This window comes from Microtus oregoni, unplaced genomic scaffold (assembly GCF_018167655.1).
Source record: "Microtus oregoni isolate MIOR12 unplaced genomic scaffold, Mior012 000009F_ref0000495, whole genome shotgun sequence".
NCBI lineage: Eukaryota > Metazoa > Chordata > Mammalia > Rodentia > Cricetidae > Microtus > Microtus oregoni.
The window spans coordinates 57391234-57535412 of NW_024543068.1; the positions used below are offsets into that span (position 1 = coordinate 57391234).

A 144179-nucleotide genomic window follows, 5' to 3' on the forward strand; every position below is an offset into this window, starting at 1 on the left:
GAAAGTTTTAAAGTTTTTAAAAGTCAGGAACTAGCTTAAACAAATTCTGAGGCTATGATATACCAAGGGAGGATAGAGAAATGTCCCTATAGTGTAACATGAAGATCAAGTATGTGCGTATTATCTTTGTGCTATGGCAAGTGAATAATATCATATGTCTGCATGGATTTCATTGGTATAATTAGAGTATATATCTAACGTGACAAATACATTCAGAAGACCTTATTGATAAAACTGGTTACATTTTGATTCATTCCTTCTATTTTCAGAGCACAGAAACTCCAACTGCAAGATTCAGAAAAATAGAAGTTATAAAGACCAAAGCATAAATACCTTCTTATTTGAAAAGAGGAAAATGAAATTCAACCTGGGGAACCTACAAAGAGGAAAGAAACTAAATATCATCGAAACAAATCTTACTCTACCTATGGAATTTGTTCTCTTGGGATTTTCTGATATTCCCAAATTGCACTGGTTTCTCTTTGGAATCTTCCTATCCATCTACATAATTATTCTGTTGGGAAATGGAATCATCATTCTAATCACAAGGGTTGAGCCCACTCTGCAAACCCCCAAGTAGTATTTTATCAGCAATTTTTCTTTCCTGGAAATCTGTTATGTATCTGTCACTCTTCCTAGGATGCTTATGGATCTTTTTACAATGAGAGGAAATATTTCTTTTTTTGCCTGTGCTACACAAATGTGCCTATTCCTTATACTGGGGGCCACAGAGTGCTTCCTCCTGGCTGTGATGGCCTATGATCGTTATGTGGCCATTTGCAACCCTCTACACTATCCTGTTGTCATGAGTCACACGGTGTGTACCCAACTAGTGGTTGGTTCCTGGATCATTGGGATTCCCATTCAGGTGGGGCAGACATATCAGATTCTGTCTCTTCCCTTCTGTGAATCTAACCAAATCAATCACTTCTTTTGTGACATACCTCCCTTGCTCAAATTGGCATGTGGAAACATCTTTGTGAATGAGATTGTGGTCTTTATATTTGCTGTCTTGATTGTCACTGTTCCCTTCATGTTGATCCTTGCATCTTACATCAGGATCATCTCAACCATTCTGAAATTGTCATCAAACACAGGAAGGACCAAAGCCTTTTCCACATGCTCTTCCCACCTTATAGTTGTGTTTTTATTCTATGGATCAGCTAGCATCACCTATTTAAAACCTAAGTCTAATAAGAATGAGGGGACAGACAAACACCTTTCTCTGTTTTACACCATTTTGACTCCAATGTTTAATCCCCTAATATACAGCCTGGGGAACAAAGATGTCACAGGGGCACTGAGAAAATTATTTTCCAGATTGGTAGCAGTGTGAGAAAAATAATGTCCGTTAAAATATTTTTATATATTTTATACATTTAATTAGAGCATAAATTCATTTTGTAAACAAATTAATGAAATGGTTTACTCTAAATGAACTCTATGTTTCATACTGATGTGCAAGCTCTTTAGCCATCTTCTGATGTTAAACATCAGTGTTTCTCCTTGCTTTATATGGATGTACAGAAGCTTGTAAGACAACTAGAGATGATTGTGCTTTGCCTACTGCAAAACATCACCAGTAAAATCTCTGTCCTTATGTTCTTCTGACTCTTTTTTCCTGTTTTTGGGACCTTTTTCCTCTACTGGTTTTCTACATCCGGTCTTGACAAAAGGGTATGTGGCTAGTCTCATTGTAGCTCTTTATGCAGTGTTACATTTATAGACACAGGAGGCCTTCTCTTTTCTGAGTGGAAAATGTTGAAGGGTGAATCTGGGTGAGAGAAGTGTGGAAGAGAGTGGGAAGACTGGAAGGGAGGATAAACTGTGATAAGGATGTGATATATGATGTAATAATAAAAATAAAACTACTTTTCCTTTGTTTTCCATACAGTTATTTACAGTTTATGCAATGTTCAAAATTACTAACAATATTTCATCATTAGGAAGTAGTTTTTCTATAAGTGGATACCTTTCTAACAAAGGAAAATACCCATGGTAGGGATCCAGAGAATAATAAATTATGCCAAAAGAAGTCACTGTTTGCATGAACATAGGAATAAAATAGGTAATCAGATTTCCTGAGAAACCGCCACACTGCTTTCCATAGTGGTTGCACAAGTTTGCATTCCCACCAGCAATGGATGAATATACCCCTTACTCCACATTCTCTCCAGCAAAAGGTATCATTGGTGTTTTTGATTTTAGCCATTCTGACAGGTGTAAGATGATATCTCAAATTGGTTTTGATTTGCATTTCCATGATCAATAAGGAGGTTTAGCATGCCCTTAAGTGTCTTTTGGCCATTTGAACTTCTGTTGAGAATTCTCTGTTCAGTTCAGTGCCCCATTTTTTTTAATTGGGTTAATTAGCATTTTAAAGTCTAGTTTCTTGAGTTCTTTATATATTTTGGAGATCAGACCTTTGTCTGTTGCGGGTTGGTGAAGATCTTCTCCCAGTCAGTGGGTTGCCTTTTTGTCTTAGTGACAGTGTCCTTTGCTTTACAGAAGCTTCTCAGTTTCAGGAGGTCCCATTTATTCAATGTTGCCCTTAATGTCTGTGCTGCTGGGGTTTTATTTAGGAAGTGGTCTCCTGTGCCTATATGTTGTAGAGTACTTCCCACTTTCTCTTCTATCAGGTTCAGTGTGTTCAGACTGATATTGAGCTGTCATTAGGTTTTATCCAAAATACTTAAAAAGTATAAAAACTCTAATTACTGTGCTAACCACTTTATTATGCTTTCTTCTGTCAGATTTTGTGTTTCTTAATAACTGCACACATAACAGAAAGACTAGTTCTAAAGCCCATGGGATTTTTTCCCTGATTTAATCAACTTATTAATATTTAAACTCCCTGAGTAGCAAGAAAAATTTTGTTTTGTTCAATTAAAAAGTAACATGGGAAAGATATTTCTTCCCAGAGAAACTGCAGTGTGTTTTTCACCAATATAATATATACCAATCTCTGACAAAAACAGAATCCAGAAGCACAGTTTAACTAATTTCTTCATCAGTTTCTGAAGTTTTAATTAATAAAGGTAAGAACGCTAACCTACTGTTACCCAAAGTGTTCCTGACTGTTAAGAGATAATATTAATGAAAAATTAATCTGTAAAAATTAACATATTTCTTTTGGGATTTAAAAAAATAATGTTTTTATTCCTCATCTTCAATATTATTCACATACCTTTTCAGAGAAATAGAATAATTGGTGAACTCTGATTGATATTAAATGTTACTTTTAATACCACAGCAACAGCTACAGTAACAGAAGTCAGTATTTCATAAAGAATGCCAGTTAAATAAAGATAAAGTTAATGAATTGAATATTCATAGAATTACCTGTAATGACTATTGGTTTTTTGCTTCTTACTGTAAATACTCATTTTTAAAGGTTCCCAAAAATGTTGTCCAATTGTGAGAAACATAAAAGTAGCCATGGTAAAACATTTGAAGAAATTCGTGCCAAGATTGTATTAAGGACACATGTCAGGGGTAGATTGCTTGGCATACATGAATCCCCGAGTTAGAGAAGAACCAAAAACACACAAAAAAGGAGAATGTAATAATGTCTTGAATCATACAATTTCATTCTCTTTTCCTTTCTATACAGTTTTAAATGTAGAAATTCATAAATGTGAGTACAATTATTTGTTCTTTAAACAGTGTAAAAGTGAAACCCCTTCATCTAAAACCTTTCAAGAAGAATCAGAGACGTTTAATAAATAAAAATAAAAGAATTCTAGAGATGTAGAGGGAATCTGTTTATGGTGTTTTCTTTTTCCTTAAAAAGCTCTAAACCTAGTTTAGTTCAATGCAGATATTTATTATATTGCATAAACAGTAAGCAAGGATGGATAAAAGTGTAAGAAGAAGCACATGAAGTTAAAAGAAAACAAGGCAGTGTACTCTATTTATGCTATTTTTAAGGAAGCGTTTTCTGAGAGAAATATTTGGCTAAACAAAGAAAACCTAATACTTCCTACTCTTCAACTGAATGAATAATTTTAACATCACTGTGCTTACAATAAGTCATATATTGAAATAAATGGTTGATCAAATGTTTTCATGAATTTATCGTGTGTAGAAAAATGAAAATTTTCTGTTATACATATGTGATTGTAGCATCATACCTTCATAATATGAACTGTTACCCACTAGTTTCTGTTCATGAAATTTTCAGTTAATTCATTTTACATCTTAATAATTGCTTTTAGTCCATTAATATTTAATATGAAAAACTTCAAAATGGAAAATAAATTATAACTTTCCATTCCCGTCATCTTCATATTTAAGACAAGCTTTCTTGTTTATATATATCTTTTAGGATTAACATCTTGGGACACCAACCACACATAAATCTTTAAATATTCCTGGTGGTCAGCCTCCTATTTGCTGTGATTTTATCTTTTCTCTTTGAATTAAAAATGATTAGTTTAGATATTAATCAACAAATGCTAAAAATAAATCATGTTGTGAGTGATTTCTCTAAGAGGAGGTGAAAATGCTATTCAATGTATTCATGCATGAAACTTCTGAAAGTATGACCAAATGCATATTTACATTTTCTTTCTCTGTCTCTCTGTTTCTGTTCCTGTCTCTCTCTTTCATTTTTTCTCTCTCTTTCTCTACACACACACACACACACACACACACACACACACACACACACGACACCAAGTGAAATTATAATGCATGCCTAAAGACAAAATGACAAATTATGATAAAATAAGAAATGCATGCATGTGAACCCTGACAAACTAAAACAATACAGTGGAAAGAATGAAACTCATGAGACTAAAAGGATAAGGATAACCAGTGACTATTTCAGTGATTTGGGATTATCACAATGGTCTGCAGTTGATACCCTTTATATAGCAGATCTACATTCAGATATAGAAATGCCCACCTTCCTTTAGCTTCTTTTGACCCTCAATGCCTATGAAACTTTTTTCTGTCTCAAGAGTTATTTGATACAGGACGACCACCCTTAACATTATTTTCTGCATCCTAAACTCACAATTGGATGCCACACCATACTTAAAATCTGAGTAAAACGTATAAATATTGATTTTTATGGACTTTACAATGAAATGTAAGCATGGGATTACATATTAATTATACCTCATTATACATAGTAGCTAGTTAATAATTATTTAGCAATGAATGACTTTGTGCTGAAATAAAGAAGTAAAGAAGATTTGAGAAAATAATATTTAGATAATAAATATGTCCTTGCCTAAATGTATAACAAATGTTTAGAGGATAGTTCCTCACGTAGAGCAACACAGGTTCACAACAGACAAAATCCAGCACTTAGAAACAGAAGGGACCATAAAGTCCCACCACTAAAGAAACAACTATTTGCAGTTGATACCTGGCAGAGAATGGAAAGTTTGTATTTTCTAATGGAATGTCACTGTGTCTACCTACAACTCACCATTCTCAGGATGATTGGCAAGACAAAACATCATGTTTTGTTTTAACTATGGTGGACTTTTGCTTTGTTTTGTATGAATATTATTGTCTTATTCTTTCTGTTATCTTTTTCATGGAGAGAGAGAGAGAGTAAGAGAGACAAAAAAAGAACATAAATTTGGATGGTAGGGAGGTGGGAAGTATCTGGAAGAATGAGGGCAAAAGCAGAATGAAAAACACATTACATGAAAAGATAATTTAAAATAACAAAATAAATTTTTATTAAACTAAATAAATCATTAAGTGTGATAATTACATATACAAAAATAAAATATTAGTTAAGAATAAAAATATAAACTTAAAGTTAAGAATAATTGCATAAAGGAGAATTAATTTGGAGTTCTGCCTCCTAGTAGATGAGAATTAAAAGTAGCATGTCTTATTGTATATTATAACTAATATATACATTAGCATCTAATCAAAAAGCAAAAGTGAAAATGAAAACAAAAATCCTTACAGATGTGTTTAGTAACCAATAACATAGTTTACCACATTTTTGAGAGCTTCTTCTCTGAGTTTCAGGCATTGAGTATGATACTGTTTACCTTGAAGATAAAGTTATAGACAACGCCAAAGAAATAACTGCATTTATCGTTGGATTTTCCCACAGATGGAATTCACAGACAACAAGCCAGAGGACAATGCTACTACAGTGACACAGTTTCTCTTTCTTGGGTTTTCTGAACTTCCCAAAATGCAGGGATTTCTGTTTGGGATGTTCTCCCTAATGTATGTAGTTATCTTAATAGGAAATAGCTTCATAATTGTCATAGTCCTAATTGACCCTTCACTAAAGAAGCCCATGTATTTTTTCCTGGCCAATTTTTCATTTCTGGAAATCTGTTACGTATCTGTCACCCTTCCTAGGATTCTGTACAATCTTTGGACTCAAGATAGAAGAATTTGTCTTCTGGCCTGTGCTCTTCAATTGTTTTTCTTTTTAATTCTGGCAGCTACTGAGTGTTTCCTGCTGGCTGTGATGTCCTATGACCATTATGTGGCCATCTGCAACCCTCTGCACTATCCGCTGGTCATGAACCCAACAAAGTGTACTCAGATGGCCATTGGCTCTTGGCTCGGTGGCATCCCAGTCCAGATAGGACAAACTTGTCAAGTATTCTCTTTACATTTCTGTCGATCTAATAGAATAGACCACTATTTTTGTGATATTCCAGCAATTCTGAAGCTTGCCTGTGGGGACATTTCAATGAATGAGTTTTCTGTCTATTTAGTGGTTGTGGGGTTTGTTGCTTCCCCTTTTATGCTGATACTTGCGTCTTATAGTAAAATCATTGCCACCATTCTGAAACTGCCAACAGCCACAGGACGGGCAAAAGCCTTCTCCACGTGTTCTTCCCATCTGGTGGTAGTGGTTTTGTTTTTTGGTTCAGGAATCATTAACTACTTTTGGCCAAAGTCGATTCATTCTCCAGTAACTGATAAGATACTCTCTCTGTTTTACACAATTGTGACCCCGATGTTCAACCCCCTGATGTACAGTCTTAGAAACAAGGATGTGACTGCAGCTCTAAGAAGAGTTTTACTTAAAATATCGAGCCAATGTTTTATGTACAAGTGAATTAGCAGCTTTTTCCACACTTATCAGAAATATTTCAACTATGTAGATTCCTTTTCACATGTTCGCTGTGTCTATGCTATCACATATATTTACTTTTTAAATTTAATATATTTTATTTAAAATATTTGTACATCATTTCCCATTTCCCTTTGCTTCTTCTAAACTCTCCCATGTCTCTTCCTCCAGTCCCTCACATGTTACATTTCTGTCTCAAAATGATGGACTTTTTTCTTTGATTATTATTTGTATGTCAATAGATAGATGGTGATAGACAGATACATAAGTACTTAAATTATAGGTGATAAGTACATAGGTAAAAAATATAGAAATACATAGATACATAAATGATCAATCATAGGTAGATATATTATAGATACATAGATGATAGATACATGATAGGTAGATAGCTGATAGATAGATAGATAGATAGATAGATAGATAGATAGATAGATGATAGATAGATGATAGATAGATAGATAGATAGATAGATAGATAGATAGATAGATAGTAGGTGATAGATAGATGATAGATGAGAGAGAGAGATAGATCGATGGTAGATTGATAGATGATAGTTAGCTAGCTAGCTAGATGACAGATATTTATAGACAGATATAAAGATATAAACAAATATTTTAATGCAAACTTTGTAGTCTTTCTGTGTTGTTTGAATGAATATGGTTATATGATTTCAGGGCAGTTACCCCCATCAAATAAACTTTTCTTTATAGCAAATGAAGACTATTAAAGAAAACCACAACTGGACATAACACAGACAAAATGGATTGTGAAGAGTCAAGCTCTTCAACTCAACTCCTGCTTCTAAGCTTGAGGAAGCATGACAGAAAAGGGGAGGTGAATCATAAGAAGCAGAAGACCAGGATTCCTGCTGTGACACTAAATATGGCTACCTTGAATAACAATAACAAAAGACATAATTTTCAAAATCTTTTAAACTATCCTAAACTGTTTTCTGCCATAAAATATACTATTTTAAATATCTTCATACATATAATTTTATCATATTTAAATTAGTGTGTACATCACATTTCCATAAATGTATTAAGTTAAAGGACTTGAACCTTTTTTAACCAAGATAATGATGATATGCTTAAAATTGAACAGTAGTGTTAGCTTACATATGTAGTCATGTTTTGATTTTGTTGCTGCTATTGTTGTTTCTATTATTTTATAGTTGCACTGAAAACCACCAAACAAGGCAAAAGTATGTCCATATTGCCAAAATAGAGATGCTAACCATAGAATCACATGTCATTGTCTTAAAGATGCAATAATTAATAAGAAAATGCCCGTAGATAAAAGTCATTTGAAAAACATCTCTATGACATGCTGATTTCAATTAGATTGAATAAATAGTAATTTAATTGGGTCATATGACAGCTTTCATTTTAGTTTTGGAATATCTTTCCTGCGGCTTCCATTTGCTGTAAAGAGAGTCAGATTGAAAAGGATTTGTAGCTACATTTACCTATAGATACGAAGATAAATTTAAAATGTAGTGAGATATAATGCTGATCTAGAAGTGTGGGCTCCTGGTGTGGTGGCTTCTCAGTCTAAGGATGTTATCTAGTTAGGGTTTTTATTGCTATGAAGAGACACCATGACCACAGAAACTTTTATAAAGGAACAAATAACATAGTTTTCATATTAAAGAACACACTCATCATTGTAGACATAGACTGATGAAATTCAGAAATACTCAAAAATATTCACAAAATAACTATAGTTGCAACCTTTTTTTTCTTACAAATCAATAAAGGAAGCAAGAAAAGTTTGGTTTATAATTTGTGCTGGTAGGCCATGAGCCTTGTGGTTAAATGTAAAATGCTAGAAATGGATTAAATTTAGATGTAAGAGTTAGCCAATAAGAATCTAGAGCTAATGGGCCAAGCAGTGATTTTAAATAATATGGTTTCTATGTGATTATTTCCGGTCCAAATGGCTGGAAAAACCAAGTGACCTCCTTACAACTTCACACACACACACACACACACACACACACACACACACACATACATATACATAGATGCATACATAAACATAAATATTCCTAAATACAACCTGCTCAATTTGTATCATGTGTTGATTGCCTCTGGGTGGGCTACTCAGTCTAGGGGTTGTAACCCACCTGGCAGTCAGTTATTCCAGGGTCACTTAGAGGCACCACCTGGAAGATAATGGGATAGGAAAGCAGAAGGAGGCTAAGCGAGAATTCCTGTCAAAGCCTCCATTTATTAGAGACGGGGTACAACTTTTATAGGGTAAAGAGTTAGGGGGTGGGCACAGGGGCCTGGGCTCTTGCCGCGTGGTTCACGTTGGTCATATGGTCCGAGTTGGTCACGTAGGCAGGAGGTTGTCTTCGGTCAGGTCACTGTAGGCCAAGAAGTCGCGAGTTGACACACCTAGATCCCTAGATAGTTTGGAATGTGGGGTGGGTTCCGCTAACAGATAGCTCTCCATTAACCGCCAATTTGGGTGTGGGGTAGGCTCTGTCAACAGAACGATTCCTAACACAATTAAGGGTGTGGGGTTCTCTGCAGACTCCCCAGGGTGATGGTTCCTGCAATGATTTTAGGAGGAAATTGGCTCCTGACAATCATGTTACTTGTTTGTATGTCTTCAAGACTGATCATTTGGTATTGAATAACCTACTGGTGTGCTCTTGTCTGGTAAATACAGAAGACTATTTCTTTTGCTCTTAGTAGTCTATAGTTGTCTTTAGTTGTTTGGAACAGTTAAAGCATTCTGAGCATTTCTCAGACAACCTTAGCATCTCTGTTGTTGTTATCCTCGTTAGTCAAACTTTAATTAGTCAAATTGGTGAGACATTATGTGTGCTGGGGGTGTAAGTGTTATAAAATTTTGGAAATGCCTTTTTTTTCTTTTTTTTAATTTTTTTTATTGAGAAAAGGAGAAAAGAAACATAAACAAAAAACAAGTTTCCACCTCCTCCCAGCCTCCCATTTCCCTCCCCCTCCTCCCACCCTTCTCCCCCTGCTCCCACCCTTCTACCCCTCCCCCCACTCCTCTCCCCCTCCTCTCCAGACCACAGAGCAGTCAGGGTTCCCTGACCTGTGGTAAGTCCTAGGTCCTCCCCCCTCTGTCCATATCTAGGAAGGTGAACATCCAAACTGGCTAGGCTCCCACAAAGCCAGCACATTAAGTAGGATCAAAACCCCGTGCCATTGTCCTTGGCGTCTCATCAGCTCTCATTGTTCGCCATGTTCAGAGAGTCCGGTTTTATCCCATGCTTTTTCGGTCACAGTCCAGCTGGCCTTGGTGAGCTCCCAGTAGATCAGCTCCACTGTCTCAGTGGGTGGGTGCACCCCTCGTGGTCCCGACTTCTTTGCTCATGTTCTCCCTCCTTCTGCTCCTCATTGGGACCTTGGGAACTCAGTTCAGTGCTCCAGTGTGGGTCTCTGTCTCTATCTCTATCCATCACCAGATGAAGGTTCTATGATGATATGCAAGATATTTGTCAGTATTGCTCTAGGATAGGGTCATTTCAGGTTCCCTATCCTCAGCTGCCCAAGGAACTAACTGGGAACCTCATCTTGGGCACTTGGGAGCCCCTCTAGGGTCAAGTCTCTTGCCCACCCTAAAGTGGCTCCCTTCACTAAGAATTGTGGTTCCGTGCTCCCCTATCCACCCTTCCTTTATCCCAATCCTCCTGTTTCCCCAAGTCCCCCCTCCTTCCCTTCCCTTTTCTCTCCCCATCACCCCTTACCCCCATCCCACCCCAACCCCAAGATCCCAATTTTCTCCCCAGCAATTTGGTCTACTTCCCTTAGCCAAGAGGATAACTATATGTTTTTCCTTGGGTTCACCTTCTTACTTAGCTTCTTTAGGTTCACCTATTGTAGACTCCGTCACCCTTATTTATGACTAGAAACCAATTATGAGCGAGTACATCCCATGTTCATCTTTTTGGGTCTGGGACACCTCACTCAGGATAGTGTTTTCTATTTCCATTCATTTGCATGCAAAATTCAAGAAGTCATTGTTTTTTACCACAGCATAGTACTCTAGTGTGTATATATTCCACACTTTCTTCACCCATTCTTCCATTGAAGGGCATCTAGGTTGTTTTCAGGTTCTGGCTATTACAAATAATACTGTTATGAACATAGTTGAACAAATGCTTTTGGAAATGACTTTTAATAATTATAAGTGCCATTTGCCTTGTTTACTTAAAATAAAAATCAATTTCTAGAATTCATGCCTTAATTGCTATTCATCGTTGTACAAAAGATGCAAATAGCATCAAAGTTTACTAAGGTAATAAGCAGAAAAAAGACATCAAACATGTTTATCACCAATAGGGTGTGATATAAACATATGGAAAAACAAAATGACTTACAGTAATACTAGTAAGTAAATATCTAAAATTTAACCACATTAATGCAAATTGTATTATTTAAAATTGGCAAACTAATACATAATCTTCCACCATTGGGAAAAATATCAGTTTGTAGCCTCAATGACAATACATAATTCTTTGTCAAAAATTCTCTATTCACAGTCTTAACTTTTTGTAAATACAGATTCTCACAGTCATTTAATATTTTCTTATATTTAATCTGTGAATGTGAGTTAATCTGTGTTAATACATTTTTTGTGGTTTTGATAAAAATTGTGCATATGAATTCATGGTTAAAAAGGGCTATCATTGATGGGGAACTCAAAGAATGAATAGTTGGATTTTTAGATTGTAACACCTGAATGCAATTATTGTTAAATCTTTAAAAATCTAGTCCATCAATGGCAGTCCAGAAAGCCAGTAAATTTAGAAGTCTATCTTCCCAGTGGCTGTAGATTTGCAACTAGATTTGATGTGTTATTGTTACTGGAAATTCTTTTTTTATATATACCTTCCTGGTTCAAATAGTTTATAATGGAACATGGATAGTTATATGAATTTATTTATTTATCAGATGAGAAAAATGTGCCCATACTTGGCAATATATTTTTGAATCAGATACATATATAAGACATAAAAATGTTGTTGGGTCTGTGGTGTCAAAAGGTACCTTTCCATTTACTCTTAGAAAGTGTACACTTTCATTCTTGTTCAACTGTCTTATTAAAATGAAGTTACACTTAGGTATGTGTCAGAAACCACTGATTTCAGAAAAATAAAATCATAGGTACGTTGGTCACAGCATTTTTTTTTGTCATCTAGCAGTCCCTTACCTCAATAAGTAAAAGAGAAGAAAATTTGATTCAGTCGTTGAGTGTTTCTTTTCCATCAAGAAGCCTAAGTTTCATTCTTCAGTGCTACAAAAAAATCATACCTACAAATTTAAAATATTTTCTTTGATAATATTTCTTAATAATAACAAAAACAAACATTCACACACACACAGACACACACACATATATTCAATTTGTATTCTTGTTGTACTAAAATTATGAATGACAGGAAAAGGGAGTTCTCTACAATTAGAAATTACCTTGAAAAAGTTGTTGTCCCCAGGGTAGAAAACATTCCTTTTTAAACAGAGTAGTATGCTATGTCAGGAGAATATATTTTGGAAGGTATTTGACCTCTGTTTCATATAAAGAAAAATTCTTGACTTTAGAAAAAGAAACCTCTTTATAATTTTACTATTGTATGTCAATAAATCAAGGTAAGAATAACAATTTACTTAATTCCAAACAGCAGAGACTATGTTTAACAGACAACAAATTTGTGTTTTTATATTTTTATATTCATAATATCAGCATTTGGATAAAATTACACAGAGTAATTAAAAGAAAAAATAAATCATTTATTTTGGTGATGCTTTAGAAACCATTTCTGCTGAGCTTCTCATGACTTTCCTGACATTTGGTGATACAAGATCCAAATAAACAGCAAATACAATCCTATGAGATATGAGAGAATAATACATTAAGGATTATGATTATCAACATAGTATGTGCTAAATTGTGTTACTTCATTATTTTATGTTAAGTATATGTTTAAATGTTTCAATAATATAAAATCCTATCAAAAATAGAGAATAAAAATACTCATTGAAGATCATTGAAATACCACCTGGTGGCAGATTGTTAAGATCTTACAGAAGTGAATCTGAAAATGTTATAGAAATATTAGCATATTTTCATTTGGTTCTACAGAATTTTGTCATTAGAAAACTCTTCAGAATTAAGAAAATTATATAAATTTTATATAATTTTTAATTTTTTAAATATAGTCACCAAAATGGGCTTAAATCAAAAATCACAGGCTTGTCTCAGTAGAGTCCATCTCTATTTTTATTTAAATTAATTTAAAGTTCAAAAGTTCATTAGTAAAACAATACAATCTATATTCTGACTTTTAATTAATACCACAATGTCTACATTAAAAAAAATCATTGTGAGTTTCTGGCCCACGGCGCCAGCCTGGGACGGGGAGCTCGGGGGTTTCTTGGCCCCCTGTCCTGCTTGGGCTCTCTGCTGCCTCTTTCTTCCTGGCCCACCCAGCTTCCGTCCAGAGCCCTCCCCACTTCGCCCCCACTGCCCTCTTTTGGCACGTGGCATCGCCCAGCGCAGCCTATCTGGGCGCTGGGTCCAAGTACCCGGGGCTCCCGGGCGGGCAGCAGTTCCTTTGTTTCTGTGGCCTGCCTGCACCAAGCGGGGTAGGCGCTTTGTCTGCGAGCTGCCCAACCAGCACGGAGGCCTGATCTTTCGGCGCCAGGAGACCCAGCATTGGGGTGAGTTTCTGGCCCACGGCGCCAGCCTGGGACGGGGAGCTCGGGGGTTTCTTGGCCCCCTGTCCTGCTTGGGCTCTCTGCAGGGCCTCTACTCCCCGGGTGCTGCCTCTTTCTTCCTGGCCCACCCAGCTTCCATCCAGAGCCCTCCCCACTTCGCCCCCACTGCCCTCTTTTGGCGCGTGGCATCGCCCAGCCCAGCCTATCTGGGCGCTGAGTCCGAGTACCCGGGGCTCCCGGGGGGCAGCAGTTCCTTTGTTTCTGTGGCCTGCCTGCACCAAGCGGGGTAGGCGCTTTGTCTGCGAGCTGCCCAACCAGCACGGAGGCCTGATCTTTCGGCGCCAGGAGACCCAGCATTGGGGTGAGTTTCTGGCCCACGGCGCCAGCCTGGGACGGGGAGCTCGGGGGTTTCTTGGCCCCCTGTCCTGCTTGGGCTCTCTGCAGGGCCTCTACTCCCCGGGTGCTGCCTCTTTCTTCCTGGCCCACCCAGCTTCCGTCCAGAGCCCTCCCCACTTCGCCCCCACTGCCCTCTTTTGGCGCGTGGCATCGCCCAGCCCAGCCTATCTGGGCGCTGAGTCCGAGTACCCGGGGCTCCCGGGGGGCAGCAGTTCCTTTGTTTCTGTGGCCTGCCTGCACCAAACGGGGTAGGCGCTTTGTCTGCGAGCTGCCCAACCAGCACGGAGGCCTGATCTTTCGGCGCCAGGAGACCCAGCATTGGGGTGAGTTTCTGGCCCACGGCGCCAGCCTGGGACGGGGAGCTCGGGGGTTTCTTGGCCCCCTGTCCTGCTTGGGCTCTCTGCAGGGCCTCTACTCCCCGGGTGCTGCCTCTTTCTTCCTGGCCCACCCAGCTTCCGTCCAGAGCCCTCCCCACTTCGCCCCCACTGCCCTCTTTAGGCGCGTGGCATCGCCCAGCCCAGCCTATCTGGGCGCTGGGTCCGAGTATCCGGGGCTCCCGGGCGGGCAGCAGTTCCTTTGTTTCTGTGGCCTGCCTGCACCAAGCGGGGTAGGCGCTTTGTCTGCGAGCTGCCCAACCAGCACGGAGGCCTGATCTTTCGGCGCCAGGAGACCCAGCATTGGGAGAGCCAACATTGGGGAGAGACAGCGTTTGGTAGGCAAGGAGACCTAATCCGGTAAAAGAAGATCCATAGGGAGCATTTGGAAGAAGAGATGGGCCGACGTCAAGGCAAGAATTCGCCCAACAAGCTGAAAAGCAACATGAAGCTACCAGAAACAAGCGACCCCACAACGGGAGGACAAGAACCCCTTAATCAAGAGGAAGGAGAAAAGATTGACTTCATGAAAGTGATTGACACCCTTAAACAGCATGTAAAAAACGCCCTTATAGAAATGGATGAGAAATATAACAGAAAGTTTGAAGAATTGAATAAATCAGTGAATGATACCCTAGAAAACCAAGGAAAAACAATCAAACAGATAATGGAAACAGTTCAAGACCTGAAAACTGAAATGGAGGCAAAGAAGAAAACACAAACAGAGGGCCGTCTGGACATGGAAAATCTAGGTAAACGAATAGAGACTACAGAAACAAGCATAACCAGCAGAATACAAGAGATAGAAGAAAGACTCTCGGATTCTGAAGATACCATAGAGAAAATAAACACACTGATCAAAGAAAACAGCAAGTCCAACAAACTCTCATCACAAAACATTCAGGAAATATGGGACACAATAAAGAGACCAAACCTAAGAATAATAGGAGTAGAAGAAGGAGAAGAAGGGCAGCTCAATGGTCCAGAAAATCTATTTAATAAAATTATAGAAGAAAACTTTCCCAACCTAAGGAAAGATTTTCCTATGAAGGTGCAAGAAGCATACAGAACACCGAATAGGCTGGATCAAAAAAAAACATCCCCTCGCCATATAATTATCAAAACACAAAGCATACAGAATAAGGAAAGAATATTAAGAGCTGCAAAGGAAAAAGGCCAAATTACTTATAAAGGTAAACCTATCAGACTTACACCTGACTTCTCCATGGAAACCATGAAAGCCAGAAGGTCCTGGATAGATGTACTGCAGAAACTGAGAGACCATGGGTGCAAGCCCAGATTACTATACCCAGCCAAGCTTTCATTCACTATAAATGGAGAAAATAAAATTTTCCAGGATAAAAACAAATTTAAACAATACGCAGCCACAAATCCAGCCTTACAGAAAGTAATTGAAGGAAAATCACTAACCAAGGAGTCCAACAATGACCACAATAACTCAGATATATAGAGACCCTTCACCAACACAAAACAAAGAAGTGAAACACACAAACTCTACGACTAAAAAAAAATGACCGGAGTTAACAACCACTGGTCATTAATATCACTTAATGTCAATGGACTCAACTCACCTATAAAAAGGCACAGGCTAAGAGATTGGATAAGAAAACAGGATCCAACATTCTGCTGTTTACAAGAAACACACCTCAACCACAAAGACAGGCACCTACTCAGAGTAAAGGGCTGGGAAAAGGCCTATCAAGCAAATGGACCTAAGAAACAGGCAGGTGTGGCCATACTAATCTCTAACAAAGTTGACTTTAAACTTAAATCAATCAGAAGAGATGGAGAGGGGCATTTTATACTCATAACAGGAACAGTTCATCAGGATGAAGTCTCAATCCTGAACATCTATGCCCCTAATATAAAAGCACCCACGTACATAAAAGAAACATTGCTAAAATTCAAGGCAGCCATCAAACCGCACACACTAATAGTAGGAGACTTCAACACTCCTCTCTCACCAATGGACAGGTCAATCAGACAGGAACCTAACAGAGAAATAAGAGAATTAGTGGAGGTAATGAATCAAATGGACTTAACAGACATCTATAGAACATTCCATCCAAATAGGAAAGAATATACCTTCTTCTCTGCAGCTCATGGAACCTTCTCGAAAATCGACCACATAGTCGGTAACAAAGCAAACATCCACAGTTACAAAAAAATATTAGTAACCACCTGTGTCTTATCAGATCACCATGGATTAAAGTTAGAATTCAACAACAATGCTACCCCCAGAAAGCATACAAAGTCATGGAAACTGAACAGTCAACTATTGAACCATAGCTGGATTAAGGAAGAAATAAAGAAAGAAATTAAAGTCTTCCTGGAATTCAATGAAAATAAAGAAACAACATACTCAAACTTATGGGACACTATGAAAGCAGTCCTAAGAGGAAAGTTCATAGCACTAAGTGCCCACTTAAAGAAAACAGAGAAAGCTCACATTGGAGACTTAACAGCCCACCTGAAAGCTCTAGAAAAAAAAGAAGCAGACTCACCTAGGAGGAGTAGAAGACTGGAAATAATCAAAATGAGGGCTGAAATCAACAAAATAGAAACACAGAAAACAATACAAAAAATCAATGAAACAAAAAGCTGGTTCCTGGAGAAAATCAACAAGATTGACAAACCACTATCCAAGCTAATCAAACGGCAGAGAGAGAATTTGCAAATTAATAAGATCAGAAATGAAAAGGGGGACATAACCACAGACACAGAGGAAATTCAGAGAATCATTAGATCTTACTACAAAAGCCTATATGCCACAAAATTGGAAAATGTAAAGGAAATGGATACTTTTTTAGATAAATATCATATACCAAAGTTAAATCAGGACCTGGTGAACAATCTAAATAGACCTGTTAGTCGCGAAGAATTAGAAGAGGTTATCAAAAACCTCCCTACCAAAAAAAGCCCAGGACCAGATGGTTTCAATGCGGAATTCTACCAGATCTTCCAAGAAGATCTAATACCTATACTCCTTAATGTATTCCACAAGATAGAAACAGAAGGGTCATTACCAAACTCCTTTTATGAAGCCACAATTACTCTGATACCAAAACCACTCAAAGACTCAACCAGGAAAGAGAACTACAGGCCAATCTCACTCATGAATATCGACGCAAAAATCCTCAACAAAATACTGGCAAATCGAATCCAAGAACACATCCGAAAAATTATCCATTATGATCAAGTAGGCTTCATTCCTGAGATGCAGGGCTGGTTCAACATACGAAAATCTATCAATGTAATCCAGCATATAAATAAACTGAAAGAAAAAAACCATATGATCATTTCATTAGATGCTGAAAAAGCATTTGACAAAATTCAACATCCATTTATGTTAAAAGTCTTGGAGAGATTAGGGATACAAGGGTCATACCTAAATATAATAAAAGCTATATACAGCAAGCCGACAGCTAACATCAAATTAAACGGAGAGAAACTCAAAGCCATCCCACTTAACTCAGGAACACGACAAGGCTGTCCACTCTCCCCATACCTCTTCAATATAGTGCTTGAAGTTCTAGCAATAGCAATAAGACAACATAATGGAATCAAGGGGATTCGAATTGGAAAGGAAGAAGTTAAACTTTCGTTATTTGCAGATGATATGATAGTGTACATAAGCGACCCCAAAAACTCCACCAAAGAACTCCTACAGCTGATAAACAGCTTTAGTAATGTGGCAGGATACAAGATCAACTCCAAAAAATCAGTCGCCCTCTTATTCACAAAGGATATGGAAGCAGAGAGGGAAATCAGAGAAGCTTCACCATTCACAATAGCCAAAAACAGCATAAAATATCTTGGGGTACATCTAACCAAGGAAGTGAAAGATCTATTTGACAAGAACTTTAAGGCATTGAAGAAAGAAATTGAAGAGGATACCAAAAAATGGATGGACCTCCCTTGCTCTTGGATTGGGAGGATCAACATAGTAAAAATGGCAATTCTACCAAAGGCTATTTATAGATTCAATGCAATCCCCATCAAGATCCCATCAAAATTCTTCACAGATCTGGAGAGGACAATAATCAACTTTATATGGAAAAACAAAAAACCCAGGATAGCCAAAACAATCCTATACAATAAAGGATCTTCTGGAGGCATTACCATCCCTGACTTCAAACTCTATTACAGAGCTACAGTAATGAAAACAGTGTGGTACTGGCATAAAAACAGAGAAGTCGACCAATGGAATCGTATAGAAGACCCGAATTTTATCCCACAAACCTATGAACACCTGATTTTCGATAAAGGAGCTAAAAGTATAAAATGGAAGAAAGAAAGCATCTTCAACAAATGGTGCTGGCACAACTGGATGTCATCTTGTAGAAGAATGAAAATAGACCCTTATCTATCACCGTGCACAAAACTCAAGTCCAAATGGATTAAAGACCTCAATATCAGCCCGAACACACTGAACCTGATAGAAGAGAAAGTGGGAAGTACCCTACAGGAGCTGGGCACAGGAGATCGCTTCCTATGTATAACCCCAGAAGCACAGACATTAAGGGCAACATTGAATAAATGGGACCTACTTAAACTGAGAAGCTTCTGTAAAGCAAAGGACATAGTCAATAAGACACAAAGGCAACCTACTGATTGGGAGAAGATCTTCACCAACCCCACAACAGACAAAGGTCTGATCTCCAAAATATATAGAGAACTCAAGAAACTAGACTTTAAAATGCTAATTAACCCAATTAAAAAATGGGGCACTGAACTGAACAGAGAATTCTCAGCAGAGGAAGTTCAAATGGCCAAAAGACACTTAAAGTCGTGCTCAACTTCCTTAGCAATCAGGGAAATGCAAATCAAAACAACTTTGAGATATCATCTTACACCTGTCAGAATGGCTAAAGTCAAAAACACCAAGGATAACCTTTGCTGGAGAGGCTGTGGAGGAACGGGTACCCTCATCCATTGCTGGTGGGAATGCCATCTTGTGCAACCACTGTGGAAGTCAGTGTTTCGGTTTCTCAGGAAATTCGGGATCAACTTACCCCTGGACCCAGCAATACCACTCCTGGGAATATACCCAAGAGATGCTCTATCATATGACAAAAGCATTTGTTCAACTATGTTCATAGCAGTATTATTTGTAATAGCCAGAACCTGGAAACAACCTAGATGCCCTTCAATGGAAGAATGGATGAAGAAAGTATGGAATATATACACGCTAGAGTACTACGCTGCGGTAAAAAACAATGACTTCTCGAATTTTGCAGGCAAATGGATGGAAATAGAAAACACTATCCTGAGTGAGGTGTCCCAGACCCAAAAAGATGAACATGGGATGTACTCGCTCATAATTGGTTTCTAGCCATAAATTAGGGCCACGGAGTCTACAATAGGTGAACCTAAAGAAGCTAAGTAAGAAGGTGAACCCAAGGAAAAACATATAGTTATCCTCTTGGAACCTTCATCTGGTGATGGATGGAGACAGAGACAGAGACCCACACTGGAGCACTGGACTGAGCTCCCAAGGTCCCAATGAGGAGCAGAAGGAGGGAGAACATGAGCAAAGAAGTCGGGACCACGAGGCGTGCACCCACCCACTGAGACAGTGGAGCTGATCTACTGGGAGCTCACCAAGGCCAGCTGGACTGTGACTGAAAAAGCATGGGATAAAGCCAGACTCTCTGAACATGGCGAACAATGAGGGCTGATGAGACGCCAAGGACAATGGCACGGGGTTTTGATCCTACTTAATGTGCTGGCTTTGTGGAAGCCTAGCCAGTTTGGATGTTCACCTTCCTAGATATGGACGGAGGGGGGAGGACCTAGGACTTGCCACAGGGCAGGGAACCTGGACTGCTCTGTGGACTGGAGAGGGAGGGGGAGAGGAGTGGGGGGAGGGGTAGAAGGGTGGGAGGAGGGGGAGAAGGGTGGGAGGAGGGGGAGGGAGATGGGAGGCTGGGAGGAGGTGGAAACTTGTTTTTTGTTTATGTTTTTTTTCTTCTTTTCTTAATAAAAAAATTATTAAAAAAAAAAAAAAAAAAAAAAAAAAACAAATGGCGCCCAGTGTGGGACTTGAATTTATGACTCTGAGATTAAGAGTTTCTTGCTCTAAAGCTCTATTGGCTCAGTAGACTAGTTAAACCATATGGAGAAACCACCACACTAATTCCCATCACAAGTACATGTTTATCCTCTCATAAGTAATTAATAAATGTTTCTTTTCGCAAAAAAAAAAAAAAATAAAATAAAATAACAAAATAAATTTTTATTAAACTAAATAAATCATTAAGTGTGATAATTACATATACAAAAATAAAATATTAGTTAAGAATAAAAATATAAACTTAAAGTTAAGAATAATTGCATAAAGGAGAATTAATTTGGAGTTCTGCCTCCTAGTAGATGAGAATTAAAAGTAGCATGTCTTATTGTATATTATAACTAATATATACATTAGCATCTAATCAAAAAGCAAAAGTGAAAATGAAAACAAAAATCCTTACAGATGTGTTTAGTAACCAATAACATAGTTTACCACATTTTTGAGAGCTTCTTCTCTGAGTTTCAGGCATTGAGTATGATACTGTTTACCTTGAAGATAAAGTTATAGACAACGCCAAAGAAATAACTGCATTTATCGTTGGATTTTCCCACAGATGGAATTCACAGACAACAAGCCAGAGGACAATGCTACTACAGTGACACAGTTTCTCTTTCTTGGGTTTTCTGAACTTCCCAAAATGCAGGGATTTCTGTTTGGGATGTTCTCCCTAATGTATGTAGTTATCTTAATAGGAAATAGCTTCATAATTGTCATAGTCCTAATTGACCCTTCACTAAAGAAGCCCATGTATTTTTTCCTGGCCAATTTTTCATTTCTGGAAATCTGTTACGTATCTGTCACCCTTCCTAGGATTCTGTACAATCTTTGGACTCAAGATAGAAGAATTTGTCTTCTGGCCTGTGCTCTTCAATTGTTTTTCTTTTTAATTCTGGCAGCTACTGAGTGTTTCCTGCTGGCTGTGATGTCCTATGACCATTATGTGGCCATCTGCAACCCTCTGCACTATCCGCTGGTCATGAACCCAACAAAGTGTACTCAGATGGCCATTGGCTCTTGGCTCGGTGGCATCCCAGTCCAGATAGGACAAACTTGTCAAGTATTCTCTTTACATTTCTGTCGATCTAATAGAATAGACCACTATTTTTGTGATATTCCAGCAATTCTGAAGCTTGCCTGTGGGGACATTTCAATGAATGAGTTTTCTGTCTATTTAGTGGTTGTGGGGTTTGTTGCTTCCCCTTTTATGCTGATACTTGCGTCTTATAGTAAAATCATTGCCACCATTCTGAAACTGCCAACAGCCACAGGACGGGCAAAAGCCTTCTCCACGTGTTCTTCCCATCTGGTGGTAGTGGTTTTGTTTTTTGGTTCAGGAATCATTAACTACTTTTGGCCAAAGTCGATTCATTCTCCAGTAACTGATAAGATACTCTCTCTGTTTTACACAATTGTGACCCCGATGTTCAACCCCCTGATGTACAGTCTTAGAAACAAGGATGTGACTGCAGCTCTAAGAAGAGTTTTACTTAAAATATCGAGCCAATGTTTTATGTACAAGTGAATTAGCAGCTTTTTCCACACTTATCAGAAATATTTCAACTATGTAGATTCCTTTTCACATGTTCGCTGTGTCTATGCTATCACATATATTTACTTTTTAAATTTAATATATTTTATTTAAAATATTTGTACATCATTTCCCATTTCCCTTTGCTTCTTCTAAACTCTCCCATGTCTCTTCCTCCAGTCCCTCACATGTTACATTTCTGTCTCAAAATGATGGACTTTTTTCTTTGATTATTATTTGTATGTCAATAGATAGATGGTGATAGACAGATACATAAGTACTTAAATTATAGGTGATAAGTACATAGGTAAAAAATATAGAAATACATAGATACATAAATGATCAATCATAGGTAGATATATTATAGATACATAGATGATAGATACATGATAGGTAGATAGCTGATAGATAGATAGATAGATAGATAGATAGATAGATAGATAGATAGATGATAGATAGATGATAGATAGATAGATAGATAGATAGATAGATAGATAGATAGATAGATAGTAGGTGATAGATAGATGATAGATGAGAGAGAGAGATAGATCGATGGTAGATTGATAGATGATAGTTAGCTAGCTAGCTAGATGACAGATATTTATAGACAGATATAAAGATATAAACAAATATTTTAATGCAAACTTTGTAGTCTTTCTGTGTTGTTTGAATGAATATGGTTATATGATTTCAGGGCAGTTACCCCCATCAAATAAACTTTTCTTTATAGCAAATGAAGACTATTAAAGAAAACCACAACTGGACATAACACAGACAAAATGGATTGTGAAGAGTCAAGCTCTTCAACTCAACTCCTGCTTCTAAGCTTGAGGAAGCATGACAGAAAAGGGGAGGTGAATCATAAGAAGCAGAAGACCAGGATTCCTGCTGTGACACTAAATATGGCTACCTTGAATAACAATAACAAAAGACATAATTTTCAAAATCTTTTAAACTATCCTAAACTGTTTTCTGCCATAAAATATACTATTTTAAATATCTTCATACATATAATTTTATCATATTTAAATTAGTGTGTACATCACATTTCCATAAATGTATTAAGTTAAAGGACTTGAACCTTTTTTAACCAAGATAATGATGATATGCTTAAAATTGAACAGTAGTGTTAGCTTACATATGTAGTCATGTTTTGATTTTGTTGCTGCTATTGTTGTTTCTATTATTTTATAGTTGCACTGAAAACCACCAAACAAGGCAAAAGTATGTCCATATTGCCAAAATAGAGATGCTAACCATAGAATCACATGTCATTGTCTTAAAGATGCAATAATTAATAAGAAAATGCCCGTAGATAAAAGTCATTTGAAAAACATCTCTATGACATGCTGATTTCAATTAGATTGAATAAATAGTAATTTAATTGGGTCATATGACAGCTTTCATTTTAGTTTTGGAATATCTTTCCTGCGGCTTCCATTTGCTGTAAAGAGAGTCAGATTGAAAAGGATTTGTAGCTACATTTACCTATAGATACGAAGATAAATTTAAAATGTAGTGAGATATAATGCTGATCTAGAAGTGTGGGCTCCTGGTGTGGTGGCTTCTCAGTCTAAGGATGTTATCTAGTTAGGGTTTTTATTGCTATGAAGAGACACCATGACCACAGAAACTTTTATAAAGGAACAAATAACATAGTTTTCATATTAAAGAACACACTCATCATTGTAGACATAGACTGATGAAATTCAGAAATACTCAAAAATATTCACAAAATAACTATAGTTGCAACCTTTTTTTTCTTACAAATCAATAAAGGAAGCAAGAAAAGTTTGGTTTATAATTTGTGCTGGTAGGCCATGAGCCTTGTGGTTAAATGTAAAATGCTAGAAATGGATTAAATTTAGATGTAAGAGTTAGCCAATAAGAATCTAGAGCTAATGGGCCAAGCAGTGATTTTAAATAATATGGTTTCTATGTGATTATTTCCGGTCCAAATGGCTGGAAAAACCAAGTGACCTCCTTACAACTTCACACACACACACACACACACACACACACACACACACACACATATACATAGATGCATACATAAACATAAATATTCCTAAATACAACCTGCTCAATTTGTATCATGTGTTGATTGCCTCTGGGTGGGCTACTCAGTCTAGGGGTTGTAACCCACCTGGCAGTCAGTTATTCCAGGGTCACTTAGAGGCACCACCTGGAAGATAATGGGATAGGAAAGCAGAAGGAGGCTAAGCGAGAATTCCTGTCAAAGCCTCCATTTATTAGAGACGGGGTACAACTTTTATAGGGTAAAGAGTTAGGGGGTGGGCACAGGGGCCTGGGCTCTTGCCGCGTGGTTCACGTTGGTCATATGGTCCGAGTTGGTCACGTAGGCAGGAGGTTGTCTTCGGTCAGGTCACTGTAGGCCAAGAAGTCGCGAGTTGACACACCTAGATCCCTAGATAGTTTGGAATGTGGGGTGGGTTCCGCTAACAGATAGCTCTCCATTAACCGCCAATTTGGGTGTGGGGTAGGCTCTGTCAACAGAACGATTCCTAACACAATTAAGGGTGTGGGGTTCTCTGCAGACTCCCCAGGGTGATGGTTCCTGCAATGATTTTAGGAGGAAATTGGCTCCTGACAATCATGTTACTTGTTTGTATGTCTTCAAGACTGATCATTTGGTATTGAATAACCTACTGGTGTGCTCTTGTCTGGTAAATACAGAAGACTATTTCTTTTGCTCTTAGTAGTCTATAGTTGTCTTTAGTTGTTTGGAACAGTTAAAGCATTCTGAGCATTTCTCAGACAACCTTAGCATCTCTGTTGTTGTTATCCTCGTTAGTCAAACTTTAATTAGTCAAATTGGTGAGACATTATGTGTGCTGGGGGTGTAAGTGTTATAAAATTTTGGAAATGCCTTTTTTTTCTTTTTTTTAATTTTTTTTATTGAGAAAAGGAGAAAAGAAACATAAACAAAAAACAAGTTTCCACCTCCTCCCAGCCTCCCATTTCCCTCCCCCTCCTCCCACCCTTCTCCCCCTGCTCCCACCCTTCTACCCCTCCCCCCACTCCTCTCCCCCTCCTCTCCAGACCACAGAGCAGTCAGGGTTCCCTGACCTGTGGTAAGTCCTAGGTCCTCCCCCCTCTGTCCATATCTAGGAAGGTGAACATCCAAACTGGCTAGGCTCCCACAAAGCCAGCACATTAAGTAGGATCAAAACCCCGTGCCATTGTCCTTGGCGTCTCATCAGCTCTCATTGTTCGCCATGTTCAGAGAGTCCGGTTTTATCCCATGCTTTTTCGGTCACAGTCCAGCTGGCCTTGGTGAGCTCCCAGTAGATCAGCTCCACTGTCTCAGTGGGTGGGTGCACCCCTCGTGGTCCCGACTTCTTTGCTCATGTTCTCCCTCCTTCTGCTCCTCATTGGGACCTTGGGAACTCAGTTCAGTGCTCCAGTGTGGGTCTCTGTCTCTATCTCTATCCATCACCAGATGAAGGTTCTATGATGATATGCAAGATATTTGTCAGTATTGCTCTAGGATAGGGTCATTTCAGGTTCCCTATCCTCAGCTGCCCAAGGAACTAACTGGGAACCTCATCTTGGGCACTTGGGAGCCCCTCTAGGGTCAAGTCTCTTGCCCACCCTAAAGTGGCTCCCTTCACTAAGAATTGTGGTTCCGTGCTCCCCTATCCACCCTTCCTTTATCCCAATCCTCCTGTTTCCCCAAGTCCCCCCTCCTTCCCTTCCCTTTTCTCTCCCCATCACCCCTTACCCCCATCCCACCCCAACCCCAAGATCCCAATTTTCTCCCCAGCAATTTGGTCTACTTCCCTTAGCCAAGAGGATAACTATATGTTTTTCCTTGGGTTCACCTTCTTACTTAGCTTCTTTAGGTTCACCTATTGTAGACTCCGTCACCCTTATTTATGACTAGAAACCAATTATGAGCGAGTACATCCCATGTTCATCTTTTTGGGTCTGGGACACCTCACTCAGGATAGTGTTTTCTATTTCCATTCATTTGCATGCAAAATTCAAGAAGTCATTGTTTTTTACCACAGCATAGTACTCTAGTGTGTATATATTCCACACTTTCTTCACCCATTCTTCCATTGAAGGGCATCTAGGTTGTTTTCAGGTTCTGGCTATTACAAATAATACTGCTATGAACATAGTTGAACAAATGCTTTTGGAAATGACTTTTAATAATTATAAGTGCCATTTGCCTTGTTTACTTAAAATAAAAATCAATTTCTAGAATTCATGCCTTAATTGCTATTCATCGTTGTACAAAAGATGCAAATAGCATCAAAGTTTACTAAGGTAATAAGCAGAAAAAAGACATCAAACATGTTTATCACCAATAGGGTGTGATATAAACATATGGAAAAACAAAATGACTTACAGTAATACTAGTAAGTAAATATCTAAAATTTAACCACATTAATGCAAATTGTATTATTTAAAATTGGCAAACTAATACATAATCTTCCACCATTGGGAAAAATATCAGTTTGTAGCCTCAATGACAATACATAATTCTTTGTCAAAAATTCTCTATTCACAGTCTTAACTTTTTGTAAATACAGATTCTCACAGTCATTTAATATTTTCTTATATTTAATCTGTGAATGTGAGTTAATCTGTGTTAATACATTTTTTGTGGTTTTGATAAAAATTGTGCATATGAATTCATGGTTAAAAAGGGCTATCATTGATGGGGAACTCAAAGAATGAATAGTTGGATTTTTAGATTGTAACACCTGAATGCAATTATTGTTAAATCTTTAAAAATCTAGTCCATCAATGGCAGTCCAGAAAGCCAGTAAATTTAGAAGTCTATCTTCCCAGTGGCTGTAGATTTGCAACTAGATTTGATGTGTTATTGTTACTGGAAATTCTTTTTTTATATATACCTTCCTGGTTCAAATAGTTTATAATGGAACATGGATAGTTATATGAATTTATTTATTTATCAGATGAGAAAAATGTGCCCATACTTGGCAATATATTTTTGAATCAGATACATATATAAGACATAAAAATGTTGTTGGGTCTGTGGTGTCAAAAGGTACCTTTCCATTTACTCTTAGAAAGTGTACACTTTCATTCTTGTTCAACTGTCTTATTAAAATGAAGTTACACTTAGGTATGTGTCAGAAACCACTGATTTCAGAAAAATAAAATCATAGGTATGTTGGTCACAGCATTTTTTTTGTCATCTAGCAGTCCCTTACCTCAATAAGTAAAAGAGAAGAAAATTTGATTCAGTCGTTGAGTGTTTCTTTTCCATCAAGAAGCCTAAGTTTCATTCTTCAGTGCTACAAAAAAATCATACCTACAAATTTAAAATATTTTCTTTGATAATATTTCTTAATAATAACAAAAACAAACATTCACACACACACAGACACACACACATATATTCAATTTGTATTCTTGTTGTACTAAAATTATGAATGACAGGAAAAGGGAGTTCTCTACAATTAGAAATTACCTTGAAAAAGTTGTTGTCCCCAGGGTAGAAAACATTCCTTTTTAAACAGAGTAGTATGCTATGTCAGGAGAATATATTTTGGAAGGTATTTGACCTCTGTTTCATATAAAGAAAAATTCTTGACTTTAGAAAAAGAAACCTCTTTATAATTTTACTATTGTATGTCAATAAATCAAGGTAAGAATAACAATTTACTTAATTCCAAACAGCAGAGACTATGTTTAACAGACAACAAATTTGTGTTTTTATATTTTTATATTCATAATATCAGCATTTGGATAAAATTACACAGAGTAATTAAAAGAAAAAATAAATCATTTATTTTGGTGATGCTTTAGAAACCATTTCTGCTGAGCTTTTCATGACTTTCCTGACATTTGGTGATACAAGATCCAAATAAACAGCAAATACAATCCTATGAGATATGAGAGAATAATACATTAAGGATTATGATTATCAACATAGTATGTGCTAAATTGTGTTACTTCATTATTTTATGTTAAGTATATGTTTAAATGTTTCAATAATATAAAATCCTATCAAAAATAGAGAATAAAAATACTCATTGAAGATCATTGAAATACCACCTGGTGGCAGATTGTTAAGATCTTACAGAAGTGAATCTGAAAATGTTATAGAAATATTAGCATATTTTCATTTGGTTCTACAGAATTTTGTCATTAGAAAACTCTTCAGAATTAAGAAAATTATATAAATTTTATATAATTTTTAATTTTTTAAATATAGTCACCAAAATGGGCTTAAATCAAAAATCACAGGCTTGTCTCAGTAGAGTCCATCTCTATTTTTATTTAAATTAATTTAAAGTTCAAAAGTTCATTAGTAAAACAATACAATCTATATTCTGACTTTTAATTAATACCACAATGTCTACATTAAAAAAAATCATTGTGAGTTTCTGGCCCACGGCGCCAGCCTGGGACGGGGAGCTCGGGGGTTTCTTGGCCCCCTGTCCTGCTTGGGCTCTCTGCTGCCTCTTTCTTCCTGGCCCACCCAGCTTCCGTCCAGAGCCCTCCCCACTTCGCCCCCACTGCCCTCTTTTGGCACGTGGCATCGCCCAGCGCAGCCTATCTGGGCGCTGGGTCCAAGTACCCGGGGCTCCCGGGCGGGCAGCAGTTCCTTTGTTTCTGTGGCCTGCCTGCACCAAGCGGGGTAGGCGCTTTGTCTGCGAGCTGCCCAACCAGCACGGAGGCCTGATCTTTCGGCGCCAGGAGACCCAGCATTGGGGTGAGTTTCTGGCCCACGGCGCCAGCCTGGGACGGGGAGCTCGGGGGTTTCTTGGCCCCCTGTCCTGCTTGGGCTCTCTGCAGGGCCTCTACTCCCCGGGTGCTGCCTCTTTCTTCCTGGCCCACCCAGCTTCCATCCAGAGCCCTCCCCACTTCGCCCCCACTGCCCTCTTTTGGCGCGTGGCATCGCCCAGCCCAGCCTATCTGGGCGCTGAGTCCGAGTACCCGGGGCTCCCGGGGGGCAGCAGTTCCTTTGTTTCTGTGGCCTGCCTGCACCAAGCGGGGTAGGCGCTTTGTCTGCGAGCTGCCCAACCAGCACGGAGGCCTGATCTTTCGGCGCCAGGAGACCCAGCATTGGGGTGAGTTTCTGGCCCACGGCGCCAGCCTGGGACGGGGAGCTCGGGGGTTTCTTGGCCCCCTGTCCTGCTTGGGCTCTCTGCAGGGCCTCTACTCCCCGGGTGCTGCCTCTTTCTTCCTGGCCCACCCAGCTTCCGTCCAGAGCCCTCCCCACTTCGCCCCCACTGCCCTCTTTTGGCGCGTGGCATCGCCCAGCCCAGCCTATCTGGGCGCTGAGTCCGAGTACCCGGGGCTCCCGGGGGGCAGCAGTTCCTTTGTTTCTGTGGCCTGCCTGCACCAAGCGGGGTAGGCGCTTTGTCTGCGAGCTGCCCAACCAGCACGGAGGCCTGATCTTTCGGCGCCAGGAGACCCAGCATTGGGGTGAGTTTCTGGCCCATGGCGCCAGCCTGGGACGGGGAGCTCGGGGGTTTCTTGGCCCCCTGTCCTGCTTGGGCTCTCTGCAGGGCCTCTACTCCCCGGGTGCTGCCTCTTTCTTCCTGGCCCACCCAGCTTCCGTCCAGAGCCCTCCCCACTTCGCCCCCACTGCCCTCTTTAGGCGCGTGGCATCGCCCAGCCCAGCCTATCTGGGCGCTGGGTCCGAGTATCCGGGGCTCCCGGGCGGGCAGCAGTTCCTTTGTTTCTGTGGCCTGCCTGCACCAAGCGGGGTAGGCGCTTTGTCTGCGAGCTGCCCAACCAGCACGGAGGCCTGATCTTTCGGCGCCAGGAGACCCAGCATTGGGAGAGCCAACATTGGGGAGAGACAGCGTTTGGTAGTCAAGGAGACCTAATCCGGTAAAAGAAGATCCATAGGGAGCATTTGGAAGAAGAGATGGGCCGACGTCAAGGCAAGAATTCGCCCAACAAGCTGAAAAGCAACATGAAGCTACCAGAAACAAGCGACCCCACAACGGGAGGACAAGAACCCCTTAATCAAGAGGAAGGAGAAAAGATTGACTTCATGAAAGTGATTGACACCCTTAAACAGCATGTAAAAAACGCCCTTATAGAAATGGATGAGAAATATAACAGAAAGTTTGAAGAATTGAATAAATCAGTGAATGATACCCTAGAAAACCAAGGAAAAACAATCAAACAGATAATGGAAACAGTTCAAGACCTGAAAACTGAAATGGAGGCAAAGAAGAAAACACAAACAGAGGGCCGTCTGGACATGGAAAATCTAGGTAAACGAATAGAGACTACAGAAACAAGCATAACCAGCAGAATACAAGAGATAGAAGAAAGACTCTCGGATTCTGAAGATACCATAGAGAAAATAAACACACTGATCAAAGAAAACAGCAAGTCCAACAAACTCTCATCACAAAACATTCAGGAAATATGGGACACAATAAAGAGACCAAACCTAAGAATAATAGGAGTAGAAGAAGGAGAAGAAGGGCAGCTCAATGGTCCAGAAAATCTATTTAATAAAATTATAGAAGAAAACTTTCCCAACCTAAGGAAAGATTTTCCTATGAAGGTGCAAGAAGCATACAGAACACCGAATAGGCTGGATCAAAAAAAAACATCCCCTCGCCATATAATTATCAAAACACAAAGCATACAGAATAAGGAAAGAATATTAAGAGCTGCAAAGGAAAAAGGCCAAATTACTTATAAAGGTAAACCTATCAGACTTACACCTGACTTCTCCATGGAAACCATGAAAGCCAGAAGGTCCTGGATAGATGTACTGCAGAAACTGAGAGACCATGGGTGCAAGCCCAGATTACTATACCCAGCCAAGCTTTCATTCACTATAAATGGAGAAAATAAAATTTTCCAGGATAAAAACAAATTTAAACAATACGCAGCCACAAATCCAGCCTTACAGAAAGTAATTGAAGGAAAATCACTAACCAAGGAGTCCAACAATGACCACAATAACTCAGACATATAGAGACCCTTCACCAACACAAAACAAAGAAGTGAAACACACAAACTCTACGACTAAAAAAAAATGACCGGAGTTAACAACCACTGGTCATTAATATCACTTAATGTCAATGGACTCAACTCACCTATAAAAAGGCACAGGCTAAGAGATTGGATAAGAAAACAGGATCCAACATTCTGCTGTTTACAAGAAACACACCTCAACCACAAAGACAGGCACCTACTCAGAGTAAAGGGCTGGGAAAAGGCCTATCAAGCAAATGGACCTAAGAAACAGGCAGGTGTGGCCATACTAATCTCTAACAAAGTTGACTTTAAACTTAAATCAATCAGAAGAGATGGAGAGGGGCATTTTATACTCATAACAGGAACAGTTCATCAGGATGAAGTCTCAATCCTGAACATCTATGCCCCTAATATAAAAGCACCCACGTACATAAAAGAAACATTGCTAAAATTCAAGGCAGCCATCAAACCGCACACACTAATAGTAGGAGACTTCAACACTCCTCTCTCACCAATGGACAGGTCAATCAGACAGGAACCTAACAGAGAAATAAGAGAATTAGTGGAGGTAATGAATCAAATGGACTTAACAGACATCTATAGAACATTCCATCCAAATAGGAAAGAATATACCTTCTTCTCTGCAGCTCATGGAACCTTCTCGAAAATCGACCACATAGTCGGTAACAAAGCAAACATCCACAGTTACAAAAAAATATTAGTAACCACCTGTGTCTTATCAGATCACCATGGATTAAAGTTAGAATTCAACAACAATGCTACCCCCAGAAAGCATACAAAGTCATGGAAACTGAACAGTCAACTATTGAACCATAGCTGGATTAAGGAAGAAATAAAGAAAGAAATTAAAGTCTTCCTGGAATTCAATGAAAATAAAGAAACAACATACTCAAACTTATGGGACACTATGAAAGCAGTCCTAAGAGGAAAGTTCATAGCACTAAGTGCCCACTTAAAGAAAACAGAGAAAGCTCACATTGGAGACTTAACAGCCCACCTGAAAGCTCTAGAAAAAAAAGAAGCAGACTCACCTAGGAGGAGTAGAAGACTGGAAATAATCAAAATGAGGGCTGAAATCAACAAAATAGAAACACAGAAAACAATACAAAAAATCAATGAAACAAAAAGCTGGTTCCTGGAGAAAATCAACAAGATTGACAAACCACTATCCAAGCTAATCAAACGGCAGAGAGAGAATTTGCAAATTAATAAGATCAGAAATGAAAAGGGGGACATAACCACAGACACAGAGGAAATTCAGAGAATCATTAGATCTTACTACAAAAGCCTATATGCCACAAAATTGGAAAATGTAAAGGAAATGGATACTTTTTTAGATAAATATCATATACCAAAGTTAAATCAGGACCTGGTGAACAATCTAAATAGACCTGTTAGTCGCGAAGAATTAGAAGAGGTTATCAAAAACCTCCCTACCAAAAAAAGCCCAGGACCAGATGGTTTCAATGTGGAATTCTACCAGATCTTCCAAGAAGATCTAATACCTATACTCCTTAATGTATTCCACAAGATAGAAACAGAAGGGTCATTACCAAACTCCTTTTATGAAGCCACAATTACTCTGATACCAAAACCACTCAAAGACTCAACCAGGAAAGAGAACTACAGGCCAATCTCACTCATGAATATCGACGCAAAAATCCTCAACAAAATACTGGCAAATCGAATCCAAGAACACATCCGAAAAATTATCCATTATGATCAAGTAGGCTTCATTCCTGAGATGCAGGGCTGGTTCAACATACGAAAATCTATCAATGTAATCCAGCATATAAATAAACTGAAAGAAAAAAACCATATGATCATTTCATTAGATGCTGAAAAAGCATTTGACAAAATTCAACATCCATTTATGTTAAAAGTCTTGGAGAGATTAGGGATACAAGGGTCATACCTAAATATAATAAAAGCTATATACAGCAAGCCGACAGCTAACATCAAATTAAACGGAGAGAAACTCAAAGCCATCCCACTTAACTCAGGAACACGACAAGGCTGTCCACTCTCCCCATACCTCTTCAATATAGTGCTTGAAGTTCTAGCAATAGCAATAAGACAACATAATGGAATCAAGGGGATTCGAATTGGAAAGGAAGAAGTTAAACTTTCGTTATTTGCAGATGATATGATAGTGTACATAAGCGACCCCAAAAACTCCACCAAAGAACTCCTACAGCTGATAAACAGCTTTAGTAATGTGGCAGGATACAAGATCAACTCCAAAAAATCAGTCGCCCTCTTATACACAAAGGATATAGAAGCTGAGAGGGAAATCAGAGAAGCTTCACCATTCACAATAGCCAAAAACAGCATAAAATATCTTGGGGTACATCTAACCAAGGAAGTGAAAGATCTATTTGACAAGAACTTTAAGGCATTGAAGAAAGAAATTGAAGAGGATACCAAAAAATGGATGGACCTCCCTTGCTCTTGGATTGGTAGGATCAACATAGTAAAAATGGCAATTCTACCAAAGGCTATTTATAGATTCAATGCAATCCCCATCAAGATCCCATCAAAATTCTTCACAGATCTGGAGAGGACAATAATCAACTTTATATGGAAAAACAAAAAACCCAGGATAGCCAAAACAATCCTATACAATAAAGGATCTTCTGGAGGCATTACCATCCCTGACTTCAAACTCTATTACAGAGCTACAGTAATGAAAACAGTGTGGTACTGGCATAAAAACAGAGAAGTCGACCAATGGAATCGTATAGAAGACCCGGATTTTATCCCACAAACCTATGAACACCTGATTTTCGATAAAGGAGCTAAAAGTATAAAATGGAAGAAAGAAAGCATCTTCAACAAATGGTGCTGGCACAACTGGATGTCATCTTGTAGAAGAATGAAAATAGACCCTTATCTATCACCGTGCACAAAACTCAAGTCCAAATGGATTAAAGACCTCAATATCAGCCCGAACACACTGAACCTGATAGAAGAGAAAGTGGGAAGTACCCTACAGGAGCTGGGCACAGGAGATCGCTTCCTATGTATAACCCCAGAAGCACAGACATTAAGGGCAACATTGAATAAATGGGACCTACTTAAACTGAGAAGCTTCTGTAAAGCAAAGGACATAGTCAATAAGACACAAAGGCAACCTACTGATTGGGAGAAGATCTTCACCAACCCCACAACAGACAAAGGTCTGATCTCCAAAATATATAAGGAACTCAAGAAACTAGACTTTAAAATGCTAATTAACCCAATTAAAAAATGGGGCACTGAACTGAACAGAGAATTCTCAGCAGAGGAAGTTCAAATGGCCAAAAGACACTTAAAGTCGTGCTCAACTTCCTTAGCAATCAGGGAAATGCAAATCAAAACAACTTTGAGATATCATCTTACACCTGTCAGAATGGCTAAAGTCAAAAACACCAAGGATAACCTTTGCTGGAGAGGCTGTGGAGGAACGGGTACCCTCATCCATTGCTGGTGGGAATGCCATCTTGTGCAACCACTGTGGAAGTCAGTGTTTCGGTTTCTCAGGAAATTCGGGATCAACTTACCCCTGGACCCAGCAATACCACTCCTGGGAATATACCCAAGAGATGCTCTATCATATGACAAAAGCATTTGTTCAACTATGTTCATAGCAGTATTATTTGTAATAGCCAGAACCTGGAAACAACCTAGATGCCCTTCAATGGAAGAATGGATGAAGAAAGTATGGAATATATACACGCTAGAGTACTACGCTGCGGTAAAAAACAATGACTTCTCGAATTTTGCAGGGAAATGGATGGAAATAGAAAACACTATCCTGAGTGAGGTGTCCCAGACCCAAAAAGATGAACATGGGATGTACTCGCTCATAATTGGTTTCTAGCCATAAATTAGGGCCACGGAGTCTACAATAGGTGAACCTAAAGAAGCTAAGTAAGAAGGTGAACCCAAGGAAAAACATATAGTTATCCTCTTGGCTAAGGGAAGTAGACCCAATTGCCGGGGAGAAAATTAGGATCTTGGGGGTGGGGTGGGATGGGGGTAAGGGGAGATGGGGAGAGAAAAGGTAGAAGGGAAGGAGGGGGGATTTGGGGAATCAGGAGAATTGGGATAAAGGAAAGGTGGATAGGGGAGCACGGAACCACAATTCTTAGTTAAGGGAACCACTTTAGGGTGAGCAAGAGATTTGACCCTAGAGGGGCTCCCAAGTGCCCAACATGAGGTTCCCAGTTAGTTCCTTGGGTAGCTGAGGATTGGGAACCTGAAATGACCCTATCCGAGAGCAATACTGACGAATATCTTGCATATCATCATAGAACCTTCATCTGGTGATGGATGGAGACAGAGACAGAGACCCACACTGGAGCACTGGACTGAGCTCCCAAGGTCCCAATGAGGAGCAGAAGGAGGGAGAACATGAGCAAAGAAGTCGGGACCACGAGGCGTGCACCCACCCACTGAGACAGTGGAGCTGATCTACTGGGAGCTCACCAAGGCCAGCTGGACTGTGACCGAAAAAGCATGGGATAAAACCGGACTCTCTGAACATGGCGAACAATGAGGGCTGATGAGACGCCAAGGACAATGGCACGGGGTTTTGATCCTACTTAATGTGCTGGCTTTGTGGGAGCCTAGCCAGTTTGGATGTTCACCTTCCTAGATATGGACGGAGGGGGGAGGACCTAGGACTTACCACAGGGCAGGGAACCTGGACTGCTCTGTGGACTGGAGAGGGAGGGGGAGAGGAGTGGGGGGAGGGGTAGAAGGGTGGGAGGAGGGGGAGAAGGGTGGGAGGAGGGGGAGGGAAATGGGAGGCTGGGAGGAGGTGGAAACTTGTTTTTTGTTTATGTTTTTTTTCTTCTTTTCTTAATAAAAAAAATTATTAAAAAAAATCATTGTGCCAAAGGTGATAGCAGCTAATATTTACAAAATATTAATTAAAATCAAATGCTTATAGTTAATTGAAATTTCTACCAAATTTTTTTCTTAGTATAAAAATGAGAGTTTAAAGGTTGTCAACCGACTCACCTACACAAAAAGACAAGAAAGAGATAAAAAGGCAGAGACAGAAACACAGAAAGAAATGTTAAGTGATTTGAGGCAGTTTGTTTTAGCAATTAGGGTCTATAACTTGCATACAGGAGCTGAGGAAATACCATAGGGGTAGACAGATCATCTAGCATTCATAAAGGTATGGCTTCAGCTGTTGCAACACAATCAAATGAAACTGCAGAGTATGTACTATTTGAAGAAAGCTTTAATTACTATATCTTTTGATTTAAAATAGTTAAAAAATATCCATAAATATAAAGAATATGAATGCTGTTTGCATAGACTTTTACACCAAACTTCCAAAAATTTTAAATATAAGATAAAATCTCATCAAATGTAGTTCTCATCTAATCATTAACTTTTAATTAAATTTGCAATATATGAAATTGCATGTATACAGAATTATTGGGTGAAAAGGAGTTTAGAAAAGCAAATGAAATATAGGATAAATTTTTCTCTAGATAACTTTTAAGTGAATAAAGACTATTTCTACATATATATCTTCATAAACATATATATATATGCAAATATATTTACATGAACATATCTATATATGCATATGTATTTACAAGCAAAACTGAGAACATGCAAATATCCAAATGTGAAGACATCAGTTTCAGAATTATATAACACAGATGAGGATAAGGAAATGTACTCCTTGTTGAATCATCTCTACAGATGAAACACACAGGCATCAAAGAAGAGGACAATGCATCCACAGTGACACAATTTCTCCTCCTGGGATTCTCTGACCTTCCCAACCTCCAAGGCCTTCTATTTGGAATGTTCTCCATTATGTATGTGACTATCATAATTGGAAACAGCTTCATTATTGTGGTAACCAGAATTGATCCTACACTACACAAACCCATGTATTTTTTCCTGACTAATTTCTCTTTTCTGGAAATCTGTTATGTATCAGTCACTCTGCCTAGGATTCTGTACAGCATTTGGACCCAGGACAGAAGCATTTCTCTTCTGGCCTGTGCCACACAAATGTGTTTCTTCCTAATGCTGGCAGCTAGGGACAGTATTCTCCTGGCTGTGATGTCCTATGACCGCTATGTGGCCATCTGCAACCCTCTGCACTATCCACTAGTCATGAACCAGACAAAATGCACACAGCTGGCAGTGGGCTCCTGGCTTGGTGGCATGCCTTTCCAGCTAGGGCAAACCTGTCAGATATTCTCTCTACATTTCTGCAATGCTAACCGGATAGATCACTTCTTCTGTGACATACCCCCTGTACTTAAGCTGGCCTGTGGAGATACTTCTCTTAATGAGCTGTACGCCTATGCAGTGGTTATCTTGCTAGCTACAATCCCTTTTGTATTAATATTGACCTCATACAGCAAAATTATTGCCACCATCCTTAGGTTGCCAACTGCTGAAGGACGGGCAAAAGCCTTCTCCACATGTTCCTCACATCTGGTGGTGGTGCTTTTGTTTTATGTCTCTGCATCTATTACCTACTTAATGCCAAAGTCAAGACATTCTGCATTAAGTGACAAACTCCTCTCTCTTTTTTGCACGGTTGTGACCCCCATGTTCAACCCCATGATATACAGCCTTAGGAACAAAGAAGTGATTGCAGCTCTGAAAAGATTATTGGATAGAGCATAGTGCAATGGACTTATGTACAGTGATTGAACCTAATCACAGTTCTCACATAGACTATTACATCTATATTTGTACTTTGTGTTAATTGCTGTTTTACCTCTTTTTTTATTTTTAAATATTATTATACCATTACTTTCTATAGACATACTCCAATTGTAATGTTATATTGTTAATGTTGTATGCTTAATGAGATATTTTAATTAAATTTGTTCTTTGATTTTTTTTCTACATGTGTATAATACATTCCCATTCCTCTCAAAACTCAATTCCGCCATCCTAATCCTTCCCCACATGCAAATCTTTTTTTTCTTTCATAAACTACAGAGATAATTGATGCCCTCTGTGTGATCACGTTTGAATATATTGTGCTTAACCAGCTGAGCGCATTGACTCCTGCTCTCACTGAATTTGCTAGCAGATAAGATTTCTGTAGGCAGAGGAAGTTTCCTCTTCATTTTCATAACTTATTTTTGATGGGGCCCGTTTCATTCAGGCTCAGTGAAGGGAAGAGTAGAAGCTGTTTCTTCAAAATCTCTTTACTTTGTTAAGATCAATTGTTGGTATTTTCTAACTACGCTCCCCTTCCTGTCACTCTCTATTTCTTTTGTGTCTCCTTTTCTAATATTCCTAGTACTTTATTTGGTATATAGGTGTCTTTTACAGAACTGAGTATTCAATTCTTATCTATTGTTAACAGTTTAAGCAGGTATGTTTTGCACATTCGCCATGAAGAAGAGGCAATATGTATCACAATCTCTGTATCAATACAGTAAGCTTAATCAGTCTATTTTCATATGAAATATCTATAAATCTAAATTGCATGATCTACAAAAACTAGCAAACAAAGAGAAAGGTCTCATCTGTGCAGTAACACCATTGTAGTGGTGAAAGTTTAGCTTTATAGAGAATAAGAAATAAACTTCTGTAAAGGGCTTTTTAAGCATTTAAAATTAAATTTCTTTGTAAGCTTTCTTATGATGTTGTAGGATGTTTTTTTTTCTGCCCCTAATACTGGCCTGTGGGTACTTTTGTATTTACTTGCTAAATAAGATATGTCCAGTGTACAATATCAGCATGAACCCTTATCAACTTCCCTCATCCAGTGTTCAGCAAACATCATGAAAGATTGAGTATAAATTTGCAAAAGCCATACAATTGGCAATAGAAGTCTGATAGCTTGAATTTAATTGACTGATGGAGGAAGGTCATTGGTTAATAAAGAAACTGCCTTGGCCCATTTGATAGGCCAGCCATTAGGTGGGTGGAGTAAACAGAACAGAATGGTGGGAGAAAGAGGAAGTGAGGCAGACGCCAGACACCATGCCTCTCCTCTCCAGGGCAGAGGCGATGAAGCAAGCCTCCAGGTCAGACATGCTGAATCTTTCCTGGTAAGACTGGTGCTACACAGATTATTAAATATGGGTTAGGCAAGATGTGAGAATAAACCATTAAGAGGCTAGAACTAATGGGCCAGGCAGTGTTTAAAACAATACAATTTGTGTGTTGTTATTTCGGGGCATAAACCTAGCCAGGCAGCCGGGTGCAGGAACTCAGCCCGCAGCTCCCATTACAATTGACTCCTGTAATCTAATTGAGATTGACATTATAATAAAATATGGTTTTGTTAGAGTACATATGGAGGAAGTTGCCACTTTAGGGAGAAGGCTTTCTTTGCTCAAGATACTTTCCAAAGTCTCAGACAATTTCTTTTTGTCTGCAAGATGTAGGACTCTCAGCTACACCTACAGCACTACATCTGCCTTCATGCTACCATGTTCTACACCATGATGGGAATAGACAGAACCTCTGAATCAGTAATCTGCAGTTTCAATTAAATATTTTCCTTTATAAGTGTCACCATGGTCCTGGTGCCTTTTCACAACAATGAAAATGCTAACTGCAACAGAAGTTGGTGATTCGAAACTTTGGAGGTGTTGTGTAGGCCTGTTTACGTTTTTGCTTGACGTAATATATACTTTGGACATTTGAATTAAAAAAGCAGAAAGATACTTTAATCACTGTTAAATGAGCCATAAGTAGGAGCATGTAAAACAGTGTTACTGGAGTTGAATTGATGAATTATGGGAATCAAGAGGTTTCAGAGGAGAAGAATGATATTATGTGACCTAGAGACTGGCTTTGTGATTTTTTTTTGAAGAAATGACTGCTTTTTTGCCCTTGTCTGAAGAATCTGTCTGTAACTTAATTGAGTAGTAATGGGTTAACTTGTTTGGAAGAGGAAATCTTAAAACAGCTTAGTATAGACACTGCTCTGTATTTATTAGTGGCAGCTGTAATACAGTTTGTAATAAAAGGTAGCAAGCTGAGCAGAGTAAATTACAAAATGTAAATTTTGAGGAGAAAAGTGTTTCAGGAAGTACAATGGAGCTAAGTCCTGTGTTCAAGGAGATAAATGGCTAAGAAATGGAAGATGGGAAGTGCTCACAGTGACAAAGTACCACCCAGATAAGATTCCAATTTGTGAAAGGAAACTAAAGGAAAACTTGCTGATGGATATGCTGAGGAACACCTTTTATCCCAAAACTAGGAAGACAGAGGCTGGTGTATCTCTGAACTTGAGGGCAGTCTGGTTTACAGAACAAGTTTCAGGAGAATCATGCTTAGGCAGTGAAGGACAGAAAGCTGATAAAGACCTAATGGAATGAAGGGAAAATATTCAAGGCCCTTTAAGCAGCAGAGCTCAGCACCTTCAGCCACATGATTCTGGCTTTAGGGTTAAATATAGAAGAAATGGGTTAGGGGATTTGCCTCCATTCTCCAAGAAAGCTCCTGAAGTCAGGTATGTGTCATGACTGCCCTTGAATGAAGGTTTAGTAAAGTTGTCACTGTATGAAGCTTCGAAGTTGGTGCCTGGATGGAGAACAAAGATGTTAGAGACACAAGAGTCATGTGATAATGGGATGTTGAATATCATATCAAATGAACATTGTTTGATGAACTTTAACCAAGTGAATCTATAAGAATCCAGAAATTAAAACAATCTTTACTTTCAGGAGTCAGCATTTAAGCACAAGGATGTAGGGGATAATGAACTTCCACCCCTAATTGAGGAGAATTTTGCAGTTGGTGTGTTCTTGGGGCAATAAAATCAATTTTCTATAAAGATGTATTGGTCTCTAGTGGTTTTACTCTGTCTAAAGTAGATGATCCTTTCCCAGGAGCACAAATTTGGTTGCATGAGATTTTGAAGTAAAGATTTCTAAATTGGGGCAAGACACAGAAAAGATCTAGAGGTTGTAGGAGTTAGGGGATGGGTTAAGTGGTGAATGTGATCAGAATACCTTGTACAAAATTCTCAAATCATCCTATAAAAATGATTTTCATGTGTGCATTTCTTCTGTGTGTATTGCTGGATTGCAATTTACTTTTCAAACTTTTATGCATTAAAAATAGTCTCTAAATGACAATGTGATCTTGCAAAGAATTTTCTGAAACCCAGTAGTCCATGTGACTTTGATTATTATCTAGGAATGGCATAATCAGAATTCCTAATTACAAACCACAAAAGTATACTTTATTATGAGTGTAAGATTATTTTTTTGGAAATTGTTGGAAAGGCAATGTTCTAGTTTCTGAGATACTTCAGTTATTGTTATATTTTAGTCAATCACAAAATATTTACTTGGTACTTTAGTAATAGGATATAAAACAGACCAAGATATATTTCATTTATAATGTATGCAGAGGTACAAGGAGTGACAGTAATGCTATTGTAAAAATATACATGATTCAGAACACAATGAAAATGAGATTGGGAAAAGTGTTCTAAAGTAGCAATAGAAATGCATGTTGGATGAGTAAAAATGACTGTATCCTTAAGATAATTGTGTAAGGTGTGACCCATAAACACTTGCCTAAATTCTGCTCATTATTCATGCTGTTTGAGGTTTTGTTGCCTATTTTTTTAAAGTTGATTTAGGAATACAAACTCCACTGCTGAAAAGGGTTCTAGTACTCTAAATATGCAAGATAAAGAGCCCAGAATGTAGGGAAGAACATAGGCTCATTGTCCTTTAGGACAGGATGATCTGGTTTTGTGAGTCAGGAGAAAAATAAAGGAAAGCAAAGCCTTGTCAGTAAGATCCTCAACTGCAACACCTAGAAATACTTCACATCTTTCCCTAAAGTAAAACTAGCAATTATTAGCATCTGACTTTGAGAGGACTTCCCCAAATTACAAGAGTCATCTATGCCAAAAAGAGTTTACAACAAAGATGGGTCCATTCAGGAGTCATGACTCTGAAATAGAACAAGAATAATTACCATCTGTGTGTCTACTAGAAATCATATTCACACATGAGTCCAGGTGGTCCCCAGGGGTAATGTACGTATTTCATTTTAGAGTAATAAATGCCCAGCTATTACCTTTTGCTGGCAGTGATTTCCTGAGAAGGGTTTGATAAGACCCAGGTTAAAAGACACTACTACTATCCAAAGTAATTTGATGACGTTAAATCAAGGTAATGATTCATTTTGTTGCTACGGTATATAACTTAGGATATCTCTGAACTTAAAAATTAAGTCATTGAAGCAGGAACCACGTAATTCTGAGAATATCCTCTAAAGAAACTAATGATTTACCTCAGTTCCTGTATTAGTTCATTTTCTTAGCTGAAAAGAAAGAATACTTATTTTAAGTAATATTAGTGACAATAATGTTGTTATTAATGTATTTGAAATTGTTATAATCTAGTACTAACAAAAGTAAGAAAGTATGAGGAATTTTTGTCTACTGAAATCTATTCATTGTTTATATTGATTCAGGGTAGAAATTAATGTTCTCAATGATATGTAGGTGAAATATAGCTTAAGAAAAACTACACATGAGATTTCTCAGAATTTCAGAGAAAATTATGGAGAAGAATTCTACATTAAGAAGAGCACTACAATGCATAATTTGAGCAATAGCTTCTACTCATTAAGTTCATGTTAATGATATAAAAATATTACATTTTTCTTTATTCACAAGTCAATTGAACCTATATACTCCTTTCAGCAGGAAAGTGCTTTAACAAGTCTGCCAGAATTAGTATTTTCTGCAAACCGGATCCGAGCTGCTGAGCTGAAAATTTTGCTGAGCAGAAAGTTGAGGCTAAGGTTTTCATACCTGGAATATTTCAGAGGATAAAAGTAAAGAGTAGAGTCATAACAAACGCCTTTTCTTCAGAAAGTATTAACTTTAGAAATTTGATTCTAATTAAAATTTTAAAAGGAAGACTTAACTCATTTTAAATGAAAAGCCACAAAAATTTTCAAGGAAAAAAAATCTGTAGGGAACAAAGATGTAATAGAAATATATGTATTCAATTGTTTTCAGCAACATATTTGTTTTTGAAGTATCAACTATCATAGTCAGAGTAAGGTGAACTGGAATTTAAAATATAATATGAAATATGTTCATATGACTCGGTTATTTTGACAATTCAGTGCAGTTCATGATAGGATTGAATTGACTACTTCATATTTAACATGCCTACAGGTGAAGATCAATTTAAAACAGAAAAATCGAATGTCTCTACACTGATAGAATTCATTCTTCTAGGGTTTTCTGATGTTCCTAGTCTGCAGTGGACATTGTTTATGATATTTTTGTTCATGTATCTGGGAATTCTGATATGCAACAGCATTATAATACTGTTAGCAAAAACTGACCCTGCTCTCCAGACCCCTATGTATTTCTTCCTTAGCCACTTTTCCTTTTTGGAAGTCTGTTACGTAACAGCCACTATCCCAAGAATGCTTATGGATCTTTACACCCTAAAAGGAAACATTTCTCTGCTTGCCTGTGCAACACAAATGTATTTTGTCCTTATGTTGGGAGGTACAGAGTGCCTCTTGCTGGCAGCAATGGCCTATGACCGCTATGTGGCCATTTGCAAACCTCTACAATATTCTTTACTCATGAAGGATAAGGTGTGCTTGCAGCTGGTAGCCACCTCCTGGATCAGTGGAATTCCAGTAGAAATTGGACAGACCTACCAGATATTCTCTCTGCACTTCTGTGCTTCTAACAAAATTGATCACTTCTTCTGTGACATCCCCCCACTACTCAAGCTTGCTTGTGGTGACATCTTTGTGAATACAGTAGCTGTCTATGTTGTTGCAGTGATGTTTGTCATGGTTCCATTTCTTCTGATCCTTGTCTCTTTTGTCAAGATTATCTGCAACATTATGAAATTGTCTTCATCCAAAGGGAGGGCCAAGGCTTTTTCCACCTGCTCTTCTCACCTGATAGTTGTAATCTTGTTCTACGGAACAGCTTGCATCACTTATTTACAACCTAAATCAAAGCAGTCAGAAGGAATGGGGAAACTGCTGTCTCTTTTCTACACTATTTTAATCCCAGCTTTGAATCCTGTTATATACACTCTGAGGAACAAGGACATCATGATGGCACTGAAAAAATTGCGGAATAAGTTATTGACGTGGTGGAAAAGTTTAATATAGTAAAACACAGATGCATACATCATGTTGAAAGTCTGTTTTGTGGATAACAATTTACAATGTTTAAAAAGACACTTGTTACCTAGAGCTTATTGTAATGAGCAAAACCAGTATGAATGAATGAACTCATTGTGAAAATGTAATTTTTGAGATCTATTAATGCTCTTATTGCTATCTATTGTATTTCCAGGCAACTTTTGTAGCATGTAAGACCGGTAAGTTACCACCAGGTTTTGGGGTCATTTGCTAAAATGAGCTTTGTGTATCCTTTTTAGTCCTGCTTAGGTTTGCTGTTCGCTGTTCTTCAGTTTGCATTTGTCATAGCTGATCACGTCCTTCAATTTTCTACAATTGTTGTGTTCCTCCATTTGTGCTTAGGTGTCCCTAATCTATGGTTTTTCTTAACACAATGCTCTCTGTGTCTGTTTTCTAAACTTTAACATTTGTGTTTTGTGAGTTTTTGCATTGATTTGGCTCCCATGACAACTAATTTTGATCATATTTTCAATATGTTTTTCTAGAAAAATTTGTTTAGAAAATTGATGGTACTTTTAATCTGCCTCTATATTTTTCCATAGTCAATATAATTTCTAAACTGTATGTCTCCTAATGATCTTACTGTCCCACATTTTAAATTTCTCTTAGAACATTCAACTGTCTGTTTAAAATTCAGGTGTTGCTTTAGCTATCTGTTTAGAATTGTAAGTTACCAAATATTTTTGATGAAAATAACCAAGTGAATAGCATTGTTTAAATACTAGATCTCAGTTATGTCACAAAAATAAATGTACATACACATGTATGCAAATTTACCCACATATGTGTCTTCATGTATATATATGCATATGTGTTTATAAATACATATAGATATAAATATATATGGAGAGATAAAAGGAGAGACAGAAATACAAACACAGACAGACAGACAGAAATAGAGAGAGAGACAGAGAGTAATTTTGTTACCTTATGCAGTGACCGGACAAGTCAGAAAACTTGCCCTACCTCATCACATGTTTGAATTCTGTTTGTTTATGTTTACAAATAAAGCAAAAACGTTATTCTTTATATTATATTCAAGGGAGAAATATGTTTCTTTCTTTTTATATATCTTGGTTTTCATAATCTTTATGAATAGTGTAAATACTGAGGAAGATATCCTAAGTGCCTTAAGATTCTTGCATGTAATTTAAAGTATTAGTTACAGATTCATATCTTTTGCCTAATTTCTCTTACATTTAATCATAAACTTTTGCTTTGATTTCCTACCATAATGTGCACTAATATTCTTCCTCATTCATGATAGTATGTTTATATATATAAGAATGGATAATCATAGTAATTTCAACTGTTAATTCAAAATTGTTCTTCCAAGTTATCATTCAAAGTGAATGTTTAAACTTAAAAGTTAAATATGTCACATAAGCCATTTTTTCAAATAAAAACTGCATAAGAATCAAATAAATTTTTACAAGAAAATTGTGATTAATTCAAATAAAGTCAAGGTAAAACCAAATAGAAGAAAGGTCAGAAAGAGTGTAAGAGCCAGAGGACATGGAAGACACCACAAAAACGAGGTCCCTCAATGAACATGAAGAAAGATCATATGAACTCACAGAGACTAAGGCAGCATGCATAGGACCTGCATGGGTTTGCACCAGGTTCATTTAGTATATATTACAGCTTCCAATTTAATATTGTCATAGGATTTCCAAGTGTTTGAGTGAGTAGATCTCTGTTTCTGTGCCTTCTTATGGGCTCTTTTTCTCTGCTTGTTTGTCTTGACCAACTCTAATGTACTAGTTTTTGTTTTATATTATTAGATTATATTTTATTCTTATCATTTATAAACCTGTTTTCTTTGTAATGAGAGAAATAAGTGGACTGGATCTTTATGGGATATGAGATAGGGATAGTATTGAAAGATTAGAGAGTATTGAATTATAATCAGGATAAAGAATGTTAGAACATAGTACGCTTTCAATAAAAGGGGAAACAAGCAATGAGATTAAGCATGACTGAAGGCTATATTCAATGTTGATCCCTGGCATTCGCACAAACAAACACATGCAAACACACAAAAAAATTTAATCTGCCATAGACATCTACACACACACACACACACACACACACACACACTAGAAGGCACACATTCAAGAATAAGAATAAGAGGACAAAAGTTTATAGGACATTCAAGGCTAGACCAGGAGTGTATATTTTAGAAGGTCAATTTTTTTTAAATAATGAAAAAAATGCTTAAATGTACAGTTATAGTCTCATGGTGGGAAATAATGTATGTTAGACAATAATTTTTTAAATGTAAATCAGTCAATAAATAATTTTATACTTCAAAAAAACAAAAAATAATTTTCCCAGTAATAATAAGCAATATGGAAATATGTGGAGAGCCCACAAGACTCTACAGCAAAATTACAGCTAACAGGCCAATAGACAAATCCACAAGAATATGATCTGGTGGAGAACCCGAACGCAGAATTCAGGGAACACCTGTTTCTTTGACAAGTCACTGTTAATTCTGTAAAATTCTTGTAATATCATGATGTTTCTCTCTTCCATAATGTCCCAGGAGTGTATAAATCATAACTTTTTCCATACCAAGAAGCAATTGTGTGAAAGCATTCACTTGACTAAACCTTTGCCCTCATATACAAATCTACATAAAACTAGTCCAACACACATACCCTATGAAAGGACTTCCACAAAGAAAAGAGTACTAAGCAGCATCCACTGAGGAGAGAGAGAGAGTGAGGAGAGAGAGAGAGAGAGAGAGAGAGAGAGAGAGAGAGAGAGAGAACATCTGGTTGGCCCCTCTGTCAGCAAACTCAGGAAGGTATAATCTACTGGTCTTTTGCTCTAGCCTAGCAAGTTACTAATATTCAGTATTTACTCTTCACGTTGGTTTCAATTACCACAAGATCATAGCCCAGGAAATTAACTGTTTTTGTCTTTAGACTCATTTGAACTCAGCCAGCTAGATGCTGATGGAAGTCAAGCACCTTGCCTTAGTTGCAAACCCGCAGGTTGCTGTGGTTACCAACACTGTGTTCCCAGCAGCCAGGGAAGGAAGCAAGTGTTCAGAAAATGCAAAAGCAATCGTTGTGTTTTTCTGCAATTATTAATTATAAACTTCTAATTACACTTCAAAATGTGATTAGTAAACAATAACTTCTTCTTAGAATTTTGTATCACATCTTAATTAATCCTTCAAGTATCTGCCAAGTTTCACAGTCATGCACGTTCTGTGATGCAAGGTGTCTTCATGTGAGATCCACCAGTCCTTGTGATTCTGTGAAATACATTCTTCTTAACTGTCTGTGGATAACCTGGAAACCGTGTGGGATGGGTAGAACTGTAAGAAATACCTAGTGGGCATTTGAGTAGCCACGGAAAGAATAAACATGACATGACAGAAAAAATTTACCTGAGTCAATTTATTTTTATTTTATCCTCATACCTACCCCATTAGTCAGATTTTTGCCTGCTATGGTGGTCCTTCTGAACCATGAGAGGCTTAGTAGATTTATCCCCAATAGAAATAAAACAAAATAAGACATGTACATCACCATTAGATTGATAAATGAAAATGAAAAAAAAATAAACTACTGACAGTTTTACATTCATGTAAGAACAATAGAAACCTCAACCAGTGCTGGCAAATGATGTGTAGTCACACTTTAATCAATAGCTTGTCCTCATCCCTCACCTAGTAAAGGTATGTAGGTATTTCTGTCAGTGTTATCATCAAGGAGGTTCATTGATGTATAAATCTTATTCTTGTTTGTTAAGAAGTTATTAGCTAGGCAGAGGTGGTTCATGCCTTTATAACCAATACTAAGGAGACAGAGGCAGGTGGATTTATGAGATCAAGGCCAGTGCCTGGCCTACAGAGCAAGTTTCAGAATGGCAAGGGATACACAGAGAAATTCTGTCTCTAATTTTTTTAAAAAAATATAAAATACACATGATATTATAGCAAATGATAACAAAAAAAGATAAAAATGAGAAAATAATAAGACATGAAATGAAGATAACTATGTTAGTAAAACAAGATAAAGCTAGACAGTTTATATATAAACAGTCATATGAATTACTTATATTTAAATATAGTTTACTTATAAGATTAAAAATGTGTGTGGAATATCTATGATCTTATAGATTCACTACATATATAAATATAGATGTTATAGATATCACTATCGTGTATGATGAAATGATAAATAACAAATGGGATGTTGTTATTGTTGTTGGGCCTAGTACAGACATATGAGTTGGTTTGATTTCCGGAAAGTAATAATTAATAACTATTCAAGGTGATTTCCAGCTGATTTTCTCATTTTTATTAATCAGTATACCAGAAAACACATATTATCAACAATATTTATAAAAATAAATTATTTCTGTCTTCAGCTAAAATATACTGCAAAAAGGAAAGCCAGAATTTTTGTGACAATCATAGAGAAGCTTTGTATATAGAAGGAATAACACCAAAGAGCATTTATCTTTATCTTTAAGAGACAAATAGGTGGATTGAATCTTAGAGGGGTTAGAAACAAGGTTAAATGATCCAAATTGATGGTAAGAAAAATATTTTAAAAGTATTATTAAATATACAGATAAATACAACCTTTTTCAAAACCTATGGGATATGATAAACACAGTTCTAAGAAAACATATTATTAAGTGCCTAAAATAAATTAATAAAGTCAAAAGGAGAGATCTGATAATAACAATGGCACAATTAAATGATATAGAAGCAAAAAAATAATAACCACTTGAAGAAGTAGTTTGCTATACTTTTTCAACATAGTACTGAAAATGATAATATAGAAAAACACTTACATACTATATAATATATGTGTGTGTGTGTATGTGTGTGTGTACATATTCATACATATTTTTCAATGAAAACAAGTTGATTCTTTAAAAAAATTAATAAGATTAATAAGTTTTGAGACAAATTAACTAAATTATCGTAAATATGCAAATTAATTAAAATAGAGATAAAAAGGGAAACAGAAATTTGGGAAACAAATTTTGGGAACAAAATTTAGGAAAACCAGAGAAATATATGGATATACTTTAAAAATCAGTTCTCTGGCCAGGTGGTGGTGGCGCACGCCTTTAATCCCAGCACTTGGGAGGCAGAAGCAGGCGGATCTCTGTGAGTTCGAGACCAGCCTGGTCTACAAGAGCTAGTTCCAGGACAGGCTCCAAAACCACAGAGAAACGCTGTCTTGAAAAACCAATAGTATTTACTAACTGAATCTAACAGCCTATCAAATAGATTATCCAACATTACTGTGAAAGCTTCATCCCAGAAATGGAATGATAACTTAAGACACATACTCAGTATATGTAATCCACCATATAAGCAGCTTGAAAAACACAATACATGATCATCTCATTAGATGTAGAAAAGAGCATTTCTACAGCACCCATCAAGATAAAAGTCCTGGAGACATAAAAATGTAAGGGATGTACCTTAGCATAATAAAAGCAGTTGACAGAAAACCCATAGCCAACATCAACTTAAATGGAGAGAAACTCAAAGTAATTCCAATGAAATCAGGAGAAAGGCAAGATTTAGCTAATGGGCTTTGAAGAAATGAAATTTTTATTACCTATCTTCAATTCTATTCATACACTTTGTAAATAGAGACTGTTTGTTTGTTTTCCAGCCACCCAGACAGGAATACTCACACAGGAACTATATTAATTGCAACACTGCTTAGCCATTGGTCTATTCACATTTCTAGCTAGATCTTATATCTATTAATCTGTGTATCACCAGGAGGCTTTGGACTACAGGTAAAATTCCAGCAGTATCTTTTTCTTTCCACAGCTACATGGCATCTCCCTGACTCTGCCTACTCTCTATATGTATGAATTCAAGCCTGGATATGTGTTTCACTGCCATAGACCAAAGGAGCTTTATTCATTAACCAAGAAAAGTTGCACATATAGAGAGGAACATCCCACATCACCTCCCTTTTTCTGCCTAAATTAAATGGAGGTTTTAACATAGTAAAATTATATATACAAGGTAGTTATCAAGCAAGAATTACCATTTCAATATTTCTTTATGAGTCTAAAGTTTCATATATAATTTATCTTTTATCCTAAATAAGGAAAACTATAACTATTATTCAACTCCATCAAAAACCCCAGAAGGATATAATATTACCTAAGTAAATAAGAAGTGCAGTGTAAGAAAGTTCCTAAACTCTAGAATTGACAGAGACATCTCCCTGCCAGGAATTCACCCAAAAGTTCTTCTGACACATGGGGATATCCATCTTCAGCCTAGTGGCCCACAGTATCCAGTATACATTTTCATGAAGAAGAAAAGTTGAAAAATTGTTTCATGTATATTGGCAGTTTGTCAGTCACTTTCTTCTTTGTCCTGGGGAATGTCTGGCAGACTCTTTCATGGAGCAGGAACCCTGAAGGACTTTCTCACCTTCTTTAGACAAGTGCGGCAGTCATTGTTTGTGGGTCTTGCATGTCCAAATCATAAAACATACCATTAAATAGTAGAGGCAAGAGCAGTTTCTTGCACCAATGGCTAACCAACTCCATAAGGAGCCTCTTCAGTGCCCATCATCTCTTGAAGTAGGTAGGTGCTGCCAGAAGTAGACATGTCTCACTGTTGAGAGAAGTCTACATTCGTAAGACATTTTAAATGCCATAGTCTGTAATCTTTGAAGTATTGAAGACTATCTAACTGAAATACATTTTTGTATATCTGGAAACTGTAACTAACATTGTTGGGAGCTGTGAACCCCCAGATCCTGAATTTCTTGTAAACAACTTTTTTTCCCCTGATGTGAGTCCCTACAGCTGCTCTGAGCATGAGACACTCGGGAGTTTCTGATGGCAGAGGAATGGTTTATGGTACTCTTGGCTGGGGCATGGCTATGGCTATATAAGCTGCCCGTGAACACAATAAAGGGGGTATTCTTGGGGCATTCCTGTTTCAAGGATGACCCTTGTCTCTGTGTCTTTGTGTGTTTCAATCTATAGCTCCTTGCCTGGTTCACGAACTGTATGGTGGCGCATAGAGCACAGAGTAAAAGGAGTACAGAAAGAATGAAAGGAAAAGAAAAAAAAGTTTAAAAGAGAAAAGAGCATGTGTTTGCATCCCCAGAGATGCTCTGAGGGACACTCCTCAGATAAAGAGGAGGCAGGAGGACGAATTGAAAGCCTCCAAAAGACAGAATTATACTGCTCAAAAAGATAAAAGGTGTTTGTTGGTTGTGTTGTCTTTTGTGTTCTGGACTGAAAAAGAAATTTGACTCTGAGAACTGCAAAGCATTTGATGTGAAATGTTGGTGTAATATAAGGATTTGACATCCCCTGAAATGTTGATGCAAAAATATGGATGTAACGATTTAAAATATCCCCCAGAATGCAGTGCGCCCACTTAGCACGAAGAAGCCAGACAGGTTGGTGAAGTCCAAATTCCCTAAATGTGGAGCCCATTAAGTGGTTCCCTCGAGAAGTAGCTGCGTAAGGTCTCCTAGCCTACCTGCTGCCCGGGCCTGTTGTGGTGGAGCACGCTGATAGGATTTGCTGAAGGAGGCAGAGGCAGGAGGAACTGTCAAGCCATCCTAGAGACTTTGGGATCACCACAGGTACGCTATTGTCACTGCTGCAGCCTCCTTCATGGCAGTTGAAATTTTTGTCAGTCAGATGGCTGCTGTGACTATCTTGTACCAGCATTTAATATCATTCATGCTGACTGTAGAATGAGCATGTTTGCTAGAGTATTTTTCAGTTTATAAGAGCAGTTGGATTTCTTGTGGGATTTGCATGTGCTTAGCTGCTCTACATTTTTCTAATTATATATATAAAGGCGGTGAAATGTTGGGAGCTGTGAACCCCCAGATTCTGAATTTCTTTTAAACAACTTCTTTTCCTCTGATCTGAGTGCCTACAGCTGCTCTAAGCACGAGACTCTCAGGAGTTCCTGATGGCAGGGCAATGGTTTCTGGTGCATTTGGCTGGGGCATGGCTATCCCTATATAAGCTACCCCTGGACACAATATAGAGGACATTTTTGAGGCATTCCTGTTTCAAGGTTGACCTGTGTCTCTGTCTGTGTGTTTCTGTGTTTTAATCACCAGCCCCTTTTCCTGGTTCATGAACTGTATGGTGGCACATAGAGCACAGACGGGTGTGGTGTGCTGCAACCATGATAAAGTTTGACTATTATAAATTACTTTCTACTAGTCCATAATTTTTAATTATACCTGACATTTTTAAATTAGTTCTATAAAGATAACACCTTAAACAAGTGTAGTAATTGGGGGCGGTGGGGCTGCGTTCCCAGCACCCTGGCCACCTGCTCGGCTAGCTTATGCCCGAAATAACAACACACAAACTGTATTCTTTTAAACACTGCTTGGCCCATCCTCTTCTAGGCTAATTCTCACATATTAATTTAGCCCATTTCTAATCATCTGTGTATGGCACCCCAAGGTGCGCTTACCAGGAAGATTCTAGCCTATGTCCATCCTGGGTCGGAGCTTCATCCCGGGGCGGGGCATGGCGTCTCTCTCAGGCGTCTGCTCCTGAGAGGAGAGCTGTCGAGACTGAGCTCACTTCCTCTTCCTCCCAGGGTACTGTTCTGCCTACTCCTCCCACCTATCTTTCAACCGATAAAATGGGCCAAGGCAGTTCCTTTATTAGCCAATGACCTTCCTCCATCAAACAAGAGTAGAAATATGCATATAACAAAATTGACCTTAAGTTTGTATCAATAAACCAAAGTCAATACCAATATAATGTATTCATCTCTATATATTATATTCCCTTATATATATTTTTAGAAACTATGACCATTAATTACTTATAATAAATCCCATTTAAATGGAAACAAATATTTATAAACAGTCATTTGGGAATTTGTTTGTAGTTTTCTATAAACTGCTTCCTGTTGTTTGTTGGGCAAAGTAATTTTAAGGTTCATAGACCTTTCAGTGGGTGTCATTACATCAAATCACATTAGCCACAAAGGAATCGATAGGTTCTCATCTTTTTTGGAAGCAAGTGTAGAACCTTTTTCCAAAGTAACTTATCCTTAGACACAAATTTTGAAGACAAAATACCTTTATGATGGTACAGTTTAGCAGCCCCTAGAAACAAATGTCTCTCTGAAGTTAAAAAAAAATTAAAAAGCACAATAATGTGCATAATTCAGACTCTCTGTGCATATTCCATCTTTATGTGGCTTAATTTTTGCTCTATTATATTTAATATTTATTTTGTCATCTTTACTACCTTGTTCCAGATTTAATCCTGCCTCTAACACAAACCAGCACGAACCAGGAAGCCAACTCTGAAAAGAGAGGCACCTTTGCTTGGCACCAGCAAACAGAGCCTATGTGAAAAAATGCAGCTATCAAGAGACTGTTTCTTGCTCTCACTTTTGTTGGTCTAAAGGTCCTCTTTTTTTTTTAAGCTTTTTTGTTGATCTAATGTGGATCCATGCTCCAAATGGTGGGTGCCATTTTGTAAATGGGGACTGCTCATTCCTTTCCCAACTGCCCAGACACAGAAACTATATTAATTGCAAAACTGCCTGGCCAATAGCCTATGAGTGTATTCCTAACTAGCTCTTACATCTTAAACTAAGCCATTTCTATTCATCTGTGGATCACCACGATTCTGTGGCCTATTGGTAAGGTCCCAGAGGTGTCCTTTGCAGCTACATGGCATCTCCCTGACTCCATCTACTCTCTGTCTCTCCCAGCCTGGCTATATTCTGCTCTGCCACAGTCCAAAGCAGTTTTATTCATTAACCAATAAAAGCAACACATATACAGAAGAACATCTCACAGTTGTTGAGAGAAAAAAAAAGTGTTGTAAATTAAAAACTAAATAGCATTTTCTGTGTATGTCTCTTGAAGGAAGCAGTTTTTGAGGAAAATATTTGACTGAATAAACTTAGAAAACATAATATCTTATATCTTCAATGGAATGAATAAAGTTTTTCATAATTTTCTCTATGATTAGTTGTCTATTGAATTAAATAGTTGAATGAATGTTTACATGAATTATGTCATGTAGTACAGAAAAATGAAAACTTTTGTGTTGTATATTTGGACCTGTAAAATTATACCTTTGTACTGTGAAATCTTGCTTACTAGTTTCTATTCATTATAATTTCAGTTAATTCACTTCCACATTTTTATCGTTGGTTTTAGTCCATTAACATTTAATATGAAAAATTGTACAATGGACAAAAAATTACAACTTTACATTCCCAGCATCAGAAATTCTCAGGTTTCTTTTCTATGCAAACTTGTACATATGCTTTAGAACTAACATGTGGAACACCAATCTCACTTAAGTCTTTATATATGACTGGTGGTCTGCCTTCTGTTGGCTGAAAATTTCACCTTTCTCCTTAAATTAATTATGATTAATATAGAACTTACTCAATAAATTCTGAAAATAACTGATATGAGCAATTTCTGTAAGAGTAGATGAAAATAATGTTGTTCCACGTGTTCATTTACTAAATACTTGACCAAATACTTATTAATATAGAAATATATAAATGACTCCAGAAAATTATAATGCAGGTATATATACAAAATAAGAATTAATATGATATATAAGAACATAATAAGAAATGTATGCATAAACCCTCATGAACTAATTCATGTGGCAGACAAAATGAAGCAAATAACATCAAATTGATAAGGACAATCAGTGAAGAGATCAATGATTTTGGAACAGCTCAAAGTTATCTGCAGTTGATACCCTTTCTACAAAGGATATAATTTTAGTTATAGAAATACATATACTCCTTAGATCTTTTGATTATCAATGCTAGTGAAAAAAATTGTTTTTCCCTGCAGGAGTTAGTCCATCCAGGATGATCATCTGAGAGCTTATTTTATACATTCTAAATTCAAAGCTGAGTGACACTCAGAACTTAAAATCTGAATAAAAGTTATAAATATTGATCTTTTGGACTTTACAATGAAAGGTAAATATGGCTTACATATTAATAGCACCTTTCATACAGGGTAGTCAGGCAAAAATTATTTAGCCATAAAAGATTTGACCAATGTTAGGGGCCACCATTATGGGGTGACTTCTGAGGAGATCTTAACTGTGGTGGGTTCCTATGTCCCAGGATAGGAGCGTAAGGATTAGAAAATGTTAAGTAGGAGGAACAGAGATAAGAATCACAGAGACAAAGGATAGTAAAAGAAGGGCAACTCAGTGAATACTAAATGCTGAATATACCCATGTTATTTTCCATACACTTTAAAACCTTATTACAAAGAGGAAAAAGACAAAAGTCTGCTTTAACATGATGCAAAGAACAATTGAAACAGTTACTTGCTTCAATACTTGAGATATTGTTAGTTTTGAAAACTAAAAGAAAAACAGATTTATCTATTTATGGTAAATTTCAAATATTTTTTAAAAATATCTTCCTGTTCTTGTGACATCTCTTTTCCTTTTAAATATGTAATACTAAAGGATTAAATACTATTATCATCAGTATCATCAACTCATTTCATGTTAGGTATTCATGTAAAGGTTTGTCATGCATAATATGAAGGTATCATAACTTGTATCATAACTTCTAGAATTCTAACTATGTGTAAGAGTTGATCAAAATGTAGAATGAACATCACAGAAACCAACTGAACCCCTGGGATCTAAAAGGTTTGTGTTGACTGAGAGCTAAGAGATTAGAAAATTCACCATAAGTAAGTCTGAAATTTAAATTAAAATGTTGAAACTTAAAATTCCCAAGCATCTGGGAACCCATTCAATATATTGAACATATTGTTGACAGCGTCTAGCTGACCAAAACTAGTTTGATGCTTTGGGTGATTTACTCTAGCAGGTCAGAATGAATTCAAGGCTTCTCTGTGATTGATGTTACTACAAGAGAAAAGCAATTGTCCTAGTTTATATCCACAAAGAACTAGTGTGAAGGTTATGTGCAGGTCCCATAAGGTAGAGCTGAATGTTCAGGAGAGATAAGTTAGTATGGTCATTATTACAAGATCAAATTATTTTAACCCACCTTGGTTCCAGAGAAAAGAAAGCAGAATTCTGGTAAAGTTAATAGTGCTAAGAGAAAACTCACTTCTATGAAGTAGTTGCCTTCCAATTTTGTCTTAAGGTGTATATGTGTCTGAGCACAAGATTTTACCCTTGAAATTTATTTGAACGTTCAAAGAAACATTTTAATAACATTAAAGATGATAATAAGGTATTGTAATAAAATATTATTTGTTCAGAATTATGAGACAGAAAATATTGAATAAAAAAGACATTTTCATGAATAAAAAAATCATTTACAAGACATTTTAGGAATACATATGAAATATTAACTCATTAATATTAATTTCAGAAGATAATAACAAATTGTTAAAAAATAATAGAAAATACCAATGGTAATAACGAGTAACTGAAAGAAAATTAAGAATTCATTTCTTTGAAATTTTAGATACAAATTTAAGAGGACAAACTTAATATTATGATCTGAAACACTTATTAGAGCCTTATAAAGACTGAAAAATATAAAATTTGCTTAAACATATATATTAGGTTTGCTAATGTATACTAAAATAATAAATAGAAAAAGACATGTCAAAGATGCTTAATACCAATTAGGTGGTGACATAATGTAAGGAAAAACAAAGTGAATTACAATTATACCAGTATGCTATTAATGTCTAAGATTTACCAACATTAAAGCAAATTGCATTATTTATAATCGGCAAATTAATACATAGTCTTCCATCATTGGGAAGAATGTCAGCATGTAACTGGATGATAATGCATGGTTTTTAATCATAGTTTCTCCAATCACAATCTTAACCTTTTTGTAAACTAACGATTGAGTCTCAGTCATTTAATATTACTTCCATTTATTTTGTGAATATAAGTTCATGTTTGTTTAAATGGGGTCTTTGGGGTTTTGATCCAAACTTTCCTCATGAATAAGGAATCAAAAAGGGCAAACATTGATGGGGAGCTCAATCAATGACTAGGTGAACCTCTGGATGTGACATCTAAATGCAATTGCTGTCAAGACTTGAGAATACTAGCCCACCAATGGTAGTCCAGCTAGACAATTCATTTGGAAGTTGAAGATTTGTAGCTAGTTTTGGTGTAATATTGTTACTTAGAATTCTACATATGTCCTTGTTTCAAATAGTTAATGACAGAACATTGGCAATTGTATTTATTTATTTATTTATTATTTGTTGGCTTGTTTCTTTATTTTTGTCAGATGAGATCAAATGTGTATATTCTCAGCAGTATGCTTTTGAATGAAAGACATATTGAAGATGTCAAAGTATCATTAAATTTGCTGTGTCAAAAATACATTTTAATCTATTCTAAGATAGTACAGACTTTCAGTCATGGTAAATGTCTTGCTTATATAAAATGCAGATACACTTATGGATGTATCAGATCCCACTGATTTCTTCAGTACTACAAAACTATAGTTACCAACTTCTTTCCTTTTGCAACTCTAGTATTTTTTAATAATAACAAAAACAAATATTCACTACACATATATTTAGTCAGTACATATATATTAATAATAACAGAAATAAATAATGAATAAATATGTATATATAGTCAATGTATTTATAGTCAGTAAATATATATATTTATTTAGTCAGTATTTTTTTCAGATACTGTTAAGAAATATATGTGTGTGTATGTGTTAATTTAATTTGCGGTTCTTCTAATGCTAAATTCATGACTGGTAGGACAAAAGGGTTCTTTACATTTAGAAACTAACACGGGAAAAAAGTTTTCCCTTGTTAGCGAACAATCCTTGTTAACAAGAATAGTTCGTTATGACAGGGGAATATATTTTGGGAGGTGTTGTAACTCTGTTTCAAATAAAAGAAAACTCTTGATCTTAGAAAAAGAAACTTCCTCAACCTTTTATTATTGTATGTCAATAAATCAAGGTAAGAATTATAACTTATCTAATTCCTAAGACCGTAGACTGGATTTGACTAACAAGTTTGACTTCTTTTATTTTTACATTTTTTTATATCAGCATTTGGATAAAATTACATGAAGTAATTTAAAAAATTAATTGTTTATTTTGTTTTGTTTCAAAAACTATTTGTGTTTGGCTTTACACTGTTTCCGACAATTGATGATATGTGATGATTATGATCCTTAATTCATCACGATTTGATTTGATATGAAGGAGTGATGAATTAAGGATCATAGTCACCAAAATCAACATGTAATTGGTAAGGTGTATTTAATTATTATTCTCTGTTAGGCATGTACTTAAATGTTTCAGTGATATGACATCTCGGGAACATATATCATAAAACTCCACCTATCTACGATAAAGAATGAAATGTCTAGTGAAGATCACTGATGTGGCCTTGACACCTACAATAATCGCAACTGGTTCTAGTGGCAGAGTGTCAATATCTATCAGAAGTGAATCTGAAAATGTTATAATTATTGCATATTTTCATTTGGCTCCACAGAATCTTTTATAGAAAACTCTTCAAAAAACAAGGCAATTATATATGTAAAAGACCATAAATGAGACCATAAAGACAAAACTCACAAGCCCATCTCAATAATATTTTTTTAAAGTCTATATCTTCTTTTGTTTGCATATTAATTTCATTTTCTAAAGTTCATTAGTAAAATACAATACAGTGTATATTAATGGTTTTAATTGATGACACACTATCTAAATGAATGAAAACCACTGCTTCAAATGTGAGAACAGCTAATATTTATAAAGATTTTAAATTAAACAAAATGCCAGTAGTTACTTGAAATTTCTGCTGAATTTATTTCATAGCGTGAAAATGAGAATCTAGAGATTTATAGATGAGACACCTCACACCTGCAGATATGAGATAGAGAGGTAGAGACAGAGCGGGAAGGTGAATGATTTGAGAAAGTTTGTTTTAGTAATTTGTGTTTATAACTTGCCTACAGGAGCTGAGGAAATATCTTGGGTGTAGACAGCACTTCTAGGATTCATAAGGCTGTGGTTTGGACTGCTGAGCCAGAAACAAATGAAACTAGAGAGTAAGTACCATTTGTCAAAAATGTGGTAATTACTATATCTTTTGATTTGTCTATGGTGTCAAAGAATTCCACAGATGTAAAAATGTAAATTCTGAATGCATAGATATTACAACTAACTTACAAAATTTAAATGTAAAATAGAATCTTATCAAATATGGTCCAGTTTATCATGAATTTTTCAATGAAAGAGCATTTATAGAGGAATATCAGGATAAATTGAGCTTTAAAAAAACATACTAGAACATTGAATACATTTTTCATTAGATAATTAATATGTAAATAGAGAATTTTTATCATAATAAAAGAAAACAATTTTGGTATTAAAGAGCCAACTGAAAATTAAATAATTCTAAAATTGTCACATTGGTTACTTAGATAAACATTTAAAATATTATGGGTCATCATGCCATTAATAAGAATATTTATTAATCACTCAGTAGAAAAATGTGAAAACAATAGCATTTATTTCAAACATATAATTAGTGCCAAAGAGTATATGTTAGGACAAATTATAATTTCATCAGTATATATGTATATTTTTATGAATATATATACAAATATTTGTAAGCAGAAATTAAAAATCTGTGAATATGAAAATATCAATTTCTATATGATAAAATAATACTGAGTAAAGGGAAGTGTAATTCTGGTTGAATCATCCCCACAGATGAAACACGCAGACACCAAGGCAGAGGAAAACACTTCCACAGTGACACAGTTTCTCCTCCTGGGATTCTCTGACCTTCCAAACCTCCAGGACGTTCTATTTGGTATGTTCTCCATAATGTATGTGACTATCATAATTGGAAACTGCTTCATTATTGTGATAACCAGAATTGATCCTACACTACACAAACCCATGTATTTTTTCCTGACTAATTTTTCTTTTCTGGACATCTGTTATGTTTCAGTCACTCTGCCTAGGAATCTGTACAGCATTTGGACCCAGGACAGAAGCATTTCTCTTCTGGCCTGTGCCACACAAATGTGTTTCTTTCTAATTCTGGCAACTACAGACAGTATTCTCCTGGCTGTGATGTCTTATGACCGTTATGTAGCTATCTGCAACCCTCTGCACTATCCTCTGGTCATGAACCAGACAAAATGCACACAGCTTGCAGTGGGTTCCTGGCTCAGTGGATTGCCTTTCCAGCTAGAGCAAACTTGTCAGATATTCTCTCTACATTTCTGCAATGCTAACCGGATAGATCACTTCTTCTGTGACATACCCCCTGTACTTAAGCTGGCCTGTGGAGATACTTCTCTTAATGAGCTGTTTGTCTTTTTAGTGACTGTCTTGCTTGCTGCAATCCCTTTTTTGTTAATATTGACCTCATATAGCAAAATCATTGCCACCATTCTGAGACTGCCCACTGCTCAAGGACGGGCAAAAGCCTTCTCCACATGTTCTTCCCATCTGGTGGTGGTGCTTTTGTTTTATGTCTCTGCATCTATTACCTACTTAATGCCAAAGTCAATACATTCTGCAGTAAGTGACAAACTCCTTTCTCTTTTTTATACCATTGTGACTCCCATGTTCAATCCCATGATATACAGCCTTAGGAACAAGGATGTAATTGCAGCTCTGAGAAGATTATTAATTAGAACAGTACAATAGACTTATGTTAAGTGATTAAATTGCAACCATAGTTCTCACATAGACTGTTACATATGCATTTCCCCTTTGAAATGTTACTAACTGTTATGACTTCCCTTTGCTACTTTTGAAAGTTAGTATATCATGACTTTTCTTAAAAATCACTAACCAAATTGATTTATTGTCAATGTTGTATGTCTAATAAAACATTTTAGTTAAAATTTTCTTTGACATTTTTCTTCATGTGTGTAATACATTCCCTAATCTTATTAAAACTCAATTCCTCTATCAAAATTCTTCCCCACATATAGGTGTTTTTGCTGTTTCATGACCCATTGAACATAACTTAAGCCCTCTATGTGATCACAGGTTTGAATATATTATGCATAATCAACCTTAGGCATGGATTCCTATTAATTCTCATTGAATCTGTTAGTAGATAGGATTTATGTAGGCAGAATAAGTTTTCTCATCATTTTCTTAACTTATTTTTGATAGTGTTATTTGTAGACATATGTACTTCCTAAATACAGACTGCTCAGTGTGTTTAATGTTATTTGCATACTTTTTGCGATGATCATTTGGTTTTGGATAACCAATTCGCCTGCTCTTATCCTGGAAAGACAAAAGAATATTTGTTTTTCTGTTAGTGTTCTATTGTTGCCTTTAGTTGTTTGGTATAGGTCAAGCTTTCTTGACTTTCCTCACTCCAGCTTAGCCTGTCTATTGCTGTTATCCTTGTTTAGTTAAATTTTAGTTAGTCACATTGGTGAGATTTTGTGTGTTCACACACATAGAAATGATACAAAACTTTGCAAAGGACTTTTAGTAATTGAATTATAGCATTTATGTTCACTTAAAATAACAAAATGAATTTCTAGCCAGACAGGGTAGCACACTCCTTTAATCCCATCACTCAGAAGCCAAGGTGAATCTCTTTGAGTTTAAGGACAGCCTGACCTACAAGAGGTAGTTCCAGGACAGGCTCCAAAACTACAGAGAATCCCTCTATTGAAAAACAAACAAAAAATGAAAAGAAAAAAAGAAAGGAAAAGAAAATGAATTTCTAAAGTTAATGTCTGAATTGTGTTTATCTTTGTACAAAATATTCAATAGAATAGAATCAAAGTTTTACTAAGCGACTAAATGGGAAAAAACATGCAAAAGATGCTTAATACCAATTATGTAGTTGTCGGAGACCAACTTGAAGAAAATATCTCTTGCCAGGTTAGGGCCATTGGGAATCAAAAATATAGTAAAGAAAATGAAGACATGAAAATAATAAGACAGAAAGTCATAGAATAGTATCGGGAGGGAGTTTCAGTGAATACTGAAATAGCCTGAGTTTAATTTCCAATTGCTTACAATACCCCAAAAGGTAAGAGAAAGACAACAAAAAGGGCATTAACATGATACAGGGAAATGAACAGACCAGTTGAAGTTTGTGGGCTTTATCCATAGTTAAACATTTTGTGACTATATCAAAACAAGGCAAGTGCACACTGTAGACCAAAATATTCTGTAAACAAACAACTCCCTGGGTGGAATCCAAAGTTATCTCCTTAAAAGAATTGAAACACCCAGTTGGATCCTTAGACTTTTGTTTGAGGTAGAAATATATCTACTTCTCTATTCCTGAAATACAAGGTCTGGTTATTAGCCACACCTGTTGATAATAACCTTGATAGAGCAGAATGCACTGATTTAAATCTAGGTGGGAGTTTTGTTTGAGGTAGAAACATAATAACTTTGAAGGAATAGAGGTTAGTCCCAGCTCTCTGACCTTTGGTCAGCATGGCAATAGGATCATATTTTTGGTCTTCCACTTGTAGTGACATAAAAGTAAGTTAAAACAAAGTGACTTAAAGTTACAGCAGTAAGGTATTAATATATAGGATTTAACCACATTAAAACCAATTACGTCATCCAAAATTGACACATTGATACATAGTCTTACATCATTGGGAAGGATGTCAACATATACACTGGATGATAGTGCGTAATTATTAATCGTACTTTTTTTAATCACAATCTTAACATTTCTGTAAATTAATGAAAGAGTCTCAGTCATTTAATATTATCTTCCATTTATTTTGGGAATGTGAGTTCATGTATGTTTATATGGGGTTTCAGGGGTTTTATCAAAATTCTCCCATTGAATTTGAAATCAAGAAGGACAACCATTCATTGATAGAAGTTTTAATGGTATACAGATCTTTTCTACAGGACTGAGAATTCAATTCTTATTTGTTGTCAATGGTTTAAGCAGTCACATCCATGTGCATTCACCAAGAATGAAATGCATCGTGTATCACAATCTCTATATAAAAACAATAAGCTTAATCCGTCTGTTTCCATATGACATATTTATAAATCTAAATTACATTGTCCCTAATCTTGACATCTGTATTTCCTGTTATATTTTCTTTAGTACCATAATATACTTAATAATTATATTGGCATATCAAATATTTTTAAAGAATAGATTAAGACAATTGATAGAGTAATGAAATTTAAAGTATTCTGTCAGAATTTTGGTGAGCTTAGATTTATAAAACAATAATTGAAAACAACATTGAACCTACGAATTATCTCAACAAGATTACTGCACTCATAAAAATGTAAGCTTCTTTGAACTTAATTTCAAAACCTATGGTAACTTGTAATATATTCATTTAGTACTACATTCATAACATAAGTCATTGGAAATATTATGAAATTTGGTTTATAATTGTACTGACCATCTGCAATTCTTTCCTTCCATGCACACACACATAATGGAATATATTACTTGCATATACTACTAATTTATTAAATATATTCTCATGGAAACCCACCAATACTTTCAGTAGACTTCTGACTAATGTTGTACCTCTCCTATATTCTTATTATCTCTCTCTCTATCTCTCTTTCTCACACACACTCATACATGCTCTAAATATTCATATATGAGTTCAATATATATTGATATATATAAAATATAGAATCTACAAATGACAGGAAACAAAAAAATCAGACTTTCGTAAAGTAAAGAAATAAAATCATATTACCAAAAGAGAATTACTTATTATAAGTCTTTTCAATTTGTATGCATTTTCCTCTAAAGAACATATTTTTTTTTCTTCATGGTTGCCATAACAGCTACCGTGTGTTCATATGCCACATTTTCTTTAGCGATTCCTTTTTCAAATAATGTTAGGATTGCTTTCTAAACACACCTATAATTAACAGTGCTGCCATGAAAATGGATGTGACAGTACTCTTGTCATCTGTTGATTTAGAAACAATTGATGCTTCTTCTTATAAAGTTTAGATTGGTTTGCAGTCTACAAAAGTATAAAATTATTCTTAATTTTTGTTCTCATTGGTTTTGAATATTTCTTTTCATTATTGTGATCTTCTATTTCAGTGAATTTGTGTATACATGTATGAATTTAAGTATATCACAGGAGGACATGGACCATGGAAAATCAGAAAGGGGTGTTAGATCCTTTGAACTTAATTTTTTCTTAATTGCTAAGCTACCATTCCTGTTCTATTATTTTCTTCCTAATATCTAAAATTCACAATGATCAAGATACAATTTAGTATAGTTTTGATCCATTTTTCCTTGAAGGTCAAAGGGGCAAGACATTTTACTATGTGTAGTGGATATCTATTTATCATCTTTTGTCAACTGTTTGTTTCAATAGCCATTTATATTATGGATAATTTAAAATGTTTTCTCTTTAATTTTTTATGTTTTTATATTTTAGATGTTAATACTGAGCCTGATTTATCCTAAAAAATGATATCTTGTATTCTATTCTGCATATATCTTTTTAGTTGATTGTTCCTATGGATACTTTTATTTAGTGAAATCATGATTTTGTTCATTTTTAATAGGGTGCTGGCGAAGAATTTGTATCACCTTCTTGGTCTGGTATATCTTATAAGTTATTGGGTATCATTCTTAGGCATGGTTTTCTGAGAATTTTAGTACCTCTCATGTCAAATAATCTCAGTTTACCCCAATAAATTCATAAGGTGGGTGTCATTTATATAAACACTCAGATTCACAATCAACCTGTGTCCTAAGTGGAGTTAAACCTGCCGATAAAATGGAATCCCTAAGGGCAAAGCAAATTCTGACAAACCACTCTTGACGCAAAATGAAGTAATTGTCTAAGGAACAGAATTATATCAACACATATATTTCCATCATATAATAATGATAATGTTGAAAAACAAGTAAAATTAAAAAGATATATAGTAAATCTATATAAAGAAAACTGTTGATATTAAATAAAATTGAATTTTCATCTTAAAGAAGACATCTGTATAACATCTAAACTTCTAGGAATATTAAAAATGAATCACCAAAGGAATAGAGAACAACAGGATGAAGAGAATGGTTATAAAATGTCAGAAACACAAAAACATTGTGACTTACAAAGATGGGTAAGTAAAGAAAAAAATTTTATATGTGAAGTCACACCATTACAGAGGTTAGCTTTAGAGAGAAGAAGGAATAAATCTTCTAAAGTGCTTTTCAAACATTTAAAATTATATTTCATTTTGAGTTTTCTCACAATGTAATAGGATGTTTTTCTTCCACAATACTGGACTGTTTGTACTTTAATGTTGACTTGCCGAGTAATATATGCCCAGAGTGAAACATTTGCATGACTCCTATGAGGAGAGCAATTGACTAATAGTTAGATGTCAGGCCTGCTTCAGAGGAAGGAAATCATGTCAGTTACTATAAACCTAGTCAAAATCCCAAAGCTAGGGAAATCATAGGCTCTTGTTAGGAATCTTCTTGATGTTGCTAAGTGGGCATAATGTTACCTGCCTTCTAAATGCTATATCTGTGTTGCTCACAGGCTTGCTCAAAGGAACTTATCTTTTACAGATTGTGATGATTATGCAAAGATTAATCAATGATTAAATGTTAAAAATCAGTGACTAAATGTTCCATTATAGATGGGATAACTCATCCTTCTTTACCCCAGTGTTCAGGGAACATATTGAAAGACTGGGTATAAGTATGTAAAAGCCATAAAATGAGGAAGAGAAGTGTCATAGATTGAATTTACTTGTCCCCCATAATCTCATGGGGAGTGGCACTATTTGGGGGTAAGGCTCTGTTGAAGTGGGAATGGCCCTTTTCGAGGAATTGTATCACTTGTGTGGAAAGCCTTTGAGGTTTTCTTTGCTCACAATACCTCCCAACGTCTCAGTCAAATTTCTGTTGCCTGCAAGATGTAGGACCCTCAGCTCTTCCTACAGTACCACATCTGCCTGCATACTACCATGTTACTCACCGTGATAGCAATGGATTGAACCACCGAACCAGTAAACTGCTACCTCAATGAAATGTTTTCCTTTTTAAGTGTTATCATGGTTATGGTGTCATTTTACAACAATAAAAACTCAAAATAAGACAGAAGCTGGTACTCAGGGACTTGGGTACTAGTGTTTTAGGTCTGACTGCATTATGTTTGGGATAGTATGTACTTTGGGCAATTGAGCAAGGAAATCAGTGGGTGCCTTAAGCACTGTTTCACAAACAATCCTAGCAAAACATGGAAGACAGTGATGATGAATTTGAATTTATGAATTATGGGGTTTAAGAGTTTTCAGAGGAGAAGAATGAAAGTATGTGGTCTAGAGACTGGTATTGCAATATTTTGGTAAAGAAAGTGGTTGTTTTTGCCCTTGTCTCAAGAATGTATCTATAACTAAAGTAAAGAGTGTTGAATTAGCATTGATGGCAGAGGAAATCTCAAAACAGCATAGAATACACTCTTCAGTGTGGTTGTTGGTGGTAAAAGTAATAAAGATTAATAATAAAAGGTACCAAGCTTACTAGAAGAAATTATAAAATATAAATTTTAAGGAGATAAAAAACACCAGAAAGTAGAAAGTTGCTAAGATCTGTGTTCAAGAAGATAAACAGTGTAAGGAATAGAATATAGGAAGTAGTAACCAAAGAAAGACCCAGCCAGCTAATTTTCCAACTTTTGTAAGGGAACTAAAGAAAATCTTCCTGATAGATATGGTGGGGACTACCTTTTATCCCAGTTCTAGGAAGAGTATCTCTGAATTCAAGGGCAGCCTGGTCCACAGAGCACGTTTCAAGGTAGTCAAGCATAGTCAGTGAAGGACAGAAGACACATGAAAATGGGATGGAATGAGGGGACCATGTTCCAGCCCCAGTATGCATAAGAACTTAGCAGGTTTGGCTATCCGGTTCTGGTTTTAGAAGTAAAGATAGAAGAAATAGGTTATGGGATTTTTCTTCATGCCTAGAAAAGGCACTGAGGCAAACATGTGTCAGGGGTGTCCCTGAATGCAGTCCTAGTAGAGAGGCCTTCGTGTGAAACTTTGAAGTTGATGCCCCGAGTGATATTTCATTTGTAGCAGGGAACCCGGTCTGCTCTTCAGGCTGATGAGAAAGGGAGAGTTGATTGGGGGAGGGGGAGGGATGTTGGAGGCGGTGGCAGAGAAGAGACAGAAATCTTTAATAAATAAATAAATAAACAAACAAATAAATAAATAAATAAATAAAAAGGATACTCTTTTTTTAAAAAAAAATAAATAAATCATAAAAAATAAATAAATAAAGCTTGCTTGAAGATCAGAGAATAAAAAAGCCCCAATAGTCAGTCTTACAGACCAAGCAGTGGTGAGACACCTTTAAACCCAGAAGCCAAACTAGTTTGTCATAGAAAGCAGGTGGTAGTGCTACACAGTTTTAATATCAGCCCAATAGAGGAATATAAGATGGAAGAGGACAGCTCTCAGACACAGGCTCATTCTGAGTTTCCTGAAGGTGGGATTGCTGTTTCAGAGTGAAGTAGAAGTAAGAGCCAATGGGTCTTCAGACTGAACTTCAATATCTGTGTCTATATTTTTATTAATTATGCTACCAATGGCACCCAACATTCAGCAACTACATCCACATAAAACCTTAGAGAGCTTGGAAAGGAATTCTAGTCACCAAAGAAGTGAGTTATTCACAGTTTTGGAAATGACTCTGTGGTTAAGAACACTGCTTGGTCTTCCAATAGTCCAGAGTTCAATACTCAGCAAATACATGGTGCCTCACAACCATCTGTAATGAGATTTGGTACCCTGGTGGAAGAGACCTCATCAGGCATTTTCATCAACTTATACCATCAAACCCAATATAGTCAAGTTCTTCAGAACAGCCATAAATGGGCTGCATATGAATGTTTCAGCATTGCCAGTGCATACATTTAATTTCATTCATTTTGGTAGCATCACCTTCTATAGTAGGTTCTGTTTGCTGGTGGCAAGCAGAAGCACGGATCCTTTAAGAGAGACTACCTGACGCAGTATTAGTGGTAAAAGCCTTGCAACTCTTTTAAAGGCCCTGTCATGAAGCATTAAATGGTGTTTTGTTTTTGTTTTTGATTTTTAAATGGTGTTTATGAGCAACTGGCAGGATGCTTCTTTGCGTTGGCATGGGCCTAGAAACTCCACAGAGTTGTGTCAATAAATTTTACTGACCATTTATCTGCAGAGTCTAGCTTCTACATGTTAAAAAAATAAAACGATGAATAATTGAAAATGAATAATTCTAACTAATGATGGGATTAGTAAGATATAGATAAAATAGAACTGAAATGAAAGTATTGGTTTCAAAAAGATAATGAAAAAAATTACTGTTTTGCATAGAATGTTAACAATACCATGATCATCACATGAAGTCTTTGAATACGGAAAACATAGCTTGTTCACCACTGCAACTAATGGAACAGAAAAACTGATACATTGTTAGGAATTTAAGGAGCAGTAATGGAACTATTGACCTTTCTAGAATAATGGATCAGACAGTCATAACAATCTCAAATGGGATTTAAGTATTTCTCCCTACTGCCTTCTTACAGATTGCTAGAATGTTTAGGAAATAGAAGTTGAGTGAAGGGGACTATTTGATTAAGGACTATTTGATTAAACTCCCTTGATGTCATCCTCCAAGATGTGGTGGGATTTCAAAGTAGTGCAGCTATTTTGAATTATAACTCCCATGTTATTCTTATGTCCTGTGAGCAAAGCCAACAACAGTGTCATTGGTTTGCAAATCAGTTTCTAATGTAAATTTTTAAAGTAGTCTGTCTTTCTTCCCTTATCTGAATATAATCCAATTTCAACCAATAAAGCTGAAATAGAATTACACATTTGACCATATAACATTTTTTTACTGTTTTACAATGTTTGAGACTGAACTCATCAAATCATCTGTAAGTGAAAAATATCAACATCATTAACTCATCAACAGATACATACAGAAGCAATTTGGTATAGGAATGAATAATAGTTAAGTATTTGGGTGGGTTTTGGGGGGAAAATAACATAAAAATATCCAGATAATTTGATAATAGAGGAACACAAATTTGATTAATTTGAGTTTCTCAGAAGCTCATTATAAATAATCCCCTGAAATTAAGTTAATGCACAAGAGAAATATTCCTCAGAGGTTTGACAGTCTTTATTTAATAACAATCCCTATCTGAAACTGAAATAATTAACGTGGGTCAGTGTAGCTGTTTGAGGAAAGCAAGACCATATAAAACACAAAAGATAAATTTCCATTTGCTTTCATTGATGATTTTAAGTGGGATTTTAGAGGTAAGCTTGAGTTCTTTTCTTACACCATTTACCAAAGACAGCTCTGACCTGTAGGCTCAAGATGCTCTAAAAATACCACAGATGTGTCCATGATTTTACTCTGTACGTGATCTACCCATTAAGCAGATCTCACTTACTTCCATTCCCTTATTAAGACAAGTTAGATATTTGTCAAATTGTAGTAACGATGCTGTTGGTAAAAGAATTAATTGCATATGTACTGAATGTGAGCAGAGAGAATTTAAAAAGCACAGGCGCATGTGATCATATTTATATGTCAATCAATACCTTATTTTAACTTTTATTATGTTTGGAAAGGATATTTTGCATATAGTTCTCTGTAGTACATGCATGTCTGGTGTCCTTCAAGGACAAATGAGGATACAAGATCTGTAATTAGCATTACAGTGTTAGTGGTCTGCCTTCTGAGTGCTGAGAACCCAGGTCATCTGGAAGAGCAGGCCCTGCTCTTAATGCTGACTCAGAAAACCAGGCATCCATTGTGGTAATTTAGATGCTTCACTGAATGAATCTAGAAGACAAATGGTATACAAGGATAGGAAATATCTAAAGACTTATCATGTGCTATTAGAGAACAATTATTTAGGAAGTGTCATGAGATTTCCTGATTTCTTTCAATTATGCAGCAGAACAGATAATTAATATGAGGGTTTTGCTTTATTTTGTCAGTTACTCTTCCTACATCCATGTATGTTGCATAGTAGCCAAGAGAGTTGATGAATTGGGTATGGTGAGAGATCTGGTTTTACCACAAATACTAATAAAAAGAAACTAGACCAGACACACATGTGTTACAAATGAATAAACTAACAGGAAAATCTGGCATTGTAAAGGTACTATGAAAGTAGTCTTAAATTGAAATATTAGAGAAGAACTATCTAGTGTTCATGTTTATCATAATAATATCAGTGATGGATTATGCAGAACAATACAATAACACAACTCTTATTTCTTATTAGAAAAGTTTTGCTTTAAGAAAATTTACTCTGTTGGATTTTTTTTTTCATTTCTCATCTTTAATGTGTTTGGGTTTTTTTTTTTTGGCTTTTTTGTTTTTGTTTTAGTTGCTTGTTTTTCCCCATATCTCTGGTTATGCAGACTTGTAGAGGTCAGATTTTGATGTCAGGAATATTTCCCAGTTGTTCTTCTACTTAAAGAGCTGAATTGTGTTCTCAGGAACAGTCCCAGCACTCAGTGAGATGTCTAGGCTAGATATCAGCTTGCTGTAGATTCTGTCTTTGTCTTTAATATTTTTGTAATTTTTAAATTTTATATTTTTTAAAAAAATATCTTTTCTCAGTTTTTTTTGTTCTTAATATTGTTTATTAGCACAGTAACTAATGCAGACGTAAGAAGTCTAAAACACATAACCAGTCCACTGAGCAGTTCCTATTTCACGCCTACAGTTAACAGCTTAAGGTATTTCACTACAGGGTTCCACAAATCCTGATTCAACCTTTAAAGTAACTTGCATATGAAATAAAATGCATTAACTACTCGTTTCCTACATGGTGTCTCATAGCCAGGTGTCCATTTTATATATACGAGGTAACAATCTCTCAAACTGTTAAATACCATTGTTTTCCTCTAAGAAGGAAAAACAAATTCCAACTTTTTAAAAGAAGAAAATAGGACTTTGCATCAATGGCCAAGTGTGTAACCGATACAAATGTAAGCTCATTTTGAAATTACAGTACACTCAATGAAACCCAAGTGTCTACACGCGCATTCTTTCCTGTTGTACTAAAAGTAAGCTAATCTCGCAAAACTGACAACTCTAAAAGTCACTATTACCAATTTGTCTACTGTAGCAAGATACCTTATCTTTTTTTCATTTTACATGCCAATTCCCAGTTCCCACAGCCTCCACTCCTCCTTTTCCCTCCACTTTCCCACTTTGTACCCCCATCCACTCCTCAGAGAGGGCAAAGCTTCCCATGTGGAGTAAACAAGGCCTAGCATATTATTTTGAGGATGGACCAAGGCCCTCCTTACTATATCTAGACTGAGCAAGGTATCCCTCCAAAGAGATCTTGGGTTCCAAGATCTAGTACTGATATGGAAAGTCCTTTTATACATGTGTTGCTTTTATTGGTTAATAAATAAAGAAGCTGCTTAGGCCAATGACAGGGCTGAATAGAGCTAGGTGGGAAAACTAAACGGAATGCTGGGTGAAAGAAGGCAGAATTGGGGAGAAACCATGTAGCTGCTAGAGGAGACAGACATTGGAACCTTGCTGGTAGGCCATGAGCTTGTGGTGATACACAGATGCTTTAATTTAAGATATAAGAGTTAGCAAGGAATATTCCTAAACTATTGGTCAAGCAGTATTTTAATTTATACAGTATCTGTGTAAATTATTTTGGGTCTGGGTGGTTGGGAATGAAAGAGTGGTCTCAGCCAATGCAGTCCCAGCAGTAAAAATAAATCCTGGTCCTACAGCCAGTGGCCCCACAGTCTGCCCCAGTCATACAACTGTCACCCACATTCAGAGGGCCAAGTTTTGTCCCTATGCTGGTTTGCTTGCTGTCAGACCTGATTTGGTGAGCTCACAATAGCTCAGGTAAGCTATTTCAGTGGGTATCCCCATCGTGGTCTGGCTGCGACTGCACGTAGCCGAACAAGACGTGAGTGATCAGGTATCCATTGATTTCCTGTACTGTACAACTCCGCTTTGTCATTTTGCCTGGAGGCATGGAGAACATCCTAATGAGAGGGAAGGCACCCAGCTGAACCCTATTCTCTAGGCCCTTGATACCAGGGCAAATCCCCGCACCACTCCCCCACCTGCCACAGCTTTTCTAGCCAGTCAGCAGGAAAGCTTCTTGTAGGTAGGCAACTCCAAAACCCCCACCTTATGGATGAGACCATGAAAGCTACAAGTCTCAATCAGCCTTGAAACCCTCTTATTTAAAGGGACCTCAGCGGAACTCTCAAGCCCAGGCTGGGACTGCACATAGCAGACCCACCCAGCGGGACATCCCACTCTTGGGTAGAATAATACTCGGGCTTTCACAACCACTTCGGTTTCTGGAGATGTGAACTCTGCTCTTCAAGGTAGCAAGCTGAAAGTTGAAAGCTGCAAGCATATAACCATGACTCCATCTTTCTTGGCACTCAGCATGACAACGTGGATTTCACAATAAAATGTTTACTACTTCTTTAGAATAAAAGTTAAGGGAAACCTTCAAATAAAATCTATGGATTTAAAGACTTTGTACTGAAAAATGAAGGAAAGACAATATGCAAACAAAAAAACAGAAAAAGGTTTGCAGTAATATCTCATTTTAAAGAACAAAGTACAAAGATAGAATTTCTGTACAGTGTGCCAATATTTGGAATGTTTGCATCTCAAAACCTGCTGAAACATAGCTGAATATAATAAAATAGATTGATGCCATGGGTTTATTTTAACCATATACCAGTTCTTTTATGATATTAAAAATCGCATGCTGTAGTTAATAAGCAAAATGGTGGTAAATGTCTGTGTAAAAGAACATATAAGAATATTTACTTATCTCATTCAGCCAACATAAGAAACTTGTGGACTTGAAAAAGCAAATGCTTGGAACATATGGAAATTGTTTTATCTGCAGACAAAGAGCAAAGTAAAACAGGAATTTCAAATATTACAATTACAGAGTTTATTCTCTTAGGATTTTCTGATGTTCCCCATATCCACAGGATGCTCTTTGGGATATTTTTACTAATGTATCTGACTATTCTGATGTGCAACAGCACTATAATGCTAATAACAAGAATTGACCCTGCTCTGCAGACCCCTATGTACTTCTTTCTTAGCAACTTTTCTTTTGTGGAAATCTGCTATGTAACAGTTACCATCCCGAGGATGCTCATGGATCTTTGTACACAAAAAGGCACTATTTCGTTGCTTTCCTGTGTTGTACAACTCTGTTTCGTCATCATGCTTGGAGGGATGGAGTTCCTCCTGCTGACAGTCATGGTCTATGACCGTTATGTGGCCATTTGCAATCCTCTGCACTACCCCTTGGTCATGAACAATAAGATCTCTGTGCAGCTTGTGGCCACTTGCTGGATCAGTATCATTCCAGTTGTGACTGGGCAAACATGTCAAATTTTCTCTTTGCCTTATTGTGGATCTAATAAAATTAATCACTATTTTTGTGACATCCCCCCTATACTTAAGCTTGCTTGTGGAGACACATTTGTGAATAATTTAGCAATCTATGTTGCGTCGGTGGTGTTTATCATGGTTCCATTTCTCTTGATCCTTTTCTCCTATGGCAAGATTATCTGCAATATTCTAAAACTTTCTTCAGCTGGAGGAAGGTCTAAAGCCTTCTCCACCTGCTCATCTCATCTTATAGTTGTGGTTTTATTCTATGGAACAGCTACGATAACATATGCGCAACCAAAATCAAATCGATCAGAAAGCATGGGGAAGCTGCTGTCTCTGTTTTATACCATTTTGATCCCACTGTTGAATCCCATCATATATACATTGAGAAATAAGGATATCATGGTAGCATTGAGAAAATTACAAACTAAGTTATCAACATATGGAAACTCTTAAAAATTACAGAAATGGTTTCTTTATATGTTTTGCACCACAGTAGAAATATTTACTTTATTTCTGCTATATGTAATTATAATAGTTAATGTTGCATCTCATGTGTAGTGAACTTTTTTGGTGAACTTTAATTAAGGGGCCCACAGAAATCCAGAAATTAAAACAATTTTTAATTTCAGAAGTCAACACTTTAACAAATTTGGTAAGGGATAATGAACTTCAATGCCTGAGAAAATTTTTGCAGTTTGTATGTTCTTGGAGTGAGAAAATCAGTTTTCTTTAGGGATGTATTGACCTCTGGTGATTCTATTTAGGCTACAGTGGATGATTCTTTACCCAGGAACACAAATTTGGCTATATATAAAAAAACAAAATAAAGATTATTAAGTTGGGAACAAAATATATAGATATAAAATATATAAAGTAAAAAGATATAGATATTGGGAACATTACGGGACTGGTTAAGTATGAATGTGATCAAAATACATTGTAGAAAATTCTCAAATATTTATGTAAAATGATTTTCATGTATACATTTGTGCTGTGCATATTACTCAGTTGTAATTTACTTCTCAAATTATTATGTAATAAAAATAGCCAATAAAAGAGAATGCGCTCATGAAAGAAATTAAAATTGGCAAATTTATTGTGGTGAGAATCAACATGTTATATAAAATACAAAGGTTTAAACCAAGGAGTAGAGTTATAATAGAGAGAAACAACTGTGACATATATCAAGTGTCCAATGTGGAAACACCTAGTTCTTTGCACACTTAAAAAATAATAACAATTCCAAAATAGTATAAAAGGCTTGTTCTTCTAATAAAACTTCCCTTTTGGTAGACTATTCATATTAATTTGGATAAACTTGTCAATAAAAGGTGTAACATGATGATACATATATAGTATATCTATAGTATAGTATGGGCAATGTTACCACTTCATCTCCAAGAAAATTAAGACAGAAGGATCAAAAAGTCAAGAACAGGCTTGAAACTACATTGTGAGTTGGTGGCCAGTCTGATATAAAGGAAATATTGTCTCAAAAGTTAAATAAATAAAAGATAGATGTATAAGTCCTCTATAATTTAGCAGCTCTCCTTGAACCCAAATATTTTTGCTTTATACATATTATTGAAACAGAATTTCTAAAGATCATGTGCTAACACAGAAGAAATGTTGACTCAAAGCTTTTTATAGTATGTCCAGATGTTTTATTTGATTCCATTGTGTATAATCATATATTATGGAAGTGCATATAGGAGTATTAGAAAGGATTCAGAAAGATCTAAATGTCTACAGTGCATTGCTGATATTCAGTATACCATAAGGAAATAGTACTTGCATAATTAGATCAGAGGGATGTAAAATAAATTGCACTTTCTAATATAGTGACAATACATTATGGAAGTGGAACAAAAATTAGTTAATGCATATTTGTATCAGAATGTGTTTAGTATAGAAATATTTTGAACTATAGCCTTAGAAAACCAAAAGAAGGTTATTTTGCTTCTCTCCTGGGTAGCCTAGCCATATCCTTTCTTCTCTGGACTCTTCCAGATGCCGCAGAATTTTCTAGCTCAGCTATAATACCCCCTCCTCCCATAAAAGAATCCTAAAACAAAACCTGAGTCCTAACAATTTACTAATTGAAATTCCATTTCAAACTGAAAAACATGTAAACAAATATGGTTATACAAACAGAGTTTGTGATGTTAGTATGAATACATAATTCTTGAAAGAGCAAAACTGAATCAGTGTGGAAGAGTGGCAGGGAGAGAGGCAGACACAGTGGTTGTGACAGCATACCCAGAACCTGAGCAAAAAAAACCAGACAAAATACAAATAAGTAAAACACAAAAAATGTAAGTTACGTTAGCTTCTCGGAAAGGAAGAGTCATTTTTCTACTATAGTGTAGGCCCTGGTAAGTCAACAGTTTTGGTGGAAGATCAGACTCCCATACTTTTTACTCTAACACAAAAGAATATACATTCTTACCTGCATGCCATTGAACTTTCTCTGAAATTAAGCCCATACTTGAACACAGAATAAGTCTGAACAATTAAATCCAAATTGAAATAGCTCTCTGCATTCTAACAGACAACCATGAACAAGAGAAAACTTATAGACTCATTGAAACTGAACTCTGTAATAAATGAAAAATCTGGTCTGTAAACTTTCCAGAATTTAATGAAAATGAATACAGTACACACCCAAAAATATAGGTCATATGATAATCATTCTAGGAGGAAAGTTTATAAAATGAACCATCATTATTAAATAGTTGGAAAGAAGTCATACTAGCAATTTAATAGCACTTCTGGAAGCTTTAGAAGAAAAAGAAGAAACGACACTCAAAATGAATAGAGGGCAAGAGATAACCAAATTCAGAATTATGATCAATTAATAAGAAACAAAGTGAACATTAAGAAATAATGAAATAAAGAGTTTGTTATTTGATAAAGTCAACAGTATAGACAAGTCCTTATCCAAATTATCATAAGACAAAAAAACAATATTCAAATTAATAAAATCAGAAATGAAAAGATAGATATAATAACAGACAACAAATAATTCCAGAGAATCATAAGGACATATAATGTGGGAGTGTCATATATCAATCTGTTGATTTCATTGGTTAAGCAATAAAAAACTGCTTGGCTCTGATAGGTTAAAACATAGGTGGGAGGAGTAAACAGAACATAATGCTGGGAGGAAGAGGAAGTGAGCTCAGAGTGACACTATGCTCCGCTCTCCCGGGCAGACATACTCAATGAAGCTCCGACCCAAGATGGACGTAGGCTAGAATCTTCCCGGTAAGCGCACCATGGGGTGCTACACACAGATGATTAGAAATGGGCTAAATTAATATGTGAGAATTAGCCTAGAAGAGAATGGGCCAAGCAGTGTTTAAATGAATACAGTTTGTGTGTTGTTATTTCGGGGCATAAGCTAGTCAGGCAGCTGGGGTGCCGGGGACGCAGCCCCGCACCTCGTATTACAACAGACATATTTTAAATATTTGTATTTCATCAAATTAGAAAATCTAAAATAAATGGATAATTGTCTCAATACTTAACACTTATTTAACTTAAATCAAGATCAGGTATGCAATTTAAACAACAGATAATAGGATAGTATACATCAGTGACCCTAAAATTTCCACTGGGGAACACCTCCAGAAGATGAACACTTTTATTTAGCAAAGTAGCTGAATAAAAAATTAACTCACAAAAATTTGTAGTCCTCCTATATATAATGACAAATGGACACAGAGAGAAACCAGGGAAACAATAATTTTCACAACAGCCTTAAGTAAAATAAAAAATTATCTTGTGGTAACTCTAACCAAGCAAGTGTAAGAATTGTATGATAAATTTTACTATGTTAGAGTTAAAAACTGTTTTATTTAAACAGAAAAGAGGAGGCAATGTGGGAGTCCCCTCTGTATGTTGTGATTACCATTAATGAATAAAGAAACCACTTTGGACTTACAGCAGGGCAGAACTTAGGTAGGCAGGGGAAGAAAGTGAATGTTGTTAGAAAGAACAGAGTCAGAGAGAAGCCATGTAGCCATGCTGGAGGTGGATGCCAGAACTTTATCCGGTAAATCCCAGCCATGTGGTGATGCACAGATTAATAGAAATGGGTTAAATTAATATGTAAGAATCAGCCAATAAGAAGCTAGAGCTAATGGGCCAAGAAGTGATTTAATTAATACAGTTTCTGAATGATTATTTCGGGAGTCTGGGCAGCTGGGAAATGAACAAGCAGCCAAGCCGGCTCCTTTAACAGTCAAAGTTATTTTCTCTTGGGTAGTAGTAGTGGTAAAAGAAGTTCATAACTTTGTTTTTGAATTTGTGATATGGTCTTTGCTGTTAGCTTTAACTGAAACATATCAATATGTTTTTTTTCAGGAATTTTTCTTAAACAAAGTATTGTATGGAAGTAATATAAAACAGAAAGCTCACATAAACTTGAATATGAAAGCAAGATAACACACAAGTGCACAATATGATTGCTATATTTGTTATTTTATATATTTATTTGGACTTTTAGTATATGTTACTCATTACTACACATGTGAAAATAAATCTGACATATAATGTGACTGTTCAAAATATTAGTAAATAAATAATATCAAGGGAGAATGTAAGGATGCACTTTTCCAAATACACTGTAACTGAGAGGAAGAAGCAATCTACATATTTAAGCATGAACCCTATAGGAGAACATAGAATTGTGTGGGAGACTTCTCTTGTATGAAAGGGACTGGAAAGAGTTAGAAGGGAGAGTATGTGAGTAGATATCATAAAAAAATAATTGTATTTATGTAGTATATTTTCAAATAAATAAATAAAAATAAATGTTATACAACAAAAACAAAAATGAGATATAGTTTCTCTAGATTCATTATGGGTTTCCCTAAATAGTCTAAACAGTGACTTTTCAAGCATAGATGGGAACATACACGTTTTTCTGCTTTCTCTCTCGCACACACACAAGCAAACATGTTTTTATATGTGGGCACGGATTGGTGTACACTTATTCCCGCAAACATCACACACAAACACTCACACACACATACACACACACGAACACTCTATCACACATAAATCGACACAGGCTGCATAGTATTCTTTCTCTCCTCTGTCTCTGTCTGTCAGTCCCTCGTCTGAATGGGCTAAATTAATGATGACGAGTGTGGGACAATAGGGACTTGTCTATGCAAAGAAAAAAAGCTGTGAAAAGCAAATAGAGTTTTTGCCTAATGAAAGGTTTATTGATGATAAACTGGTACTCAGGGAAAGCTTATCTCCAGGGCAAATGTCAGTATTCCTATTTAAGAAGCATTGGTGTTCAAAGTAAGCAAACTACACCTTGAAAAATTGGTGTGACTTCCTGAAATAAAACTGTTTAAGGGGTTATAAATCACCTAAAGGTACTTGGGCACTTCATGCAAATATCCAAAGGTAAGTTGCAATATTGTTGTTTGTTGATAACTTTAGGATAGCTATAAATTAATAAAAGAGAAAAATAAATAGTTGTGTTCACTTTAGTTAAAATGCATGACTTATTTTTACTAATCACCGACTTTTCAGCTGTATTTCTTATAATATCAATATATAATAGATGGTTAAAGTAATGAATACTTACATCAAAAATGGAAATGAGACAAATTTGAAAACTTGTACTAATGGATTACAAAATGGGAGAGACTGTATGAACCCAAATACACTAATCTCATAATCAAAAACTTCACTATATTGATCTGGGAGCTATGAACTCTAGATAGTTATGAAAAGATAAAGAACAGCCTTTTTGTTCAAATAGGAAATAAAAAGAAAGTATAAATGGATCATAAAACAGTGATGACTTCTTTGCATTAGACAATGGTAATATGAGGTAATATAAGAATTTCTGTTTACTTTTGCTTTTTAGGCTTCTTTTTATGTTTGGTCATTTGAAGACTCTTAGCACATACTACATTTGCTCTTTTACAAAGCTCTTATAATGTGAGAATAGAGAGTAAAAACTGTACTTGAAAATAAGTAATCATTATTAAATGAAACCCTTACAAAGAACCTGAAAAGAATAGGAAAATGCTATAAATAAAGTGTATTTATTAATGAGAATAGTTCTAATTATTTAAAATAAAATTCAAAAGAGGTGTTCAAAGGAAAGTATAATTTTAAAAAAATAATAAAACTGAGACTAAAATAACACCAATGAAAACACACCATTTCCCATCGTGATAACAAAAAAATAAAATTTTGACAGAGCAATGAGAGACAAAACCAAGGATGCTTTATGAATCCTCAAAAAATTACATTATTTTATATTTACCTAAAATTACATGCAAAGTCTATATACAGTTATATACACACATGTATCTGTTTCCTAGTAATATATATGTATATATATATATATATGTTATATCACTTGAGCAGACAATGTCCCCCACTAAAGGCATATGCTAATAAAATATCTTTGAAAAGATAATGTTCACTACTCAATATCTTTGTGTTAGTACAGTCAAATTTAATAAAGCAGAACAGAACTTATTATTTCAATTAAGTTAGTTTTAACTATTTTATTTATTGGTTTTATAATTGTCAACTCTCATTTGAAGCACTGTAAACTAATGATACAATTTAAGTTATGTATATTATTGTTAGTAATTCAAACAAAGTAACAGGTCAATGTAATGTCAGGTATGAATTAATTGCCACCTTTGATTTATTGTCTGTAGATGAACAGAAGTTTACAACAAAAAAGTCGAATGCCTCTTCTCTGATCGAATTTGTCCTACTTGGGTTTTCTGATGTCCCCCATCTCCAGTGGATTCTGTTTGGGATATTTTTGCTCATGTATCTGACTATTCTGATGTGCAACAGCACTATAATGCTAATAACAAGAATTGACCCTGCTCTGCAGACCCCTATGTATTTTTTCCTAAGCAATTTTTCTTTCGTAGAAATCTGTTATGTAACCGTCACCATCCCCAGGATGCTCACGGACCTTTGTACTCTGAAAGGAAATATCTCTATATTTGCCTGTGCCACACAAATGTGTTTCATTCTTATGCTGGGAGGCACAGAGTGCCTCCTCCTGACAGCTATGGCCTATGACCGCTATGTGGCCATTTGCAACCCCCTGCACTATTCCCTAGTCATGAGCCACAGGATCTGTACACAGCTGGTTGCTGCCTGCTGGATCAGCGTCATTCCAGTTGTGATTGGACAAACTTACCAGATATTCTCACTACCCTTTTGCGGATCTAACAGAATCAATCATTTCATCTGTGACATCCCACCTGTCCTCAAGCTAGCTTGTGGAGACACATTTGTGAATGAGATAGCAGTCTACATAGTTGCAATGGTGTTTGTCATGGTTCCCTTTGTGCTGATACTTGTTTCCTATTGCAAAATTATCTTCAGCATTCTGAAACTGTCCTCAGCTAAAGGAAGGGCCAAAGCTTTCTCCACCTGCTCCTCTCACCTGACAGTTGTAGTCCTGTTCTATGGAACTGCTGGCATCACATACCTACAACCCAAGCCAACGCAATCAGAAAGAATTGGAAAACTGTTGTCTCTTTTCTACACCATTTTGATCCCAACTCTGAATCCCATTATATACACTCTGAGGAACAAAGACATTATGATGGCTTTGAGAAAACTACTCAGTAAGTTACTAGCGCGAGACAAAAGCTTGTAAGTACATATGTATTCATTATACTAACAGAAAAAAATGTATTTTTATTCTGATGTTTTTTAATACTATTAAATTTTTGTTAAACACCCTAATATTGTCATGCATTCTTAATTTCATACTTGGTTACAGGACTTCATCTTTTCAGATTACAGATGGTAAGTAGCACATATCTGTTATCAACACCTTCTTTTATAATGTTAGCAAAATACTCCTCTCAGATTGTCTGAGAAGCTCTTGGATGATTGTGATTATTGAGTAGAGGCATTTGTCTTATTCTGAGATGAATTTAGTTTGACTTTCATATGCTTTCTTCTTTGATTCTCTGTTTAGTTTTTCTTTCTTTATTTGTACACTGACAGATTGAAAGTAGCTAATGTAGTGTAACAGGTCGAGCATGGGTGCAGGAGTAGCTCAACAGAAACTAATTCTCACTAATGACTTGTCTGTTATTTATAGATCTCAGGTGAGTGGGCCATTTTCTTTAGTCATTTATTCACCAATCACATGGCCACTTTCCAATGGATAATCCTGATATATGGCAACACAGAGAGCCTTGGTTGTAACTGAGATACAAAATTAAACTAAAAGTCATTATTCTGAAAAAAGAAGAGATAGGAAGCAGAATTGATAGGACTCAGAGAGAGAGAGGAGGGGACAGAGAGAAAGACAGACAGACAGACAGACAGTGAGGGGGGAGGAGGTAAAAGGGAGCATACAGAACTCATTATACACATGATCTGTATCTAAAATCATTATACACAAAATGTAACCTGAACTAATCATATGCATGTATAAAATTGATGAAGAATTACCTCGACAGAAAACAAGTGAAAATGTGTTAAATCTTAATTACATCTTGTATATAAATTGAAGCAATGTCTCTCTTCCTCCTTGGTTGTAACATTAGTAGAAGGTGTGGCTACTGAAGGGACACAAATTTTGAGGCAATCTTGGCATTCTTTTTACTATAGTCATACCAAACACTTGCAAAAGTAAGAATAAAAGTATGGAAATATGTTTAGAAAAACATTAGGAGGAGAATTATACAAATTTCTTAGAAAATGAGCTATTTAAGTTGAGGTAACTCTTATTAAAAATTACAGATCAATATTCCTGTTTATGAAAGATGAAACTTTATCCTTTTTGAAAGTGTAATTATTTTCTAGAAATGTGAGGTTTTATTTATATGTACAAATATCTTTAGGTGTTGAAGAGATGGTTCAGTGTAAGGGCATTTGTTGCTCTTGCAGAGGACACAAAAAACACAAGAAGTCCTCAAACATCTTTTACTCTAGATAGAGTGGATCTGATGCCCTATTCTTGTCTCTGGAGCCATCATGTATGCACATGGTACACAGACATAAAATTGGAAAGCACTCTATAAACATTTGTCCTTATACCCACGGACAATTGTAGACTTCAATGTTCAAGGAAACACCTCTTTGAAACAGTGGAAGAGTTCTACAAGAAAACACAACTAATCAAAATGCAGATTTGTGGAGCCCAGTCCCAATGGATACATCTACAAAACAACTAAATATTTAATGCTCATGGAATACTGAGTAAAAGGTGGTAAAAAGATTGTAAAAGTCAGAGGATTAGAGAGTTTGCTATAAGATTGTTTATCCTAGTCACATCAGAAGCCATATTCATAGAGTCTAACAAACATTACTAGACCAAAATGAGCTGAGGATAATATCAAGGAACATGCTGAAGTGGACAGGGTATAGCTCATGAGGTGTCCCTATGATGCTAGTAGCTGAGAAAAGCTTGGAGAGGAGAGGTAGTAATTTCCAGGAAAGAGCATAACACTTGTGTGTCAAGTGCCAGACAACTCTAAAAACATGTACCAGTAACATTATACATATTGAGCAGCACATATTTAGGAATAAATACATACATACATATATGTGTGCATGTGTGTGCACAAAGATAAACACATATACATATATAAATGCAATAAAAATTAGTGGTAGAGCGGCCATGAATTTGGAGCATCAAGAGTTTTATGGGAGGCTTTGGAGGGAAAGTGAACAGTGTTGAAATTTTAATCTCAAAATTTAAATTAAAACTCCAAAACAAAGGAATAAAAAGTTCAAAATGTTATGACACAGACACAGGCTATGACTCGGTCAGCAAAGTGTTTACTGTATAAGCATGGAAATTTCATTTTGTATCCAGGAGACCAGCTTTTTTAAAGCTGAGGACTTGGAGTCTTGAAAGTTGCTGGACTTGCTAGCCCAGTAGTATTTCTTAATTACTGAATACAAGTATCAGTAGAAGACCATGTCTCAAAAAGCAAGGGACCTCAGCTCCCACCCAGTTGTAAACATTCATCTTCACATACACCAGAATCTCTGCATTTCAAATAAAAAATAACACATGGAAATATTTAAAACATGTGATCATGGACATATGATCAGAAAATAAAAATAAATGGAAGCAGTTTTATATGAAGGTTATGTTTATAAAAATATAAAATGAAAGACTTTTAAAGAAGCCAAAATTAAAGTGCCTATTTATATCCATTTGATTGTATACAAATTCAAGCTGAATGTATATTGCTTTAGTATTCTTAGATTTTTTATCAGACATTAACTCAAAAACATTCCTGAGTTTTATAAGTGTAATTCACAATGTTGGTAATTGGGTGAAGATAAAAATATTATACATTAATTAAACAGGTATAGTTAGTACAATTTAGAAATACAAGGGGGAAAATAAGTAATATAGGATAAATAGTTGTGTTTAATAATAACAAAGTTCAAAAACAAAGAAAAGCAAAGAGATATAAATAGCATTTCAAAACTATACTTAATTTTTTCTAATTCTGTTGCATTTTCAAACTCTTATATTCCATGAAAATTGTCTGTGAGATCATACTAATAATGATTAGAAATAACATCATCATTTATTTAGCTAATGAAAGCTAATTTCTCAGACTCTTAAGTCTTACTCTTTTCTTTTTTACTTGTTTTGCTGTTGTTGTTTTATTATTCTCATTTTTATTCAAATGAGTAAACTCTAGAATTGAAAAATATGTCTCATTCTTTTCTCTGACTATGACACAAATAGGATTTTCTTTTTCATCAATGTTGGGCACAGAGCATGTCTTTTGACAGTGACAGCTAAATCCTGTATAGGAATTGTAATGATATTTAGCTGAAGAAGTGTTCCCTCAAATAAATCTCAGAACATCACAGACCCTAAATATGATAGAAAAGGAAATGTGTATAGAGGCTTGAAATAACTGGTAGAGGAAAAATTTTCTGAACAAGACACCAATAGCATAGGTACTAGAAAAACTAAGAACTGGCACAACTTGAAACTGCAAAGCTTCAGTATTGCAAAGAATACCATCTTTCAGAAGTGGTAGGTTAGAGAATAGGAGGAAATTTGTCCAAATACACATCCAGAAAGGGTAAGTATAGAAAATTTTTATTAATAATTAAAAAATACTACATTCAGAAAAACAATAGTCCAATTAAAAATGAGGTTCAGAACTATAACGAAAGTTCTCAAAAGATGAAACACAAATGTCTAAGAAATACTTAAAGAAATCTTCAACTAATGATATTTATTGCTGATTACACACACTGATTGTAAGGTCTTATTGCTAATGACAACATTTATATTATGGAACACCAAATAGTTAAGCTGGTGCCTAAATGGAAGCTTCTCCAATCTGACTAACGTTCATAGTATGGGAAGACACACTATTAGTGGAGAAAGATAACCATCATTGTATCTACAAAACCTCTGATCTATAATGGTGAAGAGCAAGCTATTCTGATGCACTAGTGACTCAAATGTCAGAGGACAAACCGCTCTAGGTTGGGTTTAAAACTCACCCAATCAGTTGACACAGCTAAGGTTAACACGAGCCTGAGAGATGATAAACCATGGGCCTAGGAGAAAACTGACTCTGGTAATGGAACGTAGGAATAAAATGACCCCTTATGACATTCTGCTATACAAATCAACTGGTCCCTTGGTCACTGATCTTCTGAGAAGCTTCCTCTCACAGTAGATGGTAACTAGCACAGATACCCACAAGTGGACAATGCACGGAGAATAAGACACTTTGTAACACTCAGTCCTAAATTGATGTCTTCAGGAAATCCTTCCTTCCTGGGCCCAGAGAACTACACAGAAGAGGAAGGGAAAATGTTTCAAGAGCACACTATGCAGAACATGTCTGATGAAATATGAATTCACAGATAGTATTGCCTCATGTTCAGAATCTCCAAAATTGTTATAAGTCACTATTTAATGAACAATATGAAGACGTCATATGTTAGAGATGTAAAACTACACTGAAGATGCTTTTCAAAATTATTTTTATTTATTTTTCTTACACCATATTTTAACAATATTATTTTCCTCATTCATGATAATTCATTAGAAGCAATTGTTACTCTAAGGCTTGAAGTTTGGAATACACAGATTTTTTTCTTCACAGATTTTTCATTATTGCAGTTTAGCTTACTCCAGGTTCTCAATTCATTCTAAATAAAGATTATTTTGTTTGTTAAAACCATAACACAAGCTATCCTGTGAATACAAGAGACAGAACCCATTATTGTAGACAGACTTCAGAAAACTTCATGCTCCCAGCCTCAGTCTAGTATGAACCAAGGTTATACACAGTGTCTTCATAATAGAGAACATCACAGCTAAAAGTGTTTCCAAATTAGGTAATTGTTGTCAGTGTATTGCTGTCTATCACAGTGTTGCTCAGCAACTGTCCGTGTCTAGGAAATAAACCACACTGTGCCTTAAATTCTACTGGGGACCCAATTTACATGTTAAAGTAGAGTAAACATTATCTAGCAGAAATAAAATAGCCAAAGAAGGAAGCATTAAAGAGATTAACTAACAGAAATTTAGATATGTGCACAGAGATTTACTGACAGAAATTTAGGTATGTGCACCTATTTCTGGTGGAAGACAGAACTGCATTTGTTTGAAGAGAACTTTATTATATTCAGAAACAAAATATCATAGCAGAAGATGACAAAGCTTTGATGATACAAGTGGTTCCATTTAAAATAAATTAGACATCTAAATCATGGTGATAAAAAATAAAAATTAATCTGCATTAAAAAGGTAAATATGACTTATATATCCAATACAGTTCAATATTAATGTATTTAAAACTTTCACTTAACTTATTTTAGAAAACAATTTATTTAATTGTTAATGTATGTTTTAGTAAATAAATATAATTTGTACAGTAATTGTTAACAGTAAACACAGATGTTGAACCACTTCAAGTTAGAAAAATATTCAGCTATGATAATTTTGTGAAGCATAGATAATTTTATAGAAAACATCACATTGAAGGAGCACATTTTAACAATTTAAGAAGGAAGTGGAATATCCCTTTAATCAGTCTTAATCATATTTTAACCAGTGTCTTGGAGTTAAAAAACATGTGTAATATATTTGTTATACTAGTGAAATACAAAGATAAATTATTTTTTAAAGAATCATGATAATTCTTGGAAATAAGTATTGTGTAATATAAAAGTAATGAATGTATTTCGAGATCTATGTCATTACTGAAAGTCAATACAGATAGTATAGTGTTTGTGCATAGCAAAATGCACTCCAAAAACTATGGAAATTCTGAACTTTGAATGGCCTAGAATGCTCTTAAAAACTCATTTAAGTCTTTGAATTTATTCAGACAAGAGAAATTTAAAATAGAAATTCCCTGGCATTATTCTTATTACTCAAATATATTACACATTAAGCATTTACTAAAAAAGAATATTATTTGAGAATACCACAGTGAATAAATCTCTCCTCTTTATATCTTCATCTGTTCAAGAGCAGAAGATACGTATGGCCAGAATGTCATTTGAGTATATTTAATACAACACAATGTTAAATTGAAGAGTGAGTAAATCTAGAAGTATTATGTAGGAATGAATTACATTATTTGTTGCCACTTGAAAACATCATATAGGAGAATTTTACTGCTCTTTTCCACTGATTAATTATCTTTTTCTTTTTGACAGTGAAAATTTCCTTTAAATAGAGTGTTTTTTATTTCAAAGCTGAAAGGCACAATAAGTATCAGATAGTGCAGAGTGTACCCTTTAAAAAAGAAAAAAAAATGAGTGAAATAGTAAAGTAGTCACAGCCTTTTCTTTGAGTGTCATTTAGGATTTGTGTGATAAATTTCACTATAACCATAGAGAAATCTTTTTAAAAAAAAAGATTCTTGGGTAAAGTCCTGATATTGTAGTTACATGAAGGAGAGTTTAAGGAAAGAAGATAAATGTGAAAACAGATTCATGGCTACATCACCTTCAGAAAGATTTCAAAGGTTTCTTTAAAATTTTGTCAGTGCAGGGAGATGAAACTCATTCCCAGAATGAGTGTCAAGCAGAGGTGAGATTCAAAAAATATCACTGACCAAATTTTAATTAATCTATTTAGAGTAAATCCATCAGAACACATAGAATTAAGCATGGTATTTGAAAACAAATATTGATAGAATTTGTAGAAACCTGTGTGCTTTCACTACCTCAAGATTTTGACCTATATTTAGCGGTGTAATTCAGAAAATTACCCTAAGTAGTTTTAGAATTGCTAGGTCAGTGGATAGCTTAATAAATTCTGATCTAATGTTACCAAAATATATATCTTACACATTAGAAAAAAAATGGAAAACAATTCAACTACACCTCATTTTGTAGGAATCAGTCCAATATTGATGATTATGTTTGTACACTTTTTTGTTCTAGACGAAATCCATTGCATGGCATTGTAGAGATGAAAGATCAATAGGTATAAGTGGTAAATCAGAGATCATTTCAGAATGCCGAGGAAGCATTCTCTTCAGGGTTGTGAAAGCACAAATTTAGCTGCTACAATGAAGGAAGACCACTCTGTCACATATGAAAATACTCAATCTCTATGTGTAAAATTTATGATCCTGAAGAAAAAAGGTTTGAAAGAGAAGTTTTCAATAAAGCAAATAAAAAAGCCACCAATTAAATATTTAATAAACAGTGTGATTAATTAATGGAAAAAGTAACACCTTAATATGAAATATCTACAATTTATATAAGTAGAGAAACAAACTGAAGAATCAACTTGTGTTAATAAATGATAGATTTTTTGCAATATTTAGGTCTCACTAATTAAAATGCTCAAAGAAGTATTGTCTCACTGATAACAAAATGGAGAGTTTGAGATGAAACAAGCCCAGTTAAGAAAGTTTACTATGGTGAAATCCATAACGCACTAGTAAAAGTTATCATGTGCTCTAATTTTCATCTCTCTATTTCTTTAAAATGTGAAGTTAAACAGTGCTTATCTGAATAGCTGGTTTGTAGAGAACTTTGAAATTGTGATGGTGTCCTCGACACACAGTGACCTGTCTGTCCTCCATTTCACTTCTATCAGCATCTTCATAAGACATGTTTCTAACTAGGATTAAATGAGTGAAATCTTCTATAACCCCTACTTAATATAATTCAGAATGGCATTTCTTTTAACTATAATATCTCAAATGTTTAAGTAATTATTGATAAATTGCTTGTCATTTTGAAGTGAAAATGAGGTCAACATGTGCAAATTAAATTATAAGATGAAAGAAACCCTTGAACTAAATAAATAATATATGCTGCACTACTGTAACTATCTAAAAATGAGTACTTTGAAAGCTGTAATTATACAATCATTATAAAATGTTAAATAAATAAACTATAGATATGCATTTATTAAAACACATTTTGCTAAGTCATTTACGTATACAAATTTGCAGTTTTCTATCATTTTCTTTTTTAATTGAAATTACTTTTTCCATAAAACATATTCTAATTATGGTTTCCTCTCTGTACCCATCCCAACAAAATCCATATTTTTCTCTCATTAGAAAACAACAGACATTTAGAAAATAATATGAAAATAAATTATGTTGAAAAACATACCAGAATCAAGCAAAACAAACAAGCAAACAGATGGTAACAAGCAAATGAAATAAAAGAAAAAACCCAGGGGCTCATCTATTCATACATTAAAATCCCTGCAAGTTCAAAACTGGAAATGATAATATGTATGCAAAGGGCTTGTAAGGATTAAAAAAAAAATGCCGTGACAACGTATTACAGACAATATATAAACCCAAAATGCCATTGTATTTGCTTGGTGCTGGCCATCTACTGTTGGCAATGGGCCCTGCAATAAAGAGTGGTTTATATACCAATTAGACTGTACTGGAGAAAATAAATGTTTGTTTTGTTAGTGATTATCAATTGGAGATAATTTATGGATAAGGGCAGGACCAAATTTATTTTAAGTTTCTAGTAAATGTTTTTCAAATTATATTATAAAAATATTAATGACTTAGTTTTCCCAAAAATCTAACAAAATTTACATGAAGGAATTTACATGAACTGTGCTCTCTTAACTATCTTTTTTATTTTATTTCTATTTTAAGGGTTGGAATTGCTGGAATACAATCATTTCAGATTAGCCTCTAACTGGAGTTACAGTTGCAAGTTGGAGTTATAGTTGTGAACTGCCATTTGTGTGTGTAATCAAACCAGGGTCTTCTGTAAAAACAGCCAGTGTTTTTAACTGCTGAGCCAGTTCTCAAAACTAATAGAAGCACTGTCAGATATATAACTGATGGTATTAGAGACAATACAAAAATGTTGAGGTATTTAGCAGAAGAAGTTTCAAGTGATGCCAAGGTCTCTGCTGTGTTGGGCATGCTGTATGTAGCCTGAGCTGTAGATACGGAGGCTAATATTAATTTTGAAGGTATATTGGGGAATCTTTACCACAATAATGCACAAGTTTTTAAATAACTAAAAGTAAAATTTGTAAGCAGCCATACTTTTACAGTGCACAGTGATTACAGATAATGAAAATTAATTAGGATGTCTGGATTCTAGGATAGAAACCTCTAATCCCCGTTGAAAAGTAAACAACCATGCTGCCTGAATCTTCTCCACAGATGAGAAACCAACATCAACCACAAGGAGGAAATCTGACCAACCTGAAGGAATTTGTTCTTCTGTGATTCTCAGATGTTCCTCATCTCCAGTGGCTTCTGTTTGGACTGCTTATTGTCATGTATTTATCCTACTGGGCAACGGCACCATTGTGCTCATCACAAGGCTGGACTCTGCTCTTCAGACACCCATGTATTTTTTCCTTGGCAACTTTTCGTTTTTAGAGATATGTTATGTATCAATTAGTCTCCCCTGAACGGTCTACAACCTTGGGACCCAGAGAAGAAGCATCTCTTTCATTGCCTGTGCTACACAAATGTGCTGCACTCTTATCCTGGGGGCTGCAGAGTGCTTCCTGCTGGCTGTCATGGCCTATGACCGTTACGTGGCCATCTGCAAACCTCTGCACTATCCTCTACTCATGAACCAGAGAGTGTGTTCTCAGCTGGTGATTGGCTCCTGGGTCAATGGAATTCCAGCACAGATAGGGCAGACATCACAGATTTTTTTCTCTTTCGTTTTGTGGTTCCAATCAAATCAACCACTTCTTCTGTGACATACCCCCAGTACTTCACCTGGCTTGTGGGGACATCTTTGTGAATGAGATGATGGTTTTCCTAGGGGCTGGGATATTTGTGTTGGTTCCATTCCTGTTAATAATCTTTTCCTATAGTAAAATCATCTCTACAGTGCTGAAGTTGCCGTCAGCCACCAGTCAGGCCAAAGCCTTCTCCACCTGTTCATCTCATCTTGCAGTTGTGATGTTATTTTTTGGATCAGGTATGGTTACATATTTTAGATCTAATACTAGTCATTTGGGTGGAACTGACAAAGTGCTTTCTCTTTTCTATACTGTTGTGACTCCCATGTTTAATCCCATTATATACAGTCTAAGAAACCAGGATGTCAAAACAGCATTGAGAAAATTCTTATGCAAACAATTTACTAAAATATAATATGATTTATATTGTAGATATGACTTTGTATGTGTTTATAATTAAGTTCATAGATATAGCTATCTTTAACTGTGTATCTTTTCTGTTTTTATACCAATGATAATTTCAAAATAAATTTTTTGTTATATTGAGAGAAATATATCTCTGAAAATGTATGTAGTGATGTATGTATTACCAAATTAAATACATATCATTTTCATTTTTATACTTATTCTGAAATATCTTTACAAATAAACATTAGATACAATTAATATAACTCTATTTATTGTACCACAAATTCTGATATACTATTTTAAATCCTATATACAACTTTAAACATTCAGATGCAATGATTTTTAAAACTACTATGTAAAGTTAGTTTCAATTATGTCAGTAAGATGACCTAGTGTGTAAAATCTCTTACTTCCACAAATAATGACACGTATATTATCCCTAAAAGTCACATATGCGGAAGAGTACTCCCACTTTCAGCTTGACCTTGGTCTTCCAATCAGGTGCTGGGGTAATATATTCCCACAAATTCACACACACACACACACACACACACACACACACACACACACACTTTAGAAATAGTTCCATGAGAATAGTACACTAAGTTTATTACGTAACTTAGTTCCAGCAGTTTCCAGTTTATGTTTTGTCCGAATGATCTGTCTTTTGGAAAGAGTGGAAACTGAGGACATCCCCTGTGACTATATGGACAGAAATATGTGATTACAGTGATAATAGAGTTCCTTTTATGAAATGGAATGACCTGGTGTTTGCTGTCTACTTATTTAGAGTTGTAATAACTTTTTCCATGATTTTTCTTTTGATTGCATATGATATATATTATATCTGTTCTGATTAGTGTAATTTGAAGTGTATTTTATCAGATATTAAAATGACTACAGTAATATATTTCTTGTGACATTGGTACTTAAGGTTTAAATAAAAGCAAATAAAAATATAAAAATGTGTACATTGTGAATGTAGCAATGTCTTTCAAAGTATTCTTTATAACTGAAATTAAAATTTATTCACATTATCTTCCCCCTTGCTTTCCTCTCTGATATCATTGCTATTTGTGTCTTTTATTCAAATCATGACCACTATTTCTTTACTGTTGTCACAAATCATATACATTTAATTCATATACATATAAATATATATATGAACTTTTATATATTTTAAATCATATATATATTTATATATATAAACTTTTTCAGTGATTATAAATTTACTAGTATGATTTCAGAGTTGATTACTTGGTACTGGATAACAATGAGACTATTTCACTCAGCATTCCTTAGTTACCTCTAGTTCTTTTTCTCTGAGCCCCATGAATTTTTATCCATGATGCCTTATCTTTCATTGTTGTACTTGGAGAGGCAACCATATTTCTAAAACTCCATGGATATAGCTTCTCTAATAGTCTTAGAAGACTTTATGTTAATATTTACAACTTCATATTATACTAAAATCTAATTGTTTAGTGTTTATTCTTACTTTAAAATGGCTTTACATAGGAACGAAATAAATTCAGACACATGATAACCTAACAATCAGATTTAGGCATGCAACACTTTGTAAAATTTGTATGTGTTCTCCGAGGTCTTTGTAAATAAGCCACTATTAAACACATTTACTTTTCGATTCCAAAGTAAGGCTAAAAAAACACAATGTGCTAATGATTTTTGCTTAGAAAAAGACAATATAAATGTGTGTCCATCACCCAAATGATCAATAATGAAAAGTCTACCCCAGATGATGTAAAAAAGAATAACATATAAATCACCAATTATCTTTTGTAAAGAGGTCACAAGACACTAGTAATATGGAGTAGAAATATTAACATCAACAGGCAAATAAAACTAAGAAAAATATAATAAAAACCCATAAAGGAAAGAGCTTCTCCAGGTACTGCAGGATGAATGGAAGAAAATTGAAACTGAGAAATCCCTATGTTCTCATTGTACCTGATAAACAGAAAAAATAAGGATTTGGGGCAGAAACATGATCTGTTTTTAACAAGAATAATGTTTAAATCCTAATCTGACTGAAAAGTCCAATGATGCACATTACAAATAGAGAGTCATGACCACAGTATTCAGAGACAACAAGTAAAGGACTTGGAATTTGATTCTGTTTGTGAAAAATGGAAATTTATGAGTGGTCCTATTCAGGGTGAGGACTGTGAGGAAATGTTGCTTTATAAAATACTTGCCTAACCTCATTGTAACTTGCTGCAGATGGGATCTATCTATCATTAAGATTATATAACTTATATATTACTTTTAAAATAAGTGTTTATGGGTTTTAAGAATCAATGTCATCTACTTATCTTACATAATGCTACAAAATATGAGAAATATTATTTATTATTTCCTAAATACCACGGCTATAAGAAGTGCTTATTTGTTTAATATCCAATATTTGCTAATTGTGATTTATCTTTTCTTCTTGTCATTTCAATGCCCTGTACATTACATATTACATTGAACATTGCAGAGGATTGCCTTGCATATGAAACTCTATTTCATCTACTACATGTAACTCATAAAACAACGTTACTAAACAAATCAGTTCCTTAAAGTTTTTATGTAGGCAAACTTAACTGTCTTAAAGATTTTCCACTTTTCTTTATGTCTTTGATCTCTTAGAAATTTGGGAATGTTTCAATTGAATGTCCCATTTCATGTTTCTTCTTCTTCTAGATATTATTACTACTGCTGCTTTTGTTATTGTTATAAGTATTATTACTAACTTGGGCACATTATTATCAGCTAACAGCTTTTGCTGCTTCTCCTCCACATGATGGGTATGTTATTAACACACCCACATGACTTGACTTAACACCCCCATTACTCCAGCTTCAGATGCTCAAGTGTCCTCTTCTGCCCTCCATGGCACCACATGCATGCACATGTACACATAAATAATAACTAAAAATTTTGTAAAATATGCATCTTTATCATCATCATGTAGTGGTTTGAATATAAAGTGTAATAATAGTAATTATTTCATATGCCATAAACATATTAATGATTTCAAGCTCACAATGATCCTGCCTCAACCTCCCAAGTGCTGGGTTTGTAGCCATGAACCACTACTTCTGGAACTCATAATTAGAAAATAGAAAAAAAATAGTAAGACTACAAGAGGAATGGTTTGCTAAAATATATTTTTGTAGTTTTTGCTTCTTTGTTTTGCTTTGCATTGTTGAGTGTCTTGATTCATAAGAAAAAATATTCCAACCAATTAGAATAAAGTCCTTAGGAAAGAATTTATTCCCAGAGCAGAGACAGTATGCTACTTAAACCCCACAGTGTGAAAAGTATGCGGGAAGGTGATTAATCTCTTTTTAAATAAACTCATACTTAAGCTTAGAAATAAAAAAACTTATTTATTATTATTTCTCTTCTGAAAATTTATAAAGGTAAGGGTCATGTTTCACATAATTCTATTTTGGATAGTTATCAAATTTATATTTTTATGTACTTCTTTGCATTGACTTTAAGATGATATCGCTAAGTTGGCTGAGAGCAAAATATGAACTCTTTTTAAATATGACAAGTTATGTAGCAGGAAGTATTGTCAAAGTCACTAAAGACATTATCGTCTTATGAATTATCATGAATCTAATAGTAACTAATTTTTCATTTTAGTTTTAGAGTAATGATTTTCTGTTACACATTATTTAAGCTATTTTACAAATATAAGAACTAGACTTCAAAGCTGGAGAGACTGCTCTGTGGTTAAGAGCACTGGCTGCTCTTCCCGAGGACCTGGGCACAATTTTGAGTACTCACATGGCAGTTTACAACTCTCTGTAACTCAGTTCCAAGAAATCTGAGACCCTTACACTTGAAATAAAATTAAATAAATTATTCAAAAAGCAAACAAAAGAACTAGAGATCATATTTCATAAAAATCTACCTGCATAAGTAAGTAATCAAAATGTTTATTGAACATAAATATACCTGTATCTTACATTTATCAAAAGAACTCATGGTTGTCAATAATTAAGAACTGAAATAAAAGAATCTACAATTGTGAGGGGACATTGGTGTAGTTTCCATTTCAGTTTTAAAATTTTTGCTATAGAGTCATTTCTGAACCCATGTATTCAATTATACTTTTAGTTCCTATATTTGATTTTAATTCATATATTATCTCAGTCAGCATTTTATGGATTATGATTTGATATCACAATATTGACAACCAAGAAATCCATTGTTTCACAAGATATGTGAAATAAATATCTTTATTCAAAGCAAAATGTCTATACTTTTCTGTAATGCATAATAATTTTACAATTTTATTTCTTGATTATTTCTTATATGAATATAATATCATTTCCACATATCCCTCTTTAAGCTCTGTTTCTTAGCTAAAATTAGATATTTAAATGTTTTCAAACAGAAAAGTAGGAGAGCTGCTGCTTCATTGGGCACACTTTGTGGACAGAAGTGCAAGGACTGATGGGGTAGTACAGTGCCAGACCAATTGTCTGACATATAGCAGGTCAGGGATTCATCTGGAAAATATCAAAGAAAAGAACAAATAAATGGTAACAATTTTTGATAGATATATGAATTTCCAATCTAATTTAAAAAGGAAAGTTTAATAAAGGTGAATGAAAAGGATGTCTTTTCAATTTAAAAAGTTATTTATTTATAACATTTATATTTTGTTTGAAAATTTCATGTATTTATACAACATGTGGTGATGATTTTTCTCTCCCAAATGAAATATTGATACTTCCTAATCAAACAGAAAAAGGTTTCTGTAGAAATAGAGAAAGCAAAGTATCTGCTTATGAAATTTTATATAGTATCTTAAAAAGCATATCTCTATATAGAAACACACATTTTTAGTGAAATGGTTTGAAATGCCTCAGAACTTATTTTAATGTAGAAAGCCCCTTTGTATCACCCCGACCTTCAACAATAAAACTCACTAAAACCAAAGGAGAAGACACACTTTAAACTTCTCCATTTCTTAGACTGTGATAATGGCACTTTTCATAGCAACATCTATCAAGCCCATCTGGCTCACATGATACATCCTGGTCTTCAAGAAAATGATCTAGCTGTATGAGTTTGTCAATGTCTATGTATATAGTACTATATTGTGATAATCATTAGGAAAAATTGTTAAATGCCTTCTGTAGTGACTATATATTGTAATGAATTAGAAAAGAATTTCTGAACAAATTTTATGATTTTGAAATTACAGTTTAATTCTGCTACATTTTACTAGAAGTATTTACTACTGAACAGAGTTAAACAGATGCACAGTTTGGTTGAAGTATATTTACAAGAAGGATAAGGGGTAGAATCAGAGTATGTGATAATTTTTAGATGAAGAAACGCTTGGGGTTATTATTTCTGAAATACTTCCAGAATTTTCTATATGCTTTGAAATTTTATGAAGAGCTTTTGAAAAGAGAAAAATGTATGGTGAAAGAGAATTAAAGGGAAACTATATTTCTAAAGATAAATATAGCCTAGGATAATGAATCCATGAATGCTAGCACATTAAAGCTTAAAACCTCCAGAGAGCATACAGTGGAAGAATGGAAGAAGGGAGGTAGCTGAATACGTACACCAAGGGTGAAAATGAAGGGCTTAGAACAGCATGACGTGAGATCTGACGGACGAAGTTTTGATACAATAGACATTTATTCAGAATAGAGAGATACACCCCTTAGGTACACTTTCCTGAACGTGTGGGCAGATGGGAAAGCACGGGAGAACTTCTGATCCTTCAGCATCCTGAGATTGAATGACATTAACTTTTGTTATTTATTACTAAGTTCCTAGTTTAAGGACACAAACTTTAAAATCTGTATAAAATTTAGGACATTGGTTTTCAAAGTCTGAAAGGAAAGACGACATTTAATTGTTTTAAATTCCATATAATATTTGGTGGACAGTTAGACTATTTGTACTAAATTATCCTGTTTCAAAATAGCAAAACTAAAAGAGGAATAAAGTTGAAAGAATAATACATTTTATCACTGGACCTTTTTAGAACCTTTTGAATATTTACTTATGTATTATTTATAATTTCTGAAATTAATTTCAAAATAATTATAAAACAAAATATTTGGCAGAGATGTCAATAGTAAGAAAGAATCATACCCATGGGAGATATAACTTTTCTGAACAGAAATGGAGGAGTAGATTGAAATAAATTAAAACAATAATTTTAAAAAAAATGAATCATTACTTAACAATATTAACCAAAATTCTGCACTTAAAGTATTGAGAAAACAATTAAAGCTGTGTGCATAATAATCCAAGAAAGCACAAAATGATAACACTGCAATTATACAAACAAAAGTACTGAAAATGTCTCTATATATGGTAGTTGTTTAGAAGTATACTTCCTCAGCATTTGAGAAAACATATAAGATACATGTGTATATCTTTGTATTCTTTAGAGAATTAGGAAGTTTGGAGTGTGATATATGTAGCTTATGTGCTATATAAGAAAACCAAAGGCAGTGACATGATCTGCACTTTTGAATGAGTCATCTCCAAACATGGAATATGCAGAGATCAGTGCAGAGGACAATGGCTCCACAGTCAAACAATTCATCCTTCTGGGATTCTCTGACCTCCCCAACCTCCAAGGGTTTCTCTTTGGAATGTTCTCCATAGTTTACTTAATTATCCTAATTGGAAACAGCTTCATAATTGTAATCACTAGAATTGATCCAGCACTACAGAAGCCCATGTATTTTTTCCTGGCAAACTTTTCTTGTTTGGAAATCTGTTATGTGTCAGTCACTCTTCCTAGAATTCTGTACAACATCGATACTCAGAATAGAAACATATCCAAGCTGGCCTGTGCCACACAAACGTGCTTCTTCCTAATACTGGGAGCCACTGAATGTTTCCTGCTGGCTGTGATGTCTTATGACCGCTATGTGGCCATCTGCAATCCCCTGCACTATCCCTTGGTCATGAACCCAACAAAATGCACTCAGCTGGCTGCAGGCTCCTGGCTCGGCGGTATCCCAGTCCAAATAGGACAAACTTGTCAGATATTCTCTCTTCATTTTTGCAGTTCTAACCAAATCAACCACTTCTTCTGTGACTTACCTCCAATTCTCAAGCTGGCCTGTGGAGACACTTCTATTAATGAGCTGTCTGTCTACTTAGTGGCTATCCTCTTTGCTGCCCTCCCTTTTATGTTGATCCTTGCCTCTTATACTAAAATCATTGCCACCATTCTGAGGTTGCCAACTGCCACTGGAAGGGCAAAAGCCTTCTCCACTTGTTCTTCTCATTTGCTTGTGGTGTTTTTATTTTTTGGATCCGCTACTGTTACCTACTTGAGACCGAAGTCTACTCACTCTCCAGGAACTGACAAACTGCTGTCTCTGCTCTACACCATTGTGACTCCCATGTTCAACCCCCTGATATACAGCCTCAGGAACAAGGATGTGATTGCTGCATTGAGAAAACTGTTACTTAGAAAATAACAGAAAGGGTGTCTGCACTAATTTGTCTAAAGTACTTTGTTTAACTACCTGTGTTCTTGGGACACTCTCTCATAGCTATAGCTACATGGCCTTCTGTAGCCCTCTTTGCTGATGTCTAAACTATGGATCCAGTAGTGGTGGGATCTTAGGTTAGTCGAATTCTTATTTACATGGGGCAGATTTGCAGATGTTTTTTGGGTCTGTTTGTGATTCCTACTAATTCATTTTTTTCCCATTGACATTGCCTCTCTCGCTGTTTCACTTGTTTTATATGGACATCATTGTGAATGAAATGATGGGCTTCCATGGTGCTTTATTTTTTCAATGGCAAATGTTTCCAAAATAAAAGTTTATTTGTTTATGTTGAAGGACAGTTCTATATCTACTACCAAATAACCATTATTAACTTCTAAACATTCAGTGCTTTGTAACAGAACAACAATTAATCAGGCTTACTAGTCCAGTGGTTTAGAGACAATAATGCCAAAGCAATGGGTACAGAATGATCTGAAAATTCTAATCTCCAACTACAAGCACCAAGAAGAATGCAGACAGGGAATGGCTTGGATCTTCTAGCAGAGATACTGTTATATTATCACAAATTATGTATTTCTCTTTTACAAATTAGTGTTAAGTTAGAATGTGCTATTTTAAAGCTATAACTTTGTAGCTCAATTTTCTTGTCAACATGCCACAACTACTTTCAGTCATGTGATATGTGGGGACATTGTGAGAAATGCCCTCCAATGTGGGGGTCCCTGGATATTTCTGTGGGGCATTTTCTTAATTTTTTATTGATTTACGATGCTAAAGTCTGCTGTTAGCAGTGCTACCTTAGGCAGTTGGACATGGGCTTTATATTAGTAGGTTAACAAATCATAGGAAGTAAATTATTAGTGGAAATTTCTGGCTCAAAGTCCCTGCTTAACTCCCTATCTTAATTTGTTTCTGGATGATTTGCTAGATGAGCTGTCTGTCAAATATAACTTTTCCTTGTACATGTTCATTTGAATCACTGTCATTATTACATGTACAAGAAGCAAGCACACACAGTAGACAATGGCACTGGATAAAAGATATGCACAAAACCTTCATGCACTTATCTACCTAATTTGACTTTAAATAATGTTCCTAAGTGGTCATTTTCAACATAAGAGTCCAAGGTTTCCTTTATAGTTTGTTTCTGTAGTGATGGTATTCTTAGTAAAAACCTCATACATAATAAGAAATTTATTTTGCTTATCCTTATGTCATAAAGTTCTCATTAGGCAGACTGTATAAGTACAGTGTTTGCTTGTTTAGAGTTGATTTCTTCTGTATGGTAAATGATGATATGCATAGAATAAATGTCATTAAAATATAACTATAAATAAAAACTAAAAATGAATACTGAGATTATTGGCAAGTTTTACAATGTGTATTGACAAATTATTTACTTAAAAAATTTGCTGTGGAGATATAAAATATAGAAAACTAGCAAAGAAGACTGAACCTTATATAAAAGCATTCATAACTGTGGAGGTATGAATGAAGATAAAATCATTAGCATGCATTGTGCCTGTATCACTATCAATTATCTTCTTACTCTTCCTTGGTGTCACTGACACAGTGGTCCATATATGGAGCCCTACAGGCACAAGTATAAAGCACTACCACACATTAGAACACATTCACAGATACCCATGGCAATTTCTGATTCTCTCAGTATTCAGTTATTGTTGATCTTGTTCTTTTTAAGACAGGTTTTCTCTGTGTAGCAGCCCTTGCTGCCCTGAAACTTAGTCTGCAGATCAGGCTGGCTTGGAACTCAGAGATCCACCTGCTTCTGCCTCCCAAGTGAAACGATTAAAGGGGTGTAAATCCACTGTTTGGCAATATTCATTTTTCTTAATAATCACAAAACTGAAAAACAAAGCAGAATGTGCTAAAAGGAATAATCTTAATTTTACTTTTCTCATTTTATTTATATATTCTTATGCTTCACTTTTAATGGAAAGACAAAAGTTTTCCTCTGTTAGAAGGTAGCATGGGGAACGTACATATCCCCAGAGACAGAGATTATTTCCTATTTAAGCAGCACTATGTACTTCACGATACAATACAGGCTTGAAAGTGTTATGCCATTAAACACAAAGAAGTTTTTAAGCTTTAAATCCCAGGTCTACCTATAATTTTCTTTTACTAACCAATAAAGGTAAGATTCCTATTTAACTTAGTTCTACAAACATAAGCTCAACTACATTTGGCTCATATCAAATATACGTGGAATTTGTCTCCCTTTTTAAATACCACAATGGCAGAGAATTCAGCAATGTAATTTAAAAGAATTTTGTATCTAATTCTTTATATTTCAAATGTTGTTTTGCATTTTTAGCTTTCCTAACATTTTATGATACTGATCAAAGAACAAAATATAAAATATGCTTTATTATAAAAGGCAATATATCAAAATTATCGCTACAGACAGCATCTTATGTGCTCATTTATATCAGTATGTTAGTCTGTTTTATCCAATTAAAGATATTAATTATCTTTTATGAAACTTTTATTTAGGCAGTTTATATATTTATTTATTTAATATGAATTAGTAGGAGATCATAGTTCATAAAATAATTGTACATTCTAAAATGATCAATAAGCACCATTAAAATATATCTACAAACAACTACAAAGTTTTCTAGGACTTAATAATTAAATCCTGTAAGTTAACATGAAAATATTATATCATTATTAAATTTTCATGTGTCTTTAGTGATTTCTGCTAAGAAAATCCTTTCTGAATTTCTAATATTGTACCTGCCTTTCCAACCTTATCTCCTTTTTTATAAATTTGATCAGAGACGTTTATACCCTGTATAACAGTAGAGTAACTGTAGGGAAGGCAATCAGTCTTTCAAAGAAGATGACAAATAAATATGCATAAAATAATTGAATAAAACAAAAGTGTTTACATTTACAAAATACGAGGGGTTTTACTGTATTAACTGTGTTTCCTGAAAGTGTTCAAGAGTAAAACAATCACTATAATTGCAAAGATTCTAGAGAACAAGTCTTACAGGCACTGGGAACTCAGGGAATAATACGATAGCCAAGTGCTTGCCCAAAATAAGTCCAGAGCTGCAACTGCACTATAAATGAAAAACCAGCTAAGTGCTATTTGGGTAGATTAGTGTAGTTCCAACATCTTTTTCATATGTGGTTCTAAATAGTCATTACTATAATGAGAATAAAACTATGGAAAGTTTGCAAATGAAAATATGTTCCCTCACCAAATCAGAAAGCAAAACAAAATTAATGAAAAGATTTTCTGTAGCTATGGAAGAAGTAAAACCCTTTCTAACTTTTTTTAATACTTTGAAAACACTAGTAGATCCTAATTTCAAAATCTATTACATCGGGACTTTTGTATTGGTACATTTTCAGTCTTCTGTGATAAAGTTTTTGAGAGACATCCAAGATGTATCTATTATCCAAGCAAATATAGCATACATAATGCTTATAAATCTATGATAAAATAATTTAAACAAACTTTTTTATTTTCTTTTTTTAGTTGTCTCTATAACTAATACAGTGAACTTAATAAAAGAAAAAAGTTTAAATAATTCATAATTTATATTTAAAATATAGCCTCAGACTGTAGTTTTGTCCTTGGAATCATAGGTTTTTAATGCTAGGCTTTACTGGCAGTTCCCATTCATTGCATATATTCACTTACAGTATTTTCAGAATATAATATTAAATTATTATTGAAGTCTCTATATTTTGTTGAAAGTTTTTATAATTTTATTAAGGAATACTTATTTTGTGGTATTTTATATTCCATATGAAAATTAAAAGTGCAAAAAATTATTTTTAACATTTGATCATCTTAAAAGCTACTGACGTGCCTCATTTTCATTTGGCATCAATATTTTTTTTTTTTTTAGTTTTTCGAGACAGGGTTTCTCTGTACCTTTGGAGAACTCACAGAGATCTGCCTGCCTCTGCCTCCCGAGTGCTGGGATTAAAGGCGTGAGCCACCACCGCCCGGCTTGGCATCAATATTTTGAGTGTGAATTCTTGAATATCAGTCATTCGCATTCCTTAAATCATGGGTTGAGGTCAGTCACCTTTCTGATGCCAGTTTGTCCCTTTGTTTTTAGATAAATAAAAATATGTCAATCAGGTCAATAAATATTGAAAAGAATGTCATAATTGAGAGATCCTGTAAGAGTAAAAACCACGAATTCATGTACTTACATCTGATAACTACAGAGTCAAGGAAATCATGGAGAAAAGCATATCTGCAAGCTAAGGAAGACAAATACACTAGTCAGAGTAGAGTTTTGAAAATTAGAGGAATGGGAAGGAAAGGGAAATGTTTGGCACAGGAGTATATTAATCTCAAATAAGGCAGTGGTTTTATTGATATCATTTAGAAGAAAATTTAAAGGTTATCCATTTTCAAATAATTCATAGATATTTTAAGAATAAAATAAAATTTAATAATTAGAGGTCTAGAGATAGAGAATAATAAAAGAACATGATGGAAAAGAACATTCCAAGGTGATCATGTCTGTTTCCACACAAATCTATTCAATGAAGTAGATTGAGTAGAACAGAGTTTCTAGACAAGGTCGGGATCTTTGGGAGGATGGGATTAACTAGAAAATGCTCAGAACGAGTTGCTGTAATGCTGCTTTCCTGCTGTAGAGTTATACACAGTAGAGGAATGTACGATCTACTTAGATCTACTTCTGTACCAAAGACACTAGTGAGACTACTTCAAACTCTCAAATTCCCTGGATAAGAAAATGATCTGACAGTCTTCACTACATCTTGAGTTTCTATTTGAATGTCATGTAAATATGAAAATGTGACTAACATTTATGACTTCCAATTTCAAAAATCTTATACTGAACCAAAAACTCAAAATAGTAATAAGGGCAACACCATCTAATATTGCTGTTGCAGTTAACTAATTTCAGATTAAAATGATCCAGAAATGGAACTATTACTGAAAAATACTTTAAGTGTCTTTCAGTATATTTAGTCATATATTAAAATGGCTCTTGAAATACTGATCATACAACAGCAATATCAGTAGAAATTTATAATCAGAAAACATATTGATTATTAAAATAAATATAAGCAGAAACTGCATTTTCAGCTAAGAGAACAAAATTAACATATCATGGCTTACCATCCGAACCCAACAAAATAACAGAACAAAAATATATTATTATTTTGTATGACTTCAAGCAAAAAAAAAATACCTAATCTTCTTTAAAACTTTGGAGCATATACAAATCATACTTATTCTTCATGGAAAGTGGTAAGTTTAGAATTGTGTTACCATTGCTTTAAAAGTGACAAAAAGAATCCATGGGCAAGGAAATATTTTGTGTTTTTCCTTAAATCATCTACATAGATGAAATACACAGAAATCAGGGAAGAGCACAACACTTCTACTGTGACACAGTTTCTCCTCCTGGGATTCTCTGACCTTCCAAACCTCCAAGGGTTTCTATTTGGCGTGTTCTCCATAATGTACTTGATTATCTTGATTGGAAACAGCTTCATAATTGTGATTACTAGAATTGATCCTGCACTACAGAAGCCCATGTATTTTTTTCTGGCAAATTTTTCTTCCCTGGAAATCTGTTATGTATCAGTAACTCTGCCGAGGATTTTGTTTAACATTGCTACTCAAGAGAGAAGCATTTCTGTGCTGAGCTGTGCCACACAAATGTGTTTCTTCCTTATGCTTGGAGCCACAGAATGCTTTCTCCTGGCTGTGATGTCCTATGACCGCTATGTGGCCATCTGCAATCCTCTGAACTATCAACTCATCATGAACCCAACAAAATGCACTCAGCTGGCGGCAGGCTCCTGGCTCGGCGGCATCCCAGTCCAAATAGGACAAACCTGTCAGATATTTTCCCTGAATTTTTGCAATTCTAATCAAATCAACCACTTCTTCTGTGACTTACCTCCCATTCTTAAACTGGCCTGTGGGGATACTTCAGTGAATGAGCTTTCTGTCTATTTAGTGGCTATGCTGTTTGTTGCCTTCCCTTTTATGTTGATACTTGCCTCTTATACCAAAATCATTGCCACTATTCTGAGATTGCCAACAGCCACAGGAAGGGCAAAAGCCTTCTCCACTTGTTCTTCTCATTTGCTTGTAGTGTTTTTATTTTTTGGATCCGCTACTGTTACCTACTTGAGACCAAAGTCCACTCATTCTCCAGGAATTGACAAACTACTCTCTCTATTCTACACCATTGTGACTCCCATGTTCAACCCCCTGATATACAGCCTCAGAAATAAGGATGTGATTGCTGCAATGAGAAAACTGTTACTTATAAAATAGAACCTAGAGCTTTGGAATAAATGTTTAATTGCTTCTTAAATAATTACTTAAGAAATTGGTTAAATTTTATTCATTTCTTCAAAATACTTTATTTCTCAGAAGTGCTTTTGTCATTTTGAATAATAGTTTGATTTATATTCTGTTTTGAACTATCTTCTACATATTAATCTGTCAACATTTAACAAAATATAAAAAGAACATGGTATTTTAATGTGAATGTACAATGTAAATTATATATTCTATTGTAAAATTTTGAACATAATACATGTTTTAGAAATATGTTATAACTGAACAGAAAGATTATATACCTAATTTAATATATTATTATCCAATGTTTTGATATTTTCCCATTCAGCTTTCAACAGACTTACCAATTGTCTTTAATAACAATATTTGTTAAATAAACTGTTGTATGAATTAAATAGATATTTACTATTAGTATTCTGTGTCTAAGAGCTCTGACAACCTCTGGATATGCCACATCTTACACATGAAATAACTTTTCAATCTATTAAGAATATATAGAGAGTTCAGTAATCTCTATTATAAAAGCTATTTTTTGTTCCCATGTGCTTTTGGACAGTGCACAAAGATCTTGATAATATATTTATCATATTTAACTTCTAAAGTTCTATCCAACTTTCTGACATTTTAATAATCATGGTTTTCAATGACGTTCACAGTAAGAAACCCTGAAATCTAGTATGTGAAAAATAAAGGAGAGTAGTAAAAGGCATGTGCTAACATGGCTTACTGGGTAAAAGAACTTTCTTTGCAATATATATCCTGAGTTTCAATACCCGTCACCTAGTTAAATATATGGGAGAGTCATAGATATTCCTGTACTGTGGGGAACAGATAAGATCATGTCTGAGCCTTGTTTGTGGTCAGTCTATTTCCAATTATATAAAAGGAGAAAATAGTGTGGAGAGCTATACAGAAGGACACTAAACATTCTCCTCTAGCCTCAGTGAGAAGACAGTCATGCACTATGATAAGCATGATTCAACACTTCACATATGCAAGCACATATAAGCACACTCATTTTGTTGTGACTTCTGCCAGTCTTCTAGCTAACACGGGTCCATACATTCCAGGGTAGGAGCTTGAGGATTAAAATTATTAGGCAAAAGGAACAAAGATAGAGGAGAAATAAGAGACAGACAGGATAACATTGGGAGGGACATCCAGTATATATTGAAAGATGCCCACATTTAATATCCATTTGGTTAAATATCATGACCTCAAAGGATAGGAATAAGTAAAAAAAATGCATTAACATGATACAAGGAAATGAACAGACTGGCTGAAGAATTACAGGCTACATTCTCAGTTAAACATTCTGTTGCCAGAATAAGACAAGTAACACTCACACCCTAGACCAAAACATTCTGTAGGCAAACAAGTCCCTGCTTGGAATCCATAGTTATCTCCCTAAGAGAGTAGGAACCTAGTTGGGCTCTTAGCTTTTTGCTTAAGGTAGAAACCTGTCTATTTCCTAATGCCTGAAATACCAGGGCTGGATATTAGCCACATCTGTTGACAACAACCTTGAAGTAACAGAAGTTCCAACTCTCTGACCTTGAGTCAAGATAGAATGAATCCATACCTATGGGCCCTGTCAATGAATTCACATAGAAGTATACACACACACACACACACACACACTAGAACACACATACATACCTCAAAGTCATAATGTTTTAGGTTTTGATGTTCTGTTGTTCAATATTTATAGATATCCTGAGGTACTTAAGAGTCATTGAAAACAGGTGGGGACTTCTTAAACCCATTTATTAATATAAAAACATTAGAATTTGAGAAATAAATGTCTAATTTCATCTGAAATATATTGCCTTATGTGACATCAGTGGACAGTTCATTAAAGTTTGAAATAGATCAAATAATGAACAATGAACTAAAACTGTTTTCCTAGAATATATTGTAAACTTTTTGAAGTCTTTTTCATGAAATATGTGAGGAAAACTTTTACTTGTCAAATGGCAAACATTGCTTGTTTATAAATCATAACACAAGCATCCTAATTAACTATCCTCCTATTTAAACTAGAAAAATAAAAGAAGTGCATCTCACAAACAGGCAAATACAAATAAGCAGGTAAACTGATTTAAGTTACCATTTTTGATTAGACAAACTTATTAAGAAATAGATTATTAGGGTAGACACCATTATTATTGAACTAACCAACAGTCTTTGGAAAAAAACTGTGACTTCACTCCTTCCTCCAATAGGATGAGACTATATCACTGAGGGTATACATGATTATATGTGATAGATTCCCACAGGCAGCTCTAATGATATCTATAATTTCACTCAGAGAGACAAGTGCTTCCACCACGATTCTCACTGAGTACAGATAAAACAATACACAAAGTTCACCAAAGGCTTTGACTTTAAAGGGTCAAATATGTGAAAACCATCATAAACATAAATGATATCCAGAAACTCTGTATTAAAAACACAAATAACCTAATAAAATATATATGAGTAGATGTTTCTAGGACATTAAGATACCTGATAGACAGATGAAAAATTCTTCAATACTTATTCACTAAGGAAACCCAAATAAAAATATCATACACATTAATGTTTTCTAATGTAAAATAACTAAAATGAAAGATAATTGATGGAATTTGAGGGAAATTATTTTTTGAGTATTTGTGACAATAATATAAATTACAAAGTCTATTATATAAGGATAAATGTGAGTTTCTCAAATCATGAAAATAAGAATATCATGTTTTATCACATGTATCATTTTGCAACAAGTTATGTCTCCTACAGAAATCCAAGAAGTGTTCTGAGTAAATGCCTGAACAATTGTTTCCATGTCAGCAAAATCCATAATAGCCAAAGTGTTTCAGAAATCTAATTACCAATAGCAACTAAACAGATAGCGTTATGTTGCGCCAGGTAGAATGAAACTATTACCTGGAAGAAAGTCTTCTCATTTGTGACAACATAGAAAATGTGAGGGATGTTGACTTATGTGATATAAGCAAGACATAAAATATGAAAAACCTAAGTAGAATGATGCAGAAAGTCAAACATAGGCATTGATAGTACAATGAAGGTCATAAGCAGTTGGAGTAGAGAAGTTTAGTCAAAGGGTTGGCAAGAAACACTGAAGCAGAAGACTTTATTGGCCTTCAGGATGAATTACAGAAACTAAAGATGACATCACTTTATTTTCATATAAGTAGGAAAACATCTTTTTTAATATTTATCATTAATTGAAAAATTTAGATATGAATAAATTAGCAATTGTTCAGAAATAAATGTTAGATGAGTTCATGATTTTACATCCTAAGAAGACCATAAATAAATTAACATCAATTTTTTATAGTTTGAATAATAAATAACAATTTCTTTCCTCAAAGGTTATTCAGTTGTCTAAATCATTTTGTTTTAATATCCACAGTTTAAGAATTTGTCTTACCATTTTTAAAATAATTATTTATGTTTGTTTGATTTTGCAAGATATTATATTCTCTACCTCAAAAATGTCTCTCTGTTCATTCATCTAAGGGCTTAGGAATCCCTTCACATCAGCTAACTTTTGAATGTGTACCTAAAACATTTATTCCTGGTTGGTAATACAATTTCATCCTGAGCTCGGCCACAATAGGTCCTGCATGAAGTATCATTACTAGCTCCTCCTACCTTTCTATGACTATTTTAGTGTCTTCTCAATGAGTAATGAACTTTACCAAATATCATTTGCTCTCATAGTACAATAAGAGACAATCTGATCAAGAATGATTTTCTAAGGACCATCAAAATGATTAAAAGTCACTATTTAGTGAATAGCATGTATATGTGTTGTAGAGACCTAACAAATTCATCACCCGTGAATATATTCTTTAAAATAACTTTTATTTAGTTTTTCTCAATATATTTACACCATATTGTTTTCTCACTCATTGAAGATCCCTAAAGTTTCTAAATATTAGGAGCAATTGTCACTCTAAGGCCTGAAGTTTAGTATATATGGACTCCTATCAAAAGGATTTTCTATTAATACAACTTGACTTCATATAGATTCTAATTAGTCCTATTAAAGTACATCTTCTTTGTTAAAACTATCACACAGGCAACCCTGTGCATACCAGGGCACAGAACCTATTATAGTATACTGGCTGGAGACAAAATACATGCTTACAAACAGTTTACTGTCAATTACAGCTGCACATAATATTCTCATAATAGACAATATCACAGCCATACATTTTACAAAATTAGGTAATTATTATTTAGGTGACAATTTTGTATTATTTCTCACAGTGTTGCTCAATAACTGTCCATATCTAGGAAACAAACCACACCATACTTTTAATTCCAGTGGGTGCCCAATTTACATGTCAAATTGTATTAAGCATTATCTAGGAAGAAAATAAAACTTTCAAATAATCAAACACCAAAGAGGTCCTCTGGTGTGTAAATTTAGATCCATAAAGAGAATTCTCATGGGAACAGAGCTGCTTTTATTCGAGGAGAACTTTATGGTTGTCAGAAACAGACTTTCTTTACAGGAAACTCTAAAGCTTTAATGACACAAGTGTTTCCACTTGATATAAATGAGATAACGAAATCATGGTGATAAAAAGTCAAAATTAATGTCCATGAAAAGGTAACTATTACTTATCTTATTTTGATATTCATTGTATTTCAATATGATTTATTTCAAAATTTGTGTATATTTTTAGAAATAATTTAAATTTAATGTATTTTATCAAATAAATACAATTAATATTATAATTGTTATACTAAGCACAGGTGTTGAACCATATCAGAAAAAGAGAACTTTGCACCATTGATAACTTTGATAAACATAAAGCTTATATAGGAAACTTTATTTTGAAGCAACACATTTTAACAAATTAACAACAAAAATGCATATTTCTTTTTTAGGTCTTAATCATATTTTCATAGGAAGTTTGTTAACTTATAGAATAGATTTATAAATCTGAGAAATACAAAGAATAATTGATTTTACCTATTTGATAATCATAATGAAATCATGAAAATCAGGATTTTATAAAATAAAAAAAGTATTTTAGCTTCAATGTAGTTAAAGTCTTGAAAGGAATTATAATATGTATGCCTAGCAAATGCACTCTGAAAAGTTTATGAATCTTCTGACCTTCGAATGACTGAGATTACTGTTACAACTTCTTTTAAGTCTTCATTTATTCAGACAAAAGAGACTTATAAAAGAAATACCCTAGAATCAATTTTATTACTGCAATCTTATTATAAATTAAACATTTGCTAAACAATAAATATTATTTGAGTACAGGTCACTGAGTAAATTCCACCTATTTATAGCTTAATCTCCTTGAGAGCAGAAGACACAGCCATGTCCAGAATGTAATTTAGTAACTAGATTTAGTATTGTATAACTTTAAATTGTAATGTAAGTAGGTCAGGAAATATTTGTTAGGAGTAGCCATATTAATCATTGCCACTTGAAAACATGGTATGGGAATAGCTTATTGTTCTTTTTCTCTGTATTATCAGCTTCTTATAATTGAGAATGAGAATTTCCTTTAAAGAGAATCTGTTTAATTCAAAGCTGAGCTGCATAATGAGCATCAGATGGAACTGAGAACAATCAAATAAAAAATATAGATGACTGAAGAAGTGAATTATTTTCCTCTTACCTTTTTTAGGATCAGTCAAAGTTCATACCAAAGCATAAAGAAAACCACAAAAGGCCCTCATGTGGAATCCTGATAATGGAACCCTATTAAAGAGAAGTGAAAGAAAGGCAAAAGGTAAAAACAGACCCATGACTGTATCACCGTCAGACACACTTTAAAGGTTTCATTAAAATCTTATTATTGTAGGAAAATGACACTCATTTCAAAAAAAATATTCAAACAAAGGGAGAGATTCAAAGATTGTCTTTTTGATGAGATTGTGATTAAAATATTTGGAATAAAACAATTAAAAATGTAGAAGAATTAAATGTGGTATTTGAAAAGTAGTATAAATAATATTTGTAGAATAAAGAATGACATGACTGTGTCAAGTGGTTTTTACTTTTTGTCTATAGTAACTTATGTGAGTCACACAATAATCCTAAGAGTTTTATAACCCTTATGTCATTGGATAGCTCAATGTATTGTGGCCAAATGTAATTATATATTATGTAATATATGTTACACAATCAAAAAAAAGTGGAATAAAATTTCAGCTACAACACATATTATATACTAATGATTCTGCTACTACAGCTTTAGTCCTAGACAATGTCCAAATCATAGTTTTGCAGAGTCAAAGACCATCTAAGATGGAATTTCCTAGAAAATGTCTTCTTTGCCATTGTAAAAGTAGAAAATTAGCACCTACAATAAATGATGACCCCTTTGTGGCTGCATGAAAATATTCTCTTTGACCATACAAAAGACCTAACTCTCAAGCAAGAAGATTTGAATAAAAATTATTTTCAGCAAGCTAAATAAATAAGATCATCAATGAGGTTTAAGTAAGTAGTGTGATGAATTCCTGGAATATAATAGTTCACTAATATAAAATATCTAGATATTTATCTAAGTAGAGAAAAATAGCAAATAGTCTCTTTGAGTTAATAAGCAATAATTTCTACTCTTACATATAAAATTGGTCAAGGAGGGTTTTATTATTTCACCTACAAGAAACAGAAAAGCTAAAAATGAAATTAAAGTCTGGTGAAGGAAGTTTACTATGAAGAGAAATCATAAAACATTATTGAAGTTTACCAGATTTTAGGATCACTATAAATCCTTCTATAAAGTGAATTTTAAAATGTTTATCTGAATATTTTGCTTGGGGATCTTTAAAATTGTGATGGTGTACAGAGCGTTTAACCAGACAGTCCATGACTTTGCTTCATGTGACTCCAGGCTCTAAACCTGGGCCCTCTACACTTCGCACCGACTTTCCTACCTTCATCCTGCTAAGATATGTGTTATAAGCATAATTAAGTGAATGATCTTCTAAAATCACTACTTACTATAATTCAAAGTTATGCTTCTTTTAACCGTGATGTGTCAAATGTTTTTTTTCTTTTTTTTTCTTTTTTTATTGAGAAAAGGAGAAAAAAAAACAAGTTTCCACCTCCTCCCAGCCTCCCATTTCCCTCCCCCTCCTCCCCCTCCTCCGCCCCCTCCTCCCACCCTTCTCCCCCTCCCCCCACTCCTTTCCCCCTCCCTCTCCAGTCCAAAGAGCAGTCAGGGTTTTCTGCCCTGTGGTAAGACCTAGGACCTCCCACCTCCGTCCATATCTAGGAAGGTGAACATCCAAACTGGCTGGGCTCCCACAAAGCCATCACATTACGTAGGATCAAACCCCCGTGCCATTGTCCTTTGCGTCTCATCAGCCCTCATTGTTCGCCATGTTCAGAGAGTCCAGTTTTATCCCATGCTTTTTCAGTCACAGTCCAGCCGGTCTTGGTGAGCTCTCAATAGATCAGCTCCACTGTCTCAGTGGGTGGGTGCATCCCTCGTGGTCCTGACTTCTTTGCTCATGTTCTCCCTCCTTCTGCTCCTCATTGGGACTTTGGGAGCTCAGTCAAGTGCTCCAGTGTGGGTCTCTGTCTCTATCTCCATCCATCACCAGATGAAGGTTCTATGATGATATGCAAGATATTCATCAGTATTGCTCAAGGATAGGGTCATTTCAGGTTCCCTATTCTCAACTGCCCAAGGAACTAACTGGGGACCTCAGCTTGGGCACCTGGGAGCCCCTCTAGGGTCAGGTCTCTTGCCAACCCTAAAGTGGTTCCCTTAACTAAGAATTGTGGTCCCGTGCTCCCCTGTCCAACCTTCCTTTATCCCAATCCTCCTGCTTTCCCAAGGCCCGACCTCCTTCCCTTCTAACTTTTCTCTCCCCATCTAACCTTACCCCCAACCCACCCCACCCCAAGATCCCAATTTTCTCCCCGGCAATTTTGTCTACTTCCCTTAGCCAAGAGGATAACTATATGTTTTTCCTTGGGTTCCCCTTCTTACTTAGCTTCTTTAGATTCACCTATTGTAGACTCCGTGACCCTTATTTATGGTTAGAAACCAATTATGAGTGAGTACATCCCATGTTCATCTTTTTGGGTCTGGGATACCTCACTCAGGATAGTGTTTTCTATTTCCATCCATTTGCATGCAAAATTCGAGAAGTCATTGTTTTTTACCGCAGCGTAGTACTCTAGCGTGTATATATTCCATACTTTCTTCATCCATTCTTCCATTGAAGGGCATCTAGGTTGTTTCCATGTTCTGGCTATTACAAATAATACTGCTATGAACATAGTTGAACAAATGCTTTTGTCATATGATAGGGCATCTCTTGGCTATATTTCCAAGAGTGGTATTGCTGGGTCCAGGGGTAGGTTGATCCCGAATTTCCTAAGAAACCGAAACACTGACTTCCATAGTGGTTGCACAAGATTGCATTCCCACCAGCAATGGATGAGGGTACCCGTTCCTCCACAGCCTCTCCAGCAAAGGTTATCCTTGGTGTTTTTGACTTTAGCCATTCTCACAGGTGTAAGATGATATCTCAAAGTTGTTTTGATTTGCATTTCCCTGATTGCTAAGGAAGTTGAGCATGACCTTAAGTGTCTTTTGGCCATTTGAACTTCTTCTGTTGAGAAGTCTCTGTTCAGATCAGTGCCCCATTTTTTAATTGGGTTAATTAGCATTTTAAAGTCTAGTTTCTTGAGTTCTCTATATATTTTGGAGATGTGTCAAATGTTTATGGCATGATTGATACATTGCTTGTCATTATAAAGTGAAAAATGAGGTAAATATGTACAAATTAAGTCATAAAATGAAAGCAATCTTTGAAATAAATAGCAGTAATCAAACTAACTAAAAGGGAGAACATTGAAACTTTTAATTGTAGACTATTAAAATAAAATGTTTGAAGAAGTAAATAAATAATAATATGTTTAAGGCATTGGTGTGTACAATTTTATATTTGTCCATATTTTTATGGATGTTAGCTCTTGTTTTCATTAGGGATATTCTGATTATGGTTTCCTGTCCCTGAAGTTTCTCCCAAAAACATACACATTCCTTTTTTTATATGATTAGAGAACAACAGACCTCTAGCACATAATAAGAAAATAAAATATGAAAAATAAAAACAAACTGGAATAGAATAAAACAAACAACCAGAAAAAAAGAGTAAAAGAAAAACATAAGAAAAACATATCATACAAACACATATATTCTCACACACAGAAATTCCACAAAACACAAAACCAGAATCCAAAATACATTTAAAGATTTGTAAGGTTTACAAAAAGAAAAAAAAGAAAAAGGAGAGACAAACCATTAAAAAGCAAATAACCTCCCAAAATATCACTGGGTTAGTTTTGTGTTGTCCATGTACTGTTGGGCATGAGGTTTGGTATTAAGAGTGGCTTGTATGCCCTGAGTTCTGCATTGGAGAAAACTAATTTTTCTTTTCCAGTGGCTATCTATTGGAGATACAATGTGGTTTGAGAGGAAACAGAAAGACAATTATCACATGTACTCACTTATAAATGGTTTTATAACATAAAGCAAAAAAGCCAGTCCACAAATAACAATCTCAGAGAACCTAGACAACAATTCAAACCCTAAGAGAGACATACATAAAACAATTTTATTTTATATTTATAGTAAATATTTTAAAAGTTATGAAAATATCAATGATATTTTGTTTTAGAAATCTAACAAAATTCATAAGAATAGAAAACCATTTTCATTCTAATGTTTTTTAGTTCCACATTATATGTATAAATTCTTTGATAGGTTATATACATCTCAAATCATCCAGCCTAAGCTGAAGTTACAGAGAGTTTTGAGCTGCTAACTTGGTTCAGGTAATCAAACCAGAGTAGTTATAAGGAAAAAACAGTGTTTATAACTGCTCAGCTCACACTCCAGCCCACTTCTCAGAATATATACTAATGCTATCAGAGACAATGTAAATGTATCTGTTAGTGTATTTATCAGAAATAGCTTCCAATAATGTTGAGGTCTCTGCTATGTTTAGATCATAGTTTAGTATACCCTGAATTATGGACCTAGGCAGTCTAACATTAAGTTTTAAAGAAATTTTAATATACAGCAATAATGAAAAAGTTATAATATGCTAAAACTAAAATTATGAGCAAAAGTTCCTTTACGGTAGACACTATTGATCAGATAATAAAGATCAATCTGGGTGAATTTATATTAAGATAAAAGCCTTTTTTTTCCCCCAATGGGAAAGTAAACAGCCATGTTGCCTGAATCTACTTCACAGATGAACCACCATCAAAAACCACAAGGAGAAAATCTAACCAATCTGAAGGAATTTGTTCTTCTGGGATTCTCAGATGTTCCTCATCTCCAGTGGTTTCTGTTTGGACTGCTTATTGTCATGTATTCCTTTATCCTACTGGGCAACGGCACCATTGTGCTCATCACAAGGCTGGACTCTGCTCTTCAGACACCCATGTATTTTTTCCTTGGCAACTTTTCGTTTTTAGAGATATGTTATGTATCAATTAGTCTCCCCAGAATGGTCTACAACCTTGGGACCCAGAGAAGAAGCATCTCTTTCATTGCCTGTGCTACACAAATGTGCTGCACTCTTATCCTGGGGGCTGCAGAGTGCTTCCTGCTGGCTGTCATGGCCTATGACCGTTACGTGGCCATCTGCAAACCTCTGCACTATCCTCTACTCATGAACCAGAGAGTGTGTTCTCAGCTGGTGATTGGCTCCTGGGTCAGTGGAATTCCAGCACAGATAGGGCAGACATCACAGATTTTTTCTCTTTCGTTTTGTGGTTCCAATCAAATCAACCACTTCTTCTGTGACTTGCCCCCAGTACTTCACCTGGCCTGTGGGGACATCTTTGTGAATGAGATGATGGTTTTCCTAGGTGCTCTGTTATTTGGTGTGGTTCCATTCCTGTTAATAATCTTTTCCTATAGTAAAATCATCTCTACAGTGCTGAAGTTGCCATCAGCCACCAGTCAGGCCAAAGCCTTCTCCACCTGTTCATCTCATCTTGCAGTTGTGATGTTATTTTTTGGATCAGGTATGGTTACATATTTTAGATCTAATACTAGTCATTCGGGTGGAACTGACAAAGTGCTTTCTCTTTTCTATACTGTTGTGACTCCCATGTTTAATCCCATTATATACAGTCTAAGAAACAAGGATGTCAAAGTAGCATTGAGAAAATTCTTTTACAGACAATTTGCTAAAATATAATATGTGCTAATATGTATTGCAGATTTGGCTTTTATGTGTTTGTTATTAAGTTTGCTGAGATAGCTATCTTTAACTATGTATCTTGTCTGTTTCTGCACTAGTGATTAATACAAACTGAAATTTCTTTGTGATATTGAGAGACATTTATCTGTTTAAGCATATGCTAAGTTATATGTATATTTGCAAACTTAAAGTACTTCATATTAAATCAAGCAATGGTGGTGCATGCATTTAATCTCAGAATTCCTGAGGGAGAGTCAGGCAGATACCTGTGAGGAAAGGACCAGCAGCATCTACAGTCTAAGTTCTAGACATACTCCAAAGCTACACAAAGAAACCCTGTCTCATAAAAACAAATTACTTACTTACTTATCTAATCAAATTTTTAAAAAACTTCATTTAAAAATTTTATTTATTGTGAACTATCTTTCTCAAAAGAATATCTAATCTAATTAGCTTTATTGTTAATCATATTCTGAAATAATAACTACTGAAATTCATATATGCATTTAGTTACAATGATTTTTAAAATAACACATTAGTATCATTTTGGTTTCTAAATTTCTAGTATGAAAGACTCTTCAGGCCAGTCTGGAATCTACAATTTCAAGTTGTCTTATGATCTATTATGAAGTGGTAGGTTATATATGTTCCTGTACACACACACACACACACACACACACACACACACACACACTCATACATATGAATACATGCCCACATGCACACACACACATACAAACACACATACATACAAGCACACACACACACACACATCATTTTAGAAAAAGTTCTATAAAGTGCTATGAAGAAGATATATTCTTCTATGTTTGGAGAGATGTTTGCCTTCTTATCCTTAGTTTTGCTTAGTTTATGATTTCATTTAACTCCAGAACTTCCCAGTTTAGGTTTTATCTAAGAGATCTGTATCTTGTCAAGAATGGAAAACTGAAGTCACCAATATTGTTGTGTGAAGGCCATTATGTGATTGTAGCTATAGCAGTGTTCCTTTTATGAACTTGGGTGACCTGGTGCTTGTTGCCTAGATATTTAGAGTTGCAATAACCCCTTGATGGATTTTTTGATAATTATTGTTTTAATAAATGGAAATATCAAATTCAAATTCACTGTTAATGAAGGTATGAGTAATAAATTCTTTTCAAATATATTTATTTTAAAATCATAATATATTTAAATTATTTCTTCTCTTTGCTTTCTCTAAGCCATTTCTATATATGATTATTATTAAAATTTGCCACCTGTTTCTTTAACTGTTATACATTACACATGCCATATGCATATAATATATATTATATGTATGTGCACAACTTGTTCAGATAATATAAATTTATTTGTATGATTTCCACATGGTACTGGATAAAAACATGTTTGCTCTTCTTGGAGGAGACTCTTTCTCATGCACTCAGTATTCATTAGTTTCCACTAGGTTTTTTTCTATGTTTAAGGCCCAATGAAACTCTCCCCTTCCATGTTTCCCTGTTTATTGTTGTTGTCTTCTTTAGGCAGCAATTTTTCAAATACCCCATGGGTATAGATCCTCTGATAATTTTAGAAAACTTTCTGGTGATATTTTTATCTTCATATTTAACAATTAAACCTTATTATTTAGTATTCTGTTCCTACAAAAAGATTCTTGCAACAGGATGAAATAAATTCAGATACATGATGACCTAACAATGAGATTTGGGCATCCAATATATTTTGTAATTTATAAATTATCTAAATGTGTTCTGTAAATCAGTGTAATCAGCCAGTTCCAAGCATGTTTATTTGTAGAGCCATAAGATATATTGGAAACACAATGTGTTACTGCTTTTTGTCTATATAAAGACAGCAGAAATATGGTAATCACACAAATGACAAATGTTATGAAGTCTACTCCAGGTGATACAAAATCTAATAATGAATAAATCATCAATAATCTCAATGACACTACTAAAATGTAGTAGAATGAGTACCAGCAAGAGTATACTATCACTAAGAATGCAATATAATAAGGAAAACCATAAAATAATCAACTTCTTAGCTACATCAGACAGAGTGGGATAAAATAGAAAGTGAGATATCCCTTTATTTTCAATGTTCTTCTCATGCTAGAAAACGTTTGGGTAGAAGTAAGGACGGTTTCCACAAGAAAAAAGTTCAAATACTTATATGACGGAAAAAACTCCAGTGATGTCAGTTATCCGCAGAGTACTGACTGACCAGCACCAGGGTTTGCACCAACAGAAGAATTTGGCATTAGTCTCTGCTTCTGAAAGACTAAAAATTTATGAGTGGTTCTCATCAGGCTGATGTTTCCTTCAAAGTGATGGGTGTTTTAAGCATACACTCACATGTATCTGCAGCTCCAGGTGCTCAAGTGTCCCCCTCTGTCCTCCAAGACATCGCATGCACGCACTTGTACACACAAATAAAGTAAAACTTTAAAAAAAATGAAGATTCTTGTCATCATTATGTAGTGGATTAAATATACATTTTAACAATAATGATTTGTATTACATAAACATTTTAATGGTTATAGTTACAGTGGAATTATTCCCCAAAACTGTAACCAAATATCAAATAGTGCAAGGGGCATGTTGAATGTTTGTGATTCTAAAGTACTTCTTTTTATTTTTCTATTCTAAAATATTATGCCTGTATTAATATTATAAGATCTTATGTGTTGTTTTAGTATTCTCCTCCACTATATGTGTGTTCTGATGGGGCATCTGAAGACTCTACAGAAATCAGTAATAGTACTTCACAATCTACCTTAGGAGACCTTAGTAGGGAAGCATGTAGAATTCTGGGTTGGTACATATTAGCACAATTGCTGATTAATAAATTGAGAAAGAAATGACACTTCCTATTCTCACCTTCACTGCTGCCATTATCAATCTACCTTTTAGAGGAGTAATTATCCCTGGAAAAGTCTGTATCACTTCCCCAGTTTACACACTAAAGGGAGAAAAGTGAGGTTTCCTTCCTTCCTATAGTTTTTGGACCAATAAAGTGAACGTGATGAATGACAGTTCAGAACTGGGAGAAATGTTGAGGATTTCAGTGGTGGCCAATGATTAAGGACCTCTTGTGCATTTAGTGTTATCTACAAGACTGCATTATAAATCCAGAATTTTGTCACTATTTCTTAATATTATTATATAAAATGTGTGTATAGTAGAGTGTTTTTCTGTTTGCCACTAATCTAAGAAATGGGAGGCAGAAGCAGGCAGATCATCACAATGCTGAGGCCTTATGAATCTACATAGGGAGCACCAGTCAGTCCAGACTACAGACAGGACTTAACCACCCAAAGGATTAATATAATTAAATAAATGAAATAGTTATCAATTTCTGGGATTTCATTATTTATATTTCTCTTCTGAGAAGTGAAAAAAAATTTATCAATTGATCTATTGATTAATTTACTTACTAAGAAACAAAGCCTTACTATGAAGCCCTAGATGGCTTCAACTCACAGTTCTCCTGCCTCAACTTTCCAACTGCTCACTTTGTAGTAATGTTCCTCTATTCCTGGTATTCATAATCACAAATAAAAAAACATAATATTTAAACTATAGAAAATAGTAGCTTACTCAAATAGTTCTTTTTCTTGTTTTATTTTGCTTTGTTAGGCTTCTTGATTCACAGGGAAACATATTCCCACCAATTAAAAAGTGACTTGGGAAAGAATTTATTCCCAGAGCAGAGACTGTATGCTACTTAAACAGCACACTGTGAAATATGTGTTAGAAATTGATTAAACTCTTTTTAAATAAATTCATACTGAAACTTAGAAAAACAATTTTATTTATCATTGTCTGTCTCATGCCTATGTATAAAGGTGAGATATGTTTTGCATGGTTCTATTTTGGATACATGTCAAAGTAAATGGTTCGCTGTTGTTTTTTGTGTTGGCTTTAAGATGATATTACTATGTCTTTTGAAGGCAAACTATACAATCCTTTTAAATATGAAAGTTAATATAGCAGAAAATATTGCTAATATCAATAAACACATTATCATCTTAAATACAATCTTTAGTGAGTCTAGTAGTAGTAGATTTTTATTGAGCTACTTATAGAGTAATGATAGTCTGTGCCCCATGTAATTATCTATTTTACAAATATAAGAACTAGAATTCATATATCATAAAATCTAACTAACTATATAGATAAATGATCAAAATATTGAAGAAACAACACTGAATTGTACATGTGACTTGAAGTTATAAAAAGAGCATGATTATTAAGAATTAACATCAGTGAGAAAAGTATCTAAAATTATTTGGGACCTATTAGCATATTTTCTATTTCAGTTTATATATTTTGGCAATAAAATGATTTTTGAATTTACTTATCCTATTCTACTTTTGTTTCCTATATTTGAGTTGATTTAATTTACCAGCTCAATATGCTTCTGGATGCATTATTCATATTGAGATATTACATTATTTGGTATTACAATATTAACATCTAAGAATTTCATGGTTTCACAGGCTATGCTATTTACAAAGCTTAAATATCTTCAGTCAATACAAAAATTATAGTATTTAGTAAGAAGGTCTAACAGTTTTTTTTTTTTGGTTTTTCGAGACAGGGTTTTACTGTGGCTTTGGAGCCTGTCCTGGAACTAGCTTTGTAGACCAGGCTGGTCTCAAACTCACAGAGATCCACCTGCCTCTGCCTCCCGAGTGCTAAAATTAGGTCTAACAGTTTTGTAAATTTTTTAATATTTCATGTGTGACTGCTAATATTTTATAATTTCCACTTTGAACTCCATTTGTTAGTAGAAGTTAATTATTTGAAAATTTTCAAACAGGAAAAAAGGATGGCTGCTACATCCTTTAATGATGCTTTGTGGGATGTGATGCTTGTGTGTGCAGAAACTGGCAAAAAAGTACAATGAAAAACTGATTATTCTAGCATGAATTAAACCAGAGATTCAACAAGCAATAATCAAAATAAGCTACAAAGAAAACTGTAAGTATGTCTGGATAGATATGTGAATTTCCAATCTCCCTCATTTAACCCTTGGATTAAAGTGGGAAATTTGATAAATGAGAAAAAATTGATGTGTTTTTCATTTAAAATATTTATTTATATCAATTATTAGTTAGTTGGAAATTTTATATATGAATACAACATACACTGATGATATTCTCTTACAAAAGTAACATTGATACTTCCCAATTAAAACAGAAGTAAGATTTCTGTACAAGTAGAAAAGCAAAACATCTGCCAATGTTGTTTTATCAAGTATTTTTTAAATATTTTTAAAGTATTTCTATTCAGAAACAGACATTTTCATTGCAATGGTGTGAAATTCCCCAAAACATATTGCAATATGGAAAGACTCTGTATGCCACACCTGCTTCCCACATCACACAATCAAACACAATAAAACCAAAGCAAAAGTCACATTTTATCTTATTCATTTCTTATTTTGTGACAATGGCACCTTTCATGGTGATATCTGTCAAGTAGATCTTGCTCAAATCATACATAGTGATCTTCAAGAAAATGATCTGGCTGTAGGGTTTTGTCAGTGTCTACGTATATAGTACTACGTGAAAATTAGGTGAGGAAGCATGGCTCAATGAATTATGTAGTGTTTGTGTGGTGTAATGAAGAAGAAAAGATCTTTGTAAACAAATTTTATGACCATTAAATAACAGTTTAGCACTGCCAACTTTTACTAAAAGTTTTTGTACATTTTGAGTTTCAGTTATAACAAGTTTATATTTTCTTATTTTTTTTTTTACTTATTCCTATTCTTGTCAAAAATTCTTTAGGAAGTCCAAGTTTGGCTCAAACCTTCCCAATTTGCATCTATATTTGAGACTGAATTTTTTTTTTTTTTTTGGTTTTTCGAGACAGGGTTTCTCTGTGGCTTTGGAGCCTGTCCTGGAACTAGCTCTGTAGACCAGGCTGGTCTCGAACTCACAGAGATCCGCCTGCCTCTGCCTCCCGAGTGCTGGGATTAAAGGCGTGCACCACCAGCGCCCGGCTTTGAGACTGAAATTTGAACACCAGAAATATTTAATGCTGCAAAAACACAACTTGAAGTCAAATTCTTTTAGCAGTAACTTTGCTGATTTATCTTTTTGTGTATATATTACTGAACCTGAAATTATTTGACACATGGAGGCAAATAAGACAATCAGATTTTTCTGACAGAGTGGATGATGGTTGTAAATCCCACATAATACCTGTGGCCACATACAGTAAGAGAAAAGGTGCCTACTACTGAGTACAGTTAAAGGTATGCACGAGTTGAAGACAAGGGTAGAATGAGTACCATATGTAAGCATTTTGTATTTTCAAGGGTTCTAAAATACTTCAAAAAGTTTGGAAATGTTGGGACGGTTTATAATGAAATATTGAAAAGCAAGAGATACAAGGCAAAAGAGTTTAAAAAGAGTTATTATTCTAAAGGCAAATAAGAAATACAAAATGAAATGAACGGCAGCATTCTCAAGCACAAAACCCACAGAAGCTTATAATGAAAGAGTGGAATAAGCAGACTAGTTATATACATACATGCAGGGTGGATATGAATGACTTAGAGAATAGGAAATGAACTCTGTGTTGCTACACTAGATTTATTCAGAATAGAGAGTTGTACCCCCTTCAGTACATTTGCACACCATGTGTGCTAGTGGGGAAAGTGTGGGACAGCTTCTGAACGTTGAGCATACTGAGAGAGAAATGTCTTAATATTTTGTATTTTTCCACTTCCTAATTTAAGTAGAGAAACTTTAAAAGCAGTTTAAAAATTATGAGGTTGATTTTCACATTCTATAAACTAAAAACAAAAACTGCATTAAATATTTTAAATCGCATATAATATTTGGTGCACAATTAATTACTAATTGTATTAAATAGCCTGAAAACAAAAACAATTTAACCAAAGGGGAAATGATGCTGAAATAATATATATTATCCCTTAAACTTTTTATACCTTTTTGAAAACTTACTTATGTATTATTTAATTTTTTTAAATTAACCACAAGCTAATAATCATGAAAAAATATTGGGTAGATAGAAAATATGAATTATATGATAAATAATATAAATTCAAATTATGCATTTTAAATATTGAAAAGAAAAGTAAAATAGCAAGCATAATTATTCCAGATGTCAAAAATTGCAAACAGTACAAATTAACAAAAAATCCTGATTGTTTTTACTGCTGCTCCTGAATGGCAAGTGGTACATTTCCCTATTATTTGAGAAAATATATACGATGTACATGTTTATTTTTTATTCCTTTAGAAACATTAGGAAGTTTTAAATTGTTGTACCTGTAACTTAGATGCAATATAAGAAAACCAAATACAGTAACGTGACTTCTGCTTTGAACCGAATCATCTCTAAGCATGGATCTCACAGAGAGCAGGAAAGAGAACAATGTTTCCACAGTCACCCAATTCGTCCTTCTGGGATTCTCAGACCTACCAAACCTCCAGGGGTTTCTGTTTGGTATGTTCTCCATAATGTACTTAATTATCCTTATTGGAAATGGCTTCATAATTGTGATAACCAGAATTGATCCTGCACTGCACAAGCCCATGTATTTTTTCCTGGCAAACTTTTCTTCTCTGGAAATCTGTTATGTGTCAGTCACTCTTCCTAGAATTCTGTACAACATCCGTACTCAGAATAGAAACATATCCAAGCTGGCCTGTGCCACACAAACATGCTTCTTCCTTATGCTGGGAGCCACTGAATGTTTCCTTCTAGCTGTGATGTCTTATGACCGCTATGTGGCTATCTGCAACCCTCTGCAGTATCCCCTGGTTATGAACTCAATCAAGTGCATTCAGCTAGCAGCAGGCTCCTGGCTCGGCGGCATCCCAGTCCAGATAGGACAAACTTGTCAGATATTCTCTCTTCATTTTTGCAGTTCTAACCAAATCAACCACTTCTTCTGTGACTTACCTCCCATTCTCAAGCTGGCCTGTGGAAACACATTCATTAATGAGTTGTCTGTTTACCTAGTGGCTATCCTCTTTGCTGCTTTTCCTTTTATGTTGATTCTTGCTTCTTATAGCAAAATCATTGTCACCATTCTGATGTTACCAACAGCCACAGGACAGACAAAAGCCTTCTCCACATGTTCTTCCCATTTGCTTGTGATATTTTTGTTTTTTGGATCAGCTGCTGTTACTTACTCAAGGACAAAGTCCACACATTCTCCAGAAACTGACAAACTATTCTCTCTGTTCTACACCATTGTGACTCCCATGTTCAATCCTTTGATATACAGCCTCAGGAACAAGGATGTGATTGCAGCACTGAGAAAATTGTTAATTGGAAAAAAAAGCAAACTTTTGTGTACTAATTTCTGAAGTAGTTTATTTATCTCCCTGTCATATAGAGATCATCTTATCCACAGTGCCACAGACTACTTATTCGTCTATGAATACTGGCATCAAAGAACTGAGTTGCTGATTTAAACATTCTGTGCCCTATTCATAATTTTATTGAAAATAAACCTTTTAGCTCTTTTATCTATCACATAATAATGTAGCACACTAACCTCCCTGCTAAAAATTCCCTGATGATTTAATTCCTTTCTTAACTATCTTTTTCAGTTAAGCAGCTCTCTCTCTCTCTCTCTCTCTCTCCCTCCCTCCCTCCCTCCCTCCCTCCCTCCCCCTCTGTGTGTGTGTGTGTGTGTGTGTGTGTGTGTGTGTGTGTGTGTATGTGTGTGTGTGTGAAAACCTTTATCTAATTTCCTATGGGGCAAAAGAAGTCCATCCCTGGCACCTGATAGGGTTCGGCAAGTACTGGTTTTAAGGGTATAATTAACTAGGAACATTTGTAATGGGTAGGGCAATGAGAAACAATGTAGAACTAAGAACAATTTAAAACAAAAGAGATCAAGGGAGAATTGATAGAAATTAGAAAGCAGAGAAAGAATAAACATGAACAGATGATTCCTGTTATGAATAGATTTCTTAACTCTTAGATCTTTACCCTCAGATTTTTAACCCCCCTTTAGCTATTCATGGTGTCTTTTATTGAACCCTGTAATGGAATCTTAGAGGGAAAAACTTTTAAGCCTCTCTAAATGATTTCTTTGTCATTTTTCTCCCTATCTAATCAGACACTTGTGTGACATCCTATGTGATACTTCATTTTGTGTGAACAGTTTTGTGAATGAATTGATCTTCCTTTGTTTTGTGTTACTGTCTTGCTTCTCTTTCTTTTAATATTATTTCACTAGAGTAAAAATTATGTTGGTTTGTTCAAATTGTCATCAACTATATGTTAGGCCAATATCTTTTTTTCTGACATATTCTGAAGTTATTATGTTAGTTATTAAGTTTTTTTTCTGTAAACTTTGTAATTCCCATAATTATCTCCAAGTAACAAGCATGTCATAATGACACTGAAGAAATTATTATGTAAAGAATTAACTCGAATTCATTTTAACATATTGGCAGATACAGCTTTGTATTTGCTTGTATTAGGATTTAAAAATTCTGTTTAATTTTATGACATCTGTTTCTTATAAAGAAATTATTATCAATTGTAATTATTTCCAAGAAAAATACGTTGAGATAAAGTTTTCCATGCTCTATCAAATAACTGGCTCTTCCAAATGTACACATACATTTTTGTGCAATATTCTCTTTCAAAAGTACATATTTTTTATAAAATAAAGGCATTTAATTCGGCGTATTGTTCCATTTAGTTAGAATCCTTAGTTACAGGTGACTGAGAGCCCTATTTTCATACCACAGGAAGCAGAAGGAATGCATACTGGGAATGGCTTGACTCTTCTAGTAGATGTTCTGTTATAGCCTCACAACTCATGTTGTTTTCTTTTTCAAAATAAATTTAAGTTAGTGGTGAGTGTATTTATTATTTTTAATTGTATAGATTTATTAGTTTGTATTTTAAACTAGCTCTAATCTAGAGTTATGTAGCTAGTAGAAGAGTTGGTTGAAATTGGTTCAGTAAGTTTGGACTCTGTTCATGTCTGTGGGACATTTCCTTAATTTCTTGTTGATGTAGGATGTCCTAACCTGCTCTGGACAGTATTATTCTCAGCCTGGTGGACATGAGCTTTATAGCAGTATAGCTTTATAAGTAAGACAAGAGGAAATATTCTTTTTAGAAGAACCTCGCCTCACCAGCTTACTCCTTAAATGTTTGACCAGACTCTCTTGATTGATAGGATGTTAGATGAACATCACCTAAATAAAACATTTTCTTCCATGATCTGTTTTGGATTATGGTCCCTATCATATCAACAGAAAGCTGATGAATACAGTAGATAATAGATATAAGATAAAAGATATGCACAAAAATTTGAACTTGCACATGTATCTAGTTCTGTTTAAAAATGACTGTCAAATAATGTGGTTCATAAGTAAAAGCCTAAGGTTTTCTTATTTGTTTGATATTTTTTTCAGTGTTGAGACTCTGTTTGATGTTTCAGTGCTGAGACTCTCACCAAGATCCTCAGACATACTAAGAAAATTTTGTGCTACTTGAGGCATTGATAAAACCTTAAAGATCTCATTTTGGAGTTTGTAGTTTCATTAAAGATGACTATATGTATTAAGTATGATTCAGGTTTGTTTATAGGTAAATAATTCTGTATGTTACATCATTATATTCAATAAAATAAATGTTATTAATCTGAAATAATAAAAATGAAGGAATATTTTAGGAATATTAGCAATTAGTTTTTAACGAATATTAACAAGTTGTTTATAAAATATTTTTCATGAGAAGATAAAAAACTATATAAAATTAGTGAAAAGGACAGAACTATATACGTAAGAATATATTTGTACAAAGATAGGCACATCACATGTCTACTTATATTCATGGCAAATGTAAGTATAAATAACGTCATCAATTAGTATTGTATAGATATCAGAATACTTATCTTCTCATTCTTTCTTTATTTCACTTAAGAAAAACCAGTGGTTACTCCAGGTAATCACAAGCTACTGTTCCCAGGTTTTAGAAGATAATAGAATTTTAAGACCAGCAGGATTATATAGTGAGTTCAGATTTAGTTATACAGGGATACTATCTCAAACACACACATAATAAGTACACATACACCTCACACACACACAACACAACACATGCTCACGCATTAAAATAATAGGAAATTTTTGATATTTTCAGTGTTCACTTTTTCTTTATCTCAATACTGAAAAACAAAACTGAATTTATAAAAAGGAGTAGTTTAGTTAAGTTTCGTTTTCCCTTTTCTTTTTTATTTATATATTCATGTGACTAATTCCTTAAGGAAGAAGACAAAGTGCTTTCTTCTTCAATTAGCATGCAGTATGGGGAAGAAACTTATTCCCAGTGAAACCATTTTCTACTTACTCGTCACCCTTGTTCTGACAGTACAATAAACGCATAAAAATTTTATGTAAAGGAAGTATTTAAGCTTTATATATCAGATTTGTTATTATTATTTTAAGCTGATAAATACAGGTAAAATTATAATTCTTATAATTCTACACAGATTGGCAGAAATTACTCTTGAAAAATAATAAATTCATAAATAGCTTGACTCATATTTAAATATCAACATTAGGAGATGATTATTAAAATAATGGAAAAGAATTTTGTATGTAATTTTTAAAATAATTACATCTTACTGCTGTGATATTTTAAGCATTAGAGAAAAGAACAAAATGTAAAATATAATTTAGAATAAAATCTAATATAATAAAGACTCATCATATGGATATATATAAAATTATTTATTATTTATCTTTTATCAAGAGCACAGTGAGTGAATTTGTCCTCTTCGTAGCTTCATCTTCTCAAGAGCTGAAGATAAACCAATGGCTCCAAATGTCATTTAGTAATTAGGTGTGGTATTGCACAATTAAATCAAATTTAAGTAGTCAAGAAATACTTTATAGGGATGAAATATTTTAATCATATTCACTTAAAAACAATGATATAGGAAGGTTTTCCTTGTCTTTCCTCCCAATTAATTCTCATCTTCTCCTCTTTGAGAGTGAAAATTTCCTTTAAACAGAGTCTGTTAGATTAACAGCGGAATAAAATAACGAGCAACAGATAGGATCATTTAAGAAAGAAAAATCACAAGTGAAGTAGTAAAATCCTTGCCTGTCATTTAGGATTTGTGTACTGAAGCACAGAGAAAACTTCAACAAAAACGTTTGCGTGTGGAGTCAAAATATTGGAATCCCATTTAGGAGAGCAGTAGAACAGAAAAAAATGTAAACAAGATTTCTGGGTGTGGCATCTAAAGACCGACTGCAACGGTTCTATTTATAATTTCCTTAAAGGTAGATGACTCTCATTACCATCATTAATGTCAAGCAAAGGGCTGAATTCATAAAATGTCATTTTGACTAACTTATGATTAAATATTTTGAATGAAATACTTAGAAAATGAAGAACTAAATGCAGCATTTGAGAACAAATATAAATAACACTTGTAGAAATACATATGACTTGGCTATGTCAAGTGTGTTTTTTGTTTGTTGGTTTGTTTGTTCATTTGTTTTATTGTTTTCCTGTGCAAAGTCATGTAATTGACATGAAAGTCTTAAGTAGTTTTAGTATCGTGCAGTCATTGGAGAGCTTAGCAAATTATGGCCAAATGCTACTATAGTATATAACTCACACAGTAGAGGAAAGTGGAATAGAATTCAACTACGCCACACTTAATAGAGCTCTGTCCTATGTTGGTGATTCTTTTTTTTTAGATTTATTTATTTATTTATTTATTTATTTATTATGTATATAGTGTTCTGTCTGTTTATATGCTTGTTGTCAAGAAAAGGGCACCAAGTCTCATTACAGATGGCTGTGAGCCACCATGTGGTTGCTGGGAATTGAACTGAGGACCTCTGGAAGAGCAGTCAGTGCTCTTAACCTCTGAGCCATCTCTCCAGCCCCCATGGTGATGTTCTTACTACACATTTTTGTTCTGTACAAGGTCAAAAACATGGTATTGAAGGGATGAAAGGAGAATAGGTGCAAATGAATAGTCTGAGACCATCTCAGATGAAATTTGTTAGGAAGCATCCATCAGGTTTGTAAAAGTATCATTTTAGCTGCTGCAGTGAAGGAGATTTTTTTCTGCTGTACAAAAATACTCACCCTGAATGTACAAAAAACCCAATTCTGATGAAAGAAGGTTGGAAAGAAAATTGTTTTCAGCAAAGTAATTTGATAAGACCATCAAATAAAGTTTTAATAAGCAGTGTGATGCATTCCAAGAAAATAATGAATCAATAAATTATCTAGAAATGAGAAGGGAAACATAGCAAAGAATCAGTTTAATAAGTGTCACTTTGATATTACTTTATTTTCCTCTCACTAATAAAAATCATGAAATGCATTTTATTATCTCACTAATGACAAACAGAAGAATTATAGATGAAACCCAAGTTCTGTGAAGAATATTTATTATGATAAGCAAACACAACACCTTAGTAAAAGTTTTAAGATTGTCTAATTTTAGGATCATGATAATCCTTTTAAAATGTGAAGTTAAGGGAGCTGGAGAGATGGCTCAGTGGTTAAGAGCATTGCCTGCTCTTCCAAAGGTCCTGAGTTCAATTCCCAGCAACCATATGGTGGCTCACAACCATCTGTAATGAGGTCTGTTGCCCTCTTCTGGCCTGCAGGCATACACACAGATAGAATACTGTATACATAATAAATAAATAAATGTTTAAAAAAAAAAGTGGTAGACCGCATTTACATATAAAAAAAAAAAATAAAAAAAAAATAAAATGTGAAGTTAAAAGTATTCATCAGAATAGTGGGGAGTTTCAAAATTGCAGTGCTACAAAGAGTAATGAGAATTTAACATGAGAGTCAGTGTCTTTGCTTCTTATGGCCCTAGTCTCTACCCTGAGTCTTGAGGAAGGTTGTTTCATAATTTTCTGAGAAATCATCATATTGATATCCAAAGTTACAACTGCATGTCTCTTTTTATATTTGCACTTCTATTAATAAATTATCATTATTATTACATTGGTTTGGTTTATTATCAGAAGTTGGAAAGGTGCTGTGTAAGCAGTTACCAGATCTTTCTGCTCTCGAGATAATGCCTGTTTACAACCACTTGTGATTCTATCTTCAGAAACTCAAGTGTTCTGTTCTGCCATCTATAGTGTAACAGGCATGCAATTATATACATAAATAAAAAGTATTTTTTGAAAAAAATAAAAATTCTCATCATCATTGTTTAGTGTTTTGAATGTAAACTATAATAGTTATTATTTGGGATTTCACTAATATTTTAATGGCTACAATTAAAATAAAGATATTACACAAAACTGTAAGAATATATAAAATCCTACAAGGGATATGATACAGATTCATTATTCTAAAGTCCTTATTTTCAATTCTCTTATTTAAAATATTATGTCTGTGTTAATAGTATAGGATCTTATGATTGTTTTTTAGTATTCTTCTCCACTATATTTTTACACTTCTATATGCATTTTGAAGGACGTATCTGGGGAGTCTACAAAATCAGCTATATTACTTTAAGATCTAACTTAAGAGTTCCTTGTTGGGAAACAAAAGCAGGAAGTAAGTGGAATTTTGGGTTGGGACTGCTGAACACACTTGCTGATTAATGTATTAGTAATCTTAGTTTTCTATATGTAGTAAAGAATGAAGTATCACTATATTTTTTCATCTTCATAGATGTCATTATGCACAACACCCAGTTCACACAACCTAGGGAGAAAAATGAGCCTTTCTTTTCTTCCTCTTTTTCTTATAATTTCAGGAGCATAGAGAGTGTGATGAATGAGGGTTCAGATCTGGGAGATATGCTGCAGGATTCAGTCCTGGCCAATGATGCAGAACCTCTTGTGTATTTACTGTCACTCCATGGCTGCATTGTAAATCTGGAAATTTGTTATCATTTCTTAATATAATACATAAAATGTCTTTCCACTGAGGTGCAGTGCTGCTTTCCACTACTCTCATGACTGGGAAGCCGGAGCAGGCAGATCATCACACTTCTGAACCCTGACAAATCTCCGTAGGGAACTCCAGTCCATCCAGACTACAAACAAGAGTCACCATTCAAATAAATGATTAAATTTGAATAAAAAAGACTATCAATTTCTGATGTTCTCATTGTTTTTACTTCTTTTGAGAACTGAAAATATTCTTTGACTTACTTAATTACTATACTTATTTACTTAGAAACAAAGCCTTACTCTGAATCCTTAGTTGACTTTAAATATACAGTTTTCCTGCTTCAGCTATCCAAGTACCGTGGTGGCTTGGCACTCATACATCCCATTCCTGGCTCTCATAGTCACAAAATAGAAAAATATGATATTTAAATGGAGTAGTTTCCTCAAGTGTATCTTCTTTATTGTTTTGTTTTGTTTTTCTTTGTTGAGCTTTTGGATTCTTGGGGAAACCTATTCCCTTCATTCAGAAAGAGACTTGGGGAAAGAATTTATTCCCAGAACAGACAGTGTCCTAATTAAACAGTACAGTCTGTAGTATATATTGCAAGGTGATTAACCTTTTTTTAAACAAATTAATACTTAAGATTAGAAAAACTAACTTATTCATCATAATTTGTCTTATGCCAGTTTATAAAGGTGAGGAATTTATTCTATGCAATTCTACTTTGGATATGTATCAAGTTAATATTTCCCTGTGGTTTTTTAAGGTTAGGTTTCAGGTTATATTATTAAGTCAGTTGAGAACAAATTATGAAATCATTTTAAATGTGAAAGTTAATGTAGGAGAGAATATTGTCAAGGTCACTAAAGACATTATCATCTTCTGTGCTATCATGAATCACAGTAATTGATTTTTTTTAAGTTTTAATTACTTCTTCAAGAAATTATTTTCTATTGTATTTACCTCTTTTACAAGTATAAGTTCTTGAGATCAGGTCTCCTAATATCTAACTCATGTACTAATTTTGAAAATATGGAATAAAAATCATTGAAATGTGCATGTGGCCTATGGGGGGGGGGAACAACTCCTAATGGTTGTTAATTTTAAACATATTAGCATGCCTTCTACTTTGGCATAGACACTTTTGTAATAAAGACATTCATGTATGTGTTTGTTTTTATCTACCTTTTTCCCTACCTTTGATTTTATTTCATATACTAGTTCAGTAAGCTCACATAGGCAATATGCATATTAAGACATTGCATTATTTCAAATTACAGTATTGACATCCAAAAATTTCATTGTTTAACAGAGTATGTGATTTATATAAGCTTTAATATATTTAGTCAAATCAAAATGAGTATATTTTCCTGTAAAGCCTAAAATTATTCAATTTTATCTTTTTATTATTCTATACATGAATAATTATATCATTGCGATATATACACCTTTGAGCACTATTTCTGACCAAAAATTAATTGATAAAAAGTTTTCCAAGAGGAAAATAGAAGATCTGCTGATTAATTTGGGGATGCTTTATGTGAGGAGCTGTTTATGTGTGCAGGATCTGAGGTTTGTAGCCCAATTATTGATCATTTGCCTAGCATGGACGAGACCCAGAATTCAGCTTGCAAACATCAAAATAATAACAACATAAAATGTAAGTACGTTCTAAGCAAATGTATAAATTTATTTGCTTAGCCTGTAGTTTAAAATTGAAAAATCCATTAAATGTGAAAAAATGAATGGCTTTTTCAATTTAAATGTTATTTTCACCATTTATTAGTTGAGAATACATTTCATACATGAATACAGCATTTATTGATGCTTTCTCTTCAAAATGAAATACAATACTTCCACTAACACAGGAGAAAAGACTTCTGTAAAGAAGATTTCTGTATAGAAAAGAAAACATCAGATAATGCTTTGGTCTACTATATTTTAAGGCATATTATAGTTCGATTTAGGAACATACTTTCATTAAAATGTTTTTGAATGTCACACAACAGAGATTACAATATAAAAACAGTACATACCATTCCCATAATCAAACACAGAAACCAAAGCAGAAGGCACACTTTAGAGTTATTTATTATTTATATTATGACAATGATACATTATCAGGGCAATAACTAGAAACATAGTATATCCTTGTCTTCATGAAAATCATCTGTCTGTACAGTATTTTTATTGCCGTTCATATATACTTGTCTGAGTTAAATACGTGAAGAAATATGCTTAAATGATCATGAAGAAGAGACACTTTATGGAATACTTTTATGATCTTCAAATGACTTTAGCTCTGCCACATTTTACTAACGGTATTTGTATACTTTGAGTTTCAGTTATAGTAAGTTCACATATTTATGTTAAAATCTTCTCAATAAAATTCTATACATTTACAAAATAGAATCAAATCTATCACTACTTTAACACTATTATTAAAATGAAATATGGAAGAGTACAGAGGGAAACAGAATTTTTTTTTACTTAACATACTTATGTTAAAAAAATCCTTAGGAATTCAAAGTTAATTTCAAACCCTATACCTTCCCAATTTGCTTTATCATTTGAACTGAAATTTTGAACGAGCCACATATAACTCTGTCAAAACAAAATTAAAATCCAAATTCCTCTATACAATGGCTTTCCTTATTCATCCTTTCCTGAAAATGACTGAATGTAAAAATTTGTTAATATAATGAGGAGAATAATACAGTTAGTGTTTATCTGGCAGAGAGGATGATCTTTTTATTCCCACATACTGTCCAATGGCTGCACACAATAAGAGAAAATATATCTACTATTGAAAATAAATAAATGGATACATGAGTAGATAGAGAACATGTAGATGAAAGATTAGAGAGGGGTATAATGAGTTGTGTTTGTGATACTTGGAATAAAGGAATATTTGGGCTTGTTATTATGTAACAAATTCAAAAATTTCTAAGAATTGGAAAGTTTTATAGTGAAGCTTTGAGAAGTAAGAAATAGGAGGTAAAAAGTTTTAAATGGAAAAATACTTCTCTGGAAGTAAATGAATCATACAAAAATTAAGGAGGTCATCCAGGATTCTCAAGCATAAGCCCCTGAAATGCTTAAAATGGAAGAATGGAACAAGTGGTCTAGCTGTATACATACAAATCTGAGTACATATGGAAGACTTAGAGCAGCCCAAAGTGAGCTGTGGTAGGCACAGTTCTGCTACAATACACACTTATTCAAAATAGAGAGATGCACCTCTTAGATTACACTTCCTTCACCATGTGTGCAGGTGGGTGGGAGAAGATGGGGCAGTTGCTGACCATTCAGCATCTTGATATAAAAAGGCCTCAACATTCTTTATTTTGTCCTAAGTTCCAATTTAAGGACAAAAACATTACAATATGCATAAAATTTATAACATTGGTTTTCACAACCTGTATACTGGAAAAAAGTTTAATATTTTAAATTCCGTATTATATTTGGGGTACAGGTATACTAAAGGAACCTATATATAAAACCATCAAACCCATAAAAGAAGGATTATATTAAAATGTCAATATATATTATCCCTCAAACATTTTACATACTTTGGTAGATTACTCTTGTATTGAATAATACCTGTTTATTATTTAATAATTTATGAAATTAATCTCAATATAATAAGCATGAAACAAATTATTTGGGAAGTGATAAACAGTCAATTAAAAGACTGAATCATTATTAAGCTGAATATTAACTCAAATTTTGAACTTGATTCATTGAGAAGTAAAGTAAAAGTGGCATGCATAATAATAGAAAACAACCAAAATGCTAACTGTATAAATTAACAGAAAATTCAGAGAATATTTATTGCATATTCTGACTAGCAAGAAATACACTTTCTCAACATTTAACAGAATGTATAAGATGTGTGTTTGTATCTTATTTTCTTTCAGAAAATTAAGAAGTTTGGGTTGTAATTTATATGCAGTACAAACAAACAAATGCAGTCACGTGACTTCCACTTTGAACTAAATCATCTGAAAGTATGGATCATGCAGAAATCAGAGCAGAGGACAATGCCTCCACAGTCACACATTTCATCCTCCTGGGATTCTCTGACCTTCCAAACCTCCAGGGGTTTCTCTTTGGAATGTTCTCCTTAGTTTACATCATTATCCTAATTGGAAATAGCTCCATAATTGTGATAACCATCCTCGATCCTGCACTACAGAAGCCCATGTATTTTTTCCTGGCAAACTTTTCTTCTCTGGAAATCTGTTATGTATCTGTCACTCTTCCTAGAATTCTGTACAACATTGGTACTCAGAATAGAAACATACCCAAGCTGGCCTGTGCCACACAAACATGCTTCTTCCTTATTCTGGGAGCCACTGAATGTTTCCTTCTGGCTGTGATGTCTTTTGACCGCTATGTGGCCATCTGCAACCCTCTGCACTATCCCTTGGTCATGAACCCAGTAAAATGCAATCAGCTGGCTGCAGGCTCCTGGCTTGGTGGAATGCCATTCCAAGTAGCACAAACCTGTCAGATATTCTCTCTAACTTTTTGCAATTCTAATCGAATTAACCACTTCTTCTGTGACTTACCTCCCATTCTCAAACTAGCTTGTGGAAACACATTTATTAATGAGTTGTCTGTTTACCTAGTGGCTATCCTCTTTGCTGCTTTTCCTTTTATGTTGATTCTTGCTTCTTATAGCAAAATCATTGCCACCATTCTGATGTTACCAACAGCCACAGGAAGAGCAAAAGCTTTTTCCACTTGTTCTTCCCATTTGCTTGTAGTGTTTTTATTTTTTGGATCAGCCACCGTTACTTACTTGAGACCAAAGTCCAAACATTCTCCAGGAACCGACAAACTGTTCTCTCTATTCTACACCATTGTGACTCCCATGTTTAATCCCTTGATATACAGTCTTAGGAACAAGGACGTGATTGCCGCACTGAGAAAATTGTTACTTAGGAAATAATGTCGTGTGTGCACTAATGTCTAAATTAATTTCTGTAACTAGCTGTGATACTGGGACACTTTATTCTGGATGCCACAGAATGCTCCTTCCTAGCTACAGTTACATGGAATTCTGTAGCCCTCTTTGCTAATATCTGGTCTATGGACCCAGTTAGTGGTGGGCTCTTATGTCAGCAGAATCCTTGTTTGCACAGGCAAGACTTGCAAATGTTCTCTTTGTCATTTTAGGGTTTCTAGAAAATCAGTCACTTCTGTGACATCGCTCCCTTTGTATATTTACTTACTCTGTGTGGCTATCTTTTTGAATGAGATGGTGGTCTTCCTTGGTTCTGTGTTATTCGTCATTTTCCTTTCCATTAGCAATTTTCTACTAGAATAAAATCATGTCTATTATCTGAAAGCTTCCATAAACTATATTTATTCCCAAACTTGCTACTTCTGTTCATTGCATTTTGTAGATGTGGTGTTACTATTGTGACTCTGATGTTTATCCCCAAGTAAAAAGGATATAAAATTGATACTGAGAAATTATAATATAAAGAATTAACAGTAATTGAGTGTGAAAAGTTAGAAGATATTTTTTATATTTGTTTTATGTATGTATGTATGTATAACATTTCTAGGACTCTTCTCATTTAAGTATGTAATAATTGTTTTCACAATGATAATAAATTACAAATAAAATTTATTTTGTTGAAAGATGTACTATACATATTATGAAATAACCAGCCATTTCATTTTTACCTATGGAACTTTTTTTCCATACCCGATAAGAAAACAGAACAAAAACAAATGAAAAAAATTCTTATAGTAATAGATGAACAAAAACTCTCACTAATGTTGCATGCCTTTTTAGTATTTTGGAAAGGTGATTTGACCTCTGTGTGGAAATCTATTACATGAGGGCTTTTACATTTGTACTATTTCAATCTTCTGGAACAACAGCTTTTATGTTGAAAAACAATTTATTTTTAAACAATTTAAAAATAATTTAACACAATATTTATCTAACCAAATACAGCATGTATAATGTTCCTAATTCTACCATAAAAATAATTTAAACTAATGTTTCTCTTTCTTTTCCAGCAATTGTCTCTATAAGTACTATATTTAATTAAATAGTTGAAAAGGAAGTTTAAATATTTCATAATTTATTTTTTAAAAATAACCTCGTGATTTAGATTTTGTCCTTGAAATCATAGTTTAGTAATATTAGTCTTTTTTAGCCATTTTCATTCATTTTGTGTACTCAATTGCAATATTTTCACAATATAACATTAAGTTATCATTGACAGTTACTTTTAATAAAATTCTTTTATCTTAAATAGTATTTATTTAGTATTTTAATATTTAATATGAAAATTTAGAAAATGGCTAAGAAATACTTTTAACATTTGATCATCATAAAATGTGTCAGAAATGAACAGTTTTCAAAGATCATAACTCATTTCCATTTGGCATCAATGTTTTGACTGTGAACTGTGTACCAATCATAGACATCTCTTAAATCATGACTGGAGGACAACCTCCTTTTTGCTGCCATGTTGTTTCTTTTTTCTTTAGGGAAATAACAAAATGGCAGCTGGTCAATATAAATACTGGAAAGAATAATATAATCAATAGTTTCTATAAAAGTTGAAAATTGCAATTCTTATTCTCCCAATTCATGACTACAGAGACTCAAACATTATATAGAAAACTACATTTGCTATCTAATGGAATTGTTTAAATAATGGAAGTAGAGTCTAGAAAGTAGGGAAATGTGAAGAAAAAGGAAATGTTGAAGAGCAAATATTAATTGGAAGATAAACTAATGAGTTCATTGATAGCTTTTTAGGAATGAATTTCAAGATGGCAATTTTATTATTTATTTATTTATTTATTATTTCTACCTCTTGCCCTCCTCCCATTTCTTTTCCACTCCCTCCACTGCCCCTCCCTCTCCCTCTCCAGTCCTAATCACCTTTCAGGAATGTGGGCATAGTTTACTAGGATACTTCTTGTTGATTAGGAGAGCTGAAAAACTTTGGGGACCCAAGGAAAATTTAGGATTTTGATCGAATCTTGACAGGAATATTATTGATCATCTCAACCAGCAGCCTTAAAGCTTTTCTAGATGCAGAACTCAGAAGAAACTGCAAGAGAGATGCTCTCAAATGTTGGATCATCTGGGCCATCCATTACCATTGGGGAATTTTCAGGACGTAATCCTTGATCAAACATTTCTATTAACCAATAATGACTTTACAGCCTCTAATTTCTTATGAAAACAAAAGCTAATACTCTTCTCCAAAGTAATATATATTTTGAAATAAATTTTGAAGGCAAAGTATTTTCAAAATATATAGGTTGAATTAATTCAACAGCATTTATAGTCAAGTGTGTTTTAGCAGCTATTGTTCCTTCTTCAGCAGTAAACAATTCAAAGAAAACACAACAACATACAGTATCCAAATTATCTGTGAGTTTTCCATCTTTACACGTTTTTTGCTCTATTTCTTCTGTTTTCATTTTTTTATTTTTTTCTTTATATACAGGGTTTTTCTGTATATTTTTAGCTGTCTTGTAAAATCACTCAGAATCCAGGGCCTCAGACTCAGAGATCTGCCTGCCTCTGCCTCCCTAGTGTTGGGATTAAAGGCATGTGCCATCATACTTAACTATTCTATTTCCTTGTTAAAGGACTTTCTCTATCCATTTTCTTTTCTCTCCCAAATCTACATGTACTTCTAAACACATTGTAAATCATTTAGAGGTTTTTGCCATCTGAATCTGTCTTTACTGTGTATCTCTATATTTAAATGAATACATGAATCTTTAACCTGACATTCAGCATGATTAGGATTAAAATCATGGTTTTGATAGTTGCCTCCACCTCATTCCTTAGTTTTGAGAGTCTAGTTCATGGCATTGGTACCAGAGGGAGCCATGGTTTTTTGTCACCACTTTGTGGAATTTCTAGTTCCATTTCACTATCAAGACATATGCTGCCTGCCAGCTTCCCATAAACACCATCTTTAGAGGCAGGGCCTCTTAGAGGAGCTGAACAGTTTTTACTGCAAACACTAAATCAGGAAGCCTATTTTAAGGGAGCCATGCCTCAGATCACCACCAGCAAACAGACTGCCATTTTAAAGAAACTACAGTTGGCTTTGTTCTTTTGTGCCTAGAATCCCTTCTCAAGGTCACATTTTGAAGTCAAAAATTTCTGTCACATTTGGTCCTATAGTCATCAATCCCAAATAACCACACAGAGGCTTATATTAATTATAAACTCTTATGCCTCTTAGCTACAAGACTAACTAGCTATTGTAACTTAACATATGATTCTTTTCAATGTTTAACAACATGAATTGGTACCTTTTCATCTTGCTTCCTCCGCATCAAAGTGATGACTGTCTCCTCCTTTCCTCTTCCCAGAATTTTCCTAGACTGGTCACCCTGCCTCTGCTTTCTGCTTGGTTACTGGTCAATCAGAAATTTATTAAACAAATATGACTGACAAATCTTTACAGTATACAAGAACATTCTCCCACAGCATGCAACTCTCTATACCACCATCTAGTTATGAACCCAACAAAGAGTATTCAGATGATCACAGACTCCTGGCTCAGTGGCATTCCAGTCCAGACAGGACAAACCTTTCAGTTATTCTCTCTATATTTCTGCAGTTCTAATAAAATCAACCACTTCTTCTGTGGCTTACCTCTCATTCTCAAGCTAGCCTGTGGGGATACATTAGTGCATGAACTATTTGTCTGCTTAGTGGCTATGCTGTTCTTGATACTTGTCTTTTTTTTTTCCAAGACAGGGTTTTTTTTTCATCAAAAATACTTTTATTGTATTTTATTTTTTTATATAAATTTTTTTATTGAGAAAAGAAGAAAAAAAAACATAAACAAAAAATAAGTTTCCACCTCCTCCCAGCCTCCCATTTCCCTCCCCCTCCTCCCACCCTTCTCCTCCTCCTCCCACCCTTCTCCCCCTCCCTCCACTCCTCTCCCCCTCCCTCTCCAGTCCACAGAGCAGTCCGGATTCCCTGCCCTGTGGTAAGTCCTAGGTCCTCTCAACTCCGTCCATATCTAGGAAGGTGAACATCCAAACTGGCTAGGCTCCCACAAAGCCAGCACATTAAGTAGGATCAAAACCCCCTGCCATTGTCCTTGGTGTCTCATCAGCCCTCATTGTTCGCCATGTTCAGAGAGTCCGGTTTTATCCCGTGCTTTTTCGGTCACAGTCCAGCTGGCCTTGGAGAGCTCGCAGTAGATCAGCTCCACTGTCTCAGTGGATGGGTGCACGCCTCGTGGTCCCGACTTCTTTGCTCATGTTCTCCCTCCTTCTGCTCCTCATTGGGCCCTTGGGAGCTCAGTCCAGTGCTCCTGTGTGGGTCTCTGTCTCTATCTCTATCCATCACCAGATGAAGGTTCTATGATGATATGCAAGATATTCGTCAGTATTGCTCTAGGCTAGGGTTATTTCAGGTTCCCAATCCTCAGCTGCCCAAGGAACTAACTGGGAACCTAGGCTTGGGCACTTGGGAGCCCCTCTAAGGTCAAGTCTCTTGCCCACCCTAAAGTGGCTCCCTTAACTAAGAATTGTGGTTCCGTGCTCCCCTATCCACCCTTCCTTTATCCCAATTCTCCTGTTTCTCCCCAGCAATTTGGTCTACTTCCCTTAGCCAAGAGGATAACTATATGTTTTTCCTTGGGTTCACCTTCTTACTTAGCTTCTTTAGGTTCACCTATTGTAGACTCCGTGGCCCTTATTTATGGCTAGAAACCAATTATGAGCGAGTACATCCCATGTTCATCTTTTTGGGTCTGGGACACCTCACTCAGGATAGTGTTTTCTATTTCCATCTATTTGCATGCAAAATTCGAGAAGTCATTGTTTTTTACCGCAGCGTAGTACTCTAGCGTGTATATATTCCATACTTTCTTCATCCATTCTTCCACTGAAGGGCATCTAGGTTGTTTCCAGGTTCTGGCTATTACAAACAATACTGCTATAAATATAGTTGAACAAATGCTTTTGTCATATGATAGAGCATCTCTTGGGTATATTCCCAGAAGTGGTATTGCTGGGTCCAGGGGTAAGTTGATCCCGAATTTCCTGAGAAACCGAAACACTGACTTCCACAGTGGTTGCACAAGATTGCATTCCCACCAGCAATGGATGAGGGTACCCGTTCCTCCACAGCCTCTCCAGCAAAGGTTATCCTTGGTGTTTTTGACTTTAGCCATTCTGACAGGTGTAAGATGATATCTCAAAGTTGTTTTGATTTGCATTTCCCTGATTGCTAAGGAAGTTGAGCACGACCTTAAGTGTCTTTTGGCCATTTGAACTTCTTCTGTTGAGAATTCTCTGTTCAGTTCAGTGCCCCATTTTTTAATTGGGTTAATTATCATTTTAAAGTCTAGTTTCTTGAGTTCTCTATATATTTTGGAGATCACACCTTTGTCTGTTGCGGGGTTAGTGAAGATCTTCACCCAGTCAGTAGGTTGCCTTTGTGTCTTAGTGACCATGTCCTTTGCTTTACAGAAGCTTCTCAGTTTAAGTAGGTCCCATTTATTCAATATTGCCCTTAATGTCTGTGCTTCTGGGGTTATACATAGGAAGCGATCGCCTGTGCCCATCTGTTGTAGGGTATTTCCCACTTTCTCTTCTATCATTTTCAGTGTGTTCGGGCTGATATTGAGGTCTTTAATCCATTTGGACTTGAGTTTTGTGCACGGTGATAGATATGGGTCTATTTTCATTCTTCTACAGGTTGACATCCAGTTGTGCCAGCACCATTTGTTGAAGATGCTTTCTTTCTTCCATTGTATACTTTTAGCTCCTTTATCGAAAAAGAGGTGTTCATAGGTTTGTGGGATAAAATCCGGGTCTTCTATACGATTCCATTGGTCGACTTCTCTGTTTTTATGCCAGTACCACACTGTTTTCATTACTGTAGCTCTTTAATAGAGTTTGAAGTCAGGGATGGTAATGCCTCCAGAAGATCCTTTATTGTATAGGATTGTTTTGGCTATCCTGGGTTTTTTGTTTTTCCATATAAAGTTGATTATTGTCCTCTCCAGATCTGTGAAGAATTTTGATGGGATCTTGATGGGGATTGCATTGAATCTATAAATTGCCTTTGGTAGAATTGCCATTTTTACTATGTTGATACTCCCCAAGTCTCTCCTCCTTCCCTTCTACCTTTTCTCTCCCCATCTCCCCTTACCCTCATCCCACCCCACCCCCAAGATCCCAATTCAGGGTTTTTTAGTGAAACTAAGTTTTGAGATATTGCAGTTTTAAATTCACTGGATTTAATATTAGGCTATTCGTAAAATTATCTCCAAAATATCAAGATGCTATGAAAAACTTAAGTTTAGAAGTGATAACTATATTACTAATGAATAAAAGAGTTACCACCTTCTACTCTTTGTCAGCAAAGTACATGCTTATTAGTACATAGTAAGAAATAAACAATTTTGATTATTTTTGTTTTCAAAACTGTGATGTTTTGTCCATAAAGTTTATTGTATATTTTAGGAGAGTAATTAGAACCAAAGAATAAATCTTCTAATCTTTTAAAGGAAAAGGCTACAAAATGATACAAGTAACCTAAATAGAGAACTCTGAAGAGAGGAATCTAAAATGTGTGAAATAAAAAGTACTTAAAGAAATATGCAACAATCTTAGCTATTACAGAAATGCAGATCGTAACAACTCTGAGATTCCATCTTACACCTATAAGACTAGCCAAGATAAAATAAATAAAAAAAACTGATTACAGCTTATGCTGGAGAGGTTGTGGGTAAAGGAAACTCTCTGCATTGCTGGTTGGAGTGCAAACTGGTACAACCCTTTGGATATCAATATGATGATTTCTCAGAAAATTAGGAAACAACCTTCCTCAAGACCCAGCAATACCACTTTTGGGTATATACCCAAAGGATGCTCAATTGTGCCACAAGGACATGTGCTCAACTATATTCATAGCAGCATTGTTTGTCATAGCCAGAACCTGGAAATAATCTAAATGCCCCTCAACTGAAAAATGGATAAGGAAAATGTGGTACATTTACAAAATGGAGTACTACATAGCTGAAAAAAATAACATCTTGAGATTTGCAGACAAATTGATGGATCTAGAAAACATCATACTGAGTGAGGTAACTCAGACTCAGGAAGACAAACAACAAATATATTCACTCATACGTGGCTTTTAGACATAAAGCAAAGAAAACCAGCCCACAATTCACAATCCCAGATAACCTAGACAACAATGAGGACCATAAAAGAGACATGTATGAATCTTTATTTCAATAAAATTTTATAAAATGGTAGAAAAAATTACAGACAAGTAGCATAGCCTTTGATTTCACATATGCATCTACACACAGTTGTAGGTACATAATCTGTTAAGGAAAATAATTAAAATATGGTTCAATAGGGACTATTAAGTACAGTCAGAATCTTTCTGCTCTGAATGTAAAATATCATTTTTTATTAGATTTTAAACATATTGCCCAAGTAGGCTATGAAATTTAATTAATTTAAAAATTATTTAGACACCTTCTTAAAACGTAATTTTTAATTTTGTATTGTTGGATTTGGGATCTCAGGAGCTTTTTTGAGGTGGGAGAGCATGAATGACAACATTTTATTGTATTGTATATCACATCACCTGGGATTTACATTCCTGCATCTTTTCCCCTTAGACTTTGTTGCTATGAAAACGTGATTAATTTTATTCATGGACTTATATCCCCTTGTGGGTACAGTAAGTTTCTCATTAAAAATGACACTACAATTCCTTTCTATTGTCATCAACTTGATTTGTCAAAATGAATATTTCAGATTTATTTTATATTTTAAAATATATAGAAATTATATATACATATATATTA

At 34.9% G+C, this 144179-nt stretch overlaps 12 protein-coding genes and 2 pseudogenes across 12 annotated transcripts; all 14 read left to right on the forward strand.

Moving 5' to 3' along the window:
* The first annotated feature begins 412 nt into the window (after positions 1–412).
* LOC121452539 lies at positions 413–1336 on the forward strand (annotated as a pseudogene).
* Positions 1337–6088: 4752 nt separating this feature from the next.
* Positions 6089–7057, forward strand: LOC121452169 (olfactory receptor 10AG1-like). Its single transcript, XM_041658017.1, has one exon. The coding sequence runs from the start codon at positions 6089–6091 to the stop codon at positions 7055–7057; it is 969 nt and encodes a 322-aa protein (XP_041513951.1).
* Positions 7058–21193: 14136 nt separating this feature from the next.
* Positions 21194–22162, forward strand: LOC121452170 (olfactory receptor 10AG1-like). The gene has a single exon (XM_041658018.1). It carries the CDS (start codon positions 21194–21196, stop codon positions 22160–22162), a length of 969 nt encoding a protein of 322 aa, XP_041513952.1.
* A 14694-nt stretch (positions 22163–36856) lies between these two features.
* LOC121452171 (olfactory receptor 10AG1-like) lies at positions 36857–37801 on the forward strand. The gene has a single exon (XM_041658019.1). It carries the CDS (start codon positions 36857–36859, stop codon positions 37799–37801), a length of 945 nt encoding a protein of 314 aa, XP_041513953.1.
* A 5487-nt stretch (positions 37802–43288) lies between these two features.
* On the forward strand, positions 43289–44266 carry LOC121452172 (olfactory receptor 10AG1-like). Its single transcript, XM_041658020.1, has one exon. It carries the CDS (start codon positions 43289–43291, stop codon positions 44264–44266), a length of 978 nt encoding a protein of 325 aa, XP_041513954.1.
* A 15754-nt stretch (positions 44267–60020) lies between these two features.
* LOC121452173 (olfactory receptor 10AG1-like) lies at positions 60021–60971 on the forward strand. The gene has a single exon (XM_041658021.1). The coding sequence runs from the start codon at positions 60021–60023 to the stop codon at positions 60969–60971; it is 951 nt and encodes a 316-aa protein (XP_041513955.1).
* A 12214-nt stretch (positions 60972–73185) lies between these two features.
* LOC121452591 (olfactory receptor 10AG1-like) lies at positions 73186–74166 on the forward strand. The gene has a single exon (XM_041658811.1). It carries the CDS (start codon positions 73186–73188, stop codon positions 74164–74166), a length of 981 nt encoding a protein of 326 aa, XP_041514745.1.
* Positions 74167–80326: 6160 nt separating this feature from the next.
* LOC121452174 (olfactory receptor 10AG1-like) lies at positions 80327–81382 on the forward strand. Its single transcript, XM_041658022.1, has one exon. It carries the CDS (start codon positions 80327–80329, stop codon positions 81380–81382), a length of 1056 nt encoding a protein of 351 aa, XP_041513956.1.
* Positions 81383–90359: 8977 nt separating this feature from the next.
* Positions 90360–91313, forward strand: LOC121452131 (annotated as a pseudogene).
* Positions 91314–97848: 6535 nt separating this feature from the next.
* On the forward strand, positions 97849–98793 carry LOC121452472 (olfactory receptor 10AG1-like). Its single transcript, XM_041658644.1, has one exon. The coding sequence runs from the start codon at positions 97849–97851 to the stop codon at positions 98791–98793; it is 945 nt and encodes a 314-aa protein (XP_041514578.1).
* A 5410-nt stretch (positions 98794–104203) lies between these two features.
* LOC121452438 (olfactory receptor 10AG1-like) lies at positions 104204–105148 on the forward strand. Its single transcript, XM_041658611.1, has one exon. The coding sequence runs from the start codon at positions 104204–104206 to the stop codon at positions 105146–105148; it is 945 nt and encodes a 314-aa protein (XP_041514545.1).
* A 10296-nt stretch (positions 105149–115444) lies between these two features.
* LOC121452099 (olfactory receptor 10AG1-like) lies at positions 115445–116401 on the forward strand. The gene has a single exon (XM_041657918.1). The coding sequence runs from the start codon at positions 115445–115447 to the stop codon at positions 116399–116401; it is 957 nt and encodes a 318-aa protein (XP_041513852.1).
* A 7387-nt stretch (positions 116402–123788) lies between these two features.
* On the forward strand, positions 123789–124760 carry LOC121452176 (olfactory receptor 10AG1-like). The gene has a single exon (XM_041658023.1). The coding sequence runs from the start codon at positions 123789–123791 to the stop codon at positions 124758–124760; it is 972 nt and encodes a 323-aa protein (XP_041513957.1).
* A 10574-nt stretch (positions 124761–135334) lies between these two features.
* LOC121452521 (olfactory receptor 10AG1-like) lies at positions 135335–136279 on the forward strand. The gene has a single exon (XM_041658697.1). It carries the CDS (start codon positions 135335–135337, stop codon positions 136277–136279), a length of 945 nt encoding a protein of 314 aa, XP_041514631.1.
* The last annotated feature ends 7900 nt before the right edge of the window (positions 136280–144179 follow it).

Bases quoted from the DNA above. Each gene is read 5' to 3' on its own strand.
- LOC121452169 (XM_041658017.1), top strand. From the start codon at position 6,089: ATGGAATTCACAGACAACAAGCCAGAGGACAATGCTACTACAGTGACA.
- LOC121452170 (XM_041658018.1), top strand. From the start codon at position 21,194: ATGGAATTCACAGACAACAAGCCAGAGGACAATGCTACTACAGTGACA.
- LOC121452171 (XM_041658019.1), top strand. From the start codon at position 36,857: ATGAAACACACAGGCATCAAAGAAGAGGACAATGCATCCACAGTGACA.
- LOC121452172 (XM_041658020.1), top strand. From the start codon at position 43,289: ATGCCTACAGGTGAAGATCAATTTAAAACAGAAAAATCGAATGTCTCT.
- LOC121452173 (XM_041658021.1), top strand. From the start codon at position 60,021: ATGAAACACGCAGACACCAAGGCAGAGGAAAACACTTCCACAGTGACA.
- LOC121452591 (XM_041658811.1), top strand. From the start codon at position 73,186: ATGGAAATTGTTTTATCTGCAGACAAAGAGCAAAGTAAAACAGGAATT.
- LOC121452174 (XM_041658022.1), top strand. From the start codon at position 80,327: ATGTATATTATTGTTAGTAATTCAAACAAAGTAACAGGTCAATGTAAT.
- LOC121452472 (XM_041658644.1), top strand. From the start codon at position 97,849: ATGGAATATGCAGAGATCAGTGCAGAGGACAATGGCTCCACAGTCAAA.
- LOC121452438 (XM_041658611.1), top strand. From the start codon at position 104,204: ATGAAATACACAGAAATCAGGGAAGAGCACAACACTTCTACTGTGACA.
- LOC121452099 (XM_041657918.1), top strand. From the start codon at position 115,445: ATGAACCACCATCAAAAACCACAAGGAGAAAATCTAACCAATCTGAAG.
- LOC121452176 (XM_041658023.1), top strand. From the start codon at position 123,789: ATGGATCTCACAGAGAGCAGGAAAGAGAACAATGTTTCCACAGTCACC.
- LOC121452521 (XM_041658697.1), top strand. From the start codon at position 135,335: ATGGATCATGCAGAAATCAGAGCAGAGGACAATGCCTCCACAGTCACA.